Source organism: Haemaphysalis longicornis, unplaced genomic scaffold, assembly GCF_048455015.1.
Source record: "Haemaphysalis longicornis isolate Haplotype H1 unplaced genomic scaffold, Haemaphysalis longicornis Haplotype H1 scaffold_8, whole genome shotgun sequence".
Lineage (NCBI taxonomy): Eukaryota > Metazoa > Arthropoda > Arachnida > Ixodida > Ixodidae > Haemaphysalis > Haemaphysalis longicornis.
This window is the reverse complement of record NW_027526445.1, coordinates 177,676,971-177,821,149: the sequence shown is the minus strand read 5'-3', so window position 1 is coordinate 177,821,149 and position 144,179 is coordinate 177,676,971.

Genomic DNA, 144,179 nt, shown 5'->3' with positions numbered 1-144,179 from the left:
CGCCGAACAAAACGTTTTCCCTATGCTGCATACCAAGTTTCGACTTCGCTTTTTGGTCCGAACCATGGTGCCACATTTTGATTAAACGTTTCGTTATTTACTTTCCTCGGCATATTGGTACTATTTCACAGCTTCCAGATTTCGGAAGACTGGCATCATTTTGTCACGTTTTGTTACTTAAAAATGTTTGCTCCTCCGTTCAGGATTTATATAATCGCCCTTTCTTTTCTCCGTTTCTAAAAAGGGAGCTGCTCTAGCGCTGGCCGTGAAGACAGTCTGTGCTGGTATCGTGTCACGCTATCTGTGTAGCAGGTTTCCCCGCCGCACAGAAACCGGTACACAGTATTAAAAATCATAAAAAAGAAAAATATAACTCGGATACATTTAAAGTCTTGCCTGCCAAAACCCATTATGTCAGTGAATCCTCATACAGCAAATTTTTTTATGATGCTACACACAACTAAAACGCGAACGAGATGGATGGCTGAAAAAATTCTCGACTCGCGCGTGTCTTGGCTTTTGCCAGTTGTCTCTCTCGAGCTGCGTGCAAGGCTTAACCGTCATGCTTGGGTGCCTTTTTTCGCCAATGAATAAAACAGCGTCGGTATAGCTTTCGTATGCTGCACGTCTAACTACGTCTGTGGCTCCGATTTAAGAAAAAAACTGGTTGATTCCTCTGTCATAGGAATCGGTAAGACACAAAAGGGAAATGTGCAGCGAAATTTGCAGCTGAGCATGATTTTTGGGTAGGCGGCTGTCTTGTGGGTGCTCTTGGCGAGCGACGTCCTGCCGGTGGGTCGCTTCGGCAAAGGTGTGTACTGACGTCATTTCCTTGACGGATATGACGTGAGTGAAATCTTGGTGTGTCCCGGCATAAAACACTTTCGTGTTAAAATATAAAACCCGAAAACGAACAACCCGAAGTATAACGTACACTTTAGTACTAAAGGTTGCTTCCCCGCAAGAATACCCGGTTTGCAGAGGTGCACCCTTTACAGGCCGCTTGCTTTGTTGTAATGGGGTCATTTCTGTGACGGATATGATGTCAGTCACACCCTCGTGGATGCCGGAATAAAACACTTTCGCGTTAAATTAAAGGCCCAAGGGTCTATATTATTTTGATGTAAGACCGCTAATGTTGTCCCAGAAATTATTGTCTTCTCAACACTTTTTCTCCCTTTAGGGTTGGAGCCTATTTTAAGGGGACCTGTGTAAGCTGGGTCTTCACACGCTGGCTTTTCCACATTGTGTGTGGCACAGGAAAACATGGCCACCTACGAGGGACTATGATTGCTGAAAATGGCTGTTGCTCTTGTGTTATGAAACGTATCTCTAAAAAAATTATGTGAGAAGTAGCAGCTAAGACGACCTCACTATTGCGCCGAGTTTCATTTAGTTGTCTCAATTAGTTAGTACACATTAGAGTTGCAAACAATAAATAATTAGTTAGCTGTCAGTACATTGCCATCCATGGAATGAGTATGGTTACCGAAAACGGGTGCCACTTTTGTTTTGCTGGAAATATCCCCTAAACAATTTATACAAAAAATAGCTGCTCACACGACTTCAACATTATGCACCACAGCTTCGCTGGTCATCCATCTTCACAGATATGTAGCGTGCTTTTTCTTTTTTGTTTTTGATGTGTTAGGACAAAGATGTATACTACGCTGCGCTATCACACAAGGGAGAAAAACTGAGAAAAGGAGCTTTAGGATTGGGCTTTGTAAGGTTCCATCACTGTCCAACCATGAACTTCTGAATATTTCAGCCCTCTCATTTCATCCTGTCTAACGGTTTTTCCTCGTATACCTGTTCCTGCATGGCTTTTTACCGTGTCCAAATCCCATTTCTCCCCAGCAGCCTACAGCGCAGGACAAATTGTGCGCCCCCCAATACATGAAAAACACAGGTTGTGCCAGATTCCACAATTCGCTGTGCGGGCGGCGCGCAGTCGATGGCGCCAACGGCCGTGGCTCACTCCTTGTCTCTCTGCGGAATTCACTTACATGCAGTGGCTTTTAGAGCTTACAACCGCTAAAGAAGCTACTTTTAATTAAATAAACTTGGCTTTGCGCATCTCGGGCATTACAGGTTATGCGTTCTCAAGTCATGCCGTTAGTGCTGTTAGTTTATTCCAGTTCCTGAAGGCTTTCAATCTCTCGGCACTCTAGTCATTACGTTGCACGTTCAGATGTAAGTTCACGTTCAGATGTAAGTTCACGTAAGTCTCATCAGAAAAATAAGAGGTTATTAGAGTAATTTAGCGACGGAAAATCGTGTAAGTATTGTCGCACTGACGAGCGAGTGATCGAGTTGGCAAATTTGCATGATGAAGCGGAGCGGGAATGCATTACATTACGTTATAAAACAATATTAATGATTGCCAGATGCGCATGGTGAACATGACAGAATAAAAGCAAGTTTTTAAGCCATTGTCCCTAAGGTTGTAACAGCCCCTGAAAGCGAGTGTAAGTTGCGAACAAGCAACATATATGTTTGGTGCAGCGCAAATGCATGAAGGAAATGGAGCTCATACTCGTGGGCTTAGACTCTACGGGGCCATAACTAACTGCTTCAGGCCCTTGTTATTGAATCTGCTGTGCTTAATAATGTTTGCGCCAAAGTTGCCGGTTTTGGTCACGGAAATCAGGCGGCCTCTTGCAGAACATGCCGCGGAGCGGAAACGGGGGCGAACGGAAGCTGGCCACCGAAGCACGCGGACTCGGTTCATGGTTGCGAGGCCAGCGCATGCTGTCGTAGCCTTGGAACCCGAGGAACGCGGAGAGCCAAGGAAACCCTAAGCGTGACCGGAAGCGGAAGTGGATCGGGGCGATGTCACCATGGTATAGAAGGAGGAAAGTATAAACGGTTGGGAGGAAATGGGGAGGAAGCGAAGCACGGAAGGACACCCATTGAGCGGGACATTAGTTAAAGAACCAATGACATTTGTTTTACCCAGATGTTTGTTTCGAGTTAAGACAGGTCGGAGTTTGGTACAGAACAATCGTGAATTAAGTTTTACCAAGCGCCTTATTCGAGAATGTAATTTCGGAACAGCGCATGCTATGATGATTCTTTCCCTGAAACTGTGTGTTTTCAGGAGCGGCATGGACTTGGTTCTGCGGCCATTGAATCGTTAATTCGGAGGAAGACGTCGTGGAAACATTTTAAAATGTTCCTAATGCTTTAGCTCAAGGAACAGTTCTGAGATCAACCTTCATGATGACAATGCGGCTACTGAGGCGCAGCTTTCAATTTTAAGGTGCTGAATGCAAGGCTGCATCTACAATACATCACCATGCAGCCAGGAAATAGCGAGTTAACACATGCAGCCAGGAAATAGCGAGTTAACACATAACTACGTTTTCGTGCCGGCCCACATTACTTCCCTCCGGCCCATATTACGCCACTTTTAACGCGAAATTTGAAAGTGTTTCAACATTTTTCCGTTTCCGTAGCGTGAGCTACACTGGCCGAAATTGAGCAGTTGCGCGTGGCTCCTGGAGAGCCGTGCTGCGCAAGCGCGGCCCGTGGCGGCCTGGTCCACTTTACGATCATGCGAGGGGTGGCCGGGTGTGGAACCGATGGCTCGTGCGCCGCAGCGACACCATGCTGCGCAAGCGCGGCACGTGGCGGCCCGGTCCACTTGATGATCATGCGAGGAGTGGCCGGGTGTGGAACCAACGGCTCATGCTTCGCAGCAACACCGGCGTGCGCCTGTGGAACCAGCTTAGCTCTGGGGCGATTGGCGACGCTGCACCGGAGCCTATAGATAAATTTACATCTGTCACTTAATGCGTATACCGTGTGTGCGTGTCATTGAAGCAGCAGTGAGCATGATAATCAAAATTATCCTAGACAACCAGGAAAGCTAAGAATAGCCAGCTGAACCTTAACTCACGCTACGTATATCCTGGCATAGCCGAGCGAAGCCACTGCTAATTTTTTTTTTGTTACAAACGTCTTGACGCTGAGTGACTCACTTGCTTCTTTCAACTTGAAAAAAGTTGTGTTTTGCCTTCATGGCCCCTCTAGGAGAGAAGCTTATCAGCAACTGATCTCAAGAGTTCAAGCTAGAGACTATTCTAGGACAAAGATCCCTACAATCGACTTCGCAGAAGGCAACAAAAGCCCTTCTACGTTTTATGAAGGACACAGGTTTAGCTGAGAGGCTCTAGTGCCCACGAAGGGACTAAAGTGTGTGCGCGACCCCGCTCCTATCCCCCCTTTTTCGCCTGCCATCTCTTTTATCCCCTGAACACCCCTTCCCCAGTGCCGAGTAGCAATCCGGGCTCTCAGCCTGGATAACCTCTCGGCCTTTCCTTTCGCTTTTCTCCTCCTCCTCCTCCTTATAATTGTTCATCGCCGACGACAAACACCCACCAAGAACTAATTCAAAAGGCCATCAGAGGCACATTGGGGGGAGGAGTGAATTACTTCAACCAGCACACGCCCAAAAAGACAGAGGGGGGGGATAGCCTCACACCGAAGCCCAATCGTGGTAAGCTACAGAGCGTTCAGGTAGGTGAATCCGGATCGGGATCAAAGCCCACAGTCCCTCCCCTACCTTAACTCCGTCGATGATTTTGAAGGTAAGTTGCGCTTGTTGTGGTCGCAGAGACAGACGCAAGAAAAAACGTACACTTTTACGAGAAGACGGCGCGTAAAAGTGAAAGTGTACGCTTTTTTTTCCCTCTCTGTGGTCAAAACAAGCGCAACTTACCTTCACAAGCATGCTACACCAACTAGCCCGACACCAAGCTTTACTCTGCATCGATGAAAAGAACATGACGTTCTGGAGATATAGAGCCCGCATGCTCTCTGCGCCACCATGACACGTTGGCGCCACATGTACCGTGCGGCCAGAAGTACCCTTCACAGGGCTCCATGGCTCACAATTTGCCATTATATTCAAGTCACATTGCACCGGCTAAATACCGGCACTGGATCTCGATATCTGTTCCGGATCTCATTTCCCATGATCCCGGCTTTGATACAGCATTGTTGATTCGTTTTACATAGATATACGAGCGATACTACGATGATTAGGCGCTACACCAAGTAATAAGCGACAACAATTGAATTCTATGCAAAACAACTGAGCATACTGCATTAGCCCCATAAAGGTCAACTGAAAGCGAACGTTTATAATACACGCAAATACCAACGCTATATTGCTTGCACGGCCTATAGATTGCAACTCAGCAAGTCATATACGTCACTCGAACGTACCTCTATGATCGAGGGAGGGTTACTATGCCCCACGACACATACGCCCTCCGCTTTGTGCCAGCACTAACCAAAAATTAAGAACCAATCTCCGATCAGAAGTTAACAATCAACAACCATACGTTTTCAACGCATGCCACCTCCGCATACTCGCCCTTATCAATCCAAAAAAACAGCGCTGGTTCTCAAACCCCCTCGCGAAACTCCCACACCTTACACAATGTAATTACCCATCGCTGCTACTGCCCCCTACAGAACGACAATCTCCGAATCCCTCGAGCATAATCCCTACTTGCTTAAACTGCGGCTGCCAACTACGCCGAAACAGGCTGAACGCGGCGATGGCTCAGAGGTACAGCATTTCGTCTCGTATTCGGATGGTACCGAGTTGAAATCCGCGTACCGCCGGCAACCCACCGGTCCCTGTAATGCGTACAGGCGTCCTTGGTCGAGTGCGGACCCTTGAAAGGGGAATTCACGCCTGGAAAGGTACATTTTCCCTTGCGAGGCGCCCCTTACCCTTGCCTGCGTTCTAGTGGGTAAAAGGAGGAAAGAAATCCTTGTGTCACGTGATCAAAACGCGACGTCACTTGACTTGTTTTTGAGCGCCTAGAGACAACGCCGAAATAAGCGCAGCAATTCCCTGACCCCCCCGAATGAACGATTTGCGCTGTCAGCACCCAGCGTGTCAGTTTGTGTTGATTGCTACCAAATGAAGCTGCAGATGCATGAATATACCGTAAATGCTAGTATTGGTGCGATCTCCCTATCCGATTAGGTGTCTTATATGCCTACTGCGACATTTCAAGAGAGAATTGCAGCCTGAGATCAGAGTATATCAGCCATGCCGGTCTACGGCGTTTGCTGTCACAGACACGGAAGAGCGGAAAAGAGGGCATCTATGCGCTAATTTTCCAAGCAAGGTAAGTAACATCCTTATTTTATGTTTGTTGTAGTTTTTGTATGTTGTATTTGTACCTCAATCTGCGTGAATTCTTGTTTGCGTGGCCGCCTCGGCCTCCTAGCTGTCATTCTTGTTCCCGATAGTATTGTGACATTAAAAATTATTGTATAATGTTGAATTCAAATTTAGCGTGCGCTGCATTGTAGCCAACGGGCCTGTGGTTTGTCTTTTCCCAGTCCCTGTTTCTCGTCCAAGTATGCAGCACAGGCTAAGCTAAATTCAAATTACAATGCTATGCCCCCACACACTCCGGCCCCAGTTTCAAGCGTTTCACTGTTGTTAATTTTTTGTAGGAGCCCATAACATTGCTCAAGTTTGATCTAACCGGTGACATGTACTCCCCGAAGCGCAGTCCTGGATATGTGAGGTGCAGTGCCTCGAACGTAAGTATGCATGTGTTTGATAGCTTTAATCTCGCGAGTATGTCGTGTGCAACGTAAGGAGATCACGGCCAAAGGAAAAAAAGCATGAAACCGTGAGCCAAAAAGACGGAAGAGGGAGATAGAAAAAATACACCAAATGATGGCGGTCGAATCAGATCGTCCGAGGGGCTCTCAAGGTTACGCGGCATTTTGGGCCATTTATGAGGAGGCACCAGGAGCAACTCTCAGTAAAGTGTACATTGAAGGTGAATGGAAGAAGGTGCGTATGAACAAATAGTATGTGGCAGAACATAAAGCCATTGAAAATTTGAAAGCGCACAAATAATGTGTACAGGCAGGAGGGACACGCACAAGCACTTACTGGCAACTGCCGTTTATTGAAAAACACGAAATGTATACACAAAAACAAATACCGTATTTACCCGATTCTAACGCGCCCCCGATTCTAACGCGCACCCGATTTTCCTGGCAAAAAATCCGAAAAAGCATGTACCTCTGATTGAAACGCGCACGGGACTTTGTGACCCAGACAAACGAATGCGAGAGAAACGCGCGATTTATTTCCCGAAGTAATCTCACTTATCTCACTCCTCCTTGCTCTCCGCTGATCACAACATCTCGTCCTCGGTGCCTTCAAACGCGTTCGCGATGCCACACTTCTGAACGAACGTTCATCCATGGTCGATGGGATCCTGGCCCACGCCTCGCACGCCCATACCGAGAGCTTCTCCAGAGGTGCACGCTTCAGCCGACCGCTCGTTTTGAACGCGTGGGAGCCGCTGCTGCCATTGCTGTTATCAAGCGCACAAGTGTTGATTATTGCTGTTATCAAGCACACAAGATTTGACGATTTGTGTGAATGCCGATAGAAAAGCGTAGGCACCTAGGCTTGCTGCGTCCGAAAAATCGTTGCTAAAAGCTTTGGCGCTATCTTGAGATGGCGATGGCGATGGGTGGGACGAAATTTCCGCTGTTTCGGCTGTTTCCGTTTTGTATCCGATTCTAACGCGCATGCGATTTTTCGGCCTATTTTTTCGGAAAAAAAGTGCGCGTTAGAATCGGGTAAATACGGTAATAGAATAGAGAAATATGGTGCTCATTAGCGCGTGCTCCGGTCCGTGTGGAGTGATAGACGAATGGGCACACTTGTTAGTGTGTTCATTGATAAAGAAGACTGAAGGCAAAAAACAGCGCAAAGAAACGGCACGGAAAACGAGAAAGAGACAAACACGGGCGCTGCTCTCTTTCTCGTCTTCCGTGCCATTTCTTTGCGCTGTTTATTGCCTTCAGTATGAACCAACCAGCCTGTCATCAAATTCTTATAAAGAAGACCTTAACCAGTTCCCTAACAATCTGATCCTTATGCCTGTACAACACCACAGTCTTAACAAACGAAGGGTGACACCAACACTTTTTATAATGCGCAGAAAGATTTGCACCCGTTGAATTCATTATCATAAACAAATACTCTCTGAGATGGACGCTTAGACAGGGTTTTGTCTAGCCCACATACACGGACTCTCATGACAATGGAATTCTGTAAACCATGCCAGTCATACGACAAACTAAAGGCTTCGCATGGTTGACGCCGCACTCGTTCCTCCCCCTTTCCGCGGAAGATCCTCGTTATTAACAATGCGGCAGAGATTGCCCAGTCTTGCTTTTGCAGAAAACAACACACAGCACGGTGCTCTGTGTCTTCTTTTTCTTGTAGTGGGTTGTCCTGTGTGGTCTTATTCCACGTCGGCATATTTTACGCATTTTGGTTTTCAAAGATGTATTATTACTTTCAGTTGTGCTGACACAGCATTTAATCCTGTTCCTGCAGCATCTGCATAGGAGGGCTTTCAGTGGAGAAAAAAGTGCTTGGACCTGACCCCTACGATGTTGATGCAAGGCCTAGAGGGCAAGCCTTGGTCTACATCCTTTCTGGGTACCCATGGAAAGCAGGTGAATGCCTCCAGAAGTGGCTCTTTATGTTGTACACTCAAAGTTAGCAGCAGACAGACCGTGTCTGCTAGAAGACCACCCTAGTAGTATGACAACCAAATATGTAGCTGTGACCTAGTTACTGACAGGGAGACTTAAGGAAAATTCAACTGCTTCTCTGTTGAAACGACAAAAACGGGGGACGTGAAGCTTTCCAAAATGAGGGTTAACACCAAATTAACCAGCCCAGTACTGAGCACCTGTTTCTTATCAGGACGGTCTGCTGCACTGCAGTTGTGCTCTCTAGAGCTTTACTGATGCAGACAATCTATGACCTTCCGTACCGTACAACCATTGCCGTTAGATGGAGGTGTGCATTTTCTGTGTAATTTTCCACGTCCATGAAAATCCAAATTGCTTGCACTGTTCTGGAATGGCGCAATGAGATGGACGTAAGCTTCATAACATGAGAGACATAGGTTCAGTTAAGACCACGGGAAGCGTTTTAATGTTTTTTCACTGCCCCCACAATTGTCATCCCCTGAAAAAGTTGGCTTTTCTGGAGTGCATTTTCTGTGGACAACTGACACAACAGGGAAAGGCTGGAAGCTTCACTTTAGTTAATGAACTGTACCAAGTACACTATGTGCGTGAAGCTTAAGCATTGTACATAAGCCAAGCCATTGAGGAGTGGTTATAGGTTAAATCCTTGACAAGAAAAAATCGCAAAAAAGTTCAGTGTGAATGACTAAGCTTGCAAGCTCGTCAAATATAATCTTGACACTTTATTGTACCAGTCTTTCATGCTCAGCTGAGGAATGGTGGACATATGGGGTCAACAACTGGCAGAAAGGCCTATCACATGCAGTTCATGTGTCTATGTAAATATTTAAAAAATACTGGTATGAAATTTTCGTGTTGCATTTTCCCCTTGCTATCGGTGCCTACCAGGCAAGGAATCATAGAATGGAACATTAGATGGTCGACCGCAGGGTAAATAATTATTTTGAGCCTCGTTTATTCGTGTCAGTTTCACAAAACGAACACCAAGGCGGCCGCCATGAGAGAATGGCACTCTTGATGTCACTGGCGCATTGCCTCATGATCAAATTAAATGCGCGCGCTAGAGCGAGCGAACACGGTCAGGCTTTCTGCGTTCGCACGCATCTGGGCCACACGATATCAGTCCCAAAACTTTGACATGATACACAAGGCAGTGCAGCGTGCACCATCAGCAGCCAGTGTGTTGGCAAAGCCCCAATGTCAGTAGTTTAGGGCGAACTCCATGGCGAGGCACTGCACGTGTCATACTTATGCCAGTGTCGAAAGGGTATGCATTCAGAGCTTTCTCATGCATGCAGAGATTAAAATTGATCTAAAATATGTAATACTGAATGGTAGCTACTAAATCTTCATCTACAACGGAAACTTTTTGCATAGTTACCTAAGCTTTGATATTTCGTGTCAGTACTCCTTTAAGTACAGCCTCATCATGCTATGAACATTTAATAGTGGTGCTACTCCTTAACGTATTTTTTTCTTGTTTTAAGCTGATGTTTTGAGTTTGGAGTTAAGAGAGACTGTAACATTCTTGCCGCCCATTTCTGGACATAAGTATTTCTAAGTCGTTCTTCAAAGCATTTTTTGCTCGGCACTTCTCTGAAATTTTCAGGACACCTAACTGAACTTAGTCGTGATTTGCATTATCGTGCAAAGGACAAGCAATCTCCACCCTTGCACTCGCCTGGCAGAGGATCGTGCTTGCTTTAGAAAGTTGTTTGTTTTGCTGAATCTTTGTCATTTCGGACCACTATAGAACTTGCTGCCCACATAAGGGCGCTGTCCAGCTGAATCAGCCTTAGGTTAGGTGTCGCAGGAGTGAGAGTAACAACTTTAAAATAGTGTTAGAAATAAGCACTATACAATAGCTTTCCTTTTGAAACGTGCTGACAGGTCGAACAACCTCATGGCGACTGTAGGATATGACTGGTTGGCAGAAAGGCAAAATCAGAGAAAGAGACAGGCAAGTAAGTCGTCGTTGCATCAGAGCTTCTGCGACACCCAATTTGGGTTGCCTGCAATTTACGTGCAAACAATATTGTGTGCGACCCGCCGCGGTGGCTCAGTGGCTAAGGCGTTGCGCTGCTGAGCACGAGGTCGCGGGTTCGATTCCCGGCCGCGGCCGCCGCTTTTCTGATGGAGGCGAAAAGCAAAAACGCCCGTGTGTACGAGATTTCGGCGCACGATAAAGATCCCCAGGTGGTCAAAATTAATCCGGAGCCCTCCACTACGGCGCGCCTCATCGCCTGCGTTGCGTCGGCGCGTTAAACCCCACAATCAATCAATCAATATTGTGTGCAAGGTGTTTACAGTTTTATTGCCCGGTTCAAAGAGACTACTGGTATACAAAATTTTGAGGTTAGGTGCAGCTGGTTGTGTTTTTATTTTTATTAGGGTTTTAAGTTAAAATGTGCCATTTTATCATACATTTTATAATTTTTTTAACTGCTACAGGTACGTTAATTTGTAAATGCCGTTTTTCCATGTATTTGATGTTCTATATTTATTCAAGATACCCTTACGGCTCCTCGGGCATTAATGAGGGGTGTGGTACCTGAGCAGGCTAAACGAAGAATAATAACATAAGAGAAATCTGCCACGTGCGTACAAGAAAAAAATAAAGGGAAACGATACAGCAGAAACGTCAGTGTTCATAGGCATACTAAAAGACGTACACGCACGAAACACAGTAATACTATACTTTGTTTAAGTTATTTGGTTATTAGTATTTTGAATTAGAGGCTCCCAAGGAAATAAGTGCAATGCTTGAGAAGTTTTCAAAATGGTATTTCTTTTTTATTTTCAGTGACAGAGGTCTCAACAAGCATCTGGATGCACTACTAGATTTGTGCTGGGCACCTCTGATACCTGTCATATTCTTTGGCTGTGAAACTATGAATAAATAAAGCTAAAAACTGTCTCTTTCTTTTCGTATATTCGATTTGCATTTTTAAAACAAAATAGTGCAGGAATGTGGAAATAATATGGAGGACAATATACGAGCACTTGCATGTCATCATCCCCTGGCCACTTATCTGGTATTTGTGCTGCAGTTTAAACAACTGCCAGGTAGTCAACATGCACAACCATTTCAAGTTGCACCTCTCAGGCTGAAAAGTTATAATTCATTTGTCCGAGGAGCATTTCAAAGGTCATCTCAAGAGGACATGATAAAGATTGAGACGCAACATTGCAAAAATCTTTTACAACAGCAGTTTCTAAACATTTTGCATATTTTAATACTGGCCTTCACATCTGCTCTTGAAGCCTGTAAGTTGGAAGCAATCTAATGCTTGTTCTACATCGGTTACTACCTATCACCAATAAATCACCTACCTATCACCTATCGCCAATAAATATCCAGATCTGGAAACTGTCTTGAAGGGGGCAATATCTCATCTTACGTTTTTTTTAGATGCGATGCTCAGAGCATCTCTTGTCGGCGGCCCTGTCCTTCCTGCGTGCGTCCGTTGTCCGCAGCCACTCTCCCCCTCTCCTCCCGATAGCGAACACTCTCGCGAGGGGCATTGGATTGGATTAGATTGGATTGAATTGGATTGGCTTGGCTTGGCTTGGCTTGGCTTGGATTGGATTGGATTTGGATTGGATTGGAGAAAAGTGGATTGTGTTGGATTGTGTTGCGTCATAGCCGCGGCAGACGCACTGGCGCCGGCGCGTGCCCAGGTGAGAGCGTGTGCGGCCCAGCGCGCTCTCACTGCGCCGGTGGGCGGCGCTGCGCGCGGTGCTGCGCATGTGCAGTACTCTCTCTCTCTCCGCGGTCTCCTGTCCTTCGGGCGCGCTGCGCATATAACCGGTGTGCCGCTCTCCGGTGGCCTTTCGGGCGACGGTTGCTCTCCGCTTGCGCTTGAACCCCCCTCAGCGTCGCCTCACACCAGGGTTCCCGCGAGGGGAGGTGGACGCAATTTTTTTTACTTTAAAACTGGCAGACTGTACAAACAAAACTGCCATTGCGAGTACTATTTTCCCCAGTACACGCTCGTGCGTCTAGAAAATCTCGCAGCTCTGCACGGAATTTTTCTTTGATTTTCTCATCGTTCTTGGAAGAAGCAAGAAACTTAAACACGGATGTAGTTCAGTGCTGGAGAAATAATGAAGAAAACGTCCTCCAAGTCTGATGATTGGTTGGTGCGGCAGCAGCAGTATCAGGGCCACACGGAGGCAAAAAATGTTGAATAAGAATAAAGGAACCAGTTCAGGACGAACTTTGGGCCATGGCTACGGTCAGGCAGGCACGCTCCACATTTGTAAAAAAAGATGTCAAACAAGACACGCGTCAAAACTGAAATAATTACAAAAGGAAACCTCAGTTCCAGCCGTTTCTTGAGTCGTCTGCTGCTAAACGCCGGCAATCAGATTCTTTTAGGGTATTCCCTAGGAGGCGACGTGCGATGCTACGACAAGCCTGCTCACTTCAACAACAAATTCCCTAAATGCACCCAACTTTTGTTCGCAGCTGACAGTGGTTATAGGAGCCAATCAAAACGGGAAATATTTTCCTCCTTTTAGCCGCATGGGCTCGCGTTGTCGCATTGCTGGAGTGAAAGAGTCTGGCGGCATGCCCTTCCCCAGCCGGTTACGAGTTCAGCGTTCACGGTGGCTGTGGAAGTCACCATGTGCATTCGTGTGCCTTGGTGGCGCCGGGGACCTACCGGTACAATAGGTACAAGCGACTCCCCGGCCTGGCGCTGGGCTCTTATGCGGGACTACAACGCTTGTGAAGTTGACTCGGCTTGCAAAGGAAATCGACCCAATTGAATCTAAAAGATGCAAAAATGCCTACTTTCTTTTAAACCTTCATTAGAAAAGCCTACGAATTCGTTTATTGGTTACCCCCGCAATATCAAATCACAAACTACTCCAAATAGGAGTACACAATACTTCGGCAGAATTGAACGAACATGATCATTACTTCTGAACTGGTCGCAACAATCCTACCGGCTGGCCGAGGCACCACCAAACGCCTCTTATATCTATTGCCACCCAAACAAGACAACAAACAAACGCGTCCCCGTTCAGATCCGCCAGCACATTCGTGTATCCTTTACCACTACATATGCATAGGCTCAGCATGCTAATGGTTACCTGAAAAATAATTTTTGAACGTCATCTTATGCCAAAACAACATTTTATTGCACTTTAGGCCAAGCGCAGAGTAGCGAACAATAATAGCTTCATGCCAATGTTTAAATGCAGTTGTAGAGAGCAAGAGTACAGCGTTCATTATGTATGAGCTTTTAAGGGATTAAAGACACGTGGAGATGGCCATTGGGGCAGATAATCCAAGTAGAACAGAGGGCTTATGTGCAGAAGCTAACTAATTGGTCGAGTTTAGGACGGATTAAAATTAGGTCCCTTCATAGCCTTGAGCTTGCGTAAAAAATTGATCCTTGGCTGAAACGTTCTCCCATGTTTTCGTGTTTTTTTTTTTCGTATTTCTTGAATTCCAGAAGAAGTATCAGATTGCCAGCTAAGATTTTTTGCTGAAATTTATTCAATTCGGAAGGTGTTACTCAAGTCAGCCTGTTAAGTCGGTTTTATTTTTACTCTTATTCGAATCCCACCCATCTTACGACGACCGAGATAATGTAATTACGAAGTAGTTCCTCTTCAAAACCAGAAGGGAACGTCTCAAAAGTAGAAACCGAAAAACACCTAAGAATATACAGAACGAAAACCTAGCACCTGGGAATGAAATTGTCAGCATTGAAATATGAATGATTTGATTCTTATAATGATAACACAGCCTTTTTTGCAAAACCAAGTTAAATAAACATATTGATTAACCTTCAATGACTAGCTACAAGCGTTCAGAAACTCTTATCAACGAAGCGAAAAGTGACCCACAGCTTTGACCGGTCGGTTCGGTTTTCACCAAGCGGTGTTCAAACCCGAGTACTTCCGTTTCAGAGATTAATTCTTTAAGTTTACTTTACTTCGATTCTCAGAGCAATGGCGCTGATTCCCGTGTGATTGGCCCTTTAAATTCCACAAAAATCACTCTGATCATGTCCTGATAACACGTCGGGAGATGTTCGCTGGAGCTTGAACGTATTGCAATATTTTTTTGCGTTCAGTAGTGGCAAAGACTCGTGTAGAATTGGGCGCAAGGAATAATGTTAGTGAAGAAATCCAGAGGACAGTAGCTCGCCATCTATCGTGCTTCCTGCTTATTAAATGCGCGCAATGCCGCATTATATTTTGAGAGTTTGTATATCCGTGCCACCAGTAAACACTGGTGAAATTTACAACCCACTCGGGTCCCCTGGAAACAGTGAAAGCGTCTACGTTTATAAACCAAATCTTAATAACTCATATCTTGTAACGATATGGGAGTTCTAGATGTCACTTTTAGCATGTCGTTTATTCTTCGCCACTTGGTCGCATAATATTAATATTCGAGTAACACATGGGGCACATCTTCGGTTCGATGTTCTCAATTCCAGCAAGGGTAATGAATATGATGGATAAACTTGGTGAAACTCACGCCAAGTCGAAAACGATGTAATGGTGTGTTAACTGTACGACCGACACGAGGTGCAAGTGGGATAAGTACGACAGGCGTCCACTCAGTACAGTAAAGACAAGGTGACGCACAATAATTAACTGTCAGATATGTTTTCCAAGAAATATGCGTCCTCAGAAGACTCAGAAAGGGCAAGAATTATTTAAATCAGTGCAGCCTAGGAGTCTCTGGAAGAGGATGGCAGAAGTATTCTTATAAAACTGATATAAACATGAATATGATAATTATGATGCTGATCATGAAAGGGAAATAGCATTCTGCACTCTGGAATGCGAGGCTCCCGTAGCGGCCCATCTTAACTCAAGGCTTTCCCCTGCCTTCATACATCTATCAAAACAAAGTTGGCCAACGAAATGTAGTGAGGCGTATCCAGACGGGAAATAAAATGAAACATTTGGGTCTTCATCAACGATGGCATGGTTAAAGTGAGCGTGGACCCCTTCTCATTCAAAAATGAAAAAAAAAGAAAACAAGGCGTTCATCCCCCCTAAAAAAATCCACGTAAACATCTCATCCGCAATCACACCGTTCCAAAACCGGAGCACCCAGGAAGGGAATGAAGAGCTTGAAAAATGAGGGCTGTTACGTGAAATGGCACCGAGCTACGGCACCGCGATTTCATCGGAAGCGTTGTTTCCAACCCCCCGTCGCTTCGCGTCATTTCCGTCCGAGAAAAAAATACGTTTTTCTCGGAATCACTTTCAAATTCAAAATAGCGTCGTGAAGCGTCTTATGAGCGCACAAGCGTCGGGTCGGGATGGAAAAGGGAGTCGGGTGCCATCCTTGCTGAAGGAAATACATTTCCGATATATTGTTTCGCTGGGGAGATCTGCTAAATGTGCGGCCTTTAAACTGCGGAGATCGTAACGGGAAAATATTTTAGGAACGAGTTTGCAGAAAGACGATCGGTCAAACCGAGACATGCAAGCTTGGAACTTCTACACGCGAGGCATCGTGAAGATTTGAAGCTTAATTTCACAAAATAGAAAGTCCCTTGTAAAAAGGCACGCGTATAGTAAAAGTGTCGCGCAGCAACGATCACTTGATTTTTTTTCATGAGGCACTCCTCGCTAATTCATGCTGTTTCCGAAAAGCCTGACAGCACATTGAGCGGTCATATATACCTACAATGCTTTAATCTAGCCTGTTTGCTATCACTTGTTGCTCAACAAAGCTCTCCAGTAAAGGACAACACTAAAAACTAAATGTACAAGGCGCCATCCTAAAGTAATTTGATTTTTCAGAAGCCATTCTCAGAAAAGGGCGCGATAAATAAAATATACGCGATAAATAAATTCCCGAGCAGTTTGTATACCCCACAATCAGTAAAACATATTTCGCTAGCGGCGGCGCCTTGCCGGGAGGTAATTACACATGTGGTAACAGCTTAAAAGTACTGGTACTTCTATCATTACGCTTGTACAAAGTTGCCGCTTTCTGTCTACTCAGAATGCCGAGAATTTCTTCTTTTCGGAAGCAATGTAGCTTCTTCCCGGGGAAATTGACGTGAAATATTCCGTCGTTTGACTGCGCAACGAGTGTTCACGGACAATCAGACAGGCGACGAGAACACTGCTCTGTCCGCCATCTTTATTTCCCTCGTTATTTTGTTTTGCTAACAAACGTCGTTATTATTCATCATCTAGCCCAGAAATCCACGTTGGGTTTATGGGTGTTTGTATGGGTTTCACCATGTGGGTTTGCGCGACTTTTGAGTCATAGTTATTTCAGCCCATACGTAAAAGCAAACTTCTGTGAATGCTCAAAAATATAAGTGTCAGCATCTCTTGCGCGGCTGCCGAGACGATTGTTAACTGGGGTGCTATTGGACAGGGCGGACTGTATGTACCATGCAAGTGTTCATTGTGTGGCGCTCGTTCGGTTCTTTTGGTTTCTCCCAGTGGCCACAAAAGAGACGCTTGATGCAATGCGTGGTGTTTCAATGCGAAAGCAGTAAATGCCCCATTAAGTAAAAAAGCTGGCGCTGGCGTGGGCATTCTAGTCGGAAGCCTTGAAAAGTCTCCTAACTGGCTAAGGCGTTGCGCTGCTGAGCACGAGGTCGCGGGTTCGATTCCCGGCCGCGGCGGCCGCTTTTCTGATGGAGGCGAAAAGCAAAAACGCCCGTGTGTACGAGCTTTCGGCGCACGATAAAGATCCCCAGGTGGTCCAAATTAATCCGGAGCCCTCCACTACGGCGCGCCTCATCGCCTGCGTTGCGTCGGCGCGTTAAACCCTACAATCAATCAATCAAAGTCTCCTAACCCACGTGTCTTGGAAGCGCTCCACACCGCAAGGTGTTCCATAGCACAAGCCTGAAATCTGGAGTACCGAAATTGGCCCGTTCACAGCAGATTACAGCAGGCGAAGTAAAGGAGCGGAAGAGTGCGAGCGATCAGAGAGGCAGCGAGAGTCACCATCGTCATCAACTCTTCAGTTCCAAGGAGGAAGGAACGAGCAGCGGCACAACTTGTAGGGGACAAACCGAAGCCATTCGATAGCGCTAATGCGGAGGCATACCGCAGAGCAAAGCGTCTCAAGCGGCAAGATGGGGAATCTCTCCGACAACTCGAGGCGGATGTAAAGTGTAGCAGGCATTCAGTTGGACATTGATGCTCCCGTGTTCACAACCCAAAACAGTCATTAGGTGCATTTGGAATTTTAAAGCGACAGCTTTCTTAGTGGTACGCATGGCGTCCTATCGAAAAACTATACCATTTCCTCATAGACTGGTTGGCCGACTGGAAAGCTGTGATAAGATCTCCGAACAGTGAACACACGGCGCGTGCGTGAAACCGGGATTCCATTGTGCCAAAACGGTCCCTTGAAAATCGCGAAAAAGGAAGGTTTCTAGATAATACAATACGTGTATGTCATGAAGAATGAGTAAAATAGTATGCATTTCTCTCATAGACCAGGTATCGTTATACAACATTTAGATCTTCGTATAGTGCCCTAAAAATTGCCGCGTGGGTTCGTTCTTCGTTGGCAATTTGCGCCATTGAAGGTTTGACGATCGATTGGGCACACTTTGAGCGAAGGTTGGACGCACTTCTAGCAAATGTTTGGCGCACTTTTGACGAAGTTGTGATATTATAAAGCATTTGCGCTGCCCTGAAGATATGGTAACTTTTTCACGTTGCTGCGCTTCTGCCTCGCACACGCTATTCTGAACACTCGTGTTTATACATTGATAGCCGCGTGGTGTGGGCCGTCGTCATCGTGTGTTCAGTGAAAAGCGGTGGTGAAGTGCTCACATCTGTCCTGGCGTTCACAAAGTGGAATATACCTACCGAACCTACAGCGACCACATAAACGTTAATTGTGACGCCTCCCTCCCCAACTATGTTGCCTAATTTTCCCGACAGCGGCTGTAGTTTTCAGCCCGTGCATCTTGAAAACACTAATCAGCGAACCCCTGTTGACTAATACACATAATTGCGTCTTCATGTAACACATAAACTTTCCCTACAGATGCACATCGCCTCCATTTGTAACAATGATACCTTTGAAGCAATGGGAGCGCAGATCCGACATGTCAACTTATTCCTTGATGGGTGGGCGAGGAACATCTCTACATTTCCTTCCTGGTCGGCAGCTTCGTTTTTTCATCGATGATCTTCCTCAGCCTGACGATTGTACGCCGCAGCCTTGATTTCACAAATGCTAGGTGCCTGCCCAGATACCTCCTCCGGAATTCCGCATCTCCTTATTCGTCGCTTGGAGTAAGTAATTTGAGAACATTGATACGATCAAAGCTCCAATGCGCATGTGAGGTACATGGTCTCGCTTATTAAGTAACTCTCACTTTCGCCTTCAAATCAATTCAGAGCCTTTCATCTAGACTGATTTTTTCGAACCGTATTTGCGTAATTATAGCGTTACAGCAGTGAAAAACAACATAAACTTACCTCATCTTTTATTTCGCAGAAAATTCGCTCGCCTTTAAGCCTTTCGTTATCACACAAAATTTTTACTTCAACCCTGTTCTGAAGTAATAGCTTCGTACGCCGACATCTTATTTATCATCTCTTCTGGATCATCTTCTAAACATCGGCGTGACATAATCTAAGACTAATGGTTGGTTCTTTCTTTCTTCAAAGAAGCAGTGTTTGAGTCCTTCAGCGCACAGCCATCGACGCCATCACAGATACTACTCACCTTAACAACGCCCTTCACCCAGCTTTCGTAGCTACAATGTTATTCGCACAATTTGTTTGGCGTGCTTCCGCACTCCTTTCTGTTATGCGCCCGTCCTCTGAAAGTAATGAATAGACAAAATCAAATAAATTGGCGAACAAAGCTTCAAAGCCTCTTTTTGAAATAAATCATTCAGTTGCTCCTTGTGGAAGGGCCAAGATTAACAATTCCCCGCAGGAAAAAACAACCTAATTGTATACTTGAACAACATATAATTTTGTTGTTTTGCGAGCATGTTTTGTGGTGAGCGCGGCGGTAATATTAGCAAAGTTCTCAAACAACGACGGGTCGCAGCAGTTGCAGAAAACACCCACTGGAACCAGTATTTCCTTCCGGATTGTCGTGATAACCTCGGGCCCCGAGAGTCATGCGCTGTGTGCACTTTGGAGCGTTGAAGAACCCACAATTTGCATTGTCTTCACCTGCCCCGGTAGGCACTGACCCCTCCATGCACATACAGAGAATTCCATACAGGGACATTGCCGTACATGTCAGACATTTACGGCCTCTTCATAGTTTATTTCGCTTTCGCTTCCGGCCACCGTTTCTTTAGGATGAGATTTGTGCGGCCGACCTCCGCCAAACGGAGTGAACCGTTTGGAGACGCCCTCATTTCTTTAAATGGTATGCGGGAGGCACTCTCGCTGTTTTCATAAAAAACACGGCAGCTGAAGCAATAGGGCGTCCGTATTATTAAATATTCAATTGTACACGGATCAGAAGGGCGCAGACTTGGTGATACTCCGTTTCGGCGAATTTCTGAGCTGCATTTGAAACAGAAAAATCTTACGAATATGGTTCCGAGAAGCACTCAGGGCGGAAAACGCGTACGGGTGGAAAGCGTGAGGAACCAGCTCCTAGTCAAAGGCTTAAAAAAAAGGGCAGCCATTATACCTGGAGAAATGGTTTCCATGTAGCACAGCGACTCGAATGGCTCGAGATGTTTGCAGAAACAGGCGGGTGCCCCATCCCATAAGGGTTGAACCTTATTGCAAATCTTGAAATGTGCCTTATGCATTCGTAAGAGACCTTTTCGCGAAGGTGGCTGACGGGAATTCACATTGGCGTGGCCTACTTCGGCGAAATATGCAAGGCGGTTATTCGGAAATTGCTGCGCCCTGCCATTTGAACCCCCCCGGTTCAAAGAGCAGGCTCCTGCGCGCCGTTACCCGAGCGAAAATTCGAATGAATGGACCGCCCGCACACAGAGCTGACGCGGGGGAACAGATAGCTCTGCGGCGAAGTGCTCAAAAAACCAAGGAAGCAGCCAAACGGCTTCCATTTTCATTTTCTTTCACATGCTCAGCATATCTTTCCAACACCGGCGGGGTTTTTTTTGTTGTTGTTGTTGTTTTTAGGCCCGCTTTCATGAAGCCGACTTGACGCCACATGCACCCTTCTGGAGCAGACAATACTTCCGCTGCAACAGGTCTTACTTTCTTGAAGAAGTTTTAAAGAAGTGACAATGGCGAAAATGAAGGACAGCGAACTCTTGCCCTAATAAAGTATAGTAAAGAAATCAGCAATAATAATATAAACTAGCACGACGAAACATTAATAGGAATTCCAAAAAAGGAGGGAAAACTCAAGAGAAACATTTAGGCCTGCTATCCCATGGGAATGCGGAAACACTACCTTATATCTGAAGCCATGCGATCCTCCATACATTCTACCGTAATGTTGAGACTTCTCAACAGTAAGAAGCAAATTCAATTAGCAAACAATTAAAGCCGTTCCACTCAACGTGAAAGCTGACGGAAATGCAGAGAAAGTACCGTAATGTTCGGACTCCTCAACAGTAAGAAGGTAATTCAATTAGTAAACGATTAAAGCCGTTCCACTTAACCTAAAGCTTACGGAAGTGCAGAGAAAGTGATTCGCCATACTGGGCTGTAGCGGCGTAATCCGCTCACTGCTACCACCCAGTGCAATTCAAACTTCCCGCATCCTCAGTGCTCGCGAGCCCCTGCCTGAAACAGTGCCTGTCTTTCTGTATGTCTGTCTGTCTATTTATCTGTGACTCGATTCAGCCACCCGGCCACCCGGCCAAAGTAGAACTCATACTGCGCAATAGTCTTATATACTCACAGCCACATGTAAACGTCTAAGCCCGGTTTATATGTTCCTACTTGTCATTGAACCTGAACGAGACATTACGCAAATATAAGACAGCAAATTAGTACACAAGGGATATTTACAGTGTTCCTTTATTAAAAAATTCATGGATGCTTGGTTTTTCAATAGCAAATGATATCCTACAACTACTGTAGAAAACCGCTGCCTCCTGGTGGCATATGAAAAATCACGCGGCAACAGCAACGAACGGTCCCACTAGCAAGGTTCCACGTTCTGCTTGGAACGCACGTGTAGCACGGCCACGCGGCTCTATAAACCTTCTAGTCGGCCGCCTCCATTCACACGCGTCTCCACCGTAGTGCAGCGCTGGCATGGAGGAACCCGGCCTGTAGAAGCGGAATGCGCTAAATTCAAATCGCCTTGCGGAAATCTTTAGTGTGTTTACCTTGGAATCAGCGCGACGGTACAGGAACAGCATGAGAGGTGAGCAGGAAAGCAGTGGGGGGCATTTCCTTGGCAAACGTCTACAAAGACTATGGTCTTTTGACGACATTTGCAACGAAAGGAGCAGATACGCGGCCAGATTTTTTCGCTTACTGTTGCAACTGGCAACGAGCGTTCCTAACTAAATGAACCCGGGTGCTGCGGTTACTTACACATATTTTACGTCAAATGTACCTGCAGTTTTTTTTTTTTACGCTAGGCAACGGGGATATGTATGACAAGCGCCAGCGTTTCACTAGCTTTGAACGGTTATGACTATTTAAACCGGTTGGTTTTCGAAGCTTCTGCAAGACGCCCTACGACGGAATGCCGGGCTCTACTTGGGTTCATTTTCTCGCGGCACCGCCTGTTTCCGGCAGTCGTTTGACATCGACCGTTACAGCGAGCTACGACGAGAATCCGAGCCCCTAAAGTGCTCTGCACTTAAAAGGATCTAATTCACAGGGCAGACTAGTGGCGACGCAGTCACGGCTGAGCATAAGAGCGAAAAATTCCCCCTTCCTCTTCAAGCCGGCGCACACCCCCGCCGTTCTTGCGCGAACAAGGGATTGACTCCATTGCTTCTAATATCACAGTGATATGCGCTGCTCGAATGTTTTTCAGCTGTCGTGGAATGACGGGGCTGTGGCATTGCCCCCCCCCCTCCCCCCATCTCCGATTAGAAGGAGCATCGTCTCGATGCTCTAAATGGAGTTCACCGGCGACGGAGCAACGACGACGAACGACGAAGGGTGCACACACGTCTGTGTCGGCTCCGGATTTAACTCCAATTAACGAGGCGATAATTAGTGGTATCACAACGATTTTGTTACCAGTGCTTCCGGAAGGTCCTCGCAAAACACGCTGATACAAGAGTTTTCAAACAAGTATGATTTTTTGGAGCCTTTGGGGGATTTTTCTCTGCCGGCATCATGTTCAGAGCTAAGCCTACCCGACTGGAAACGAAATAATTGGCGGAGATAGGCCTAGAGGCGTACCGTTAAGCCTAATGCTGGCTGAAGGAGAGACCATGCCGACCGAACCCGCGGCGTCAGGGGTCCTCTCGACTGACGATATGGGCCGGATGTGCGTAGAAGTAGAAGGTGTTGAAGAACAAGCGACGTCAATAGCCCCAGAACAGAAGGACGGCTGGACGATGGTCGGGCGCAATAAGAAGCCGAGAGGAGAGCCGGTGCAGCGCTCCTCATCCCCAGCGATTACGGCAACCAAGGCATTCGCGAGACGAGCGGCAGCGGCGGCAACCATGGCGGCGAGGCTTAACACCAATCTACCATGTGAGTACGGTAAGGTGATCGTGAGGCCGCGCGAAAGACTGCGTGGTGAGGACCGCACTACCCGCAATCGAGGCGTCCATCACGAGGGCCGCGGGCATACCTCTGAACGAAGCGACGAATGACGCATTTGTGGCCAACAAAGAGCAGAACATCATCGTGATCAGCACGCCCGACGCGACCCGGGAGTGCCGGTACTCGAAGATCGAGGCGATAGAGATCAACGGCAGGAAACACGAAGTGGGCGCTTACGCGATGGTGCCGGAGGGAACGGCGAAGGGCGTGATTCGCAACACGCCGGCTGAACACACACAAGAAACGATCATGTCCGGGCTAATTACGCGCAGGAACCCGACGGTGATCGGGGCGTGGAGGCTCGGCAACACCCCCACCATCATCGTGGCGTTCGAAGAGGCAGGTCCCCAGGCAAGTGTTCTACGGTTCTAGCATTCTGGAGTGCAGCCTGTACAGGAAGCACTTCGACTTTTGCAAGACGTAAGGAGAGGTCGGTCACAGAAGAGACGTGTGCCCCACGCCCAACGTGCGTGTGTGCGCAGACTGGAGTCGGAAGAATCCGAAGGAAGGACGCGCGGAGTCCCGCAAGCCAAGATGCGAGCTCTGCAATGGTTCCCCCCCCCCCCCCCCCCCCCACCGGGGCCAACGGTTGCAGGAACAGATATGAGACCCCGTACGTGGTGGACCAAGCGAAGGTGGGCCAGGAAGGAAGCGTAACAGGAATGACGCAGGTTGGAGCAGGACAACCTCGGGCCCGACAGCTTCCTGGAGTTGGAGCACGCACGATTGGATCGCAGCCAGGGGAGACGACACCGCTCAGCGAGCAGGCGGCGACCCAGCCGCAGCGCGAGAAGCAGGAGAGACCAGAGAAGAAGCAGATCGAAATCCAGAGAGAGATTTAGTTGGTCCCGGATTATACAAGAGAGCGCGGGAAGCAAGGAGCCCGTAACGAGCTACCCGGTGCCGAGTAACGCCGTGGCGAGTCACGACAAGGAATTTCAGAGCCAGATAGAAGCGCTTCGCAGGGATAACGCGCAGCTGCCGAAAACAATAGAGAGCATGTCCTAGCAGATGAAGGTGGTGTTCCAACAGCTGCATGCGCGGGAAGCAGAGCAGACGAGCGGGCAAACGAGGCAGACGATGCCGGAACGTCAGGTGCAACAGCAGCAGCAACACCTGCAGCCACCGAGAGACGAGCAGCAGGCGGAGCCGATGGGAGAGGACAATAGCGCAAAACGAGGCCCAGCCCCCGCAGCCGCAGCGGGCGGCCACATCCGAGCCATCGCCCAAGAGGAGGGTCATCCAGAATCTCAAGGAGCTTAAGCTTGCCGACAGGGTAGACAGACTGGAAGACGCGTTCAACCGTTTCAAGGGCGAGATCCGCAGGGACATCGCGACCATCATTCAACAGAGCGTGGCGAATCTATAGAGCGGACCGTCATGCCAGCCATACAACAGGAAAAGAGCCTGCAGCAGCAATTAGCCGCTGCCATACAACATTTGAGAGAAGACTTCAGTCGGATCGTACCACAATGGAAGGGACCGCAGCAGGCGCAGTAAACGACAAGTCACTTGTCATCTGGCAATGCAACTGTCCGAGTTACGACAGTAAAAAGGCCCTACTCCAAGTCCTCACCGACAAGTCAAATCGAAGCCGGACGTCATGGTCTTACAGGAAACGTTGAGCGAGAACGCTCGTTTTCCAGATTACAAATTACACGCCAGCCCCCCCTCCTCCCCCCCTGAGAAAAGCACCCAACGGCACGGGCAGGGGGATCTGCACCTTCGTCATGAAGGGAATATGTCAGAAGAGAGAAGGCCTAAAGAAGTCCATGGCCGAGCACGCCATCATGGAACTAGTGATAGGCAAGAAAAGGAAGCAAAGCATTTACGTGCCCAACATCTACAGCAGGCCGAGCTACCCCAGGAAGCGTTTCAAGACGCTTATGCGCACAATCGGCAAGACGGCCGGTAATAACGCGGGTCTAGTGGTGTGCGGCGATTTCAACGCTCACCACAAGAGGTGGGGGTACGCTGAGAATCTGGCCAAGGGAAAGGACCTCCTCGAAGCCACGCAAGAAGAGAATCTGACCTTGATCACGGACCCCTCACACCACACGCGCACCGGCTCGAAAAACGATCGAGATACCACTACGGATATAACGTTCGTCAGAAATTGCCGGAAGCTCCCGACTTGTACCAACACGAGTCTTAACATGGGCAGCGACCACTACATTTTAGAAATCGGGGTCCCCGTGAACGAGAAGCCGTTCGAGAAACGAGATCACAAGCTCACGGACTTGGACTAGTATCGCCCCATGTTACTGGAGGATGAGGAGGACATCCAAAACATAGAGACTTGGACGACCAAGATCGTGGAATGCGCGGGAACAGCCACCAAGGAGATAGAGACGGAAGCCGAGATCAAAGCGATAGACAGCAGATTACCTCACATGATCGGGTTGAAACGTTCCATCCACAAGAGATGGAAGCAGCAGCGGCACAACAGGAAGCTATGGCAGAAGGTCACAGATCTCAATCGGGCCATCCAAAAACACTGCACCGCACTCTGCCGCGAGCAACGGGCGGAGGTTTGCAGTGCGGCGGACGGTCAACTCCACGTGTGGAGAACGTGGTCGTTACTACGCAACCTTCTTGACGAGACCAAGACCAAGTCCCACCAGTGCGACAACCTCAGTAAGATCCTGAAGAAGTCGATCACAGAGCTCGGCCAGGAAGAGACGTTCAAATGAATCCGCGAGAAGTTCCTACCCGGCATCCCGGAGGAGAGCCACCCCGACTACGGGGGTCCAGCCAACTAGGAGCTGGGCAGAGACCTCAACCTCCGAGAGGTTCGTGCCGTGGTCCAGGAGCTGAACGGCCGGTCGGTAACGGGCCCGGATCGCGTGACGAACAAGGTACTCAAGCATCTGAATGAACCGTCGCTCGCCCGCCGGACGGCCCTGTTCAACAGGTGTCGGAAGGACGGCCAGCTACCCAAGTGCTGGAAGACGGCGAAGACGATCTTGATGCCCAAGCCGGACAAGCCTGCGGGCATCGAGAATCTGCTCCTGATCTCTCTGACGTCCTGCGTCGGGAAAGTGCAGGAACACGTCCTAATGAACAGGTGGCAGGCGTACGTAGAGAAGAACGATCTGTACCCCTCCGATATGATCCGCTTCAGGAGCAAGCTTAGCACCCAATACGCCATGTTACAGATCAAGAGAGATGTCATAGACAACGCGACGAAGGACAACCAGGCGATAGTGGGACTGTACCTGCAGAGTGCTTTCGACAAGGGGAAGCACTCGGCCATCCTACCCCAAATCGGCGCCCTGCGGATGGGGGAGCGCACGTACAACTACGGGCGCGACTTCCTTTCGGGACGCACGGCCAAGATTCAAGCGGGACACCACTCTCTGGACGAGCGGAAGATAGGAAGCGTGGGCACGCCCCGGGGCTCGGTGATATCGCCGCTGCTTGTTATGATTATGATTATGACCTTGTTATGATCGGAGCCGCGAGACGCTTGAAAGCCATACCCGAGGTACGTCACACCATATACGCGGACGACATCACGCTGTGGGTGCCGGGCGGATGCGACGGCCACGTTGAGTCTTCTCGGCAACGGTGGTGGACGCCATAGAAGACCAGCTGAGTGGCACAGGCCTGATCTGTTCCCAGAACAAGTCCGAGTTACTGATAATCCCGCCGAAATCCACACCCAAGCAGGAGAGCGACATCAGCCTGCGCACGAGCAACGGGCAGATGATCCCGAAGGTAGCCAAGATCAGAGTGCTGGGGCTCCAGATTAAGTGCAACCACCGGAACAACGGCACAGTCACCCGACTGGTAGGCAAGGTATCGGCCGCAACGCAGCTGATCAAGCGAGTGGCGAACAGAGGATCCGGGATGAGGGAGGACAGCCTGCTCAGACTGATCCAGCCCTTCGCGATAAGTCACGTCGCCTACGCGGCGTCCTTCCACAACTGGTTGCTTCAGGGGCGCAACCGCCTGAACGCGGCCATGAGGAAGGCTACAAGGCAGCCATAGGCGTGCTCGACAGCGCGAGCACGGAGAAGCTCTTTGAGCTGGAAATTCATAACACGTTGGAGCAGATCACGGAAGCCCAGCGGGTCGGCCAGATAGAGCTGCTCAAGGGTTCGCGAACGGGGAGGACCATTTTCGCTCGGCTCGGAATGGAGATGGCGTCCGACCCTCAAAGCCTCGGCAATCAGGAAGAGCGACACGTCCCGGCGGCAGTCCGAAACGCCGGCGGAGTGTACCCGTTACCCAAGAACATGAATTCGACTAACAACGCGGACAGGAGAGCGACCAGAGCGAAGGCTGTGTTGGAACAGCACCTGAACGTTCCGGGCACCGTATTCGTCGACGCCGCGGAGTACGGCAACCACCGGTGCTTCGAGGCAGTGGTGATAGACGGGAAGACGGGAGTCACGGTGAACTCCGCGAGCATCGTCACGAGAGACGCTCAGTGAGCGGAAGAGCTGGCCATCGCCATAGCCATCGCGGACCCAGAAACGACAACGGTGCTTAGCGACTCAAAGAGTAGGGTGCGCAATTTCGCCAAAGGTTGTCTGTGCTGTGAATCAGTGCGTGTGCTCGAGCGGGTGAACATCGATGGACGCGACATGACAATCAAGTGGTTCCCCGCCCACGCGGGGAACGAGGTATAGGAACTCGCCACCAACCACAACGAGAAGGCGAGCGCAGTCGCGCGAGGATTAGCTGGCCGTGCGGCAGCAGTGGACCCGACTGCAGAGTGGTGGACCGAGACGAAGTACAGGTACGATACCGTTCACGGTATCACCAAATAATATTGAAACAGCAGGAAGGTGCTGGCACCGCCACACCCCGAGCTCACCAGCGAGGAAGCGTCCACGTTCAGGCAGCTGCAGACAAATTCACTGATGACTCCGGTCGTCATGAAAGACATACAGCCAGAACTCTATACGGACGACACGTGCGTGTTTTGTAACAATGCTAGGGCCTCCACCGCCCACTTACTGTGGGACCGAACGAGGCGGCAACCAGGACAGACCTACCGCCGTGGATCCAAGAAGCAGTGCGCGGTTATGACAAGGACACCCACCTATCAGCCGTTCAGCAGGTCCTGGTGGCCCTCGAAAAGCAGCAACGCAGCGAAAGCTGCGGGGCGACGCCCTCCCTTATGCGGCAGCTGCGTCCAACCCCGTAGCGAGTAGCGAAGGGGTGGTCCGAGTAGGGGTGACGTCGGGATTGACGAGTGGCTACGTCTGGGAGCAGTGTACACACTGTGTCTGTTGCAGCCATTCAACAAAGTCTTTCTTCCTTCCTTGTTTCACCGGCGACAAAGGGATGACGGCTCCTAAGGGAAATAACGCAGTGCTTCGCTGTCAAAGTGCTCCCTTCACAGTAATTATGGGAGACAAAATGTTGACTCCATCAGCATGTTTCGTATTCGCGGGGTGCGGATCATCAAGGCCCCTGTCCGTCGTAGTACGGCTTCATAAGGAACACGTTCACAACCTCAGAAGTTGGCCTGCGCCCTGAGCAGTGCGCCCTACCATCATGGGCAACTTAATGTGGACGCTGTAATGCGGGGAACAAATTTGTATGGCCCTAAGTACCGACGGAGCAGTTTTTGTAGCGTAAGCTACACTGGCCGAGGTTGAGCAGTTTCGCGTAGACCTTGAAGGGCCATGCTACGCAAGCGCGGGGAGCATTGTATTGGATCGGATTGGATTGAATTTGGATGGGATTAAATTGTATTGTATTGTATTGGATTGGATTAGAAATCCAATCCAATTGGAGTACGGGTCTGTAGAGAATTGGGTGTGCACATTCGCCGGTCTGTGCATTCCAGAGGAGTGACGCCATAGCCCCGGCAGACACACTGGCGCCGGCGCGTGCCCAGCTGTGCGCCTCCGTTGCGCAGTAGCAAAGTCTGACGCTGCGCCGGCGCCGCTTGATAGCCGTTTTGCGTGGCTCCTGGAGAGCCGTGCTGCGCATGCGCGAGGGGAGTAACCACAGGACTGGACTGGACCGGACTGAACTGGACTGGATTGAACTGGACTGGATTGGATTGGATTGGATTGGATTGTAAATCATTTTAGCAGCAGTATGCATGATAATCAGCTTTTCCTATACAACCAGGAAACCTAAGAATTACCAGCTCCTGTCATAGCCGAGCTAAACCACTGCTAATTGTTTCCGAACGTCCACGCTCCTGCAATGGTGTGCGAACCCAGACCGCGTTCCCGAGCTCGCAGAACACGGCCCGCCCGTGCTTGTTGTAGCGAGTAGCAGCAAAATGAAACTGATATTGAATTCGCTGCCGTGCTAGCTGGCGTGCTTCCTCGGCACTTTGCACACAATAGTCCACGTCACTCTTTTCATCCTCATGAACAGGTAGCATGCAATCAAGAGTGGTTGTGGCAATGTGATCATAAACCAGCGGAAATTGAGTCATTGCTATAATTTCTCGAACTGCCATGTTATACGCATATGTTGCGTGTGGCGAGACGTTTTATGCTCCACGCGGATATACATTAATAGCATGTCGGCTAGAGTCCGGTTAAGTCTGCCAGTCAAGCCGTTAGTCTGCCGATGGTAAGCGGTTGTTCGACAGTGAGAGGCGTGGGCCAGAATCATGACGGACTGCATAATGCCAGTTGCGAAGGCTTTTCCCATCTGTTATTGCAGTCAGTGAAGCTCCGTGCAGTCAAACAGTGTTGTGGACGAAGAACTGACCTACCTCAGCCGCGTTGCTCTTGAGACAGATGTCTCTGCGTACCGCGTAAAGTAGTCGTTCGCTGCCACAAGCCATCTGTTCCCCTTCGTTGGGATAAGTATAGGCACAGGAGGTCCATGCCTACTTGCTGGAAAGGGTGAAAGGGGTCGGCGGCGGTTTTACGGGCGGAAGAAGCCCTGCCGGTTTCAACGGTGGAGTCTTCCTCCTTTAGCACTCGCAGCAGCTCTTGACGTAGTGCTGAACTATTGGCAACAGCTTCGGCCGATAGTACTTCAGACGAATCCTCGCCAGTGTACGGCTGGCACCTATTGCAAGCGCCGTAGTTTTATCGCGGCAGGCGTATGAAATTTTCTCGCGTAGTGCCGTTGGCACAACCAGTATGAACACGTCCTCTCTATTCGTGATAAAATTAGACTTGTACAGCACACTGCTCTGGTGCTGATTACGTACTAGAGAGGAGTTTTAAATGCAGAGCATTTCAGTAACTCACAATGTCACCCGCGTTGACGTCCGTAGTCCGCACCGTCGTTGTCCCTACTATATAAAAAAAATACTATCCGACGCCCGGTTTCGATCCCTCGATCCCTCGATCCCTCGAACGCGATGTACATGGTGCTCTACCCACTGCGCCACAAAGCCGACACAGAATGGGACGCTACGAACGCGCCTTATATCGTTGACTCATTCAAATTACTGCTGACGTGCGCTCTCCCGTCAGCAGTTGCCACAAGTGCAACAACATTAACGTAACGCAAACTACTTAACGCCGTGCGCCCCCGGAAATGCTCTGCATTTGATCGTGCCCCTCGCGAGGGGGATGTTTCACTGCGTCTTCTCTCGGTCGCGGGACCCGTGGCGCCATCTGGCGGAGGCGCGGCACAACTCGTAGCACTTTGAAAAGATGCGGCGCCAGCCAGCTGTGTGTGTGCGTGCCGCACTTGTACAAATGGCGAGTGCATTGGCTGTCCACAGAGCAAAGCATTCGTGCAAGTAAGCCGTTGCAGACAGTCAGTCAGTCAGTCAGTTAGTTAGTTAACAACTCCGCAAGCATTTGCGTTTCTTGCTTTGTAAACAAAGCGAAACACGCAAGAATGACGAAATTTCCTTGACTCATTCAAACTACGTCAAGAAGCTGCGGATACAACGCATTCACTACCACCAACTCCCCAAACACTAAACGTTAACGCAATACACCCACCCCCTGTGCTACGCATTTACTCGAGTCCCCCTCGCGGGAAGATGGGCCCAATTTGTCGTTCGCGCGCGCTCCGGTCGCTAACATCTGTGGCGTGATCGTGACGTCAACATCACGCGTTCGTGTGGTGGCGCGATTTCGGCGCTATAACACTCTCTCGCGAGGGGCATTGGATTAGATTCGATTGGATTGGCTTGGATTGGATTTTTATATACTAAATGCTTCCAGAACGTAGTCAACAAACACACTCAGCACCCAAATAATGTCTCAGAAAGCCCATGTCAACGAAGCCCATGTCAATCCCGTTGCGCCACAGAGGCACGCGTTACTCATATGCAAAGTGTTGGAGGTGACCTCTGCTCTGCGCCATTTCCACGAAGGCTGCTGTTTCTAGGCCGCAAACAAGTGCGCAATAACATAAAATAATGAAGAACTCACGTATTAGCCCATTAGCTACCCTTGATTAATGAACACTCAATCCAGTGTCTCTTTATAGGACTGCTCAGAGGTTGCGGCGTCCTCTCTTGACTATTTATTAAACTTTGAGGGTCGTAAAAACACGTTTTCGTCATGTTTGTTTAAGAAAAATGTGAAAAAGTGTCAAATACGATTCCACACAGATCTACAAAAAAAAATTTGAGGTACTTCTTCATATGGCAAAGCACTTAGACGTCTCATCAAACGTTAAAAGTTGCCGTAGTTGTTCCTGACTACACGGCGTCATCATCATCATGACGTTGTCACCATGATGATGATGACTATGATTACGTGTAGCCCCCAGCAACCGCGGTCACTTTTTACGTTTGATGAGGTATCTAAGGCTTTTGGCTTAAGAAGCATCTCGAGTTTTTCCTTTAGTAGATCTGTGGGGAATCGTGTTTTTCAATAGTAGGTCATTAGTCATGTCAGCCGAAAAAAGCCTTAGATGCCTCATCGAGCGTGAAAAGTGACAGTAGTTGCTGGTCACTGCATGAATGAAACCCTATTACGGCTGCTGCAAAAAGAAAATAAGTAAATAAAATATACACTGTAACATATAGCGGTTCGAATGGAATTTGACTCCGGGTCGTGAGAACGGCATCCGAGTGTGGTTACTACAGCGCTAACCCGAGTCCGTAAAGGAACAAGAATTATCCGGATGCGTTCCGCGTGACAGCTGAATATGACGGCACCGCAGACACGATGCAGCATTGAAGACGTTTTCGTGAATTTCTGGCTTTTATCTTTAAATCACCCAAGATACTTAAGTTCCCCAGGAGTTTTTTTGTTAACGCTGAAAAGAATATAATTTTTACATTCTGCATTACAAAAGTCCCAGCAGAGATTCCACTCTCATACTCTCTGCACGCTTTTACGTGAAGGCATTGATTTCGCCGCATATTGGTCGCATCACAGCCAATTTCACCGGAGAAGCTCTGTTTGGCTTTTTCCAATGTTGTCCTGGGTGAAAATGCGAAAGAATACCAGTTTTCAAAGTCTCTTTAATGGTTCTTTTTTTCAGCTCTTCACATCTCTAGTGTCCACCAGAGCAGTCACGTCGTAATCGTCGATAGTCACGGCGAGGTCACATGTGGCTCTTCTGCTGCAACCTACTCGCGGCGTCGTTTTCACTGCACATCGTCGTAAACAGGATGGGGTATCTTCACTGGCTGTCTTTTCAGCGACCCCATCTCAGAGGTCGGTGTTTTCAGGTTTTGCGACGTGGGCTTGGCGAGCGGCGCCCAGATGGGCTAGAGGAGAGACGAATTTACAGCAACCAGCAACGGTGAAATGATGCTGGCCTGGCTTCCGAACGACTAGACTTCGGCGAAGTGCTCTGCGCGGACATGTATTCTAGAATTTCGGCTGGTCTGTCCCTGGTCTAGTCCGGCCTGGTCTGGTTGCCCTACTGTTACGAGGACAGGAGGGCAACCCTGGGGGACAGCCTCGAAAACCAACACTGCGGTACTGGCAGGAACTGTACAGACGACCAGGTTCACCGCAGTGATAACAAAGGTGACCTCCGGCAAGGTGCACGCCACAGGTCTTTCTGGCATACAGCCGTCTGGTCAGTCAACTTTTCTGGTCGGTTTCCAGGCTGGCGACGAGTTGCTGTACCAGTAGTGGACGGGGCATACGCGGTGGGAGTAGCAGCGGCGGCGTTCGAGGCAACGTACGTAGCCGCTTGTTGCTGAGCCGCGGCATATGTCGCCGAGTTCGCCCAGTTGCGTGATAGCGGCTGCAGATCGAGCTCCACCGGTCCTTCAAACACTTGACTTGCTTCTGCGGTGAAGTGGCTGGGGACACGGAGCTGGGAAATGGGCGCGTCCATGGCTCAGCGGGGCTGGGGCGGCCGACGTGATCGAAGAGGTTTGAGACGATCTCTTCAGGAGCCGAGACAGGGTGAAACTGGGTAACCAGTATGGGGATGAAGACCGCACCCTCCACCAAAGATGTTACGTAGCGGCAGGACTTATAAGACCAGCGACGGCTAGTTGTAAAGCGATCTATTTACAAAGATCTGTTCAATACAGACATCTATAATGTCTATACATCTATGGACATATATTGACATATACAGACAGCTGTCAACGTCTACATAAATCTATACATCTATAGATGTACATCTATAGACATCTATGAGCCATCTGTTCATTGTATACATGTATGTCTGTCGTAGTCTTCGCGTCATAACTGTTGCCGTGGCATTGGCTAGTGGTGGTGTTTGCTGCGGCGAGCGCTCGCCTCTTCTTTGCCGTGAAGCATTTTCTGTTTCCCTACAGCACCTTCTTCTGAGGCACACTTCCGTGGGTGATCAAATTTCACAGCGGCTGCTTAGGTATACCGATTAATGTCTATCGCACTGGTGACCGTACAGATATGCAGAAACGGGTCTCACTACCATCGTCATGACCCCTTTCCCCTATTTATTCTTTTCTTCTCGCTGTTACTATGAATGCGAAGCATTGCTAATCGCCCTCGTTAACACATAGCAGCAATTTGGTAAACATGCTTTGATAACCTTGTTATTAACATACTCTATTACTCCTGTAGGCTTCCAGGGGCGCGTTGTGTCCTGTCCTGATCATTTTCCCTTTGCGTCGTTTTCGCATGTTTTTTGTTACTAGGAGCAAAAAATTCGGCTAATCACCTTTATTCGTCCCCGCATGTTCGCTATTAGCGTAAACGGGCTTTGCTACCTCTGCTATATGCAAGGTCAGGCTGACCGATCGAGGAACTCCAGCCGGAAATCAATTTATGGCCCTTCTCTTCACATGGTATAGCCATTCCACCTTGAAAAGTGTCATCTGCAAAAGCACTCTCACAATAGCGCGACCACAAGCAGGCGTGCACGTGACGCCAAGGTCGCGTCATCTGCTCCCACCCCAAGCTCCATTCCAGCGTCTTAGTGACTGTTATCTCTAAACAGGTTTGAAATAAAGCACAGAGGAAAACAACACGTATTTTTGTATGAACACCCAGGGGAGGCTGGAGATTGGTGTGAACGAGTGTTATTTTCAAGCAATGTCACTGAAGTCACTGTCGCATCAGCCTCTGCTCTATCTGGTGGCTTCAAAATCAAGGGAAGGTGAAGCATACTTACCATGTTTTTATTAGCCATTGCATGACGAAAGAAGAGTGGTGCTTCTAATAGTGTGAGTACTAGTGAATTGTGGAGAACTGTGGAGTGAACTGTGTGTAGTGAGCGAAGTGATACATGTAGTGTGTACGGTTTAGGCGACCCGTGTGGTATTGAGCACATCGGGTCTTTGTATCGGCTATTAATAAATTTTCTTGAAAGGGTTGTGAAGTGATACGTGCACTGTGTCGTGAACTGTCGAGAATGTTATCTACAGTGATCTTTCGGTGTAATAGGGGTTCTAATAGTGTGTGTACTAGTGAACTATGGAGAACTGCAGAGTGAACTGTGTGTTTAGTGAGTGGTGTGATACAGTTGTGAAGTGATACCTGCAGTATGTATGGTTTAGGCGACCCGTGTAGTATTTAGCACAGCGGGTTTTGTATCAGCTATTAATAAATTTTCTTTCTGTGTGAGCTGATATGGGGGTGAAAATACTCTCTTTATCCCGAACTGTGTGTGTAGTGAGTGGTGTCATACAGTTGTGAAGCGATACCTGCAGTGTGTATGGTTTAGGCGACCCGTTTAGTATTTAATATGGCACAGCGGGTCTTTGTATCGGCTATTAACAATGTTCTTTCTGTCTGAACTGATATGTGGGTGATACCTAATTCTCGCTACCCCGAACTGTGTGTGTAGTGAGTGGTGTGATAGAGTTGTGAAGTGATACCTGCAGTGTGTATGGTTTAGGCGACCCGTGTAGTATTTAGGACAGCGGGTCTTTGTATCGGCTATTGAACCAATTTTCCTTCTTGTTGAGCACGCCAAACATTTTTGTGCAGTGTGCAGAATGACCATGTTGCATGAAAACCGATTGGATAATTTTCTGTTCACACTGTTGTCACTAGTCTAGTCGCTGCGCCCTGATACGTGGGTTATAATAATTAACTCCCCCCCCCCCCCCCCAATTCCCCGAGTTGGCAGTTTTAGGAGAACAAGCCTTTCTTTTGCGTTGGTCTACACGCTTTGTAGCGGTCAGGAGCAACAACATGCTGAGCGTTTCTGTAGTACCGTACTGAGTTCAGTATACTTTATGAACTCTTTCTTTGAACGGTGGTGAACTTTGTGTGACTTGGTTTGAAGTAGCTTGTTGCCCACGCCAAACATTTTGTTCAGTGTGTAGAATGACCACTTTACATAAAAGCTGATTGGATAAATTTCTATACTTAGGGCAGCGCTGTTATCACTAGTGGCTGCGCCCTGATATGTGGGTTACAATAAATTCTCTTTACCCCCCCCCCCCCCCAACACCCCCTGTATGCCACATCACCAGATGTGGCGGATGGACAGATGAGGTCAGTGTAGCCGCGTTAACGGGTGCGCTGCGTCCACCGCGTCACGACTCGACGAACCCACTACCGTGGGATGACCCAGCTGGCGCGAGGTGTTGGTCCGGGATGGGAGAGCGCGTCAAGACCGCATCACGGCCGCGCTCAACGATACACTGTGCAGGCTTCGGATCGTCAAAAGGGGTGGCGCTTTAACCTTCACCATGCGTGACTACATCAATGTATTTAGGGCGTGATATTAACACCTGTTACGGCAGTCCTCTCTCGCTGCTCCGTGCCCACTCTTTCGGCCGGCCGGCTTCAGACACATCTGTGTTACAATAAATCTGTGTTACAATATCTGTGTTACGGTACTCAAAGCAGGCTCGCTTGACGGACCAGGATTCGCTCAAGGGCCAGAGGTTATGTTGCCGGACGGCTCAAAAAGCGCTAATAGCGACGACATTTGTGAGGTGTTCACGGCACATTTTTCTCGCCTCCTCACCTCAGAGAAGACGTTGCGTTGCGAGATTAATTCTTTGAGGAACGCCTAGCGACTTTTTTAGGAGCGCTGCCCCAGGTACCCCAAGACAAGGCAAGCAGGCTTTGTGCGCCGGTTTCGTCAGAGGAGCTGCATGATTGCGTCAGACGCCTAAACGGTGCATCAGCGGCGGGCCCTGACGGCATCCCTACAAGGCTCTACAAGACATTATTTCCCGTTGTTGAAGGGGCACTTCTCGCCATGGTGCGCGGCTTTCTTCTTCATGGAGAGCGGCTGGAATCCTTTCGCGAAGGTCGTGTCGCACTGATAGCGAATCCGTGACGGAGCCCTTCGTACCCAGATGCCTACAGGCCAATCACGCTCCTCAACATTGATTGTAAGATTGTCGCGTCCGTTCTAGCCCGCCGAATCAGCCATGTACTCCCGTACATCCTAAGCAGCGCGCAAACGTGCAGCGTGGCGGGCCGGTCAATTTTTTCATCCTTAGCCCTGACCCGCGGCCTATTTGACTTCGCGTCGAGAACCGGAATTTCCGGTTGCTTCATATCGGTCGATCAGGCGAAAGCTTTCGATAGAGTGTAGCACCGGTACATGCTTCGTGTCTTAGGTCACTATGGTTTCCCGTCAGAGTATATATCTTGCCTTCGGATAGCTTACTCGAACGTGATCCCCGGCTGCTTGTTAATGGCCACCTCAGTGAGCGCTTCACAGTCACGCGCGGGATCAGGCAGGGTTTTCCCTGGTCCCCCTCGCTCTTTGCCCTATGCCTGGACCCCTTCTGCGTCGCGCGGTGCTGTGTCCTTCCGTCCGCGGCTTTTCCGCTGCCCGGTCAAGGCCAGATCAAGGTCGCTGCATATGCGGACGATGTGTCCCTTTTTCTCCGGGATGAGGGCAGCTACCAAGCGTTTATATGGCTTTTTTGGGGGTATGTTGAGCTGTCTCGATCCCGGCTGAATAAGGGCAAAAGCAGAGCGCTACGATTTGGGTAGCTTGCCAGTAACCTTGCTGGAGACGTACAGTGGGTGAGGGAAGTCCGGGTGCGAGGCGTAGTCTTCCCAAGGAGGTTAAAAAAATTGAGTCTTCCATGGCTCTGGAGAAGTTTCTCGTGAGACGGGGAGGGGTTTTTTAGACACGGCTGAAAAACGCATAGGCATAGCGTCAACTTTCAAGCTGTTTCTCTCTGAGAGGAGCTATATCATTAAGTCGTGTGTGTCAGCGGCGTTCTTTTACGTGGCGAGGGTGGCTTGGCCACCTCGTGACATCACCCGTAATTCGGGTATTTTCTGGGCTGGTAAGACCGGGTCGGTTGCGCACGCTCTGCTGCGTCTGCCCCATGGGGGGGGCCTTACCTTGGCATGCCTGAGCACGATGTCAAGTGTTCTAGCGTTACGCGGTGTGTGGGAACTGGTAGAGGATGATGGGCACCCGGGGCAGGCTCTACTTCGCTACTTCTTGGGTACCGCTCGATTGTAGTTTTATGATGAGCCCATGACCGGACATACAGCCATGCAGCCGCCGGCTTTCTATAGGTACATTGCTAAAACACTTAGAGGCTTTCAGTCGGGCAACCCAGATTTGGATATTAGACCCTTATCTGCGACTGGTATATGCGAGAAATATGATATTGGGCAATTGAATGATCGGCAAAATGAGGTCTCGCGGGGCGCGCTGGCAGCAGTTAAAATCAGCGGTGCTTCCTGCAGACGTACGTGATCGGGTGGGTGCGTGGCTGGAGAGCCCTGCCAAAGTGTGACCGCCTTGCAGCATTTCGTGTGGTTCGCTCTGCTCGGTGCCAGCAATGCGGACGCACTGAGACTCTAGAGGATGCTCTTTTTGAGTGTCGTGTGGCCGCCACATAATGGATTTTACTCAGAAGAATGCTTGAGCTTAGGCTGGGAGCCCACACGAAACCGCAAGGTCCATTCGTCAGCTTTCTGCTGTGTGTGAGTGTCTTTGTTGTGTGTCGCCAGCGAGTTGTACCCGCCTTGCAGGCACGACCGCAGCGTGTCATGTATCCCCTTTTGTGGCGCGTTCAGAAAATGGCCACAGAGCACCTGCAGCCTGAGCTGGTGGCGCTGGGTGAAGAATCTTTCCTCATGCGTTGGTCTACTCGCTTCATCAAGGTCGCCAATAACACCGTGCAATGGTGTATCGCGCCTTCTTAATAAGGTGTAACACTTGCGTGCTGACGGGAGTTGTATGTTAGAGGCCAAGACGCAGCTTAGGCAGCCTGGCTGAGCATGCCTCTATGTACGGACATAGACGTGAGTACTGAGTAGAACTGATGTGTGTGAACTGTTGTCGCTTTTATGGTGACTCCCACGTGTGAATAATGGTGTGTCGACCTGGTGCCACGGGCATTATTGTAAAGAACCTTCGGTGCGGTGGACCTTGTTTCTTGTGAACTTGCGTGATGTTCACTTCTTTTCCTCTGTGGCACATTGCGTATATCCTGTTCCCTGTCGACCCGTGTAGTAGCTAACTACAGCGGGTCCTAGCTGTAACTAGTTTTTAATAAATTCTCGTTCTGTTCTCTTATGATTCATTTTGAACACGAAAAGGCAGCTCTAGGAGAAGAAGCCTTTCTTTTGCGTTAGTCGACTCGCTTTATAGTGGTCAGGAGTAGCATCCTGTGCGTTTCTCTAGTGCCGTACTGAGTCCAGTATAGTTTATGAACTCTCTCTTTGAACGCTGGTGAACTTTGTGTGACTTGATTTTTGTGGCTTGTTGCCCACGCCGAATATTTTTGTGCAGTGTGTAGAATGACTACGTTACATGGAAACTGATCGGACAATTTTCTGTACTTCGGGCAGCGCTGTTATCACTAGTCACTGCACCCTGATATGTGGGTTATAATACATTCTCTTTTCCCTCCCACCAGCGAGCTCCAAGGGCGAGGCGCGAGCATTTCACTGCGCTCGTGGTGACCCCTGCCACTTCCCCAAACAGGGGCATTTAGGGCATGTAATTTTTAATAGAGGGGAGACTGTGTACGCGCTTTCTCCCCTTCCTATTGCAATTCTAAAATCACATTAACACACTCTTGTAGCCCTCGTATTAAGGCTTGCTACGAAAGAAGCCCAAACACTGCTCTTTCTCATTGGGGCTCGAACCCAGTATGTAGGCGTTGGAAGCACCGGCGAGAGAGAAAGAGAGAATCAACTTTACTGAGCTCGAAAATTCGACGGTGCGCGCAGGCACCAGACGGGGTCTCCAGCAACTCCTGGCCCCTGGCCGTCAGTGCTAGCTGAGTTGGCAGGGCGGGGCTGGACAACAAGGTCTCCCATCGCTCGGGGGGTTGGGGATTGGGGGTGTTGGGGGGAAAGGGAGGTGGGGGGTTCTTGAGGTCTTTGCACTCGGCTATGATGTGTGACAGAGTGCCTCTTTCCGTTTTGCAGAAAGGGCAGAGTGTGTCGTGCTGCGCCGGGTACATTCGGTGTAACAGAACGGGATGCGCTAGCGATCCCGCCTGCGTGCGCCGCAGGATCTTTTGCTGCTGCCTCGTTAATTGTGGGTGCGGTTCAGGAAGTTTGCACCTCGCGTTTCTGTACATCTGAGTAACGTCTTTAAAGCTCGTCACGGGATACGGTAGCTCAGCCGGCTCGTCCTCGGACCGGATGGACAGTTCTCGGGCGTGGTGGTCGGCGAGGGCGTTGCCTTCCACCTCCGAGTCAGCCGGTACCCACACGAGCTCGATGGCCCGTCCCGGAGGCTTGTGCTTGGAGAGAATGGCTCGCGCCGCGGTAGAGATCACTCCCCTTCGGCAGCTTCCGTAGGCTGAATTCGAATCTGTGACCACGGTGTCCACGCTCGGTTGCACTTGCACGAATGCGAGTGCCACGGCTGCTTCTTCCGCAACGGCTGGGTCTGTCGTCCTCAGCGACGCGCTGATGATCAGCTTGTCGATGGACGTGGCTACCGCCGTTGCTCGGTCGTCATGTTTTCTGAGCGAGGCGTCCGCGTAGAGTACCCTAGGGTTCTCCTCCAGCTGTCGAGCCAGGGCCTTGGCTCGCGCGGTCCGGCCCCCTTCGTTCTTCTCCGGTAGCATGTTCCTGGGGAGTGGCTTGGTTTGAAGGCCTCTTTGCACTGCTCGGCAAGGGCTGCCTTGGTTGGCAGTGGTTCTATCTTCCATCCTATTTTCCGCAGGTCGACGCGGCCGTGCTCCGTTTGGCTTAGCCGTACCCTTTGGTTGGACAGGTGAGCCTCGATCAGCTCCTCCACCGTGTTGTGGGCCCCCATGTCCAGCAGTTTCTGCGTGGACGAGTAGATCGGCAGGCCCACTGCCTGCTTAGTTGTTTTACGCAACATCGTGTTCAGGGTGTCTCTGTTTGCCTTCGTTAGCTGGAGGTACGGGGCAGAGACGAATGCGGATACGAATACGGAGACGAATACGGGGCAGAGACGAATGCCCGCACTAGGCGCATTGCGTCGTCTTCCTTCAGGCCTCTCTTACGGTTAGAGACCCTTCGGATCATGCTTGATATCTGTTCCGAGGTGTTCTTGATCTTTGTGACGGCCGCTAACCACTAGGCTACGGTGGCCGAACTGAAGCGCGTTTTAGCAGTTAAGGGAGACGACCGCGGGTTGCGTTGCGGGTCAGCTATGACGCATTTGATGCAGAAAACGTGATCCGGGCGATTTTTTTTTTATTTTTTTTTCACAACGGCGCTGCTTTACAAGCCGTAAGTTCGCCGTTGCAGAAAAAAATACCAACAAATTTCGAGCGCCCGTGAGCGCGTGCCATGTGGCGACTGCCGAGCGGGCACGTGCCGTGGCGTCAGCAAAAAAAAAAAGGACAGAAATTGGCAAGAACCCTGATAAGCGACAAAATGCCGAGCTCTCGAGAACGCGTGCCTCGCGGCGACCACTGAGTCCCCGGGAAGTGCAGTGGTTTTAAAAAAAGAAAAGACAAAACTTCCGCGTTCACTATAATCAAGGCAACACTCGCTCGGAACGAGAGAGGCACGCGATAACGTACGGCCTTCGTTCGTTCGTCCTCATGCTGTCGTGCGCATGCGCCCACATCCCGCTTGGGGAAGGTCGCCGTGCCCACCGCATTATCTCTAAGCCATTAAAGATTAAGAAGCCATTACACCGAAGACATCGTTGTCTCTTCGTATATGAGAACGAGTAATATTGGTAATATCACCACACTAAGTAAATAAACATGTCACTGAAACTACGTGTCCATGAATGCTCACCTACAACTGCTCCTGGATAAGCCGCTCCTCGATAAGACGACCTTTCTGAGAAGAGCAAGGAACAAAACCGAAAGGGAGGTGATTGTGCTGGCTTGTATCAAAAGAGCAAGCGACAAGTGCGTCAGCACACCGTCGCCAGCGTTAAGTGACAAAGAAATGTCATTCTTAAATCACAGCATGTAGCTTAGCACGCGCAGTTGTCCTTCTATCTTTTCGGTTTGGTCTGCGCCTGGAATGCACTCGTGCGCATTAGGACCATCTTGATTGCTCTTGAGGCTGGAGTAGATATGTTGTCATACTTCAGCAGTGTTGTACTTATTCATTCTAGCCATTGTCACCACGTTCTACACTTGTTTGCATTATTTTACCTTGGATGATATTTTTTGTTGTTGTTTCTGTTTAGATAAGTGATGCATGAATTCGTGTGGTTTCCTTTAAATCAACAATTGGAAGTTGGCGCCTGTATCTGTCTTACCTTGCCTTCTTCATCCACGTTTACTTTGCACGACGTTTTCTTCTTTCCTTAGGTAGTGACATCAAGCCTCTCACACTGACAGCGTTCTCTATACTATGGCACAATCATGAGAAGCATAGACAACGAAGACCGAGGGAAAAAAATTAATGGGTACTGCAAGCGCAAATTAAACACAGACAAAGAAAGGGGACAACAGGACGATCGCTCGTCCTGTTGTCCCCTTTCTTTGTCCGTGTCTAATTTGCGCTTTCAGTACCCATTATGCATCACCAACAGGCCCAAACCATCACGCTTTTGGAAAAAAATTCGCCTCTAATCTGCTCCCAGCGCGGCAAATGCCGACGAAAGACGCGTCTCTTCAGCGCCCCAGGCACACAACAGCCTCTCCTGTTTCATCCGCCCACCTCTTACACTATTTCTTTCCTGTCTCGGCCCATCCATGGGAGGTTCAAAGGTCACAATCAGAGGTCAGAGGCCAATCGCAAATGACGTTCGAAGAGGCCGCGTTCACACTGCTGACGTGCCATCTTTCGGCACTGTTGGAACTTATTGTTCGAACCACGAGCCCGAGGCTCCGGCGCCATGCGCGTTTGTACTTTGTAGTTACAACATTATTTTTAACTCGTGACTTATTTTCCTCGCAGAAGTAGTGAACAAATCTACTTTTAATTAAAACAACACTGTAAACACCAGTTAAGCATTGCCGTTCTTTCTCAGGTAAGCCTAATAATACCATTTTTGCAGATCACTCTGACAATATGCATTATATTCATATTGATTGATTGTAGGGTTCAAGGCGCCGATGCAACGCAGGCGATGAGGCGCGCCGTAGTGGAGGGCTCCGGATTAATTTTGACCACCTGGGGATCTTTAACGTGCGCATAAATCTCGTACGCGTGGGCATTTATGCTTTTCGCGTCCATCAGAAAAGCAACCTCCGCGGCCGGGAAACGAACCCGCGACCTTGTGCACAGCATATTCCTAGATTTATTAAACTGAAAATGTTTTGCCTACGCACCCGTGTCGCTCAAGAATTGTCAACTTTTGCCCGGCGGCTGAATCGAGGGACAGACAGAATTAAGTGTTATTGTTTGAGTAGCCTAAGAAAAATTATTGTCTTTAGAATGAAACAGGCGTCATCATAGTAACTGTCTACCATAACGAAAAAGTATTCATAAGAACTCGCGTTAAGAGAAAATTCGAAATCATTTTGCGGGCGCTGTGAATATGTATACCTGCGTGCCCATCCCTGTTTTCTCCTTCCCCTGACTCGACAGTACCAATGTGACACGTTTGGCTCACGTGTGATTCGTTCGTGAAAACAGTTATGGTATAAGCAAACTCAATATACTCCTCTGCGTGCGCTGACGTCTCAGCTGCCTAGCCCCTGCATCCCTCCATCCAATATTGTCCAGAACGGAGGTGGAAATACGTACTCGGTTTATGACCAAATAAAAGCAGCCTTATTCTTCTTCTGCAAGTTACTCACCAACCTTATGTGAGTTTACGGCCTGCTCTCCCCACCATGATGAAGTGTTTTGCAACAGCCCTGAAGAAATACAAGAGCGAACCAAACAATAGGATGGTCATGCGGAGGTCGCGCATGGGGTTCCAAAGTTTTTTCTTTAAATGTAAATGCATTTCTTGCGATGTGATTTTTTTCTTTCGTGTTTTATTTTCGAGTTCGTTCCTCTTTTCGTGCTCTATTCCTCTGATTTTCGTGTAGTCTGCCCTCCCCACTCTGAAATTAAATTCTCCGTTTGCTGCCACTTGACGCGCCGCTTCAAAACATCTCGTCAAAGTCAGTGGTGTACCTCTTTTTCCTGCAAATAGCACTTCGTTCACACAAGAGGTCCATGTGACGGTTTCCCCACAAGCCACTCAATAAATGGGACTAGTCGCTTCCAAAGGATTTCTTTCATGTGCAGAAGATTTGAACCGAGCAGACGGAAGAGCGCAACTTGATAGAGCAAAACCAGTGGCCGATATGCGATCGATGTGTCGACGTTATGCAGGACCCTTAATTGTTTGAACAGTTTGTCAAACTTTTCACCTTTGCAAAATCGAAACCTTAGGCTGGAAACACAAAAGTTCTTGTGAAAAGATGCTTCGCTCTGTGCGCAGGAACTCAGCCGCACGTATATGAAGGCGTACACCAATTTTCTGCGTGCAAAGCGACGCGTTTCATGAACAGAGAGGTTCTAACGGTAAAATGGTAAACTTAGCGTGGCGGAGGAGATACAAAAGGTATCGAGAATTTCGAAGAGCTAGTACTACAAGACAGAAACACGAGTGGTGAACCCCTGGCGCGTGTGGGGCGTTCTAAATGAGGTTCCCCATTGTACCCCTCGCAACGGTCCGCGCCCGCGCTCCACTCGAGTATCCGCCCAAAGAAAACGGTTCCTGGCATGTAGCATGTAGCTGCACTTGCCACGGTGGGAGGCCAGGGATGAAACCCAGGAAGTGCCTTCGGCAAGCTCCTTTGAGAGGCGGTGCGAAGTTATTTCAAAGCGCCCGGACTGCCTGCTCCGAGTGGCATCTATGTGGAGCGCGCGAGCACATGTCCCGTAAATTTATTGCTCCCAGAATGGCCTGAAACTTGGCACAGAGCTCCCAGAATGTCTCCGAACAAAAGTTCCCAGTCGAAAGCGTATGGGCTCAAGTACACCCGAGCGTGAAATCACCGGGCCACCCAAGTTCTGCCGACGAGTGACGAGTTCACAGAGGTTTACCGTGCGGGCTTTATTGGAAGGCATGTTCAACACGACAATGCGGGTGCGTCAGCCGCCGCCAAGCTTTTTTAGATGCCTTGTGCGAAAAGCGGAGACCCCCCTTCCTTTCTTACGTCTTTAATACAGACGATGGATTTATCAGTGCCGATTTTCTGTGAATAGGATCCATTCCTTACAGTGCGACCACTGACCCGTAACAATGACAAAGTAGCAGTTCTCAGAAATAAAAGAAATTAATACTGTCTTGTCATTGCACACAGCTTGCAAACCTTTGTCGCCACTAAAGTGCGGTCGGACTAAGAAATTTTCTACAAATTGAATAAATTATCATTTAGATGGCGACTAAAGCCTGAGTGACATGTTTGAGCAGAAAAATTTGACATTTGAAAGGTGTTTCAGCTTTATGCACTGGCAAACGGGGCTCTGTTAAGAAATAGATCAAGCTGGCATGCATTCCTTTTGTTTTCTTTCCATTGTTCTGTGGCGTAAAGCTCACGGCATGCATCGTGATGAAGGACCTGCCTAAAAAGTGGAAGAAAGCAAGTGATGCCGCTTTACATTGTGAGCATAAAATATCCAAGTGGCTTCCCACCATAGCACAACACGCCCGAACACGTCGCGTAGCCGATTACGCCACTAACATCACAATTCTGCCCCTGGATTTGGCATACAAACAGAGGCAGCGAAAGTAACAGGTGCCATATTTTCACGTTCACTGGCATTATTATTTTGACAGTACTTGTATGCAAATGCAATACATTTGACTAGAATCAGGAGGAAAACAATCCTTGCCATCAAATATAGCGAAACAGCACAGGTAATGCAGGTATAGTGGGGGGGGCCTGCTCCGGAAGTAACCATGATCCCGGTTACCTAAGAGATTACACTAGATAGATTAAACCATGCTAGGAAGGCTCTTTGGTACACAGACAGCACTCCCTCACCAGAAAAGTATCTGGCCACCCTGGTATAGTAGTTGGCCTCCACCTCCAATGACTGACCTATGCCCAAAATTGTTTTCAACAGCTCCAGAGCACACGATAGAGGCGTGAAATACAAAGTTTCGGGGCAAAGGATGTGCTCAAGCAGCGCAGGACCGGAGAAGTTGTAAGTCAATGGAAGAGACCTCCGTCCGGCAGTAGACCTAAATAGGCTGTTGTTGTTGCTGCTGGTGTTAATGTTGAGGTTGTTGTTGTTGTTGTTGTTGATGATGATGATGAGGATAAGAAGGAGGAGGAGGATAATGACAAACAAACTGAAAAGGTGAGGTTTCTGTATAAAAACATGTGCTCGGAGAAGTTCCTGCGTGCATTTATCTTTAATGCACAGGTTTCCCCTCTCCGTATTTCACAAAAACGTTCAGACAAATTCAATCGACTTTGTTTGACATTCACTATATCTGACGTCGTAAATTGTAATGCTGGACAATGTATACGAACCTCTTTTTATTTTTAACAATTAACACGTTAATAAGCGCCTACTTCCGCTGTGAGTAGTATATGTGTTTTCACGGCATTGTAATTTACCGACGCTTTGGTGGTACTTTAAAAGTGTCCTGCAACACATCAGATAAACGCTTTCGTTCTTTTCTTCGTGCCTGTAGGCATGCTAGGTCTAGTAAACTTTATTGTCACTAGCTGCCTAAAAGGGTAGATTCCTGGGTAAGCACTGCGAACCATTTCCCGTTACAAGGTAGCCTGGAGTCCGTGAGGCCTGGATGCGTCTTCCTCCATTCATGACTTGTTCTTGCAGCGATATTTGGGTACTGAGCAAAACGGCATCTCATTGCTCATTGCTAGTGATGGCTATGTGCGCGGTTAATGTGGAGTATTTTTGAGGGCAAGCCCACACAATGGACTTTAGAGAAGAAGGCGAAATTTCTCGCCAATTAATGTCTTGAAAATTGTTCTGAAACAGGCTGGGCGTGGGAAAATGTTGTAGTGGATCATGCACAATGAAACAGATTCCCATAAATTTAAGGATGGGTACGCCGCTAGATAAAGCATAGGGACCGGCTGGTCACCTATCGAGTTATTACAGCAACATTATAAATTGTGCCTGGAGACAATTCAGCAGCTCAATTATCGCAAGCACAAAGCAACGCTGTGTGACCAACTGGTCTCAGCACATATATACCTCTCCAAGTTTTTTTATTATGTTGGGGTGTAAATACGCTATGTATAAAACAAAAGCTGCTGATTAACATTTTCCTATTTCGGTTAAGTGAACAGGGCTCCAAAGCTATTTTGTTCAGGCGAAAATAAATGTACATCCTGCGAACGAAAACCATCAACGCGTTTGTTTACGCCACAACCACGTTTAGCATACCTTAATGTTTATTTTAAAGCAATACAAGCATTTCATTCTTGGTGCAAATCAGGAGGACCAACCGGTTCATACTATTGAGGTAGTGCTCAAGCTGATTTACAGGTGAATCGCCGCGGTTGATAGCAAATGAAAAACATGGCCTACCACATAAATACACGGCGTGGACAATTGTCACTAACGAAGCTTTATAGTAGTAAATAAAGCCTGGGTAAGTAAATATCGAATTAAAAAGCTTCGAGCTATCACTACGAATGAAGTAAATTTGTGTGGAGCAAATTCTCATCCCCCCGACGTAAAATTTGAACACAAAAGGCATACAAAGTCAAAGCCCGACTACTCCAGATGCGCCCAAACTTCGTTGACGATCTGGCAGGCACCATGACGAGACGAGGGCTCCTTCATCGTAGCAGAAGCGGAAGAAGTTCGCAAGAAAAGACAAGTTTCCAAACGAGAGATGAAGCAAAAAGGCTGTAACTGAAATCTGCAGAGGCAGCCTTGCAATCCGAACTATCCCCTTAACGCCCCAGCGCTTCCACAAGCCTCCGCGGGTGGTCCAAATCCTAAGGCCGTACGAGAATAGTGCATTAGGATGAAGCTGACACAATCATAGCTTGTGGCGGCGGCCGAACCCTCACTTAGGCCGCGCCAAGGCGGCCGCGGACAAAGAGAAGCCACGACGGGACGCCACGCACCCTGCCCACGAGCACGGACAACTGACACTCAGCCTCGTGGGGCACTAAACGGACGCCTCTGTTGTTTCCCCCGAAGTCGGCGGGAAGGGCAAGAAGGGAAGAAAAATGGGCTGGACCCATTTTAGTTCGACGCGGGTGGCTCCCGCTGGGCCTGCGTCCCGTCCCTCGAGCGGCGCAATTAGTAGCGGAAAGAAAGTTGCCCCACGGGAGACCGTCCGGCCTGAAGAGAAACCGCCAGAAAATATAGGCATTCCAGCCTCCGCAGAAGCCCCGAATAAGAGAATAGTATGGGCGAGGAGGCACCACGCCTCCGGCAGGGCCGTCATCGTGACAGCGGCTTTTACAGCGGGTTTGAGTCCACAATGAGAACCTTTCATCACGCGTGAATGGCACTTCCATTCAGCGCGCTTCTCCTCAGAGCCACCCCGGAGCTCAGCGACCCAATCTTGCGACACAACAAGGAGGGGATAATGGTAATGACAGGCTTTGAGGGACAAAGATAGCTCCGCACGTCATGCTGTCAGCCGTCGTCACGCTGCTGTCTGGCCGGCCGCTGGCTAGCATCGAAGAACAACATCCAGCGTAAAATTCGCCCTCTCTCCCAAGATAGTTTTGTGTAGCTTACTTACTTCCTAAATTTCTCCGCACTAATTTCTAGGAAAAAGGATACAGATGTTGGATTTCCTATGTGGTCCCTTAGGTCTTTCAAATAATATCTGACTGGTGTCTTTTGTTGCGGCAATCTCAGTACGCCCCTCCACGCGAGCATGGGCTGGCCCAGGGAGAACAGCGTTTAACGACACGCCATGTTATTAGGGGCGAAGCCGCTTAGGCGCTCGGGCTGTTGGCGTCTCATGTCGTCGTCTTAAGCGTCGGCTCATGTAGTCACGGTACTGAAACACCGGGACACTCGTTCTCGCCTCGCGCTAAAGCGTAACCCGTACTGAAAAATGGCCGCGTATCTGCTCCTTTCGTTGCAGATGACGACGCAAGACGGTAGTCGACTGGCGCTCCTTGCACGAAATGTATCCCCTGTCTTTGCCGCTCAACTCTCATGCTGTTCCTCTCCCGTCTCGTTTTTTACAAGATAACACGTGAGAGGTTTGCTGATGTCAATTTAAATTCACCGCGTTCCACTGCTCCAAGTGGGGTGCCTCGATGCCAGCGCTCCCGTAAGGCGGAGACACGCGTAAATGGAGGCACCCGAGTACAATTATAGAACCACGTTGCCCTACCCCACGAGCGTTCCATGCGGAAAGCGGAACCTATCAAGTGGAACCTTTCGCTGCTGATGCGGTTATATTTTGTCAAATTCCGCCAGGAAGCGCGGGCAACAGCAGGTGACGGTTTTCAGCAGTTGAGAGAGAGAGAGAGACATGACTTTATTGTTGATGTAGTATTTTATTTCCTATCGCGAAAAGGAAGCATCCGTAAATTTGTTTTAATAAAGGAACACTGCAAATGTCACTTATGTATTGATTTTCTGCCTGATATTTGCGTAATGTCTTCTTCTTGTTCAACAATGCTGACACGTATGAACATTAAGAACGGACTGAAACGTTTAGATTTGTCTGTGAGTATACAAGACTATAGCGCAGCATTAGCTTCACTTTGGCCGGCTGGCTGAATCGAGTCACAGACAGACAGACAGACAGACAGACAGACAGACAGACAGACAGACCAAAACTTTCCCGTTAAAGTAACCCAAGAAAGACTATCGTCTTTAAGAACACCGGGTCACTAGCTTACGCATCGCACTTGTAGGCTTCGTAACGCGTGCTAAAAAACACCGAAGCACCCGCTTGCGCCTCGCGCTTGAACACTTCGTAACGCCTACTAAAAAACACCAGGACACTAGTTTGCGCCTCGCACTAGGGATCTTCGTGCTTCAAAGACAAAAGACTTTTACAGCAGAGCTGTACACGTCTGTCTCCAACGGTTTCATCTCCGTGGGCAAAAACGCTAAGTCGCCAGGAACACATTTATGCACTGCTTGCTTCTCCCCTCCCCAGGTTTCACGTTAGTGGAGATGACCCAGAAGCAGCGTGATATCAATGTAGAAACGCTCGAAGGCTTTTTTAAGTGCGAATGCACTTTATAAGCGACCCCAAACCATCCACCGCCGGCGGCGGCGGCGGCGTCCGCAGTGCTCCTCTATATTTGAAAAAGAAACAGCATCCGGCGCCAGGTTTCGATCCGAGGACTTTGCGGCCGCAGCGCGACGCTCTACCGACCAAGCCACGGACGCGACGGTGATATCAGTGTTAGTGACGCGCCTTATATCTTTAACGCATTCAAACTACGTCGTCAGCGGCGTGCGTTGGCGACTCAGCGGCGTTATAGCGGCTTGATAACTGCGTGGTGTACACGTGATACTACAAACCCGATGGAGGAGATGGAAGAGAAGGCGGCGAGGCGGTGGGCTGTGGGGGCCGAGCGCAAGCGCCGCAAGCGGGCCGACAACCGTGCATTTGCACTTTCACATTCTCCCCCTCGGGGAAATGCGGGGGAATTTTTGTTGGTGGCGCTGGCTGTGGCTGTTGTACACGGAAAGGTCTATACGAGAGACCGTGGCTTTCAGGCTGGTTAAAAATTCATTCCAGGTATCATATCCCAATATATAACCATTGTGATCGTCGTAGTCAGTCGCCTTCTTCAACTCAAAAAAAATCAGCAAGAGACTAAACAAGCGGCATTACATGACGGTCTTCGCCGCTGTCGCACTTACGCTATCTTAAGAGACACAATACACTAGGAAGGCAAATCTGAGCAATCGTCAGCGTTGTTTCAGCGATAATATTTATTGAAACAAGGGAACTTCTGGTTTGGCGAAGGAGCGCGAAGTATATCAATAGAACATGCTTCCTCGCTTACCATATCTTGCAGAACCCAGGTATTTCGAGGCAGTTTTTTGCGTCACTTTCTTGCTCTTCATTTTCACAGCTGATCTATTTTACATGCCGTAAGCTTGCTGTTGCAGAAAAAAATAACCAATGAAATGTCGAGCGGTCGCGAGCGCTTGCCTCTCGGCGAGCGCAGAGCATCCCTGGCACGCGCAGTGGCATTAGAAAAAATTCCGAAACCCTGAGTAACGAGAAAACGGCGAGCGCTCGTGAACGCGTGCCTCACGGCGACCACCGAGTCCTCGGATAGCGTAGCGGCTCTAGCAACAGCAACAAAAAAATTCCAGTGCTGTCGTCAAGCGCCAATGTCTGATTGTAGGGTTTAACGCGCCGACGCAACGCAGGCGATGAGGCGCGCCGTAGCGGCGGGCTCCGGATTAATTTTGATCACCTGGGGATCTTTAACGTGGGCCGAAATCTCGAACACACGGGCGTTTTTGCTTTTCGCCTCCATCAGAAAAGCGGCCGCTGCTGCCGGGAATCGAACCCGCGACCTCCTGCTCAGCAGCGCAACGCCTTAGCCACTGAGCCACCGCGGTGGGTCAAGCGCCAATGTCACGGTGCGTTAAACCGTCGGTTGCCGTCATTTAATAAAGTTATTCCTATGCTATCCCTCAGCACTAATGCTAAAGATGAAAAAACGCCCTACATGTGACAGGTCACCACAACTGCCACTACGTAAGACTGGAGACATGGTTACGAGTGTGCCAATCCTTCCCGAGACGAATTGCACACCCCACCACCACCCCCTCGAGTCGGCGGAGAAGAACTGCTGGACGTCTGCAATGCTGAGAATGCATCCCCCACTCACCGCGAAGAAGACGACGACCTCTTCGGTGCATGTGACGACGATTACTAGCACCGCAACTATGTAAATCAGCAATGATACAGAAACTTAACAGTCTGTCCGGCAATGCGCGCCTACAACAGCCCCGCCATTCAAGTTTTGCGCCTGAGTGCAAGCTGCCCTGAATTTTTTGCCGCGAGGATTGATATCACCTGGAGAAAATTGGACCGAAATTCTATATTGAAGAATTGTAATATAGCTCATGGCAGTGTTGGTTAAGCATTCATCGTCTTTCGTTTTTTACGGGTAATGGTCGAGGCTGAACGCAACAGTTGGTGCCGGTCGAACCAGGATTTTACGATTTTTTTTTATGTTTGGCAGATAGGAATCTTGCAATGGATATCTCTATATGCATTATTATATCTCGCTTTATATAGGCAGCACTAAAAAAATTGCGCCCACCTCCCCGCGAGGGGAACCCTGTGTAGATGCGACGCATCGTGGGGTTCACTTGGTGTTTCCGTTGGATTGATTCTGAAATCGCGTGAAACGTGTCGAGAACGCGTATGATTATTATGTTTTATGGTTATTATTATGTTTTATTGGCCAATCTTGGTCAATCTTTCTAAGTGGTATGCTTGGGGCTTCGCTGTCGCAACTACCTTTACTCCATCGTTGTTGCTGTAAGTGGAAGCTTCTTTTCTTTTATTGCAAGTGTTAATCATTGCCCCATCATGCGTTGTATCAGTAGCTTCTTGACGTAGTTTGAATGAGTTAAAGATATAAGGCGCGTTCGTAGCATTTGATTCTGTATCGGTTTTGTGGCGTAGTGGGAAGAGCACCATGTACCTCGCGTTCCGCCCACAGGGTCGTGGGATCGAAACCGGGCGCCGATAACTATTATTTTTTTATAGTGTAGGGGTCGGGGTGTGGACAGACAACAACGCCCTATGGAGGGACAAGGCGAATGAATGAGATGCAGTCGCATCTAAAACACATCCCTATATCTCGATTTATAATTTTCGAGGGTTTGATGTATTATCTATTATAATTTACCCCACGATGCCCACAGTTACAAATTTGATATGCCATGTTTGAGAAGCCAGAAAGTGATTCTAAACCGCATCAATCCCAGACCATAGCCGAGAATCATTTTTGATACTCTGACGGAGTTATCTTATGTCAGTAGTTAAGAAAGGCGTTTCAACGGGGTTTGGTTGCAGCTCGAGAAAAAGGGCCGCACCCGGGAGCTCGCGCGGCGGCATCCCACCGGCACCATTTTACTCGAAACATTGTGAGTATTTCCCTCTTTTGTCCTACACGTGGCCATTTTCTTCTTCTGCACATGATTCGCAACCATAATAACCTCTTTATTGCCGTGCTTGAGGCCCGCCCACTTGTTGGCGTTAATTCAAATTTTCTTGTATCATATTTGCTACAGTGGGTCTTCATTGATGGCACAATTTTCGCATCGCTTTTGGTACCCCTTTCAATGCATCTTTTAACCTTAAACAATCCACCATTTGCTCCGGGTGCTGGTACACGTATGTCATATACCATGCTATCTTCATCTGCTCCACGAACGCGTGGAATGTCCGCAGGCGCCAGAGCTAGCATCACTAAACAAGCTACGCTTAAGAGTACCGCCACTTCGTGCACTCGGAAGCGTCAGGGGGCAATTTTGTTTCTGGTTTGCAGTGTTGCCATCTCTCCCAACGAAACCGCCGCTGGTTATGACAGGCAGAGTGCGACCGGCCGCTTTAGCGTCCGCGCAGCAGAGAGAGAGAAAGAGAGAGAGAGAGAGAGAGAGAGAGAGAGAGAGAGAGAGAGAGAGGAGAGGAGAGGAGAGGAGAGGAGAGGAGAGGAGAGGAGAGGAGAGGAGAGGAGAGGCACCCAGAAACAAAATGGCTGCGCCCATATGTAAACAAATATCACGTGGAGTCGACCGACGAATAAAAATCCTGGCGGCACATAACAATGACAGAAACGTGTGCCGATACTCTTGAAGCCTTTATTTAGGGACGCTAGCCAGGGCCATCAGGTGAAGGAGCGGCCACTAAGCTCAGGGCCTTCATTGCCAGCCTATCATAAAGTCCTACCTCCGCAGGAAAAGCGCCAAGAGGACAGCCGACCAGTCTGCCTTCGCATTCTGGGAGGAAGACGAAGGTGGCGCTGAGTCAGCCCCAGAATTCCGTTCGAAAATTTGGGGTTGGGCATCTTCTACTTGTGCAAGCAAGCGATTTCGATGCAGGAGTTGTGTACTAAGCGCTAGCACGCTTAGCACAGCTGTGTGCGCAAAATGCAACGCAACTCCTTCTTCGAATACCACAAGCTAAATTACTGCAGCTGTCAAGGAAGTAGCAGAAGAGCCTAGGGTATCATATATGATACGTTTAATGACTTTTGACTGGTTGGAAATTTCATTTTGGCTTTTGTATGAACGGAGTTACATTAGCCCTTAATAAAGGTAAACAAGTGTGTGTAAGTTTTAATTGCCTGAAAATATCTTTGCGATTTCTGGGGTTAAAAATCTAAGCGCAAGTATTAGCAGTCTTCAGGGTCTGGTTTAAATCACTGGGCGTAATTTTGTAGTTTGAAGGGTGCCAGCTGTGATCATCATTGATGAAAGGACGTTTAAAGGTGCCGTTAGGAAGTTAAGTGAAAGAAGAGCTTTCACTGGGAACAGTTACAGTCCTCTGCTTCCCCAATTTTTTAAAAGAAAATTTGAGTATTTTTAAACGCATTCTGTGGTACACGTGCTGTCATTACGACAGATGATGGGTTTTCTTTTTTTCCTTTCCTCTAGCAACTAATTGAGCGCGAAAAGTATTAGCGCATGCAAAGTACCTAGCATGATTTTATCTGAGTGAAGACCGAGTAGCCAGTTCTTGCACACTGCAGTATTTAACCCTATGTACTGCCGAAATTTTGCTTAGTTTGCAACTTTTACGGTGACTTTCAAACAGGATCGCTGAAACACTTCATTTTGCTGCTTAGTTGCGCCTGGAAAAAAAAAGGAACGGCAATATTTATAGTACCTCGTCTGCTGCAGGAGACCAGAAATACGAAACTCACGGCAAAATTGATAATGAGAAATCCAATTACTGCTGCCTAATCAGCAGTTTCTGGCGGAGCACGAGGAGTGAGTGTGTTCGAAATAAACACAGCGAGAAAGTTTGTGAGCACAGTTCGCAGCGTTGCGTATCCCAACGATTTTATTAATTAAAACCCACTCATCCGTGTTGCCGATGGGGAGCGGGACCCGTCATTGCTTGGGCGCCTTTCCGACTCTTCAGCATCTTTCAACTAGAGTTCATTTCCAATATCTTTGGTGTAACTTTACATCTTCCATGTTAGGTATTATTGCAGAATGAATGACTGGAGAACTTCGGTAAAAATGTGCTTATGTAGCCTTTTCACTTGATCTACGGGAAACTTAATTAACTTCCAATGCACAGCACCTTTTCGAAACGTAATCCCGAATGTAGTTACACCGGAATAAATGTGATAACTTACATAACACACACGAAATCTGTTTTGATGTGTATTACAATGCGAGATGCTAACGTAATCTGGATGACTATTTTGTCACATTGCATTAGCATCTACTTAACGCAGGGATTATTCTATTCCCGAGACCATTCCTACGACGTCACTGCTCTCTCTTCGTAGGGGAAAGTTTCTCTATATTAGTGATCGTTTTGTAGGTAACAGCAGTATTCTACGGAGACCAAATCTAGTTGCACGAGTTATCGCAGGCTAGTTTTTACAAAAACAAATGCATGTATATTGCTTCCGTGCTCCCTTTAATTCCAGTAAAATGAGGAACTTTGGCCGAAGACACAGTGACTGGAATCGAAAAACACTCCATTCTCCCCTTTTTCATCTCACTCCTTTTGCCTACTTTTCATTTACTTCAAAGCCCGAACTTCGCTGTTTGGTAGCAACGAGTTCTGCAGTACAACGTCTGCCAAGCCACTGGAGCAGCAATCACGGTTTCTTCCCTTTTCCAATTTTCCTATAGCAACGCATACTGGGAGCAACATGCAGCCACTGTAGCGTGCGAAACAGAAACGTCTGGAGATTCCTGGCAGCTGAGAGTATGCAGAGCAGGGCAGACGGTCGATCAATCGATCCAAAACTCAAGAACGAAGCCGAACAACGCCTCTGGGGTGCAATATTTGATTACCTCTTGGTAGTTAATTAGGTCGGCACGGCGAACGAAAAACATTGATAGGCAGACAGCAAGAACTCTTTTCGACTGGACCTTTGTGCGTGCTAAACAATAACCCAATAAAGCTTCGAGGAGGAAGCTTTGGAGCGGCGGATTTGCAGAAAACTAATGGCTATGTCAGTTTTAGTTAGGAACACTATCAGATTCCCTGGAAAAAGATTGTAGTGTGGCTTCTCTGCATTGCATGGCGTTAAGCAGGAAGTTATGTGCTATATTTTCGGATTATGCGAACCAATCTTTCAGCCATCGCTGTGTTGTATAACAACTTATTTTCCTTCCGTTCCTCTATTACAAGTTAATTAGCTCATACATATGGTAAACCAGGCGCCGTACTTTGTTTTTGGTTCGCTAAATTCAAATCGAAAGCCGAGTGAAGTCAGTGAAGCTTACATAACCATTTTTTAGATTTAAAATATGCTATGCTCATCTGGAAGTTATTCTTTACACATTGCCTTTATGCGGTTATACCGTATATCGATGTGAATGCGTGTGGAGTCAGTAGCAACACACATCAGGCGGTGCAACAGATAACGTAGCAGGTGTCCTGAAAGCAATGACAATTCGACATGATTACCAAGGGTAGCGGGGCAGCTGTGGGCGTGTTTGCATTATCGCAACACACTTCTGCAATTTTATAAAGAAATATAGCCCTCCGGGAAAGAAGAACATCATGGACATTTACAAAAATTAAACCAATATTCGGCATTTGGATTACCCAGCAGCAGATAGGTTCCGGCAAATATTTTCTTCACTTTCATGGAGCACGCTTAAAATTAGCACACAACATCCAATTGACGTATTGGTTTCTTTCGCTGCTGTGTTCTGCTACATTCATTGCAGCTCGCGAGAACTTGCCCGGGGTCGGCCTTTGGAGCCAAGCGTCGTGATTGCTATAGGAATTCAATGCGTAGCCTAGGCATGTTCTCACACAACCGAGGCAATACAATGGATGTTCAAATATTCTTTGTCTTTCCATTTTAATATCGGACACTAACAATGCTTTATACAGCAGCATACGGATAGAAATGTCGCAGTACAAAGTATCAAATGACGATTTTTTGGTCACCTGCGACACAAAATCACACAGCTATAGGGCAAAACGAAACAAGTCTCCCTTAAAAAGAGGGATTGTTGTACACGGTGCCAACTCAGCAGAATGTCTACAGAGGACTTCCATGACGACACCGTGGATATAATGACCGCGTGTTGCACGCTGAATCCGGAAGCAGTGTCACGTTGTTATCCTGAAGGAATACGTGCACGCACGACACTTCTAGTTGTTTTACCCTTGTCATTATTGGGTCGTTCTTTGACATCACTTTTTAAATTCAGAGCATTTCTTTAACTCACGATGTCACCCGGCGTTGTCGGCGTGCCTCGGCGTCCGCAACAGCCGTTCCAGTGTGCCCTCTCCCCCACTCCTCCTCTCCCGCATCACGCTACCCTCCTCGCTCTCAACAACAGGTCCGCACCCCTCCCCCTACACTATATAAAAAAATAATACTTACCGGCGCCTGGTTTCGATCCCACGACCCTGCGGGTGGAACGCAAGGTACATGGTGCTCTACCCACTGCGCCACAAAGCCGTCACAGAATGGAAGGCTACGAACGCGCCTTATATCCTTGACTCATTCAAACTACGTAAAGAAGCTGCTGATACAACGCATTCACTACCTTTGGGCGGAACGCCAGGTACATGGTGCTCTTCCCACTGCGCCAGAAAACCGACACAGAATGAAAGGCTACGAACGCGCCTTATATCCTTGACTCATTCAAACTACGTCAAGAAGATGCTGATACAACGCATTCACTACCACCATCTCCCCAAACACTACACGTTAACGCAATACACCCACCCCCTATGCGACGCATTTACTCGAGTCCCCCTCGCGGGGAGATGGGCCCTCTTTTTTCAATACTGCTCTTTCCACCGCCAGTCTTGAAGCACGAGACAGACAGACAGACAGACAGACAGACAGACAGACCAAAATTTTGGGGGTTTAGGTAGCCTAACAAAAAATGTTGATTTGGCGCTCCTCTGCTAAATGTGCATACGTGTTATCTGTACATGCATTCACGCTCGTTTTTATGTTGTACCATAGTGCAAGTTGTGAAATTCTCTAAGATGTAAATAAGATGCATATTTGTTTCGTATGAACTGTGCACTGTACACTGTACCATTTAGAAATTGTTCTGTTCTTTTCGTTTTTGTTCTCTTTCTTTCATTTCTTTATCTGTTTCATTTTCACGCTTGGTTGGCTGACTGAGGTTCGACTTGTTTCTGTTCATTTTTTATCATATGACACTTGCTTTGTAATTAGAGGCCAGCACTGCTGTGCTGCCGTCGACTTGTGTACACGGCATAGGGTCCTCGTCAAGCCAGTGCCTGTGCTGGCTTTTTGACCACACTCCTTTCAGCGTGACATGTAAATGTTCAAATGCATGAATTTGAATTTGAATTTGAACATTTGCCTTTGAAAGGGCAAACGCCAAGGTAGCACTTAAACTGACATACGTGCATGGTCGAGCATCGGCGAATCATAAATCACCGTTTAAGGATCCGCATGCGCCTATTCCAAAGCGCGCTCTTCTCCACACACATCCAATAAGATTGAGAATATCGTCGAATCAACGAGTACTAGTCCAGGTATGTAATGTTTCCGATAAAATAAGGCCCAGCCCTAACGTTAGGCCCGGCAAGGTTCTGGCCTAATGCCAAAAGAAATACATGGTTCCCTACCTTTAAGCCCGGAATTGGTTAATCCTTCGTAGCCAAGCAGTGGTAACAAAACATAGGCCAAGCGATTAACTAAGCATGGTTCGCGCATTTGTCGATGTGCAGGTGTCCCAGGAATGCACTTCAGAAGAGCAGAGTCTCAAAAACGATGGATGGAGCAGAAGGGTACGTAGAAGGAAGGGGGAATTAAGGGCCTCAACATAAATATGTTCCACAAAAGGAATCTCGCTGCTAGGGTAGCCCCACTGCGTGATTCGAAATAATCCCTCCAAAATCGACGTTCACCAATAGGCCGCAATGTGTCAGGCGAATCCACACAGTAAATCTCGTGCGGCGAAAGTCCTTTTTTCCCCCGTACTTCACCGCTAAATATAGTCTCCACATCCAGTGGTCAGTTTGGACAGCTTCGCACAATAAATAGCCAGCCCAACTATTATAAGCAGCTTAAGGGCACCTCGTAAATAATCGTCCCGTCAAGACTACATTGCCGTCTGAACTGATCGTTTTTAGGGGCGAAGCCCCTTAGCGGCTGGGACTGTTGACGTCTCCTGTCGTTGTGCGTTGCCGTCATAATCGTCGTCTTATGTAGTCACGGTACTACAGCACCGGAAAAGTCGTTTACGCCTAGGGGTCGAACATAACGCGTACTAAAAAACACCGAGAAAATTGTTTACGCCTCGCGCTGGTGCGCTTCGCGCTTCACAGAGACTTTCACAGCAAACCTGTATACCTCTACCTCCAACGGTTTCATCACCGTTGCAAAAAAGCCAAGGCGCCAAGAATACACTTATACACTGTAAGCTTCGCCTCACCCCAGGTTTCATATTAGTGGAGATGGGCCGCGATTTTTTTATTGTTGTGGCTTGTCAGTTGCTACCATCAATGAAACACTACTCCACCATTGTAAAATTAAGGGCTTCAAGGCAAATTTAGCAGTTTACGCCCGAACAATTTTTTTAGAAATTGGATTGGGCGCGCCGGCACGATCAAGGACTCGCTGTCATAGCACGAAGGAGGGTGACACTGAGCGCAGCTTAAGAACTAAGTGTACCAAGCCGGTTACTAGAGGTCGAACGGGCGCATCGCTCCCATTTCTAAATGGCCTTCTAACGACCGGTGACATTCCTACTACAAAGGGTATTCTTTCTACAAGCGTGGGCGTGTTCACACAGTGGAACAATGTAATCACAGGTTCAAGGTTTATTCGAACAGAACTCAGTCCGCAACGCATGAGTCCGCAACGCATGCAGCTAAATTATGGGGAACTAGCAAAGTCTAGATATCTAATCTAACTTTAGAAAGAAGTGGAGGCATATTGCAGCAGCACACGTACTACGTCCTTCCTCATCAGCGGCCGGGCGCCAAGAGAACAAACACTAACAAACAGACAATCAGACATACAGACAGATAGACACACAGACAGACACACGCGCACACACATACACACACACACACTACACAGGCAGACAGACAGACAGACAAACAGACACACGCATGGACAGGCCGACATACAGATGGACACAGACACACAGAGAGACAGACAGACAGGAAAAGCAGACACACAGAGAGACACGCAGACAGACATACTGACAGACAGACACACAAACAGGCCGACACACAGATCTACAGACGCACAGACAGATGAACACACATAAACGCTGACACACAGAGATACAGACACACACTCGGACACACACACAGACACACATACTGGCACACAGACATACAGATACACAGACAGACACACAGACAGGCAGACAGACATACCAAAATATCTATGTTTAGTTACCCGAAGAATGGCTATATTCTTTAAAAGATCGTAATTGTCTTTCCCTTCCTAAAAATTCCATTTTCTTCCCGGAAATGCTTGTAACGTAGAGGTTGCAGCTGACGTCAAACGGTTGCGGTTCATCGCAAGGCAGTGAGTTCGGTAGAACTCAAGTGTTCTATTCTTAGTGGGAATAACTGAAGAAGGGCTTATATGCGCTTACCATTGTTAGAAAACACTTCAAGTAAAAGAAGCGATGAGAGTCGGTTCAAAGCAGGACAATCCTGTCGTAATCGATACTCCAGTGTGTTCCGATGGGACAGTGGTGTCGCCACAGTTTTCAGCCGCCCAAGCTGTCGTCACTCGGCGTATTTTTTGACGTCAAGATATTACTCCAGTGCATATTTTCCCCGCAGACTTGAGTAAATACTCAGAATCGATGCTACGTTATTATGTACGAACTCGAGCTTCATCGACACGCTTTGCAATAAGTTCATGACAGGTTCCAACCATTTTTCCTACATGCAGGGAATAGGTCAACCCACAACGCATGCTCACACTCGGTTTCCTCCATCAACAAAAAAAAACAAGACACTTTTTGGCAACCATGCGGGGTGCAATGCTATTCGCCGCGAGCTCGACATGTAGGTGGCGACAGCGTCGCGCTGCTAGTGTGGATGCTCCGCTGAGCGGCCCGTAAGAATGCACACTGTGGGCGCGCTTCGTGCCTTTTTCTCGCCGTATGTGCGCACGAAAGGTGCAAACAAGAGTGGTGTGCTGTAGTTCGGTTACTCAACGTTCAATGTATAGCATGGAAGCGGCAGTCAGTTTTCATTATTACGCCAAAACAAGCGACGACTCATCGGGAATCTCAGAATGGCCGTAATTGTGACAATGAACTTGTACGCTGTGGCTCGTAGCAAGCTCGATCTTTCCAGCCTATGGCTTTGAGCCTTCAATAAAAGCATAAATAGAAACAAATCAGGAAGCCTCGATCTCTGAAATTCAGTTTACAAACGCAATCTCAATCGAAATTTCACTGGTAGCATGACGCATTCTTGCATTTGTGGGATGCTCTGAAATGGTAACACTACTTAATTGCCCCGAAATTCTTTCTAAGAGCTTACGATATTTTTTGTGTGTTCAAAAGGCAACATAAAATTACTGAATTTTGATCAGCGCAGAGATAAAAATGTAACCGCTCTAGGGCCTTGTAAATGAAATTTTAGCGACTCTGAAGGAAGGTTTGATGAATAACGGTTTCGGATCACTTATTTACGGCTTTCGTCGCAAGTGAACTTGCGAATCAAATTGTCAACGCACGCAGTACAATCAACATCTCATGTTTAGCTAGGTTTTCGCAAAGTGACAAGCAGGTTTACAGTGTGCAAACCAAGCTTCTGGGACCTCACAGTGAGCACAAATTTTCTGTTACGGCTGCTCTGTTGACCATTTGCGTTCCTTTTAAAATCTAGCAGGTGCCTGCAACAGCGAGATGTGTTTGCATTCTTGCGTATAGGGTCGCTTACGAACCCTAAAGATGGCAATAAATGAAGTTGCGCTGTTGCAGATGTAGTAAAACATTTCCTTTTTATTTCTCGTTGCAAATCAGCGCAACGGGTTCCCGGTAACTACTTTGTTTTGTAAACTGAATATCGCCTTTGTCTTGGCATTTAATTCTTGAGGATTGGTTAAAAAATGAAATTCTGTGCATTTTGTTTTTTTTTTTCGGGAACGGGAAGGGGGGGGGGGGGGTCCTGCCAACGTTGCAAGAGCAGCGAGATGAGAACGCATCTGACGCGCGCGAAAAGCCAAACTATTGTTATCAGTATTACTTACAATCGAAACTACACTAGGCGTCGTGTTCTGTAGCGGTGAGAAAGCAGTACGTATTTTTAAAACTGATTAACCCCCCTTTGGTCCGGGATTGCCAAGAATTGTGGCTGGCCTTTTTCAAAATTGTATTGAAAGCAAGCATTGTGGGACAAAATTAAAAAAAAAAACCCAGCGAGTCATGGCACACACCCCACACACACGTGGGCAACAACGTGCATTATATATTACGCGTTTTCTCCTCTTTCTTTAAACTTAGGTCCACGTTAAGAGGTTACGACGTGACCATATTAGGCATTTGGTTATGCTGAGTGAGACACGTTCTGGACAAGGTGATTCATGTCGGATTTAAAAATGATATATATGAAAATGACACACAAAATGCCACATGACTGACGCAAACTCACAACTGCTTAATTTTACCGAAAAATCCCCCTTAAATACTCTTGCGCATCCATAGAAACATATTTTAAATAATACGTAAAATTAGCGACTCGATACAGTTGAATAAATGTTTATTCCGCCTCCTGAGTATAACAAACGACTGTCCAAAATGGTATTTATTTTAGAAAAGGCACGGGAAGGACACGATCACACAGGCGCTTGCGGGTGTAAAATACGTGTCCGGTACTGTATGGGCGATAGCGCACGGTCGTGTGCAGTGTAAATGTTTTTGTTTGTTTCTTCTTTCTATAAGGACCCAGCGCAATTTTACAAGGGTGTGGAATTTGCACGCGTAGCACAGGTCTTGTGTCTTCTTACCCGTTTCGCGTACTAAACTTTTATCCTTTAAATAATCACCACGCCACCTTCAAAAAGCACCCTTCGACGTTCCCGAAACGGCAGACGACTGCACTCAACAATAAGAAAAGTGCAATGTGTGGAAGCAATGTTTATAACACGTTTCACACTCAAGCGGTGACCACAGCGAAGATGTTTCTTGGAATTAAACCAGCGCATTAACCCGCAACGGCCGCTGATTATTGCGTTTCTAGAAGAAATGCGCACACAGAGCTAACTAAGTCATCGCTTACTGCCAAACGAGCACACATATTGGTTGTTTTGTCGTGTGCAGCACGCGTCTTGCGCCGCACGCAACGTGAAAAAGCAGACGACGCGAGAGCGCCATCCACACTAGGAGCGGTTCGTCCCGCCGCCGCCAGGGGCCGACTGTGTTCGCGCTCGGGGCGAATACGCAGTACGGAGCAGTGTGTAGAAAAAACATTCCAAAATGGTGGAGAAGAAAGATGAGAGAGATAGAGAGAGAAACTTTGTCTCAAAACTATATGAAGTGCGGAAAACTAATAGAGTAACATGGGTTAACGAGTCCTAGAACCCGCTTTTCAACACTCCGTTACCTACGGTGATTAAAGGTGTAAGGGATAGGACGTTGGAAGAGGAAGAAGCGCTTTCGCCACACCCTCCTTCTCCGCTCTCCTTCGTTCGCTCGGTTACGGCGCCGGTAAACTCCAAGAAGATATGCGATATGCGATTTCAAGAATATGCGGTAAAGGTAGTGGTCGTCGAAAAAATGTTATGGTGCGTGTCTAGAACCTCAAGCAATTTCTGTAAATCGGTTGTAACGAATACTAGGTTGAGACATAAGCTGCCTCTGAATTCATAATGTAACCATGCTCCTCAAAACCAGTAACTGCAGTTAGGAACGAATTTTTCTTACATATGGTAATTGGTTCTAGCATTGCGTCATCAAGTAGCCGGTAGACACCTACATTCTAGAAAATGCCATATAAACTTCCCGCTCTTCTGCGTAAAACTTACTTCTGCCTAAAGAAAAGCACGTAATATCACGCATGGTTTGATGCGCAATATAGGTTGTACAGTAGTGATGTGCTTTTGTCTTCTTTTTTGTTCTTAGTAAGGAGGTCTACCTCTTCTTGGTGCCTTACCAATGAATTAATTGGTCCGTAACTTTTATTATTTGTATATGTGCACAAGCGCACAATTTGCTGATAGTGGAAGACTGGGAAAGCCCTTAGTGACTGCAAGGTCCCATCTTTTTTAACAATGCTTCCGTACGGCATTGGAAACAGATAGTGTCTCCCGACACTGCACTGAAGGCCGTCCAAACGTTCTGCCCAGTTTAGCATGGGCGTATGGTTCGTTTTAACAGAACACAGTGCAGCGAACATCGCTCGGAATGTATTGTTCTCGCTTTCACAAGAGTGCGAATCGTTCTACTGGGTCTGTTCGAGTTGGATGCATTGTTGTATGCGACCAAGCCCAGAACACTCGCTAGGCCATTGTACCATCTTAATCATTTTCTATTGTTTTTGTTCTTGAAACTGTGGTTTGCATTCTCTCTGCTGCTTTTTTTTATTGCCATTACTAGTTCTCGCTCGTCATCGTTGTCCTCCCACGCTTATATGTTGCGCTTATGGATACAGGCAACAGCCTATGCAAAAAATGGAAGTTTTGTGCCGTTGTTTTGTACCGTAAAGTTTTGTACCGTATGTAAAACTGAAGTTCTGTACCCTTGTTTCTCAAATGCCAACATGTTTTTAAATGAAGATAATAGAAGTATGATCATTGCATCCCTGTGTCTTCCTGAGCGCCTGAGCACATACACTGAATGATGGCGCAAATATTCCCTGCGGTAGCTCTAGTTAAAGTGAAAACAGAACGTACGTTCAGTGCGCCACATTTTACTACATGCAAGAAACGCTGCCGATGTACAAACGCGATGATTTGTTGCTTTCAAAAATTCTTGAATGTAAACCTTTCATAGAAGTGCGGAAATCTTAATGGCGAAAAATAAAATAACCTCAAACGAAGAACCCAAGGTTTCAAAACCAGCTCAACTCCCTTCTACTACTACTAAGTGATTCAGGTGAAAAGGAAAGGGAGTGCACTGAGGATATTATTGAGCCCATCTGGGGGTTCACCTGCATACAACCCGGTGTGGAGGCGGGAGGAGGAGCAGGAGGGGGCCGGCTCCCTTCTCAGAGGTAACTTATGGTCCCTCGTAAAATACCTTTCTGGAGCTCAGCCCATGCGTAATAGCAATGGGAAAAATTCGAAGGGAGCGGTTTGCGCTTTCATCGGTTACCCTTATTTGCCTTGATTCTAGTAGCAGTATTTTCTTTCTTCCAATTGGTTTTTTATTCACGGTGCAATAATATGCCCTCTCGCATGAACAAAATTCCTTCTAGAGGTACATGTTTGCTCTTGCCTACGGTTTAAATTCTAGAATAAGGCAGTGATGTCCCAAAACTTCCACTCGAGGTCGGGGACGCCCCAAGAGAGCAGTGCCGAATGTTTGCCGAAGGTGCCGCATATTTGGTGCTTTCAGTGCAGGGCACATACATAGCAGAGGATCCGCGTCAGCTCTTTTGACAGGAGCTTTGCAGGACTGGCAGTTGTCGGGACTGGTGTGTGGTAGCGTGGTGGCGGTCACAGCGAGGGAGAAGGTCACTGCAACAGGAAGTCCACGCAACAAGACTTCGCCCCAGCGAGTGAGACGACAGGGGAGGTCTCTTCTTTACGGTGCGATAAAGGCACTTGTAGCGCGGCGCATGTCTCTCGTCGTGATTGTATTGTTCATATCTATGCAATGGCAGTGGCCGTATATTATATTTAGGGTGCTCGGCACTATCGGTTGGAATGTGAGTAGGGCGATTACTACGCCGATCCCATTACAGACAGAAATGGGAAGGGTATGAGTCCAATAGTGTTTGGATGGCTCTTCGGACAGTGAAGTTTTAGGGTGAACGTATTGCCGCCTTAGCATCTGTATAAAGTTGTAGACTGGAACCTCCAGCGACTTCAAATCGGCCAGGTGATAGCGCCTAAAGGCGAACGCCGATAGCTGTAGGCTCTGCCAGCATTGATGGCAATGGGCGAGTGCTTGATAACAGCAAGGGTGAGTGGTATTAGGGTACACAAGAAGTTGCGTCACTCTAATTCGAACGTCATCTTGGACTCGAGCATTTACATAAGCATGTACATACCACCTGGAGCAGGATCGCATCCACCAGTACTTATATGCCCGCAACATACGCATCGGTATTTACGGAGGATTGAATATAGAGTCGAGTCAGTGTTGCCGATCACTTACTGGTGCCGGTCATCTGAGAATCATTCCCTCGTAGAAGCCTTACATTTTTAGCTAAAATTTCATATTTTGGGTAGATACGGCTACAGGCAGAATAGGGAACAAAGATATGGTTTCATACCAGCGAACGCTCTCATTTTTTCTGTTGCTCATATCCGATGCAAGTTGCAAGAATTGGCTGGAGTTACTGACATAATTGGGCGTCCTCTCAGAGAGACGGGCCTGAATGCAGCACTGGAAAGTTTAGTTAGAAGGCTAGGAATGGTAATAAAGTGCCTCATAATCCCGTGAACATCACGCCTAGATGAAATCCGAGTTTGCAATTTCGATTTCTCGAATCAAGACAGAGGTGATGCAAACCACAGCTTGAGAAACGAAAAGACCTCAGCCTTCCTTTTCATGTGGCACCACTTTGCGATTTTTTTATTGACCCTAAAAGGGGTCAATAAGTGTCGTTCGCTCCTTTTGGGCATCAGCGCACACGTGCAAGGGCTTGTTTCTAATGCCGGTATAAAAATATGCCATTTCGCAGTATGGGAGCAAGTTACTTGCTTCTTTAGGTACTGATCTTGGTTTCTAGTAAGTAACACGCACCTTGTTTACTTTGTGCGTTTGTTGACCGTAGTGCCTGCTTCGATTATTTATATCTTTAGCTCGGTGAACAAGGGCGACTGTCACAGTGCGATGAAAGGACTCATTATGGGGACTTCTAATGAGCCCTGGTACTATTCAGCAAGATGAAGCTTACTCATGTACCCCTTGCCGTCACACCCCAGCACTAGGCACAGAATACCTCCTGCACACGATAGAAATAATTTCTTCGTACTTAATGAAGAAATCACTGCGCTTGGTCAACGACTGTTGCACTATTATAATTTTGGTCCTTCAATGTGTCCGCGGTGTGACCTTTTATTTTTATTCTGCCACAAATGATTAAGCCATTCTCCATTCCTCAGATTATTCTTCCCGGACTATCGCTAGAAAGGATCTGCTAAGCAGCTCTCCGTGCACGTGATTCAAAATGAGCTATAGCCAAAGCTTTGCCCGCGAGCTATGTGGGTATGTCCAAGTGATTCCCACCGCAATTGATAGGTAGCTCTTCCTCTATCACTATAGCTTTCAGGCCATCGTTTCTCCGAGCCGTTATGTTTATCTAGTCGCAGGTGGGTTTATCTCTCTTCATCTGTCAGCACATTTTCTTTTTTGTTGTTCTGGTTCCGTTCCGGAGCGCACAGGTTTTTTTCCGATTTGGGAAGTCTTGTGCCAACGTTTAGGCTCTGATTTCAGCTCGTATTGGCACATCCCAGTCTAAAATCACTACAGGATTACCACCAAAACTTAACGAGAATTCCTGTCCTAATACAAAAAACTTTGTTTTGACAACAGATGTCCTGTTGTTACGACAAAGCTGTCTGTTGTTACAATACAAAATTCTGTCGTAATGCAAAGTCAATTTGCTCAACGACAAGCATTCCTGTAGTCACAAAAGAACTGCCATTTACGCTACTCTCCTCAATGGTAAATAACATTCAAACCATGTGCAACTACTGATGGAACATTAGGATCACGACAAGACATGAATTCGGCACGACGGAGAGGAATAGGATACACGACAGAGCATCAGAGTCCCGACACGACAAGAATACGAAAAGACGACAGTACGACGCGCGAAAATACGACAAAAGTACAAAATGTTTTCTTGTCTTCACTTTCGGAGTACTTCACTTCGGAGTACTTCACTTCTCACTCCTGCGTTGCCAACCTAACATCTATCTGCATTTTTGTATAATGATTTGTATGACTAATGAATTCTCTATACATTTATAGTGGAGCCTTCTTGTCGGAGTAGGCGAGCTACGGTCCGTAGGTAGTTTTTAAAATGGCTCCATGTGAATAATCGCTCCATTGTCTACGCAGACCTGTGTAGCAGCGACCAAAGGGATTCTCTCGTGCCTTGAGACAGAGTGCCGCGTTCTGATACCTCTTGGAATTTTCTGCCATCGCAGCTGCTGTAGCTTTAACAATAGAATAGCGGGAAATGAGCAACGCTGCAGAACTCGGGTGTGTGACTTCGCCGGGCTTGTGGCCGTGAACTTGAAAGACATATTGGGGGCGCTAAAATCTGCTTTCGTGCTTTGGATGCAAAAGCAGTGTGACATCCCGCATTGCGGAATGGGGCGCGAGCCTCTGACGGGAGCTAGCTGTCACCTCTAATATCCAATCCACCTGAATGGGCATTGGGGAATAGTGGGGAGGCCGGGTTGTATCGCAGCCAAATAGAAATTGATGAATCCACCGCAACCTTCGGATGGTAGGTGCCATCTGCATTGAGTTGGCCCGTGACCAGTCCGCAGACCGTCCGGAATTTAATACTCCGCAGCTGCGAATGTGTATTCTGGTCGCTTAATGAAACCAGCGGCGGAAATCTGAGTCGAGTACCTTTCAAAAATGCCCATTTCGCGTCCATCTCAATCGTGACGTAGTTGCACTTGGGTGGAATCTGACCAATGGCGTTCTGACAAATGTCGTGTGCAGAAACCGACGCCCCACCTGGAACAGCTGGTATGGGTCGTACGTGTTCGAATCGTCCAGACGAAGCACTCGACTTCCGATTTTTCCGTTATATTGTATATAAGGGTAATGATGGCATAGCAGTTGCCGCAGTAGTCCACTACGAAAATTGCTACTTTAGTACGGTCGATCGACCCGGCATCAGCGTACACCGTGTTTTGATAGTTTTGTTCTTTACTCTAGCGAATTTGATTCCACCTAGTCACCTGTCATTGTGTAGATTTGGGATCTATGTTTTTTCGGTAGGGAAAGGGTCCTTATGAAGAGCCGCTGGATTGGTGACGCATTAATTATGGCCTCCAGCGGTTTGTCTGAAGGTGTGGTGACATTCTATGGAATGGCCGGTCCCAATTCTGCTTTCCCTGTCGTTCCTTTAGTGCTAGGAGAGCAGCCTTTCGAATTTCATCAAAGGTATTTTCACACATAGTTTAAGCAATTTTACGGGGGTTATGGAAATTTGGAGGTTGCGGGCTGTCCTATCTTCTGCCCTGATAATAGTGTTTATTTGGCTTTCTTTAGTGCCAGTAAGTTTCTGATAAGGCAAGCCATATGATATCCGGCTGTCCGGAACCATGGTGCGAAGAAGAGTTCGACGACAAAAAAAAAGAGGGAGAGAAGCCAGAAATTTCTAGAAGCTGGCGGAGAAATAAGAGGAAAGAAGGAGAAGGGAGATGAGGAACAGGTGGAAGGAGAGTTCATGGTTCGAGACGACCGGAGAAGGCTGGTTTTCAGGCCTAGGAACCAGCAGGGCACCAGCGGCGCTGCCTCGCTGGCCTCCTCAAGCAGTCGACACCAGTGCGCCTGGACAACAGCGGCTTCGCCCCGCTGGCCCCGCTACTCACGGATACAATCTCAGTGGCACTGGACACCCGACTGCCGCAACGATCCGGCGGCAGCGAAGCAAGAAAAAGTGTAGTATGAAAAGAGCCTTTAATAACCAATAGGGATAGACCGTGAGGACAGTAGTGTATGGACTGAAAGAACATTTGTGGTTTTTCGTACGTTTTTCCAACACTTGTATTCTCTATTTTTCCTACCTCCTCTATTCCTTCACCTACCTTAAAGTCACTTTTATACTCGATCTCGCTGTGTCTAGAATTCGCTCTTTTGTCCCAGCCAAGGTGACGCGTAACACCGTCGAACTGACGCAACCGGTCCGGCAAAATACGAATTGCGCCACGCGGCCAACTAAGGTGTTTTGTTTTCATTTGGCCCCGTGGCGCAATTTATCTTCTGCCTGACAGGTGTCGGCGGTGACGGGGCCGCAATATCTTTTAAGAATATTGTAAATTCTTCTGTTGTAATGCAATATACTCGCTTTCACTTATTATTTGTACATATTTTATTTCGTTTCGATGTGTAATATAGGTTTTCCTTGGTTTTTGAGAGCCTGGTATTAATCTTTTGCCCCCTTTTTTAGGCGCGTGACAAAATCTCCGCGCTGGCATCAATGTCAGTCGGAAAGTCGCTTTGGTGGTGGAGTAAGTTGCGGGCACGGCCGGCGACAGCGTCTGCCGAGCATAAAGAATCCACTCCGCAGGCGTGGTCAGTGCTAAAATCACGTATATTTTCTTTAGTCTCGGCGGTAGTATTATTCTGCCCCTTACCACAATCTGGTTACCGCTTCTCCTTACCCGATTCCGGCGCCACCCTCGTATTTAGATGCCTCAGTTGTAGTTTCCTGTTAACATGGATGACGTGGCTCCGCTGGCGTTTGGTGAGCACGGATGATTGCGGACGGCTAGCCGGCACGGAAAAATCACAGAATGAGCAGGATAACGATATCGCATTAAAAGGGTAATCCGACACCCCTTGCCCCCACTAAAAACAAGAAGTCCGCGCTTCCAACTATCGCGTGTACGAATACGCCTTTTAATAATTACTGTCGTATCATGATTCCCTCAGCACCGAAAATCAGACCATTCGTGGCTAGTCCCCTGAAAATTGCTTTTTTATTCTCTACAGTTTGAAGCAGCGCGCAGTTAGTGAGCTTTCAACTAGCCTTCCTAATTGATTTTACGTAGCCGTGGCTTCAATATGGGCCTGCTACTGAAAAGCTGCCCTAGTTCGTTCCTCTCTTAACATCAACTAAGCTGTACCCGAAATCTTTGCCTGTTGTTCATTTGCGCGCACGGCATGTTTTACCGTTAAAGTGAGATTTCAAGTCGGGGACCAATCTCATGGAGCGGGATATCAACAACAAAACTCGTTTCCGAGCAAGCTGCTTTACACATTGAAATACATGTAGCGAAGAACGCACAGCGATAAAAATGTACCAGGATGAGCCCGATGTCGTCACTTCATTCCTCCTTGCGCTTTACATGTTACCTGTGTATACATTCAACAATTACCGTATATGGTTAAATGGGACATGGGAAGGACATGTGGTTACCTAGCATCATTGGCGAATTACACACGGTAGTTCGAAAAGGCGAAAGACGGGACAATGGAAACAGTTTAAAAATTTTGAAGTCAAATTGGCACATACTTTTATTTGTCAGTCATGCTTGATCTTTCCGCGCCCACAATCCCAGCAGGTGTGTAAGAAAGTGCTCACGTACTCATCTGTCTATTGCGGTCAGTAGGATTTGTATATATGGCACGCATGCCGTACATAGAAATCCTGCTGATCACAATAAGAGCACCTCTTTTTTTTCTATCTACCGCACAATGAAGGCTTTGTAAGACCATCAGGAAGAATTCAATACTCTGCATTAACTCAAACGTAGCATGCATGATGCAAACAAAGCGCTTCTTTGCAAGAGGCTAGCAGAGTGTGCTTTGCTTCGCGGCTTGCCGTGCGTTATGTCCAATGCGGCTTCATGCTAAATGTCTAAAACAAGGCTCCTCTTTCGCCCAGATGTTAAGATAAGCCCACAATGTAGCTGTGTCGAACGTTCTGTCTTCTTTCGAGTAGGGACAGCGCGAGTGTGAGCCAGTCATCCATCTCCTTGTCAAAGTAGAAAGTGCAATTCTCCCTGGTGGCTAACGAATGACTGGTCGTGCACGCTTTCATAGTCATAAGTGCAATTTATATTTTATAAATGAGGTCTATCTTAACTACCTGAGTCAATTTTACCACCCGATTTTAAAGCAAAGCTTCCTGCCTCTACCAGGCAACGGTTCTTTCGTGGCGTGCGCGACAAGAAACTCCCAAAGCGGCTGCGGAGGGGAAGGGATCTTTTAAATCACGGATAGATAGCGCGGCGAATGGGCGCCATTACCCAGTGTAGATAGCGCGGCGAATGGGCGCCATTACCCAGCGTGCCCCGCGCGCAGGTGCCTGCTCACACCGGCGGGCGCTTCGGCGGGACGGCTTTGTCGCCTGCTTTAGCTACGGTTGTTTAGGGCCCGTTGTGCTGCATCTTCGCGTCTATTGTGCGCTTCCTTCGCACAGCTTGATTAACTTGTTCGACAGCACCTCCTGGGTAACTCGGACCCGGCGGAGGTCGTGCGGCAAAGATAGGTTAAGGATTGGTTTGCTGGGCGGAAAAAGAAAATATAGAGACCACATACAGACATTTGCCCGCTAGAGAAACGCTACCTTTTGCGCGCTGCTTGCCATGAATGGGACTCCGTTTTCTAAATTGGTGAATACTAATTCGGTTGTGTTTTAAGCGGTATTGCAAAAGTCGAAAGGAGCAAGTGGTTCCGATAAATAGCGATTATACCCGTTCCCTGAGCTTTCTCGCAATTCTCAAACTTACCAAACTAACAAGTTTAAATCGCTAAAAAATTGGAATGACTAAGCTCACATGCCGAATTGTTTCGGCGTCTGCGCTTGTGTCGCGCGGGGGTGTAGCCCCGAGCTAGCACATTAGGATGGCTGGGTTCCGCAGTCTTACACTTCGAAAGACGCTCCTTTCCGTTTTATTTCTGCCGACACGCGGCCGCGGGCTACAGTGGCGGAGTCCGCCGCTCTAGCCCGGCCGTAGCCGACGCTGCTGCGTTCGGGACGCCGCCTCGGCGAATTCCAGGTAACGGCTGCAAGAATCTCTGGTTTCACTCTTTGTAGAGCCACGTGTGTGAATTCAAGGGACGTCGCATGGGAAATTGTTGTGGATGTCTTTTAAAGCTTTGCTTTCCAACCATCTTCACTGCGTGGATTGGAGCCGTTTCATAAGCCGTTCTCGACTACGGTGTGACCGCCCACAGCTGCTAAAAAGATTTCTGGTGCAACAAAGGGCAAGAACGATGAGTATCTGTAGTCATTCATTTTCAAGCTGATAGCATTACAAACAGAACTCGTACTTTGCAAACATTGTGTAGCGTAAATGAAATCTCAAGGGAATTTCAGGCAATAACATGAGTGCGAAATTCAAAACCAAAAATACCACCGACGTTTTCATTGGACCTTAAGAGAACAAATAAAAAGCAGGTTAGATACGCCGTGGAAACGAGGCAATATCAACGTCCAATCAAATAGGTGATAAGATAAAGAACGCGATCTTCCTCTTAACGCTATCAACACTAAAGTCAAGCGGCTCGGCTTTCGTTGGGTAAAACCACACAAAGTGGTTTATTATCAACTCCAAAGAGCAGTGGGAGACCGTGCTGCTTGGCGAGGACCCTGCCATCCATCAGTGGGCCTTCAAGAGGGTCGAAGACGCCGCTAGGAGCCAAGACATCCTGGCCGTCGTCTGAACCACACCGGCCATAACTGGGCCTTTCCTCTGGACAAAATGAAGTCACTTCCTCCTACTCAAGAAAATGGTTTAGTTTACGCCGCCAGACTTCTGCCCTGCAAATCAGGTTAACCGAAAGTTCACTCTGAGGGACCCGCTACATGTCATAGCAAGAACGAAATAAAAATTAAGCACAGGTTTGGAAACAAGCGTAGCAACGAGGTTACTGGGGGTCATATGGGCCCACCGCCCATGCTTTCAAGAGGCCTTATGCGGACCGGTGACATTCCTACTACAAAGGGTATTCTTTTTAGAACCGTGTGTTCACACACAGGAACAATGACCAGCACTGAAACCGCGACCGGGGAATGGACTCTGTCGAGACTTCTGGGCGAATTCCAGATAATTGGAACCTAAAGAAAGAAACACTATATTAAAATCACAAGGATGTATTTACGACAATTCTTGGAACAAAATATATATCATTGCTGAAAGCCAGGTTTTAGTGTGCGAGAAAATGGAGCTGTGACTGAGACGTTGGAAGGCTTTGCGTCACTGCCGTGACATACACTGGATTTCCCGTGAGAGGGAACCGGACACACGAAAGAAATGAAGAAGGGAGAAAACGTGACAAGGAAAAAAAAATTGTAGAAACTCTCAAGCAAGATTTTTCAAATGAATGCTTAGGCTTTTAATGTAACAGGACTTGTTGGGGGCTAGTTGGTTCATGCGGAGGTCTATGTTGGCCAGACCGGTCGATGTATCGTCGAGCGAGCACGGCAACATGAATTGTCGACAAAAAATAAAGAAAATGCGCATGTGTCCGTGCATTGCGGTGCCTGCAAGTGCGAGCCACTTCTGAGTGAGATTAAGATTCTGGGTAGGGGCGGAGATGGGACAGCACGGGAAATGTTGGAAGCATATCAAGCAAGAAGGCGATACTTGTATCAGTGATACGTCGGTGTCCATGTTTAACTCAGAATTTTTTTTTTCGAGCATTTCGTTTGAGTAACACATATGCGCACTTGTAATACCGTACTGTGCCGCATGCTGCGCATGCCCCAGTTCTATATTTACCTGCTTCGACAATGATTGATTGATCGTTGGGTTCAACACGCTGACGCAGCGCAGGCGATGAGGCGGGCCGCAGTGAAGTCCTCCGGATTAATTTTTACCAGCTGGGGATGTTTAACGTGCGCAAAAATCTCGTACACACGGGCGTTTTTGCTTTTCACCTCGATGAGAAACGCGGCCACAACGGCCTGGAATCGAACCCTTGTCCTTGTGCTCAGCAGCACAAAGCCTTAGCCACTGAGCCACCACGGTGGGTATCCGACAATGATCAAAGTTCAGTTGAAAGTTAATGCTTGTCCTGTCTCCTTTCATGTGAACCGTCTTTGGTTTTTACGCTAAACATATTTAACGATGCTTAGGCTTACCGATATACGTCGGGAACGTTTCACTGTTACAAACAAATTCAATGCTGGAGAGATTTTTTTTTTGTGGGTGCTATATAGGCTCCTGTATAAGTTGCCAGAAGTGGCAAGGTGGTAGGGGCTTTTAACAAATCTCTCTAATGCACCAAATACGTAGCTTCTTTAAAGTCGTATTCACTGCAACACTCAATTCCTCTTCTGGGAATACGTTTTCTTGAAGTATTAGAGAGATTTATGAAAAAGGCCCACGGGCCTTATAATGAACACCTTAATAAAACCCGTGTATCTGTATATAGCGCAATACATGTAGCCTATTTAGGTTCGGCTTCACTCCTATACACAGGTGCATTGCTGGCAGGGCATTTTTGCGGGAAATGAAAGAAGTTAGATGTCAAAGCATGATGGACCAAGGGCCTTTTATAAAATGCCTGGATATGGCCACATGTATCTTTCCCTTGGAGATGTATGGGAGAGGCCTTCGCCTTGCAGTGGGTGTAAATAGTATGATGAGGATGATGATGATGGTGGTGGTGGTGGTGGTGATCTCTTACAAGCCGAACCTCTTTAAAAGTCGGCATCACTATTATGCACAAGTGCAATGCTAGATCGACGTATTTAGAAGCTCATACAAAAGAAGATTGATTGATTGATTGATTGATTGATTGATTGATTGATTGATTGATTGATTGATTGATTGATTGATTGATTGATTGATTGATTGATTGATTGATTGATTGATTGTAGGGTTTAACGCGCCGACGCAACGCAGACGATGCGGCACGCCGTAGTGGAGGGCTCCGGATTAATTTTGACCACCTGGGGATCTTTAACGTGTGCCGAAATCTCGTACACACGAGCGTTTCTGCTTTTCGCCTCCATCAGAAAAGCGGCCGCCGCGGCCGGGAATCGAACCCGCGACCTCAGGCTCAGCAGCGCAAAGCCTTAGCCACTGAGCCACCGCGGTGGGTCATACGTAAGAAGAGAAAACTGGATTCATACTGTAGGGATCTACATGAACTAGAAAAATCGTTAAACTTTTGAAACACAAAAAAGGCAAAGGACGATGCGCAGACTTACAACGGAATGTATTGAACAGAAAAGCAAGCAATTTATACCAAAAATAATCATACCTCGCCTGTCCCACATCCACGCCTGTCACTACTTCACGCCTGAAAAAATGCAATACAAGAATTCCGACGTGGAAATATGAAGGCCCTGTCGCACTTTATTAACAGAATTTTTCTATTGCGCCTGCGTTTGACATATGAACCGTCACTGACGAATAAACGGGTTTCCTGGTTTGTCCCACGTAAAACTCTTGAGGGGAAAATCGGTGATCGCCATGGTGAGTGAGCTACAGCAGTCATCGAAGCCACGTAAGCTTAATGCATTATGTGAACCCAAAAATAATTATTGGCGGCCCCTAGTTACTAGAGAGTTTTAGAATAACGTGCGCAACTGTACGCAAACAGTTAGCGAACGCTATTTCTTTGCGTCGTTCTCACTGCGCATGAGCCGTGCGTTAAGCTGCTTCTGCGTTTAGCGAACAGAAGCCGTGCGGACGCTATTTCAGCAAAATAGCGTGCGTACGTGAGGCCACTTGCGTTTCCAACATGGCGGCAAGTAGCCCTGCAAGCATCCACGATTCCGCTTTTCTGTCGACAGTAATTTGCTCCCGATGAACCAAGCTCTTTTCCCCGGTGTTTTTAAATACGTCGAGTGCTTAGCACACCGCCCCTCGCGCAGCTCCGTACCGTCGTGACATCGCCGACTTCCCGAACGAAGCTTTGCAGCCAGGCCAGCGACCGAAGCGGTGTGTGTGTGTGCGTGTGCGCGTGTGTGTGTGTGTGAGTGTGTGTGTGTGTGTGTGCGTGCGTGTGCGCGCGCGCGTGTGTGTGTGTGTGTGTGTGTGTGTGTGTGTGTGTGTGTGTGTGTGTGTGTGTGTGTGTGTGTGTGTGTGTGTGTGTGTGTGTGTGTGTGTGTGTGTGTGTGTGTGTGTGTGTGTGTGTGTGTGTGTGTGTGTGTGTGTGTGTGTGTGTGTGTGTTGTTGTTGTTGTTGTTGGCGCGTTCGCGGTGAAATGCGACGTTGTGTTTCTGAGGGTGGACAGTGCTTTCCATGCTCTGGGTTATCTTTCTCGAGCGACGTGCGACTCAACCTCGCATCGGGTATGTACAGTGTGCGTGGCTAAAAGCTCTCTCGGCTTGATCGCCCGAGTAGGCGCAAACTTTGTTAATATGAGCCCTCATCCTTATTTTTTGCTTACAGTACTTAAAGTACTTACAGTACAGTATTTTTTGCTTACAGGAGACATGTCGATTGAGATTATATCGTATTACCAGCACCAGTAGGGTACACACTGTAGCTAGTGCGTGCCCTACGGGATGCGAACAGCGTCCACCAATTAGTACAAAAAAGAAGGAGGTTAACTTCGGCTGTAAGGCCAGACTTAACAGCCAGCCCTTACAACAACAATCATGAATAAAGGTAACAAAGAAAGCTGGGTGAGCTGGCAAGGGTGCATGGTAAAAAGAAACCGCGAAAAACAACGACAAACAGGAGGAACGTATGCAGTGGGATGGTGGAGCGGTACTATTAACTAAACTTTTATAGAAAAACACGAAAATATACGCAAGAAGAAAAGACATAACACACAAAATAAGGTACTGCATAACTTAAGCCAGGCACGAGCGAACCTTCTTTTAAGTAATTCAATAAAACGTGCTGCTGGGCTAGTTTGTACATACTGAATGGGAGGCTTAGCGCAAAAAAAGACGAGGACAGTGGCAGAAAAGACAGCGCATGTTTCGTCCGCCATCATCGTCGTCTTTTTTGCGCTAAGCCTCCCATTCTTTTAAGTAACGTCCAGATAGTCAAATTCAAGGTTATACACAAATACGGAGGGCGTACTGCCACACTTGTCACTCATTTTGAGCTGCGAAGCCCCTTAGCGGCTGGGGCTGTTGGCGTCTCCTGTCGTCGTCGTCGTCCTCGTAATCGTCGTTCGCCTCGTGTAGTCACGGCACTAAAACACCGGGAAAATCACTTACGCCTCGCGCTGCAACATAACCCGTACTAAAAAAACACCGGGGCACTCGTTGTCCCTCGCGCTAGAGAGCTGCGTGCTTCTAAGACACGAGATTTTTATAGCAAAGTTGTATGCCTCTACCCCTTAAAGTTTTCAACTCTATGGGGCAAAAACTCCAAGGCGCCAGTAATACACTTATACACTGCATGCTTCACCCGTCCCCAGGTTTTACGTTAGTAGAGATGACTAAGGTAGAAAGCTGGGTCAGTCGGTTCATAGTCTGGTTGGAACCAGTGTTTAAGACTCTACACGAGGGAAGAATGCAGACACGGACGGCTTTGTGCCGTTCCGTGCCGTCCGTGTCTGGATTCTTCCCTGGTGTAGCGTTTTAAACACTGGTTCCAACCAAAGACTATTAGAGGTGGTACGGGATTTGTTGCGGTATCTTGAATATCTCGACGTTACTTGAAGGTTCGCTCGTGCCTGGCCTAAGTTATGCAGTATCTTATGTATATATTTTCGTGTGCTTCAGTATAAGTTTGATTGATGGAAGTGCTCCGTCCGGTTGTTTTAGGGGCGAAGCTCCTTAAGTCATGGGTCTGTCCATCCCTTGTGTCTCGTGTTACGTGACCGCCGCATGCTTTCGGAGATGTCGCAAAGTGGGCCGCGTTGCACGCGCAAGAACCGTCTGCACCCAGCAGCGCCATCTCGGCACCGGGAGCGCGAGCTTGTCTGTGTTCGCCAACGGAGGCGCGAGCGCACGTGCACTGCGAGGGGGAGATCACGCAAGAGATCACGACACGAACGCAGGCAGTCGTTCTCGGAGATCGAACGAGACGCAAGGACCTTTGCTCGTTTCCACTCGTCTTGTTCGGGCACAAGTTCGCCCTAAATATAAGTTCTTTCTTTACCGTTGCGTCCCATCCTACTTGACAAATTGTGGTGGTGGTGCGGGGTAGTCCTCGATGGCGCGGGGTCTTTCACCAGGTCTGGGCCTGGGAGCATTAACTCCGAAAATAAAAGTTGATTTGTACAATGCACGCTCACAGTCTTACGTCTTTCTTAATGATGTAATGGGCGAACTTTCACGGGAGAGTTACGTTTACCGATGATCTCCCCCTCTCGAGCTTCGCCCCACTTATCATCATTCATTCCGTGGATATGGCGTGATTTTTTGTCCCTCTTGGTTGTCGTTGTTTTTTCCCGCTTTATTTCAACATGACTAAACGAATAAACCGCCGAACTAGAGGTTACAGATGCTAGTCAACTCATCGTATACGCCGGTAGAACCAGAACGCGAAAATATGTCCAGCCCAATGACGCACCGCCATGTGGCTGCTCACGCCGCGAGAATGCGCTTAGTCAAAGAGTGTAACGTCTTTTTTACATAGCAATGCCTTCATATGATCCAGCTGCGTTCACTTTATGCACTTCCACTCACAATTGCTCGTGGCTTCATCGGTTGTTAACCCGACTTGACAGTTTGACAAGTACTGCGTCGTCTGCTATCAATACAAATTTTGCACAAATACGCTGTAACCTTGGATAGTTCCATGGTAGTTTTCACCCACTGAGTACAGTAAATGGTAAATCAAAAGGTCCTGGAAACGCTTAATTATTGGAACCACTTTTCATTTGCATATGTTTTTTTTTTTTTTTTCACGCAGCAAGTCCTTCAAGCTCTACAGAATCCTCTGTGTTAGAAAGGCGATAGTCCTCCTTGGCCAACCTAAAGGCGAAATTTTGCCTTGTCCTTGTGTCCATCTGTCACTCGTGTCAATTGCGCGGCTAGAAAGTTTTCATTTAAAATCATAGCCCCTTTCTTAAAAGAAAGAGGGTTAGAACTCGTAGCTGCTTCGACCATGTCAGAATGGCGCAGTCAGAAAGGCGTAGGCTTTATAACGCGAGGGACCCAGGTTAAATTTCAACCACGGGAAGTTTGGATTTTTTTTTTTGACGACCTTGATGTGCCTCCGCTTATCATCATCATCGGTTTGTAAAACGCATCGTGTAAATGGCGGCTACCAGAGTGAAACAGGACGAGAACACGAAAATAGGATGACGCAAATAAGCGCTGTCTCCCCCTTTTTGTGTTTTCGTCCTGTTTCGCGCTATTAGCCGTCATGGAACAGTACCAACTTGCCCAGCTTACAACACTTCTCCATTTTGCAAAGTTGGCTTTCCGGCAGTGCGTTCTGGCGCGACATCGAGCGGTATCAGTGAACCATTGCAAGCTTCGCTTTAAAAAACGCTTGAACCCGACATATGATTAGTCTAAACCGTTCCAATCGGCCAAAACCGCAGAAATGACATACATTTCCACGTTATCCCGCGCACAATAAACCTCCGGCATATTTGAAGAAAGATATAAATATATTACCAAGAGTACCAGTGTCCTTTTCAGTAAGAATACACGTCGGATTGGTTTTTACCATAGCCCACAAAATAGCAACAACACGTTACAAACAGTGCCAATGAGACGCGAGAGAAAAGGGAACACCAAAAGAGACCATCTCAAGCTGAGCAAAGCTTAAACGCAACAAAAGAGGCCAATAGATGTGGCCCGAGCAGTGTGGATGTGGGCTAGAGAGCCTACATGCGGCATTCCTGCTCCCTAATGTGCGCAAATCGAATAGTATTGAAAAAACCTCCATTACATTCATCACTGCAGGAGCGAGAGGTTCAGGGAAAAGCGTGAGGAGTAGGTGGGGCACAGAAGACGGTGCTAGGCAGCAGGGGCATCAAAAAACTCTTGTTTTTCGACAACATTTGCAGCAAAACGAGCAGGTATACTTAGACATTTTTTCTTACTGTCTCATAGGGACACCTCAGAGAGAAAGCGATGTTTAATTGGTTGGTTCGGTGATGTTTTAACTATTGAGGCACCAAGGCTTTCTCTGCAAAATGCTGGGGGACTCGTAAAAACCTCCTGGCCACCTGACACTCCCTTTGCATTTTAGGAGGAAACCCATGAACATCCTAATCACCGTTATCTGACTATTCTGTCTTCACTTCCGGGTGAAGGCCTCTCTCTTTCCCTTACAACTACTCCAATGCTGCACTGTTCGAATCCGTTATTTGCCAGCCAATTTCCTTATTTCGTCGCTCCATCGAGTTATTGGCCTTCACCTTCTTTTAGTCCCGTCTTACAGTTGACACTCCATAACCCTTGGATCCACTGGTGCCCAGTTCATCGCACTACACGGCCTGCCCAACTACACTTCTGCCTCTAAATTAGAGCCAGAAGGCCTACCACTCTAGTGTACCTCCTAATCCAAGACGCTTGTATCACATCTGTAACCCTTAGGCAAAGACCACTAAAATATGTACACTGTTTTATTCAGCAGCAATCGTCCTCACCCATTTCGTAGTCGTCTTCAGAAGGCACAGCCGCGTAGGGCAAATTCTCATGTAGCGCGTCCTTGCTTCGGTAGACGTCCACTTCTTCGCCAGCTGGACCAGTGGCCGCCTACGGATGGGGAAGAAATGCCTTGCAGATTCGTTGTCATCGTCTTCGGCGTGCCGGATCCGTGGCGCGCCGGTCACTATACGCGACGCGGAGGACAACGAAGGCAGGAGGTCCTCAGGTGGCGTAAGGCCACGCCAAACCTGGATGTCGCCGGGCGGTCGCCGCGAAGCACGCGCTCACGCGCGCTCGGTATTTATTTTTTTCTAAAGCCACTGCGTGAAGGTGCTGCCTGATGGATCGCGCAGGGGACACCGGGTGGTCACCGCGACGCATGCGCTCAAGTGCGCTGGCGGTTTTCTGTCCACGTCGGACGAATTTGTGTCGGCCTAACAGCTCTGCTGTTAAAGGGGAGCGGAAAATCAACGTGCGTAACCTGCACGGTGTTCCCTTGTTGAAATATCCTAGGGCGCAATCGCTAAAAGTGGTAGGAACTTGTTCTGCAAATAATTATAAAACCAGCTCTGTGTACGAGTACGCAGATACAATGTCGCGCAGATGTAGGCGTTCGAGGGCGACCTTGTATTGCTTCCTTGCGCGAAACAGTTGCGCAGTAAATCGTTTTCATCAATATTGAACTGATTCTTTGCAGGAAATGGATAGGGAATATGTCATAGCGCAACATCACCCAGCAAACGCGTCATCCGATTATCAGTATTTTGTTTCCTAAAATGGGCGCACGAGCTTGTGTGAACTGTGGAAACTCCCGGCCGATCTCGACTCACTACGCGGTTAGCAGACGATACGCCTCAGGTGCTCCGAGACGACGCAGCAATGACGGCGGGTTGACTTACGCCCCGTGAGATGGCGCCACCGCTTCGGCGCGCTGGAGCACGGCGCTCAGGAATACACTGGCGCGGAGGCGGGACTTCAGCCACAAATCTCGGCGCGACCCGTCTACAGCGTCGAGCGGATACTGGTTCCCCTTTCTAGCATGGGCTTACCGACATGCACCGGAGTTGATTGACTCCGGCGGCTCAAGCAACGCTGAACCCGTCGAGGACGCAGAAAACGGGAGCGCCAGGGCGGCTCTCGAAGTAAACCCATTTGGAGGTTTGCGTCATTTGCCTTTGTCTAGCCTGCCTCCCAAACCGGCGCCGTAGGGACGGCAGCCGCCTGCGGTGGATCGTCCGGGCGCAACCAGCCGACAAACTTCAAAGGGAAAGCTCTACCAAATCGGAATGCCCGGCCTGTTACTACAGCTGCAGTGAAATGATGGCCGTGGTGCAGTGACACTGACTATATTTAGCTATCTGCGGTTTTCACTAATGCTAAAATCTTCATTATTACTACTACGTTTTGACATTATCGCTTCACAGAATATTGTATTCACAAAAAACGTTTTACCACCAACGATTGTTTTTTTTTTTTTACGCCTCCCGTGAAACATCTGTTTTTGACATTGCGCAGCTATGATTACTCAAAACAAACACCTTTACACCAAGGCCTTTGGAAAGTATATCTATTGTGCAGTAACAGCTGGGAAGTGATTCCAACTGCTGGGTCGTATGCATTAGTTCCGAAATTTTACAACATCTTAACATCTAACACGGGTGTTTATAAAAACTTCTAAAGTACGAAAAACAGGTTAACTACCATGCCCAACATCAGGAATTGTTTAGATGTTCTAATGTACAGAAAAATCAATTAACGCTTCCGCCTCCGAGGTATTGTGTACACTATTTATCTCATTCTAATGCACGTTGGAAGGAATCAAGATTTAGACTTTAAACAGGTGATTATTTTTCAGATTCTGTCGACGGTATGCTGCTGCGACTCGAACGCGTCTTAAGGTTTCTTCAAAATGTGACAATGTTCAGCTGGTTGGTTCTTGATCTAGAGCACCGCAAAGCAACGCTATAACAAAGTTTGAAAAGAGTTTTTTCTTTGAGGCTGAGAAACATGAGTATAATGGGATGTAATACAGGCTCAGATAAAGAGTACTATGTGTTGCATGTTGGTTCTGCTTATAGGAACTCGATAATTTCTCACACTGCTAGGAGTTTCTTACTTACGAACCCACCCTTCGGAATATGCGTGGACATAGCAAGCTGTGTTGCCAGTGGGTTTTGTACTTTCCATTGCCGGAATAGTGCGTTACGAATATATTTTATTATTAAATTGCATGCGTTAAAGTATATAATGCCAGTTTCGGTGTTTTACGCACAGAAACTACACCTTGGTTGTGACGCACAGAATAGCGAAAGGGTAAAAGAGTCATTTTCAGCTCCTGGAGATCATTAAAGCGTCGTGAAATGTCCGCGCACGGACGTTTTTTTTTTTTTTTTTTGTTGTTGTTTATTCACTTCATCAGAAGAATGGCCCATACGGGTGGTGTGCAACCAGCGTCCTTTGGCTCATTAGCGACACACTTAAGCCAGTGAGCCACAGGGGTGGGTAGCCATGTAATTCATCGTGTTTCCACTATTAGCTTTTAACAAACATTTAACTCCATAATCATCCCTTATTCATCTCCTCCTTTGTTCATATGAACTCTATTAGGTGTTCAGCGGTTCATCGTTTAACTGCTTGGTACCTTTTTGTATATTGGAATTTGTAAAATTGCCGTCCCCCAACTTTGCCCATACCCCGCTGTTATCTTCTAACAGCTGCTTTGAACCTATAGAGCGGTTCTTTCCGACTCATAAAATGGCAAAAACTTCTTTCCACTAGGCGTGCGCAATACGATGCGTAATTCCGAGAGGTCCACGAAACACCTACGGGTGACTCAGATCAACGACACACTGTATCCGCAGCCAAGCTGTTCCGTTGACGACTTGCAGACACATGTGTCTACAGGGAACAGCTGGCATCACTGAACACAATGACCTCCCCATACTGTCACCGTTTTTCAGCAACTCCATGTCAATGACACATGCTCAAGTACAAAAAAAAAGATGTGAGTCAAGCGCTTAATCATCGTGCCCATAAAACCATTTCAAAAAGTGTGTAAATCGTGAAAGCACTGTTTGCGGATCATGAACTAGCCATGGTGATGCCACGCAGATAAGAAAAAGAGGGACTTTGGATACTAGACGAAGTTTTATCTAACAAACGAAATAAACGGAAGAACCCTCTTCAAAGTAGCGGTCTCAAGACGGCTGTAGCTCGCGTGCGGCGAATCGAAAGCCGCTGCTATTTGGCACCAGGTATTTATAATTCAGCACCGTTATTCATTAAAACATGCAATTGCATCGGTAGCAGTAATGATCGTGGTCCAGCCAAAGTATACCGGCTTGAGTTAGGCTGAACAGTCCTGTGCTGCCTGGGGAGCGCTTCGGTGCGAGTTACTCGGACAGCTTCTTCATTGCAATGTTAAATAACAGCGGCAAGATGACCGTCCCCTGTGGTGTGCCTTGTGCTCCCAGAGTGTACTCGATGCCGCAGAGAGGCTCCAGCCGCGCAAGAAAAAAAATGGTGCGTTTGAAATGACGCTAAAAAGCTCCAGTATACAAAATTAAAGCAAGCACAACAAGAACAGAACTCCCGCTGGCGAAGTTTCAGGCAGGGGGCGCGCGATCACTGGAAAGGCGGGAAATTTGAATTGCATATTCATCAAGAGAAGAGTGAGACAGGGCGACGAAGAGTGTGATGGGTGCCAGCAGTGAGCGGATAACGGCGCCACCACCCATTATGGCGAAGCACTGCTCTGCACTTCCGGCAGCTTTCACATTGAATGGAACGGCTTTAATTTTTTTCCTCTGCTATACAGTGACAGCTATCAATAGCTTAATACAGGGAGAGTTTTTTTCGGCAAGTCTCTGGCGGCCTGTGACCGCCACCGGTACAACGACGCCTGCATGGCTGAGCCGGAGACAGGAAGAACAACGCACTTATTTTGCAATTCGATAGCCCTCTCAATGAACCCACGACTATGGTTCAGAAGCGGCAATCATATCAGCCACGCGTTTCACTGATTACACGTTATAGTCACAGATGCTATTTTCTATTTTTTTGTGGCCTGCTTTAAGGCCCAGGGGGCCCAGGAGGTGGGAGAAAAAGCAACCTGTCGTGCTGATTCCGCCGAAGCTGAAAATACTTACAGAAACATGCCGCTGCTGCACCAGAGCTATGCCTTCGCGCACCTATGCAACGTGACCCATACTAGGACTCGCATTTAACAGCGACTCTGTTCTTGGCCGAGGCTTTCATGATATGAAATGTGGTAACGCGGTCGCAGCGGTGCGGGGAGGGCATAGCCTACCGACGAGGAGAGCAAGCGTCAAGCCCCCATGCAGCAAGGTAAATGAACGCTGGAGAGAGGCGCTTATGCAAGCAAGGCTTTTCTCGACTACTAAATCTGGTGGCAATGTTTACTTCTCTACAGTGTTGAGCAAAAAGAAAGCATTAAGCATATTTCGGGAAGACATCAGTACATAAGGGATGTTTGCGTGGTTCTTTTACTTAAAAATACGTGGCTGCTTGATCTCTGCTATAGCAAATTAAAAATAAGCCATGAAAAAAAAACTAAATGCTCTCGCGGTGCTCCCTCGTGGCAGAGTTTCAAAGTCAAAATAAACGAAAGGCTCTAATAGAGGGCGCTAGCCGTGGAACGCGGCAAAAATGAATTGGCGCGAACGGGAATCGATCTGGTTGCTTTGAGAAGTTTAATGAAGATTCGCCTTGCAATTAGAGGACTCCAGGCAGTTTCCCTGTTGACATCAGTGTTCGGAACGTTAAGTCAGTGAACCTGGGCTCATTGTTTGTTTGCCCTCTTTCTTGCTAGCGTTTTCCGCAACTTCTACTAAGCCATGCCAGCTTCTAAAAAGCTGGGACGCTGCAACTGCAACTTTGAAGTGAAGATAGCGCACTTCTTTCAAGCACTTGACCAATTCCTAAATGGCCCCTTCGAAAATATGACCCCAGGCCTTAGCGCAGGCCGAGTGCACTCGTATGCGATGCGTTCAGAGCTTGGACTGGTCTTACCGATAGCACTGAAGGGAAGCTTTTTTCTCCCTGGGGCAATTCCATCAGCACGAATGACTTTCTTTAATTCCTCTGGAAACTTCGGAAACGAAAGCAGTTTTTTTTGCCCATTGTTAAGGTTGAGCATTAAAAAAATAACCCTACTCCTTGAAACTTTTTGTTGCGGCAGTAGCATTTTGTATGACACGGGGGCCCTTCTGAACAAGCACGTGGGGATTTGTTCATCGTTATCAATAACACATCATTCTTTTTAGAAGAGATGGCAAATGGGTGTGAGGAGTCGAGTGTTGACTGAACTATTCTATTGGCCTAGTTTGTAAATGGCAGATTACGCATACAGCGCTGAAATCGGACACACAAAGAAAGAAAAATGAAGAAATGCGCATTACTGTCTTCTGTCCTTTGTGCGTCCGATTTTAGCGCTCTTCCGTAAGTAGTAAAGTGTTCGTCTCGTTAGGCTATAGCTAATTCCGCATTTGCACCAACTTTTCAATCTTCCCGCTAAATTCTCTCATATTCGTATCAACACAGTTTCTTTTCTGAAAGAACCTTTTTTTTTAATAAGAGGCCACTACGATTTCAGTGTAGGTTTCACTTTCACCACGTTGTCCAGGACCCTGTGCGCGAACTTACTGCGCATGCTAGAAGGAGCTTACAAAGTTGAAATTCGTAGAAATGAGGGGCACAAAAGAATTGCCTATAAGAATTTTAAGCAACATTAATGCATTCAAATGAAAATCACTGCAAACACAAACGGAATATATTGTATTGACAGATTCTGGAGAATGCGATGCCTTTCACCCCGCGCGACACCTCTGGCTGGTGTAAGTCGTCACACGTAACCGGCGCACCTGCACGTAAAATCATGTCGTACAACTTCGCTTTGGTGAGAAACACGCATGGCGTAAACAAGCAGCTTATTCCGAAACTCGCAAGCCCGATCTATAGAACCCTTCTTATACGCTCGCTTACAACCCGCAACAGCAGTTCCAGGCATTGTTTTTAAAGGAAGAAAAGCGGGCAACTCGGCAAAGGCAATCACACAGCAGTTCGGTCTACCGTGACCTGCGCATTTGAGTGTCATTGTCTTCTACAACGAATCACACGGCCCTCACATCACGCCGGCATTTTTCATGCGACACTGAAAGCCACATCGTTAACGGTGAAATATGGCATTGGCAGCAGCCATCTCAGGTGTTCAAGGAAATGTTTCACTGGCTGTGCCCTTGACGACAGTTGATGCTGCGCCCTTTTCCGCTAAGCCTGCCTGCGTTCGCTTCTTTCATCACTCTTACAGGGTGTGCGATGACGAGGTTGTTTCTTCTTTAGCCAGAGGAACTACTTCGGGCAGAGGCCACAACAAACACGAGCGCGGTGCAACGTTCTGCATGAAGGCGCAGCGCGTCCGGGTGAATCATTTCCATAATTACCGGGTGGACGGTTTTTCACTCGTTCAAGTTGGAGGAAAGTAAGGCGACAACGAAAAGTAATGGCCACTGGACACCTGGGAGGAAGCAGCTCTGATTAGGGCGAGGTAGTGTGTGGACCGGCGACATAGGAAGAACCGCTAGCCAACGGACCCTAACGGTCACGCAAGCTTTTCTAAACATTTAATGAGCACTGGACATCCGTGCCACGGTAAGCTGCCGCGGAATTGCAATGTCGGAGCCAAAGTTCTCTCTCCCTTTTTTTCTGTGCCTTGCCTTATCCACCGGTCAAACCTCCAGTACATCTGCGGCTGCTCGTGGTCACACTTCGACGCCTCGTAAAATAGCGCCAGCTCATACCCCTCTGGGCCCTAGTCTCACACCTTCCTTTTCACCTCTCGCTCGCTTACGCCAGTGGCAGGGACCAAAAAACAACCAGCGTTTCCACACTCGGGACTATGGCCTGTGTAACTGTAGGCAATCTGTTCATGTGACCTTCGGGCACTGCCTTACTCGTTGGCGCCGTGGTGGAGATTGCTAGGCGTAGCTCCCCATTGTTCCGCGTTATCCATTAGAGAGATTGAAGAAATTCGTATACTTCCAAGCACGCTGAGCTTCTAGCTATAGCTGCTTGTCTTTAATTGAAAGGACAGAAGCTGTACAGAACGGACCAAAATAATTGCGTTGGTAAGGGGCTGCGTGTTAAATTTTAGAAGGAAGCAGAGGTGGTCCTTGTTACCGGTGAGGCACTTGATCTCAGCCGAGCTTAATGCGTGGATGCACTGACAATTTGTGATTTAATCTCACATAATGCAGTGTGTGTGGCGCACATAAATTTCAGAGCTCGAGCCCTGACAGAAGAAATTGGTATGAATCTCAAATCATACATTAAGCCCGAAAAAAATCAAGGATTATTTTTTTTAATTACAGCGCGATAAACAGAACGACACAGGAGATGAACAATGGGATCGCTTGTCCCGTCGTTCTTTTTTGTGTCGTTGTGTTTATCGCGCTCAAAGTATTAGGACAAGTACGCACCAACTTCTCCAACAATGCCTTGTACCGACGTTCCTGGGACCTTGGCGCACGTAAATTTGTTAATGTCTGTAATATACCAGACACTAATAATTTGCTCAAAATGTTTATGTATTGCCTTCACTAGACTGTCCGTTGAGAAAGTTTATATTTCTTTTCCAGAAATACCTTATCATTAGGTTGTTCGATATGTTACTTCAAATAATACTCAAGCCGTAGTTAGTCTAACCATCTTACTGAAGCCGATGACATAGACGCTGTAATTCTAATAATCGCATGATAATAGCTTACTGCAGACGAGACTAAGAACAGAAAAGGGAATTGGAGCAGCGCTTGCCTTCTCTTTTCTGTTCTTAGACCTGTCTGCGCAGCGCAGTTATTGCGAGTCATACACATTATAAGCGGTCACCTTAGCTATGGTGGTTAAAGAAGCTAGAAGACTTTGCATAGGGTCCAGTCGGTACATCTTAACTGTGAAGAAACTGCGCTAATTAGGTACGCAAACGTAAATTGCGGGAAAAAGCAAACAATACACCCAGACCTGCAAGAAATGCTAGCAAAATCACCCCTAAAGTTTTAGATTGAGCACCGCAGGTGATTAAAAGGAGTGCTTAAGACATTGTGCTCGGTGACAATCCGCAACAAATAATCTAGCGGTCGTGCACCACGCTTCCGCACCTATACTCGGTGACAACTGAAGAACGGTACCGGAAGTTGCCGTTGTGCCTTATTACCGTAGCCGGATGTTTCTCCGCGCTGCGCAAGTAGGGCGTTACTGGGAATATTTTGAACATGGCGTGAGCCGTTCCCGTGATATTTTGGACTTAATATGCTTATAAACGACTCCAGTGACGACAAACAAACTGCGTGAGACAAGGCAGATGATATCACGCATTCATGGCAAACCCCTTTCAAAACGCGCGCGCACTGACGTCACGGGTCCGGCGCTTTGGCGGAGTGATACAGGTGGTGCCGTTCTTGAGTTGTAACCGAGTATATCTATTATTGAAGCTTTCAGTCGCTTCACCTGCTTTTCGTTTCGCACAATTACCGTCAAGTTCCAGGCGTCACGGCCAACAACGAACAGCCTGGACATGCCTCCTTGTCTGCTTCCACTTCGAATAAAGCCGACAGCGCCCACGCAGTGAAAGCAGTCAATCAGGGCACGCTGGATTCCCGTCAACAGAACGAGCGCGGGCTGTTTAAAGTGGTATCGAAGCTGAAACGATAAGCGAAGTAAAAAAAAATTCAGCCAAAGCCTTTCGGAAGTCGGCAAAATGGAAACTGAAACCACTTTATCAGCTCAAAAAAGTTCACGCTTTATTCTCGCCAGTACAAGTTTCCATTTTGCTGTTTTGTCCAAAGTTGCAGCTGCGTGTTGAAAGAAGAGGATGTTGAATAAAGGTTGACTAAACAACACGTTGGCTAAAAAATATGCTTACTAAGTGCCGACCCCATTACGTTCTACATGTGCATTTATACCAAGGCTGGTTTCATAACCGAAATGCCATTGTCAATATAGACACAGGGAGAAAAAAAACAGTCAGAATTTCATTTTTCATTCCACACCAGGACAGCTACGCAACTGAGCATTAAATAACTCGCGAAGCCCAGTTACCGAAAGCCTCCGACGAATGCGCGACACCTACCAATGCAGGTGATATTGTGGAAGCAAGTTTTCATACAAAAATATACGCAACGGGCGCGTCCCTTGTGGTAAAACGATACAGTTTATCGCAGTCCTAAATTAACAGCCGGAGTAACTCGGCGAGTAAATCAATGAGGGGCTCAGAACAAGCTTGCGGGCTCTATTCCATGCTGCGGTGGCTTTTTTTCTGGGAAAAGCGAAAAACAAACTATCTGCGCGTACAGTTACAGAAATACTTCTGTCTTAAGTAATGAGCGGACGGATACTATGGCGGGCCTTGTAATCTAGCACCAACCTCGCTGATTACGATAATTATAACTAATGCGCATCCTGCTGCAAAGGCGGGCATCTTGATCTAGCAGCATTTTCCACAATGATAACAAATGTTCCAACTTATGAAACACTTATAAAGTTAAGGCAGTCATCGGTCTGTCTATGCTAAGTGAAATTTATACGTTATTAGCCGGCGTGCATGAAAGCACAAGAACACAAAGAAGAGACAAAGAGACAGACCGGTGCTAGAAACATTACAATTTCTTTACAGCCTCAAATTTAAGCTTCAAAGCAGACATGAAAGTCATTTAGTTTCTGTGACCCTACCCTACTAGTGCACCACAGGTGTGAGTCGCGCTGTAGAAGGCGGCTACGACGCATTTTAAACTCTCTGGTTCTCGTTAGGGCACACCGAAATGTCGGAGAAAAAAAAGGGATTCTGCATTTCGTTTGTATCAATACAGCGCCGATTGTTGTCGCGATCGAACTTGAGATCTTTTGCTTTTATAATGTTACTATTATACAGCTACTTCGGTGAATACTACGCAAGGTTTCAATAGAGAATAAAAGGTAATCTAGAAGACTACATTTTTTTCGTGCGACTGCACGCAGCCAGACAGTCATGTGCTTGGCCCTAACCTTGCGTAAGTGAAAGTATTCCTCCCAGACGAGTGCTCGACAGTGGCGTGCTGGGAAGTGGCGCGACGAACTTGAAGCTTGTCACCGAACGCCCCGCAATGTCTGACAGCATCCAATCTTCCAGGAACTGTCACCCAAGGCAGGTATGTCAACGCGTGACAACCGCCATAGACGAGGAAGCATTTGCGTAACGCATGGGTCTCGTGCTGTGCCTGCATCGCACGTGCTGTCTTCCGGCCGCCCGCAATGTAACCGCGGGACTCGCAGTCTTTGTCTCTCGCCAGCTTGTAGTACGACGGGATTGGCTCTGCTGCGGAACCTCGAAGTAATTAAAATAGCACGTGCTCTCGTCCCGTTCCACAAGAACAACGCTTGTCTGAGCTTCCGCTCTTCTCTCGGAGCCTATCAATTGTAATGTCATTAATCATCCCCGCATTGTCGAAAACGTCACTGAGAAATTTTCGTGCTTTTCTTCGCAGGTCTAAGGTCAGAACAGAAGAGGCTCCTATTTTCGAAGTGAAATAATGTGAGAACCTGAACATTATGTACGTGAAGTCGTGCAAAACAACATTATTTCAACGTCCCACCATCTCGATATCTACCCTGACTGCAAATTACAATTTACGGTTCGGTGGGATATACGAAAGTGCGACTGGCTGCACAACCTGGTAGTGCAGCCAAATTTACTGTTGGAGCCCATACGAAAAGCTTTGACAAGCAGCAATGCACTCCCAGAGATAGCAGAACTCGATGGACAGTCATTATATATTCATGTGTGTATACAAACTTCATATGACGGATGTTTTTGTTAGGTGGGCCACGCTTATGCCTTTGTTTTTCTTCCATCCGCGCGAATACCTAGGCTATTTTTTTAATTATTACTGCTGTACACCACGAACCCTTCTTATACAAACTGTAAACATGTAAGTAATTTGTGTTACTCTGCGCCGCTTACTGAAACAAATCGGTTCCAATTTTAGGTACAGTTATGCCGTGTTAATTGTGTCAACACTATGCATCTTTTGTCAGCGCTCTCATTGTAAGCTGTCAAAACGTCCCCCTAAGTGCATAGTGACAAAGACGTCTCCTGCTTACGCGCAGGTCTCCTTTCGAACCTCACGCATATAGGCAGAGCATTTTTTGGTTGCGAAGCAAGGCACAAAGCCAATATCCCGGATAAAAACAAGCTATAACCGCCGGTGAGCAGAGCAATTCAAATTTAATAGTTACAAGCTCTGTATACCATTCTGGAGAACTGCTACCTGTGGTGAACAATAAAACCAGCTAAGAGATCTGCTTCTGTATCGACAAAAATAAAGACCAGAAAGTAAGCACCTCAAACAAACATGGCTAATAGCAAACCTTTCGTTATTTTGGCAGGACTCTTGTCGATTGAAATTGCAGGCAGTCAATCCTGATTGACGATTCCAGCCATTTGCCGGAGAAAAGATATTGAAACTTAAAAGCTACGTTATTCATAATCTAACATTAACGATAAAGGTCGCCGTTTCCTCTTGAATTCCATCTCCACTCAGTTGTCCATGGTCCAGAAAGGTGCTCAGGGCGTGCTTCCACGGGGAGCTTTTGTGACAGGGAAAGCGGCGACACTGACGCTTTCTATGTATCCGCATTACGCTGTCTCTGCAACCTTCGTTTGTCGGGGCCTGGGAGCATGGCTGCTCCTTTTAGCCTCTTTCCGACAGTGTTTTTGGCCGCACCCACTGCTGTTTGAACACGTCCCCTTTTCATCCTGTGGGATGACGTCACTGGAAGTTACGCCCCCACCTGGAAGCGCATTACTTTCCATCTTTCAATTTCAGTTTATTCGGCTTATTTGTATTCAAAGAAAAGAAAGCTAGGTCAAGAGCAAAAAACTACAAAAGCCGCGTGACAGGGTTTCTGCCCCAGAATTGGCATCAAACACAACGAGAGAAACTAAAAAGACTGAACATACACTTTCAATAATACAGGTAACATAGATTTAACATATGACGCCTCGGTGAACAACACTATACTTTCAGTGCCGACGTACCTTACTGCGTCAAATTAAACATTTTGAACTGCCCCTTCACCCATAAAAGATATTTTTTGAGCCTCTAACCACGCAGTGGTGTTCCACATCCGTTGGAATGGTCGTCTGTTGTCTTGGCTTTTTTTCTCTACGTGGCCGTGGAAGTCAGTCATGCAGTTTCAATTTTGATGGATCGTTCGGGCAGTCTGCACATACATGGAAGCTATCAACTAGTAAATGTCCAGCCAAGAACTTTGGGAGTTCCATTAAAAATTACTAAATTACTAAACCTCTAAAGCCCTTTCGCAGTGCAGGTTAACCTCTGGTGTTTGCGATATATCAGTTCTGTTGAATAGTCCTACCAGGTGGCAGAAGGGTGCGCCATTCGGACGAAGTTGCTACCATTGGCACATCAATCTGTTATGAACGTATATAACGTTCGATGTAAAAAAGCATTACTTGGGATTTTTAATGGTGCCTAATCATGTATTCCTCGTTTTTTGAGCTTTTCCCATTTTGGACGACAAACGTTACAGGAGATGCTTACAAATTTCTAGTAATGTGAATGCGAAACCGAGTTAGACCTTCTGTGTGCGTGCTGTTGAACTTTCTGCTGATTTTTGCGGCTGCTCCCGTCACGACTTCACCAGACTCCTTGACAGCGCCCTCCGAAGGTCGTTGCCATCCTCAAGGCTACTCGTATAGCACATCGCGCTTCGATTTTCCGCATGCTTTTCTGCACCACACACGTTGCATGACACGTAGATATCTGAATTTTTTTCATGAAAACCCATGCGTACGTGTTTTTTTAATTAAGAGAACTATAGAACCCACCGTTATGTAAGTATATTTTGCCTTAAGTATGGCTGAATTTTCCTTTGCATTGAATAATTGGTGCATGTATGGGCCTTGGCAGCGGTTACTGTACTTTGAAACGCCCTTTAAACATTCCGAAAATTCTCTTTACTATTCTTTGATTTACTACCCTTTTTTGTATGCTCTACCCTCACTCACACACAGGGCACCACCCGTAAAAGCCCAACTCTGTTGGGCAGCACTGAGAAAAATAAAAAAAATACTTCGTGTTCAAGCATCCTCGCATCTGTTTTTATAGCAGAGTGGATGAGTCCACAGACAGACAGGCAGACAGGCAGACAGACACAGACAGACAGACAGACAGACAGACAGACAGACAGACAGACAGACAGACAGACAGACAGACAGACAGACAGACAGACAGACAGACAGACAGACCAAAGTATTCATGTTCATTTAGCCCAAAGAAAGACTATTGTCTTTAATAGCAGAGCGCACGCGGGGCTAAGCATAGGAAAGACACCATCCTTTCTAAAACACACTCTATGAATAGAGAGGACACAGCCAGAAATAGAAAAGATTTATCTGAATTGCTCCATAATATAGAAAAGATCTCGTAAGCCGGGAAAGAACGCCGTCAGAATGAGAAAAGACCCTTCGGCACTGCGCCGTTATTATGAGCGTGACATAGCGTGCTAGCAATGGGTTTATGTGTGAACGCAACTCGGTATATGTCTCGGTGTATGCTGAATAAGAACGCGGCGTGTATTCTCTGAGTTTAAACAGCTGGCATAGCCGTTGGTAACATAGCTTCCAAGGAGCGCTCTTGCGTATAGTGCTGAAGCTGTCCTCAAGGGCCTTCTGTGCCTAGAAGAACGATAGAAATGTGCTAAGCCTTACTGGACAATGCCCACAATTTCTGCATCATTTTTAAAGACGATAGTCTTTCTTGGGCTACTTAAACGGAGAAGTTTTGGTGTGTTTGTACGTCTGTCTATTTGTCTGCGGCTCGAGTCATCCACCCGGCCAAAGTGAACTGAAGCTGCGCAATAGTCTTATATACCCACAACCAAATCGAAACGTCCAAGTCCGGTGTAAATGTTCATGCTTGGCCGCACTGTTGAACAAGAACAAGACATTACGCAAATATAAGGCAGAAAATCAATACATGAGTGATATTTGTAGTTTTCCTTTATTAAATAATTCACGAATGCTTGCTTTTTGCGATAGCAAATGAAATACTACATGAACTGAAGGAAACCGTCAGCTGCTGTTGCTCGCGCTACATGGCGGCATTTAAAAAAATCAAACAGCAATACCAACGAAAGGTTCCACTAGATAAATTCCACATTCCGCTTCGAACGCTTGTAGAGTATAGGCAGCGTGGATCTGTGAACGTTGTAGCAGGGTGCCGAAATTCACGCGCGTCTCCACCGTACGGCAGCCCTGGCTTCCAGGAGCAGTGGAACGCGATAAAGCTAAGTTCACTAGAGCAAACCCCTAGTCTGTTTTTTTTTCGGGGAGGAGGATGACAGGAGAGGAAAAGCACAAGAGGTGAGCGGGAAAGAGAAGGGAGGCCTTGATACTTGGCAGGGGCGCCTGTCGACTATCGTCTTTCGTCGACATTTGCAACGAAAGCAGCAGATACGCGACTATTTTCTTTTACTTCATCTTCCCCCAAGAGAAAGAAACGCGTGCTGTAAACGTTCGGTTTTGGCGGGGCAATTTAAACACATGATCTTCATGAAATATTATGACAATGATTATTGGGCCCTCAACAATCTGTCGGTGCCAAACCAAGAAAGATGCGCCTATACGCATGCGGGACATGAGACAGTTTACCGTGAACTTAGCGTTCAATTTACAACAAATTCGAGCGGAAATACAATGCGTAACCTTGTAGAAGCGTTTAACTCTCGTTCCATCTTAGAGACGTCAGTATAGCTCCAGATATTTTAAAGGTGATAGTCGTTCTTAGGCTAGTTAAGCCCGAAAATTTTGGTGTTACTGCATATCTGTCTGTCTGTCTGTCTGTCTGTCTGTCTGTCTGTCTGTCTGTCTGTCTGTCTGTCTGTCTGTCTGTCTGTCTGTCCCTCCATTCGATTCAGCTTTCGAACCAAAAGATAAAAGAATACTCGATCAAAACACGTGTATAGGCAAAGCTTTTTTAACCCACTAAGTCTGGAAACTCACTTCATGCTCGTCAACGTAGGTCAGGAAATAGAAAACGTTTGACATTTTTTAGGAAAAATATCAACAGATAAGTGCTATTTGCAGTGTTGTTCTAGCTAAAAATTTATGGCTGCTTGATTTTTGCTATACGAAATGAAGAGGACGCGTTGAAAACAATGTTTTAACCAGATAATACAAAAAGGGCTAGCGCCTTAGCCTGGCGGTGGCATTCCAAGTGAAACAGTAAAGAAAAGTTCCAGTAGATGGCGCGCAGCCAGTGGAACGCGGGAAACTTGAATTGCCCTGGGCAAAACTCCACTTCGTATCGTGGAAGGAGAGAGGCGGGAGGGAAAGAGCTTGAAAGCTGGGCGGGAAAAAGAAGGGAGGCATTTACGTGAGAGAGGCGGTAGAAGACATCCGTCTTCCAACGACATTTGCCGCGAAGTGAGCAGATATCAGAGAGTTATAGCAGAGCGAAGAACCGGTCCCGGTACGGTACTCGGTAGGCGAATGGCGCTACTGCGCATGCGCACAGGCGGAAAAACTGATTGTGCGCATACGCAGGTGTACCGGGTACCGTAGCGGGACCGTTTCTCCGCTCCGCTCTAACTCTCCACTTACAGTATAATCCGATGTTACCACCACCGGTACGGTATTCCCACCTTCACTGTGAAGTGACATTCGGTGAAGCTCTGAAACATTATTATTCATTCCAACCTGAAGTAAGCCTTGAACAGGTCGATATTGTTGCTGTATAAATTCTATGTAAAACTGCATTATTCACAGGGTTTTTTTAGCATAATACAATAGTGTTGTTCTTCGCTCCGAATGCTTTCTTCGTACTTTGCAAGATGTTCTTACAAGCACACTGCTCAATTCACAATAATAATAACAAGAGGTCTAGAACATGGTGTGTTATAGGTTTACACCAGCTCTATGGAAGAAAAAAAACATTGAACATTAACGTAACTTGGTTGAAAAAAGATCTACTTTGTTTTCATTAGGAAACATTCCATTATTCACGTGTCTGGGGTAGCTAGGAAGAGTAGGAATAAACTTTATAGAGCGAGGTTGTGGGGTGTTTGGAGTCGTTTCTCCCAGGTGCATCTAGGAAATCACCGCTCCAAGAACTGGCCACTGTACTAATGGTTGGGAGAATGGCTGGGGGGAGCAGTAAGGTCTTTGAGCATTCTCGTGTTGTCTGGTACACTGTAGATAGTGTGGGGCAGAAGGTGCATGTAGGAGACAACTAAGCTGGGAACATGAAGTGGATGCGTCTTCCGTGGGGAAGTGTTGCTTTGTATAAAACGTAAAGATATTCTCTCCATCCTTATTACCTTGGTGAGATTAGTGTTGGAGGGTGGGAGAGGGGGAGGTATGTATAGTGCAAGAGATGGTATTGGTGTAGGTTGTCGTAGCGGGAGGGGATAACTCGTGACGCTTTGTTCGTGTTGATGTCCTTTTCATGGAATGCACAGTGCTCGGGCGTGCAGGAAGCGGTGTTAAAAGCCTGAAATCCTTCCTGGACTCGCGTCCGAAGTGCGGAACTGGGAAAATCTGGGAGCAGGTGAATGGTTTTGAAGATGCAGAGTGGGGCTTGGTTTACGTTTCGTTCCAGAAGATGACGGCAGATGGTGTCATTGCCGGTGACAACTACAAGGTATTTCGTGCGTGTGAATGTTGCAATGGCTATGGCTATCTTTTGTGCTATTGTGACATACGAAGTAGCTAAAGTGAAGAATGCGAGTGTGTCACCCGGCGTGCCAACGACAGCCACAGCGTTCGCTTTGGGTGTTGGGGTGTAACCGCTGACGTCAGTTGGAACTATGTCGGGTATTATGGAACTACGGAGGGCCTCAACTGATGCTGTGCGAGGATTGTTAGAAATTCAATGCATGTTTCTGGATATCGTCAGCTGTCGTCATTTGTCGTTATCTGTCGGAAAGGTCGTCAGTTGTCGCATTTCGGCTGGAATTTGTTGTAGGTTTTGTGTCCGTAGGAAACAGGTAGCTTAGGGTGTGTAAAATGTGTACGCAAATGGTGCTTATTCTCTGTGGTTCATGAACCCCTAGTTGGAAAAGGTGCTGTGTGGCGGTGATAGTTGGCAGTCCTAGGGTTAGCTTTCCCGGTTTTAACGAGTGGCTTTCTGGTCTCCTACGCCAACTGTGCTCTAGTACGTCATTACAGCTGCTGCTAGTGTATGAAGCGCTACAGACGCGTACGCACATACACGTGCACACATACATGCACATATGCATGACCCAGCACATCCACACGCATGCACACGTGCTATACTGATTATTTCTCTCTAAGGATTCAGGAATAGTTACAGGACAATGTCCTTGAAGCATTTGTTATATCTATCTCAAACCAAAGAATATACTTCGCACTTAACGGCAACGTTGGAGGAGAATACAGGGTGTAATTTTTTTTTGTTATTCAATAGCTTTATTCTCACAATGTTGCCTACAGTCGTAGCAGCACAATCATACATCAATCTATAAGTGCCTATTATTATATCCCGGGTGCACGACGAACCGCGACACATGGCAACGCATGCGTCTTTGTCGTTAATTCGATCGGGCCGCTTTGACCCACAGTCCTTTATGTCGGTTCGAAACAAAGCTTCAGTGCGACGCGCGTAAAAAATAGTCCCATTACTCCCGCTTAGCGTGCAGGCACACAGAAAATGCCCCTGACAATCAATTGGTGCGCTTAATACGCCTAGGCATTACGGGCTCCTTTTTTCCTACTAAAATGACCTGGCCAGCTACATTGGCAGAGCGTTAAAGAACAAGTCGATGGCAACAATGTGACCAGCGCACGTTATTTTTTTTCCCTGTCGAACTCACCCTAAAGAAGGGAACGCATGTCCATCACTTTCGCGTGTCGCGAAGAACAGGGTAACTATAACGGCGGGAGCTGGCTATCATTAAACATTCACGGCTGCTCCGTGCGTACACAGAACGACTCCGCCGTTGAGCTAAGCCCAACGGGGGCAAGCTCTTATCGGAAAACGATGAGAGGCGTCAGCCGCGCTGTGGGGGGCTGGCCAGGGTTACTCTTTCTCGCGTGCACAATACGTTGCGGACGTTACTCCACGCGATCGAATCAAGGCGCCTGCGGAACCTCGAGCAGCACAGCGTGCGTTGAGCGGCTTGGCACTGAACGGCGGGTGAACGATAATCATCTTCTTGGCCGTCGAAGAGTCGCAGCGAGAGAGTGAATTAGGCCGGAACAAACACTCGGCTTCTTTTGGGCCTAGCGTGTAAGCGGAAGCAGCGCAAGCCCTCTCGCTCGATGATCGGCCGACCCTGTGCTGCTGCTTTCCTGCCAGAATCATTGTTGCTGAGACACAAGCATTTCTACTTTATCTACGTCGAATTTCGATCGCAGAGGGTCCATATTCGGGGGACGCTCGCCACCTGAAAAAAAAAGCAACTTCAACGAAGCTTTCTCCTACCACTTTTAATTTACACGTCAGTACTTTCGACCCCAACTCACTTTTCCCAGGTCCCGCAAAAGAAACTTGCCAGGAGGCAAAAAGTTCCACCAACTCTTAAAAAGTTTAACTCTTTTTCACTCTTAAAATGTTTCACTTTTTTTCCTTCCTACAGATGTAGCTAGTGTCACTAGATAAGGTGTCAGAGTACCGCCACTGCGGCAGGCAATCCAGAACGGCAACCATTTTGGTGCTTATCAGTGTTGCGAGATTGCCGCTTCATTGCCCTCGCCGCTAGATTCGACCGGGTCCTTTGTTAACAACACTCCCAAAGATGCAGCAAAACGGCATCTTCTGACACACTTCTGCTGCCGCAGCCATATAGCAGGTACAAAAGCTAAGCGTACCAGAGTTGACCGATCAAAACGCATAAACAACAAAATGGCGACCATTGCAGCATGAACAAATATCACGTGACGCCAATTGAAAAATAATCAAGGCAGCGGCACGCAACAAACGGAAAAAAGAGTGCCGATACTTTGTAACCTTATCTTGTGACAATAAATGTGGCTTTGCGCTCAGGAAAGCGTTTTAAGTGCGAATGCACTTTATAAGCGACCCTGAATTCCGTTGACCGCCGTCCGTCCACATAGCAACAGCTGCGGGTGCGCGCGCTCCTCGTCTTCCTTGGCAACGGGGGGAGATGGCACATACCCACGGGGGGGATTGGCCAGGAATCTCTTCGTCTTCCTTGGCAGCGGGGGGAGATGGGCGCGCGCTGCCTGGCCGCTGACATGGCACATACCCACGTGGGGGATTGGCCAGGAATCGGGCGTGAGAAGGGCTAATGCACCCGCTTAAAGGAGTACTGACACGAAATTTCAAAGCTGAGATCCGCTCTAGCAATCAAGTACGACGACAACACAAATAGGAGTCTGTGCATGGCACATACCCACGTGGGGGATTGGCCAGGAATCGGGCGTGAGAAGGGCTAATGCACACGCTTAAAGGAGTACTGACACGAAATTTCAAAGCTGAGATCCGCTCTAGCAATCAAGTACAACGACAACACAAATAGGTGTCTGTGAATAAATGCATCTTTCTTTCTTTGTAGTTATGTGTGTGTGTGTGTGTGTGTGATCTCTCTTTCGCAAACATTACCGAACCTCGCAAATTCAACTCCTGCATTCGCACTTTCACATTCTTCCCCTCGGGGAAATGCGGGGAAATTTTTACAATGTCGGCTGTACATGGCCAATCATCCCAGTTTTGCGAAGCAGGGGCAGAAAACTCCCAGGCGTGGCCCCCTGTGCATACATAAGTTACGCTGCGAAGCTCCACCGTGAAGTCTATGTAACGAAAGCTTGGCTTGTGATGTAGACGATATACAAAAAAAAAACTGCGAAGCAATCACGTGAATAGGGACGAGACGGCGTCACCTCAACCAGCAGTTAGGTTATATTGCGCGGTAAATGATTCGCCCGTGCGGCAACCAGCGTCGTGGTTTACTTTTGAAGCCTGGCAACATAGCATCGTCGCTTACATAAATATTAGGCAGCCCATCGTTGTAACTGAGGTGGAACAAGATAAACCTTCATTGGTACCTTAGAAGACAGTACATTTTGGCCGCCATACCCTTAGCTGTGAGGCGCGAAAACGGGCTCGTGAAAAAAGATCCACAATATTAGTTTGGCACAGCAGCAGAAACACGTTTTGCCATTTCTGCCAGCTCCAGCAATAAATATGAAGTCAAATTATTTAGTAATTAACTTTTAAGGTACACCATTAGTGGCCACAAGCCTAAAACCACGCTTTTACCATGGCTGAAATATTGCGAGCCTTATATCCCCCAATAGAAAAAATGCACATCCATAGAAGAATGCAAGATGCCCCGACTACTAAATAGTCGGGCATCTTGCATCTTGCATCTTACATCGCTCTCTCGAGCGAGAAGTAACAAAGTGATACGGCGTTAAGAAAGTCCTGCTGGACGCACAACATGTCACGTGATAACAATGAGACTCTTTATGCGTGCGCCTTGTCGTGCCCCGTCATGCCTTCGAGGCACGCAATGAAAGGCATCCTGAGCTTCATTAATCGGAACATATCCTGTCCGCTATCCTTCCTTAGGCCTAATGATTATGCAAACAAACGCTGGCACCATATCCCGTGAACACCAACGTTGCTTGGTGTTCACGCGTCCATTCTCTGCCTCCGAATTTCCCTAAGTCGTCCCCCTCATCGAGCAATTGGCCTTACTCTTTTTCTAGACCAATCCCTCGGTGTCCGCTTTGTCACGCTAGTAGTCTACCGACTGTCATTTTTCGTAATTACCTGGCCGGCCCAAGTCCATTTCTTTTTCTTTATTTGAACTATGATATCTTCTACTTTAATATGATATCTTTATCTTAGCCCTGTAAATTCTGAGTCGACGCTAGCCTTAACAATGTAATGCATACACTTCGAAACGCGAAAGCCCACTTGAATTCAATTGCAGTTTAAAGGGCTACACTGAGCCGGGAGGCGGCAGTCGACCGAATCACCCAAACAGCCAACCCAAAACCCTGCCGCGTAGTTGCGGTACGATCGATAACAGGCTTGCAGCGCGCAAGTAATGAAGCCATCCACGAGACGTCATTCACGAAAATAGCTTTGCAGCAGCTCTGGCAGCCCGAACAGCAACAATGTTTTGACCGTTATTGAAAAGAAAAAGATAAGACATTTACAGAATGTTTCTTTTTCAGCGACAGAAAGAAAAAGGTGAACATTTCCCACCGGAAAAGCGACTTCGAAAGTGATGGCAACGAACCCATATGCAAACGTGAGCACGGAAAGTGTAGTGGTGGCAATTCATGCACGGCCCCATCTGCATGGGCCGCTGTCACGCGCAGACAGCATCAATTGCACCCTTCCATGTTGGAACGCTATCGGAACAATATCGGTTGGGTGCATGAGGGCTGTCTTTCTCCATTATTTCCTGTTTTCGAACACTGCCGGGAAGTTTATTATAGGCTAGAATTGTATGCCGTCGGGATACAATGGTTTGTGGCTTCTACATCGCCTGTTATTCGAGTCGTCTTCATGACTTGACGAGGCATGAGGTGGTGGTGTTCTTTTTTGAGCTGCACCAGCTGCCGGGCGCTACAAAGCCAGGGTAATGGTACATGCCATATGTGTTCTTTGATGTCATTGACCGAACATTTTGTTTTCACGAAGAGGAGCCCAGACAGCGTCGCCCAACCTTCATTTTGATATTGAGGGTGTTTCTTTTTTTTTTTGTTTTTTTGTAAGGATGTATGAAAGACTGCGTACGGGACGTTCTCGGAGTGTGCTATTAATAGCGTTCATTTTCGGGTAAAACCCGATTTCACCCGATTTTTGCAACCCGAACATGTTTCAGGAGAATCGGATTAAACCGGATTTCGCTCCAAATGGACCTTTTCAAAGTAGCGATCCGTACACTTTATCAAGCTCCAAGTCCAAGTCGCTCCACACAAGCGCTGCACAAGCACACATGCGACGCTTTCGCTGACTGGTGCGCTATTAGGAAAATCTAAGGCCGATTGAAGGCGTGAGAAGAGTCGGCGAAGTTAATATACATACTAAGGAAATGAAATCCACTTAAACTTCTACCCTACAGCAGTTAGGGTAGAGGGAAGCACATTTTTGCAATGGGTGAAGAAGCACAGCGGTCAGCAGCACGGCAACACATCTGCGAAGGCTTTTCCGTCTACGAAATACAATTGCTAGACGTGAGATTGTGGAAATTTGGGGGACGCTTCTGCACGAGCGCTATACAAAAACAGTCATCTGAGCTGCTTAAACTGCTATAACTAAATAAAAGTATGAAGTGGTTATACATTGTATGCTTTATATTTCCCCTACGTGGGCAGCGCTGGCTCGTGGTTGAGTGGTCTTGAGCTCTGGGTATGAAATTTTGCAAGTCGCAAGTTCGAATCCCCGAGGGTACATCTTTTTTGTAAGTTGATTTCTTCGTTTTCGGTCAATGTTTTCTATGCTGAATTGCAAGTCTCAAGTTCGAATCCCCGAGGGTACATCCTTTTTTTTTTGTAAGTTGATTTCTTTGTTTTCGTTCAATGTTTTCTATACTGAATTGCAAGTCGCAAGTTCGAATCCCCGAGGCTACATCTTTTTTTGTAAGTAGATTTCTTCGTTTTCGGGGCGGAGTTTTCTATAATGAATTCACGATGTTTTAGCCGTAACGTTCATTGCTCTACGAGCGAGTTCCAAGAACGTGCGCAGACTGACACTGACGCGATAGCCAGTTCTCTTTGGCGTGCTGTTGCCATAAGCACCAACTGCTTGTGGGAAGTGGGCACAGGCCAGAATCAGCAGACCCTTGGCCTGGTGCGAACACGCTTTTTACGATACAGGTATGAATGAGGCAAGCTCCAAAGATGGTGGAAAAGCGCATGGCATTTGAGCGTCTGCGGTGACGCACAGGGCGTTCATGCACTGCGTACGCCTCGGCTAGTGATTGCGACGATTCCAAGCCATCCTGGTAGGCCTATTTGAGATATTTAACAGCCGACAACATTACAGAAGCGTGTTATGGCGATTATTGAGATATTGATACCATCAATCTAACGATACCGTCGAATGTCAAGTATGTTGTTTCACAGAACAGAAACCGAAACTTTTTCTAATGCTAATCTTGGACATTTTCCAGTCACGTAGCACCTTTGCCACCCGTCACTGAGGTAATTTGGTGCAGCCACCGCAGACCGCGCATGGTAGTTTTTCTTCTTTCTGGCTTTATAAAATACATACCGCCTTATCTCCCGGATAAACGATTCATTTGAGCCAACGCAGTGCAAGCAATTCACTTGAGTGTCCCTTTAAGGACTATGTTTTACACAGGCCACCTAGGATTGCGGTGCTAGTTAACTACAGGCATGTCCGGGCTTGGCTCGGAATTGAAAGTGTTACCCGCAGCGGTGGCTGAGTGGCGAAGACATCGTGCTGCATGACCCCCCGCTCCCCCGGAGGTCGTTTTTCTGATAGAGGCGAAAAACGCAAACTTCCACATGTCGAAGTTTCGGCGCAGTCTAAAGATACCCAGGAGGTCAAAGGAAATCCCGAGCCCTCCACAACGACTCGCTCTACAGCCCACGTGCAAATTCGGTGCGTTAATCCAACACGAATTTGAAATTTCTTACGTATTGCCTGGAGCGCTGTCCGACTGCGTTCAAGCTCAACGCAGCAACCATGGCTTGATGCCGACCGACGACATTCGAGTTCTAAGACAAGGGTGGCGCAGGACAGAGCTTCTGCTGTTGTGGTGTAGAAATTCCGTCTCAACTTTCGGATATCAAGGGCGGGGATTAGGTTCAGGCTCCTACATCCATTATTTTCTATACCTTTATTTTCACTTATCATTTTTATAACTTGGGATGGCTTCAGGTATAGTTTTCATTGCTGTTTTAAATGAGTGTTTTCTGTTAATTGGGTTATGTTACGTTACGTTACGCTACGTTACGTAAGGGAAAACAAAGTAGTGCCAAACGCGGCCTCCTTTTTATTTTTATTTTTTTTGCGAAATGCTCTCGAACGTCGCTTTAGTGGACGGGACCATCGGACGGCCGCATAGCGCCATCAGACGGCCCTCCATTCATAGCTTTTTCTGTCCGAATTGTGATTTCTGATATTCAAATTTCACTGCAGTGCATGTCGTTTTATACATTATGGGTGGATAACGTAAATGAGCCGTTTGAGCTAAAACGCGAAATGAGCTATGACTCGAAGACCAAACATATCTGCACGCACAATTTCCCTCCATTACTTAAAGCAAGCACAGCACTTCCTTCAGCTCATCCTTTTACAACCGTACCGCCAAAGCACGAAAACCTTTACTGCACCATAGGCTATTCCAGCTTTCTTATCTCAGTGTTGTCTCTTCCTCTGCTCAGTCGTGAATTTACGATGACGCGGTACAAAAGCGCTGAACCGACAATAGCGTGCGTAAACAAATAGCCCCATGTATGGTACAACAGGCGCCACCGGTAGCAGCTACGAGACAAGAGGCGGCTGTATGGTGGCCCAGGAGATTTTAGTAAGGCACAAACAAGTGAACATAGGCACGTCCAAATAAGTAACATAACTACAGAAATTAGAGTAGGCGAAGCATGTGGTGTTTATGCCACCCGTAAACATCGCACATTACATCCGAGATAGCCTATTCTAAACGCATTTGTGCGTCGTAAATACGTCTTAACCGTCTTTCTCCAGATCTGAACTACATGTGCATATACCTTGAGAACGATAAACATTGGAAGAGGGTAAGTAAACACCAGACAAAAGGTGACCGCCATTCCGCCCTGCAAAAGGGTATGTCCAGTGAAGCTGTTGTAAACCACTACACATGCTGAGCCTCCAAGTTGGAGGCTCACTTGGAGGCTCACTAAGAGGGTTCAACTTAAATTGAGAACGACTCAGCGGGCAATGGAGCGGAAAATGATAGGTGTAACATTAAGGGACAAGAAGAGAGCGGAGTGGGTCAGGGAGCAAACTGGTGTTAAAGACATATTAGTAGAAATTAAGAAGAAGAAATGGACGTGGGCAGAGCATGTAATGCGAAGGCAAGATAACCGCTGGTCATTAAGGGTAACAGAGTGGATCCCTAGAGAAGGCAAGCGGTGCAGGGGGCGGCAGAAAGTTAGTTGGGCAGATGAGATCGAGAAGTTTGCGGGGATAAATTGGTCGCAGTTGGCACAGGACCGAGGTAATTGGAGAATAATGGGAGAGGCCTTTGCCCTGCAGTGGGCGTAGATAGGCTGGTGATGATGATGATGATGACACATGCTGAAGGGGGAGGGTATGAAATGTTCCTCGTTGTATCGGCGGGCTTGCCGCTTGAGGTCGGCTTCTCTGGCGGCACATGCTGGATTGTGCCTAGCCTGACGAATGCGCTCTGCCTTGAATGACATCGCCCCCACCCCTTTTTTTTCGAGACCACCTGCAAACCTAATTTTCTAATATTTACCAGGAACACAAAGGGGGGGTCCGATTGTTCACAGGCGCCTTATCATCCATCATGTGGTTTTGATGCATGCCTTGTGGGTTTTTTTTTTTTCGTTACACAAATACTGAGCTCTGTGCTGTGCGACTGCTTATCATGACGCATGCGCTCGGTGTCTTGGTCGAGACTGCTTGGCCCTGCCGGGGATTTTGTTTACGACACGAAATTTTCCGACCAACTAGAGGTTACCATCTTCGCTGTAATACGCATATATCTTGGTTGTCTGATTTTATCCCGCACGAACGTACCGGGATTCTTTGCACCGGCGTCTATGGTTTCTCAACCGGCCGTTTCCTATGGTGTGCCCTGGCCTACACGCCATCAGTACCAAAACCATGGTCATACCATGGCCACATCCAATGATAAATGAAGTGTTCAATGATGAACTACACAAAGTAGAGAACATATTTGCTTTTAACCAGTTGTCGGGTCCTATTCTAACCGCGGGAAAAAAAGGCATGTCGTGGAAAAAGCATGGATGAGCACTCGTATGTGGCGAACACTAGACTATCATTTTCACTACAGAAAAATGTGTGCAACCGATGCGTACTTACACGACTTACACTTGAGGGGTAATTGGACCTTACTAAGCAGATTTCAGGTAAACTTGGGACAGCCTGAAGAGTTTCTGAAAGAATAATGTAAGGATAAACCCTGAGAAAAGTAAAATGGCATCACGTATTACGGAACAAACTCATGTAGAAGACACCTCTCATTAAGCTAACAGGGAGGGTGCAGTTCACCAACTATACAATTAGTTTTGTGGGACAAAAAGTAGGCCATCTGAGAAACAAAATGGTGAAGTGGCAAGTAGGGACAGGCGGCAAATTCGCTAAATGCGAGAGATAATAAAATTGCCCTTAAATAATGAATTCAGACGGCGCACAAGTCGCTCTAAATTACCGGGAAAGGGTTAGACCTGCGGTGAACACCAAGTGGCACGTAATGATGATGTTGGTAATGGTGATGACGACGACGACTACGAGGAAGAGGAGGAATAAACGTCCCTATGAAGAAGTTTGCCTTGGGAAGAGAGCTTATTCCAGGACCCCTTGAGACCGTCCGGCTTCTTGGGCGCTCTTCACCACCAAAAGCTAGTCGTCAGAGTCCGAGCTGGACAGTGGTCTCTCTCGGTGCTCAAGGGAGGGGAATGGCAGCGGGGGTTGGTTGGGGTTCTTATCGCAGCCCCACACAGTATGGTAAAGCGTGCCCGGAGCCTCACAGAAGCGGCATTGGGAGGAGTACACGGTGGGGGCCAGAATGCGGGCTCTAGTTGAGTGGGGAAAGGTGTTGGTTTGGGTACCTCGAAGGTGGCGTTCTTGTTCTTTTGTGAGGCTTTTGTTCCTTCCCTTTTGTTTATGGGTCCAATCCCTTTCATTTACACCATTCTGTACACGGAGGACATTAGAGTTTTGCTGTTTTATACTACCCGTGCATTTCCCATTCCCATGATACAAGATGCTCGAAATGAATTGAGGCTCATGGGAACACGCGCTTATACACATCAAACAAGCTCATTTTATAAAAAAAACTATAACTAACGGTGATCATCTTGTTGACATCTATTAATGCGCGTTTGGCATCTCCTGAGCGATCCACAAGGAGAAAAAAAAGGAACAAAAATTGATGTTCCCTACAAAAATAAAAAAAGCTTAAATAAAAATGGGAACAGCCCTGCACCAGCTCGGCTAAGCACATGGAGATTCTTTCAGTGCGGTTAGCCTTATTCTAGTGCCACATGTGCACGGCCTCACCAGACTTGAACAATATTAGTCCAACAGTCGCCTCGCCGGCACGAAGGAAGCCTTCTAACACCGCACGCCATTCCATTCCTCTGCGTGACGCAGATATTCGACCGCTTCTCTCACCTAAAAACACGACGTAGTGCGCGGTGAGGTTTCGCTGCAGTGTGTGCATAGAGCAGGTAGTGAAGAACATTCAACCTTATATTAACGCCTAGATTCCTAATTTACCGCTATGCCACCGACCGTGCTATAGTCAAAGATGCTGTCTGTAGCTGCTCACCCTACAACGTGAACGCCTCGAACACTTTTCTTCCGGCACCTCATGCCAGCACAGGGTGCTTTATTTGAAATGGCTAATGTAAAATCCAAATCATACACCTCTTTGCTTCGATTTCTCAGCAAATTCACAGTACGTTTGTCCAGAATATACATAACCCCTTCTGTATGACGGTGACAGTACCGCACAAGGAAGCCCATTTGTGCGTTTTTATCTTGCAAGTGGCTTACCACTGCACAAACCTCTGCCTACCTATGTCTATATGCGTGCATGAACTAGTATATATTATATATATTGTTATATATCCGGGCTAAGGCTGCATCCAAAGTGTTGTACCTCTTGTTTACTTCCGTCTTCTAAGCTTTATCATGCTCTCTCTCTCTCTCTCTCTCTCTCTCTCTCTCTCTCTGTCTATTTATATATCTATATATATCTATATATATATATATATATATACATATATATATATATATATATATATATATATATATATATATATATATATGACTCAGTCTCTATTTTCCTTCCTTTCTCTCCCCCATCTCTCTCCATTTTTACATCTATATAATTTATCTGCACGACGTTCTTCATGAAGTCTGAAAGCAGACGCCCACACCGTTCTTTTTGAGTACCTTTCTTTGTCAACGACGCATAAATGAACAGCCAACTTCCTTTAATTTTTTTGTTTTGTTTCAGGTGGTCACGAATGTCTCTGGACAACGTAGCCTGATTAGGGCCCCCACCCAAACACTATGGGCTACGGATCTCCTCCTTGCAAGTGCTCCTTTCTTTCTCTCGGCCAGCCATTGATTATCTGGCAAACAGCTCGGTGGCGGCTGAGTACTTTACATTTTTGTCAATCATAATCGTTACGTTTGGCAGTCACAGCTTGTTTTAAAAACCTGCACTCAGGCCTTCACATCCCAACAGGGGCTCGGCTGAGTCATTAGAGGAAACAGCCGGGCCACGCCACGACAAGCGCAGACCGCCGTTTGGCTAATTGCGGCCGCTCAACGCAGCGACATCCAGGCGCCACCGTTTGTCGCTTCCTGTGTTTTCGACGCCTTTTGTCTAACCTGGCGCCACGAGTTCATTAGAAACTTCCTAGAAAATAAAAAAAAGCGGCTTCGAAGACTACGAATCGGCTTGAACCGTGGAAATTACATTTCTGCCGCAGTCTGCAACACTAAAACATGCAAGAACCAAACCTGCCTCTAGTGTATTCAATGCAAATTGCAATGGGGTACCGCTGGGAAGTCTATAATTGTTACATGGCATGCCTCCGAAATTACTTAAACGTTGCCAGTGGCAACGAAACTTATCTTTTTTTTTTTTTTTGTTCAGAACAGAGATCGTTATTATTTAGAGTTGCGAGACACAAGCATTTAAAAAGCGTATCCTTCTATGAGAGGCATAACTATTATTTTGTCATCTCTCGGCGAAAATTTAAAGTATCGTTTGCATTTTGGCGCGATGTCTGCCCCTGGAAACATCATAGACCTTAGCTAAAAGTACAGAGGAAGCCTTTTGAGTTACTGAAAAATCTTTAGACTATTTAATGAAGCGCCAAACGTCTGCAGTGCATTATAGGCCTATGCCACTTCAAATTACTTTCCATAGATGGCAGCCCAATACGCATGGCTTCAATCACAGAGGTGTGGATGGAAAATAAGGGAAAGGCTTTTGTTTTTTTTCACATGATCCTGTGGAGAGTTTCGCCACATATTAACTGAGTAACTCTGGTTGAAAAATGAATTGAAGTTATTATAACGACACAAAAGTAGAGTTACTAATTCGGCTGTAGGAAAAGTTTCTAGTTATATGCAGCCCGAACAAGAACCTTACAGTCGGCCTGTGTAGCCTGGCGTATAAAAACCCCGCTTCAATGCTTTGCAATGCAATCGGCAAAGCAAGTTGCACATGGACACGCTGCACGTTACCAATTCCTAGTGCTTTCTGGACCTTACCCCCTACTTCGCACACTCCAACCCGAAGGGGTATCTTTTTAGCTTAAAGCGATTGATTGATTGATTGTGGGGTTTAACGCGCCGACGCAACGCAGGCGATGAGGCGCGCCGTAGTGGAGGGCTCCGGATTAATTTTGACCACCTGGGGATCTTTATCGTGCGCCGAAATCTCGTACACACGGGCGTTTTTGCTTTTCGCCTCCATCAGAAAAGCGGCCGCCGCGGCCGGGAATCGAACCCGCGACCTCGTCCTCTGCAGCGCAACGCCTTAGCCACTGAGCCACCGCGGCGGGTTTAGCTTAAAGCGGCCGTTCAAAAACATCGACATTGGTTTTATTATCCTCGGAGGATTTTTTAAGACGCATGCACGCTCTCTACTACATAGCACGCGTAGACCTAACAAGAACACAGCAGAACCTGGATATACCGTACGTTCCTTCGTGTAATGGCAGAGCTTATGGCGAGTCCAAACGCCGACTCCTGATATAAAGCCTTAGGAAATTATGCAAGGATTCCTTCCATGTAAAACAAATGGCACAAAACCACCGAACAATATTTCCTTCAAAACGAGACGACAGCACTTACGCCGTTTACGAAACAGCCGCGTAAGCATTATTTTGTCCTTTGAATATTTTTTTTTCTTTACTCTTGGTTGTATTCGTGCTCTTCGTGTCACGTAAACCCATCTTCCAGCCAACAAATTCCCATCGACCGTCATACAAAGGCAACCTTGCGGAAATTCTTGTAGCGACGTTTTCGCGCGAATGAACGCACCCAAGTAGGCCTAAACGTTCTGCCGATAACACGATGAAAAAAACTTGCAGGAAACCACCCCACGTTTTCAGAGTTCAATAAACGACAATGAAAACAGCGCAAAATATCGCAGAGGCAAGGCTAAATTTAACCGAAAAACGTAAATCAGAGGCCACTCGGACAGAGCAGAGGTGGAGACGAATACTGCAACGATCGTCCGGTGAGACTTCAAGGCATTTTCCTGCCACAAAACCAAAGCCCGCGCGCAAAAAACCAAAGGGGAAGCCTGCTTGACAATTTCCGGGGTGATTCATGCGGAGCAATGTTTTCGCCTCGACGACGTCCGCCGTCCCCTTGCTGTCCAGTAGCCTCCTTGCGCGAAATGACGGTTCGGATGGCAAGAGGGGGGCGGTGGCGCCGAAACCGGGATGGGAGCGACTGGGCATGTTGTCATTTGATAGCAAAACCTTGGGTGGTGCATTTCATTCGCCCTTTTGTGTGGTTTTTTTTTTCTTTCCCTCCCTCTGCCTGCACGAATGCGCACTTATTTATGTGTTTAGCATTCAATTTCTTGTTGCCCGTAGATCTCCAATTCCTCGAGACGCGCGTATGGGTGCAGCATTCTTTATTCGGGGGCGTCACTAAATCAGCTCCCCCACTCCTGTCAGCAAACGGCGGGCATGCACTTGCCGACCCAAGCGCTACAAGCGCAACCGGATAAGTTGCTTCTGATATTTGCGTTCAATTTATTGTACATCCAAAAAAGCCCCCCTACAGAACCACCCTCCATTTTTGTAACCTGCGTCTTCTGCGCCGCCTTTGCCGATGTGTTCTACTACGTTTTTCGGTTTACTCCACTCAAGTGAGAGGCCGCCAGTATGCCACCTAGCCTCCAGCTTGCCAATGTATTCGTACGCCCGCAAATGTGTTTACGCTTCAGCCGAGAATAATATTTTTTCGCAGCTCCCCCCGAAGTCACCAGGCGACCCAAATTCCTTCTCTCTGCTTCAGCTTGCGTTTCCTCGTTGTCATTTGTGCATCTCTTCTTGTTTCTCCTCTCAAAACAAAGTGCCCGGCACTGTCGGAGACGGTGGGCCCTTCTAACTCAACCGGCTTTTGGCGCCATAAAATAAGGCGGGGGGCACCAGCTTGGGGAAATAAAACTGGGCATGGTCCGCCTTGGGGAAGATCCGCCCCCACACCCCTGTTTCTTCCTGTATGACGAGTTCACGCACAGACGCACATACTTACGCACGATTCCTTTTTCACCCCGGCAATATTCAACGAAATGCGAAGAACGAGAATCCCAGCGAACTGCGCAATCCTTTTTTTTTCATGCGTATGAGGAACGAACGGTTGGGCGCCTTCCTTAAGCTTCCATCTGCGCAGAAGAGCGCTTGTTTCAATGTATCGACTGGATCGGCTTTGATTGAACAAGTTTTGGCAGCTTTTGTTTTTTTTAGTACGTTTAGTACACGCACTACCTCTCTGCAATTCCTAGAATGGGCAAACAAAGATGAAAAGTTGAGGTATACGCCTTACGTGTTCATGTCACAAGTAATTCAAGCGTATGGTTCGGGGACCTGGTCCCTACCCTGTAAGTTGCTGTTCTCGTGTATATTTCTGCCGGTACAAAAAGTGAAATTTATCTCAGTCTTGTAACCCCTGGCATGTATATTTTATTTTTTTTACCAAATCTCTCTTGTTATTCTCCAGTTCTTTCTTCATTCCGAATTTTTAACACATTCATTTTATAGTATTAAGAGGAGGGCGCACTAGCCCTCTAAGGCTACCCGGTTTCTTGGCCAGCCCTCCGTGTTGGTATGTGCCACGATTTTAAAGGAAAAACGACAACAATCAAGTGCTGAAAACATGGCACGTTGCAATGACAACTGTGGCCTTACCATGTACGCTTATAGAGAACATTTGAACAGATTAAAACCGGAATAATTACAAGCGTTAAAGGTTCCGACCTAGAATTTGCCGTGAAATATATTTAGCTTCGCAATTACAAGCGTGGGCCATGATTGCGAAATGTTTCTCGTCGTTTGGCTATGCCAAGTAAACCTGTTCAACTAACTCAAATCAGTAAAATGTGTTGTTGGGCTACTTGGTGCATCATGAACTACGAAATACGAGCTAACTGGACATACAGAGAAAGGACGACAAACAAAGCGCAACTCATAACTATTTATTTGCAGGAAAAAAAGATGCCTTAAATAGGCTTCTAACATAACATGGAACCATAAAAGCAGATAGTAAAAACGATAAACACACTACAATACTAAGACTCCGCCTACCACATGCTGTCTAAAAAACGAAATTCATTGCTAAGAAGTGATAATGGCGGTTCATTGATACACCCCTCGCGATTTTGTTTTAATAAAGTACGCTTCTGAAAGCTCCCGTGCCACAGTGTCACGGCCTCTGTAAATGATGATAGTTTGTTTGATAGTTTCTTGGTCGTGATTGTGGTTGTACGCCGCGCCTCAAAGAAACTATTATCATTGACAGAGGCCGTGACACAGTGGCGCGTGAGCTCTCAGAAGCGTACTTCACTAAAAACATCGCGAGGGGTGCACCTGAGAACCGTCATTATCACTTTTTAGAAATAAATTTTGTTTTTTAGACAGCATGCGGTAGGTTCGATCTTAGTATTGTGGTGTGGTTATCGTTTTTACTATCTCCTTTTGTGGTTTACCGTAATGTAAGAAGCCTATTTAATGCATCTTCTTTTCCTGCAAATGAGTAGTTGTGAGTTGCGCATTGTTTGTCGTCCTTTCTCTGTGTGTCCAGTTAGCGCATATTTCGTAATTCATAAGCAAAATACTATTTCCAACTTCACATCAACCCAACCGGCATGATCCTAACTAAATTTAAACCTTTAAATACAGTAACAATTAACGTGTCGTTGGATGTGGAACTATCACAAAACTAACCTGAATGAATGGTGTGTGCACAACACAACTTTTTAGCGGGAAGCGAGGACGGATAGAGACCCACCTTGCTTAGAGGGTGCAGCAAGCTTTTAAAACAAAGTAGACATTTCCTTTTGTTTAGCAAGCATTCTTTTGCCTTATTCCGTCGAATGTAATAACTTTCACTCGTTTCTTCCGCCTAACATGGTAAACTGGGCGTGCTGGTACATAATCTAGGCAAAACAGTGCAAAAAAGACAAAGAGCGGGAGAGATACACTATTAGAACTGCGCTGAACTTTTATCAGCTGGTTTTATTTCGAAGGAGACGCAGGGAGGTGCTGTACTTGTTTCCTGACACAATGTGCCCCTTGTCCTGAAGCACGAACTCCCAGTCAATGGCAAAATTATACTTTTAGACATACGGTTTCGGTTCAAAGATGTTGGCATCTGTTGGAGCTACGATCGCAGAGCCAACAAACCACTTCTGCCTTCCAACTCTGCACGCTCAAATCTCATTAAACCAGCTATAGCCTTGATGTGCTTGACGAACGCTCTTGGCAAATCTTGCCTACACTTTCCCACGGATGCGTTCAGCCAACAAGCCCAAAGACTGCTGAGTGTCGGATATCCTCGCACCCCTTGGTGTCGGTCGCACAGAGCGTTTTGGTGAAAATTCGCACCAAGCCGCAAACCTGCAATGCCCGCGCAGATCATAGGCAAAGGGTAGTTGTGATGCACTACGTACATAACCTGAAAATGTAGCCCAGAGGTATGACGTAAATGTTGTCTTCTCTGCCCTTCACAAGCTTTGTAAGCTCTGAAAAATGACTGACCCGGAGGTAACCCCGAGAAGTGGCTGCGGAAAACATTGGCGACCATTTGTTAAATGCGCAGACGGCATAGTCTTCCAAATTCCCTTAACGCGAGGAAAAGTGTACGCTGGTCAAACTGTGAGATGTGTCAACGATAAGCTGAGGGAGCAGGCAAACAAGGTAAAAACTGCGAGGGAGGGGAAATATGTGGAAGGCTTCCTGGCAAGCCATTTTTTGAACTGTGAGGACTGCTCGCCAGAATTAGAACACACTTCCATCATTAGAAAGTGCAAATCACGGCTTTCACGTGAAGTTGTAGAATTAGAATGAATTTTATCGCTTGGTGAGGCATTCACCATCATGGTCTCTATCACTGTGATGTTATGAGGTTTCGGAGACTAAAACAAGGTAGTCGGATGCACAGGTGGAAGACTGCCACACGGGGTTTTGGAATAATAAAGTGGAAGAACATTTATGCAAGGGAAGGAAGATGCCAAAAGGCGCAACACGAACGAATACAGGGGACGGTTGAAATGTTCAGGTGGAGGAAATGATGTGGATAACTGAACAGTCCCATTCGTAGCCGATAAAGAAAGTGGAATGAGTGCAGTCGTACAATTCAACAAGTCCCGCTGTTGCTGCAGAGGCGATGTGGAGACATCTGTGTTGTAGGGTGAAGCAGCGGATGCAGAGAGCTGTGGCACGATGCCTCCTCGGCCTGCTGTGGAGGGTGCGGACGTGGTGCCTGGTTGTCCGGTCGACAGCCGCAGGACACCGTGCTTCTGGCCGTCCGGTCGACAGGCCGCAGAACCTTACGACTTGCTCACTAACAGCGAGTGCGCTGGGCGGCCTTCCGATTATCAAATTCTTCTTCTTCCTCTGCCCCTTCTTCGTCATCCTAATGACGATGCTCAACTTGCATGAACTTCGTTCCGTAGCGCACCGTTTCCACTGGAGATTGGCCAACTTTCTTTTGGTTGTACCATCCTATCACAATCACCTTGTCTGAGAAAGAAATAAATTTTCTACGCATGCACTGAAAAACCTGAGGTTGGACGGCTCTATATATTGTGTCTCTTTCGAAATGAAACCAGGTGATAGTTCAGCGCAGTCCATGTCGTGTATCTCTCTCTGTCGTTGTCTTTTTTTTTTTTTGCGTTGTTTTGCCTAGTTTCCCCAGCCTGTTGTGTTGGTCGGCGGTGGGTTGAGTGCTTTCACAAGCGCGAGACGTGAGACGCAGTTGTGAGAAACACTTTACCGAGTTTAAGACTGCTCGTAAGAGGGTTTCTGAGTCTTCCAGCGCATTGTTTTCCTCCGCAGTCGAACATGACTTGCCTCAAGGCGACAAAGCGGCCGCGTAGCTTTCAAATTTGTCAAGATGTTTCATGGATTATCCATTAAATCTGAGCGGCATGTGCCCTTCACACTTCAAAAACGAAACAACAAAAACCTTTGAACTCCATGAAACATTCGAGGACGTCTTGCTTTGTTGACTCTACAGGTGAACACGATATTGATGAGTCCAAAAGATGGCTACGTGGATTAAGTTGAAGAAACATGCGCAGTTTTTTTAGATACATTAAAGGCTTGCACTGCCATACTCACTGATATCTGCGAAAGGCCCAGAAACCCGCTGAATTGCAATGGGCCATCGAATGCAAACATGACGCTGGCGATTTGCTCTTAGAGACTGGAACGAAGCAACTTCTCTGACTATTTTCAAGGTGACGTAGTGGAGATAAAATCACCTTTTTAGCTTATTACGAGGTCACCTTTGATGCTTAGCGCACGCAACCGCGAACAAGAATGGAAAGCACGAACAAGCACTTCAAACAATTAATAGGTGATCAAAAAGGCAGGCTTATACCTACAGCGCTCTGCACAACAATGCAAAAACAACCGATGGCGCATACGTCCACGTATGTTCTCTCTCTATACTGCATACAAACGAGGACAGTAATGACATTTCCTTATTGCGGTTGGCTGTCTTCGGTCAGCTTTGGTTAAGTCGTGTTTTCACTTAGTCAGCGAGGTATTGCGCGACAGATAGACTGTTTCCGGGGCGCTGGTATCAGCGAAATGTTTTCCTGACATTGTGTGGATGGCAACTTCGCAATTTTAAACAAGAAAAACAACATACTACAAGCGAAAGCAGGCCCAGCGAAGCAAGCTCGAAGATTTCTGTAATCCCTTGTGTGCATGGACTCTCCCACAGACTCGAAGGGACCCTGCAAAAGTTTTTCAACTTTTTTTTTTCGAAATCTTAAATGCTTGCAAAACGTAGTCAACCAACACATCCAGTACTTCGAATGGTGGGTCGTAGAGTACCTCAAATAAAAATTACTTCTCTATGCGCAGCGAATAACTTAGAAACTTGCTCGAAAAGTTCTCTCTTTCCCGATCTTGGCGCTCTTTTACACCTGGAATTACGCCATTACAGCAGTGTAGCCGCTGTTGGCCGGCTTTCCTTCAGTTCCAGCAATGAACGCATGTGATAGCCACTTTAAAAGGAAAGCCACAAAAATAAAGGAGAATCGCAACGTGCATCTGCTGGGGCGAGGAAATCCCGCCATGCCGCTCCGTGCTGCCGATAACTATTAGCTTTCGCAGTGCTTACGGACGTGAAGGAATGAGTGAAAGCGTTTAGTGGAACCATTGCAAAGTCCCTTTAAGAAAGCGGCAGGAAAATGCAATGTGAGAGTGGTGTTTTCAGCAGCAACCAAAATAGGAAGTGTTTGTTTCGGGGTAAATAAAAAGCTTGAGGGTAAAAACGAATTAACGAATGAATGTATGCCGTAAGGAATGACAATTAGTTTATTGGTTACATAAAAAACGTGGTGTATAGGGTACCGATGACATGCGGTCACGTGTACTTTGGACGAACCGCCAGGTGTACGAATATAAGATTCAGTGAGCACTTGTTAAGTATAAAAGGACATCCGTGCACACATTTCGTCATTGTAAAGCGTATACGAATGCAGACCCTCTTTTGATAACACTGCCACCCGCCGCGGTGGCTCAGTGGCTAAGGCATTGTGCTGCTGAGCCCAAGGACGCGGACTTGATTCCAGAGCGCGGTGCCGCTTTTCTGATGGAGGCGTAAAGCGAAACGGCCCGTGTGTTCGAAATTCCGGCGCACGTTAAAGACCCCACGTGATCAAAATTAATCCGGAGCCCTCTATTACGGCTCGCCTCATCCCCTGTGAAGTGTCGGAGGGTTAAACGTAACAATCAAGCGAATAAATTGATGGGAGTGCCATCCTGCCTAAGCATTGTAATGAAACATCAAGAGAAGTTGCAGAAGCTTTCCACATTTCAAGACCCAAAGAGGACTGCGTGAGCCACCTGTCATAAGCATTGGCCGGTAACGAGATATCACTAGTGTCCTCGTTTGTCATGAAGTACTGAGAGTGAACATATGTTCATGTGTGCACCGTCGATTTTTCTTCCAGTGTTATGTGCAGTGCTGTAGGGTATAAAGTCTAACTTTTGATTAAATTATAAGTTGTTAGGATCGCTTGACGGTGTTTTAATTTCTTGTCCCCGTTTCTGTGCGCCAAGTGCCAAAGATGGATCATTTCCAACTAGGCCGGTTCTCTGTGACATATCATAAAGCCCACGTTCGGCAACACGTTTAAGATAAAGTTCCGCCTTCGTACTGCAACTCTTGCCCCGCTCTAGCTCTTATCACTCAAACAACTGCACAGTTTTATATCAGAACACTCCTTCGGGCAATGCCCTGCCTGTTTAATTTTTGATCCTCATTCATATCCCTTGCCGTCAGATACGGTGTAAAGCAGCCGCAGTCTGTCTTTCTTCACTGTCGCCCAATCTTGGTTCCTGCAACGTAGGTTTAACCTTATATTCATTTGTACACGTTCCCCAGTCAGATGAACTTCTTCCTTGTGGCGGATATCAGTCTCCCGGCCTGATGGGTTTCATACGCTCCTTGCTCCCTCATTTTCGAGCCTGCGCGCAGCTCGCTAAGACGTATCTCCAGAAATACCAGTAGCTTCTATCACTTAACACTCTTATCATTAAACCCTAATGGTTATTTGTTCTGCAAGGGTATTTCCTACAGTATCCTCTGACCATCACATATTTTTTGTCATTTGGCTTACACTATAGACACGCCTACAACTCGTAATGATTCCCACAGACAATGTTTTAGAATTTCTGCTGCCTATCTTGAAAGTCATTTTGACAATTATGTCGTCCTTTGCCGTCCTAACGGCAGACATAATGGCTGCGGGAGTTGTTATGTCTTCTTGCAATGTTGTTGCGAGGCGTGTGGGCGGCTTTACAGAAATAACCTGGATGCGCATTCGGAAAAGTAGGTGAAAGAAAACAGAAAAAATTGTCACGTAAAAAGGACATTCTATCTTGAGTGATAATTGTGTTCAAAATGTTTTAAAGTTAGAACGAACTCTTTATGACGGCCCTGCGCCACAAGAGCCAAAACATCTTATCACGGTATCTACAGATGAGTTATGCAACCTAACACTTAGGAATACTATATAGGAACCACCCGCGAAGTTGTGGAACTGTAAATATCTTCTCTTCATCGTCTCACCCTGTTAAATCAATGTTCTAGCCTTTGCGGCAGATGGCCGGCTTTTGCGGAAGAGGTGACGTAATGTTAACTGTTTTAAATCTCTGGCTGTTTATTATGGGTGCACCCGAATGACATTAAACTGGTTAGTGTTATAGATTCTTCTTAGCGGAGAAATGAAGCATGATGTCTCTTAAATTTTACGCATAGAAAAGTGTAGTTGAAGTAATTTAACCAACTCTACTTCTCCCTTAGTTATATACATTTAATTTAAAGTACGCCACTTGAATCCCCAATCGTATTTACAGCTGCGCCGTGATCCAAGTGCGTGACGCTCAGCGCGAGTATAGAGTCTTATCATTACTGAAACGTGGTGAACATTTTTTTACGGTCTGTGCATAAAAACGTCAGACACAGTCATCTTGTAGGACTATACCGCTCCCTTGAAAGCCCATTTATTTGAGACTGAAAACTCACGAAAACATTTACAAGCCTCAGTATGAAATAAATGAAGTCATAAAAAAGTGAAATTTAGCCCAGTTGTATCGTTAGCTTTGCGGAGAAACATGGCCTAGTTTGTTGCAAGACACGCGCACTATCACGCGAGATGAAACTCTCTCCGTAAATTAGGACCCGTCAAGTCGGCGAATTCACTTAGGCCGCCTCACGAAAACCCCTGATGGTTTTACTAATGTCCACTTCGCGGATGATATAGGGGACCGCAATTGGGGCCGTGTGCGAGATCGAGAAGATTGGCAAAGATTCGTGGAGTAGAAAATTGAACGGGCTCGAATGCGTGGTAGAACGAAAGTGAGATATCTAGTGTGGATTGTTCTCAGAGAAAAAACGCTTATACAAGAACCATTAGGTGCGAGAAAGTTTAATAAAGCTGAACCTCGTTAACTCTAACTTCGAGGGGATAGAAAAAATCCGGACTTCTAAGTATCGGGAGTGCATCTGATTGGCGGTACAGCGCACGCTACCAGTATTAGAAACACATGTGCGATAAAGTAGACGCTGTTGCCCGTCCTTCGGAATGCAATTTCAATAATTACGTGCTGCGAAAGAGCAAAACAGAAAACATTAAAGCAGCACCCGCGGGAGAAAGAGAAGGACCCGTCAGCTACTTCAGCGTACGCGGAGCAAGCATTCCATTACGGGTTTTGGAAGCTGCGGAGGCTAGTGACGCATTGAACTTCGTCCTTCGCCTTCGAATTTCTCAAAAGTTGTCTGTGCCGACGGCAATATTGTTCGAATTAACCGTGGCACATGTTTCAGGTTTGAATTAGGGAGAATTTTTCCCAATTCAAATACAGTAAAATCTCTTTCATTTGAACTCGGCTAATTCCAACTTCCGGTTAATTTGAACTAAGGCTCTGGTCCCGGCACAGCCCTCTATATTTCGATGGGGGAAAACTCCCGATAATTCAAACTCGTCGGTACCCAGAACGGTTAATTCGAACTATGATCCCCTGTTTTCCATCACTCCTCGCTGAAGAAGTTGACCCAGAGTGATTGCATTGTGTCGCAAATCCAAACCAAACCAAATTTACTAGAGATGCAAAACAACGAATCAGAAAAACAACAGCGTGGCGCGCGCGCTCCTGCAACAGCTTATTTCGCTTCTACGGAGGGCGCCGCGCCATCGGCTCCAGAACACGGCGTCCAGTTAGAAAGCGTTCAAAATCGAGCCTCGCGTTTTATACATTCAAATAATTACCGCACATCCAGTGTTACATCTGTGAAAGCAAGCCTATCTTTGCCTCTTCTTGAACATCGCAGGAAAGTGTTTAGTTTATGCTTGTTCCACAAGATTTATCATTATAATCCCATCCTCAGAATCAGGCTATTGTCCAGTCCGTCTTACATGTCGTCCCGGATCGACCATCAGCACAAAGTTCACGTTCCATCGTGTCGCACAAACCTGTTTCAGGATTCCATTGTCCCCAGCACTTGTGCAAGTCGGAATCGCTTTCCTCGGTCCGTAGGTGAAATCGTCAACGAGATTGCTTTTCGTTCAGCCGTAACCAACCTGTTTTCATAACAACAAGCTGTTATTTGTAATGTTCATTGTTATCTTGCTGCTTTTGTCTGTAATATTGTGTATTTCCCACTCCCCTCTGGAAGGCCCTCGGTCCCTGAGGGTAACACAAATAAATAAATAAATAAATAAATAAATAAATAAATAAATAAATAAATAAATAAATAAATAAATAAATAAATAAATAAATAAATAAATATAAAAGTGCCGTCTAATTGCCGAGTCCAGAGGTGGCTTCTTTGTGTTCTACCCGCGCAGTGTGGCGCTGTATTCATTCATTCTAGCGCCCGCTAAGTCGAATTCCCCTTAATTCGAACAATTTTATGGTTCCCTTCGACTTTGAATTAGCGAGCTTTTACTGTGCACGTCACTTTGCCGGGACCAATGCACCAGTTAGAATTATCCATTGGTTCGAATTATGCCACTTCGAATTAACAAGCTTCGACTGTATTGGCAGTTTGAAGATATTTCGAAGACGCCATGCATCTCCTTTCGCGTGCTGACATAAGGCTGTTGTTTTTATTTCCGCCATTAGAAGAACTTAAATCCCATGTGGGTACGGGCAAGTTCAACTGAAAACATTGCAGTTTTTCATCTTCCTAGCGTGAAAATCGCCCACTGGGTTACCTTGCGTGATGTGCCTAACGTAGCTTTTACGTACTCGGATTAGGCAATGTAAAATTAAGTCAGAAATCAACCGGAATCAATAGGTATCCTATTGCACTTTTCTTTCACAACTGTGGGATTCTAACCGCAAACCCCACTGTCGAGAGAGAATAAATATACGATCAGCGTGCGTTGTTCGGTGAATCGTAGCAACACTCTTCACGACACGACACCTCTTTTAACACCATCGGCGGAATCAAGCTACGCCAGAATACACTTGTAGCTCCCTCAAGCTTATCGCCTACTTTATGAAGTAGATACGTGCTGAAGGTTTAGATGTCTCGTTAAAAGTGCTGGGGAATCTGGCAGCATCGAAATGCCGGCCCAGCAGCATAAGCTTCTCCTTCCTTGCATACATCTTCTTACTTGAAACCACGATGTGAAACTGCGTACAAACATGCAAAAAATACTGCAGCGCTGATCAGTAGTTCGAAAAAATGCAAGACCAGACAGAGCGCAAAATGCGAAGAATGTTTTGCAGGATGCTCCCTGATGTGGTTTTTTTTTTTCCGTATTCTCGAAAACATGCCCACCAATCCAATTGACGAACGCCAGGTCCGGATTAGGCACTGGCCTTACGTCTTTTCTCATTACGCTCACGTCGTACATCGCATGTAGTTGTCGGGAAACCCATCAAAAAGCAATTAGAGCGCGTGTTATTCCCAACCGTGCAAAGCCAGCCATAAATTTATCAGAAAATACCCGAAGGAAAATTTGCAAAATGATACCCTGTTTCCCGCTCGTTGCAACTTTTTTTTTTTTTCGCTATTCATTAGAAATAACTTTTCCTCGCCGGAGAGCTTTCCCCCGCGTTCCGATTTCCCGCTCCTCTTCCTAAATACTGCTTTGGGTGCAGCAGTCAGATGCTCTTTCAAGTTTGGCGCTCCCGCAAGTAATTTTCCAATCCTGCCAACTCGAGTTTGCCGCACGGCTTCTCGTTTAAATTTTGCGATCGCGGAACTGCCCGCATGCATGCCCGCCACGAACACGGCGCATGCGACACACAAGCACACACACACAACAAACACGCAAAAACACGCACACGCAAACACACGCTATTCTGTTGCTCTTAAGAAGCATTTTGTGGAGGGCAGCCGCTGCGCTGACGTGTGTTTCCTCTGATCCAATTACGGAATGCAGCGATCTGGCCTCTAGCTAGCTGATAAGCGTGTACACGCCAGGCGTTACATTATCTTATTTTTCTTCTGATTGGTACGGGGTCATTTTGAGAGTAAACTTCATGGCTGTGGAGTTTCACGCATATCCTAATTAACATGAGCTTATTAACTACCCTTCATATTGACAACCCAAATACGCTCTCAATATTTGGGGGTAGTCTGCTGCTTGTCGTTCAGTCATTGATTGACAGCTCAGTTGGAAACAACCGTAGGCTATCCAGTGCCAGTTACCCAATTCTTGTCTATGCCGCAGTCACTGGCTGTTTCTGTTTATTCCGCGTGGCGTTGAGAACGCAGTGTTTCCTGCAGCATGCGGTAGCAGATTTGCGCTGGTTACAAAATTGCGCTCCCCAAACTTTTCCAGGAAGAAGTTGAACATAATGTTTGCGGGTGTCGTATTTCCATTTCAGGGCGCAGCCCTTTTGCGCCTGTTCCTGCATGGCCTAAGTGGCGTCACGGTCTTTATTGTAACCGAGCGAACGATGGCAAGACCGAAGAGGAAAAGAAAGCAAAGGAGGAGAGGGTCGCGAAATTTGGAGGGGAGTGCGGTTTTCCGTGGCGGCGCGAGATGCTTCTCCGAAAGTTTGCGGAGGGGTGTGTGTGTTTGTGGGTGGGGGGGACACAGTATGCTGTACCTGCACGAGACGCTGGACTGCGCGACGCTTGGCGAAAACGTGAGGGGGGTGTGCGCGTGACGATGATGTGCGTTCGCTTTCTAAGACCCAGTTCGTGGTCGCTTACAGAGAGAGAGAGAGAGAGAGAGAGAGAGAGAGAGAGAGAGAGAGAGAGAGAGAGAGAGAGAGAGAGAGAGAGAGAGAGAGAGAGAGAGAGAGAGAGAGAGAGAGAGAGAGAGAGAGAGAGAGAGAGAGAGAGAGAGAGAGAGAGAGAGAGAGAGAGAGAGAGAGAGAGAGAGAGAGAGATACCACTTTATTTTCCAAGCAAGTTGGCTAGGAACGCGTGGTGGCTGCCGACAGAAGGCTGGCGGCGACGGTGGCGGCTCGGTCAACCAGAAGTAGCTGCACCCCCGGTTTCGACCTGCCCAGCGCGTCCTCCAACTGCTCGACGCTGGAGATGGGGGGGAATGGGTTAAAAGGACAAGCCCACATGGCGTGGGTTAGAGACGCATTGCGCGCCGCCGACACAGAGGCTCACCATAGCTGCCGTCGAGAGAACCGACGGGTGAGTGCTGCCTCAGCGCACTGCAGACATCAGGAGTGAGTGCTGAACTGCGAATGCGGCAACCGGTCGTGGGCTTTGTCAAACGAGCTGCCCGAGCGAAGGCACAGCACCGCCGATGCTAGAACCCCGAGTGAGTGCTGAACAATGAGCGAGGCAACCGGTGCATCTGCAAATACATATTTTCTGTAACCATACAAATATGTCCGTCTGAATTTATTTGCCTCAACATATTTTGCACAGTCAAAACAGCTAAACCGCTGCGGCCAAATATCGTTTGAGGGTGTATCATAATCGCGAGCCATTTTTTTTTATTATTATCGCAAACTGATCGCAGTAGGCGGAACTCAGGGACATGCGGGAGAACAGTGTTGGAAGTTCGAGAAACGAGACGCCCATACACTTGAATTCCTTCTCTCAGGGAAGGTTAATGTTCTTTTGCAGGCTCATTAACCTGCACCCGAGAATACTATTGCCAACGCCTTGCTTTGCATGTCATGTGAAAATTGTGGCACTGTGTCATCGCCGCGGACCCAAAGAAAGGCGAAGAATTCAACGAGGAGGATATTAGTCAGAATAGGCGCGGCATCAATACTTCCCAAAACAGATAAAAGAGCCATTAGCAAAACAAACCCGCTTACAATAATAAAGTGAAACTTAAGCTGTAAAGATAAAAGAAATAGGAAAAGCGGCAGGATTTCGTTCCCAGCTCACGCAAGCAGAGTTTAACGAACGAAGCCGCTGAAGAAACAGAAGCAAGAGAAGCAAGCCTAAGCTAGAGCACGATCAACTTCAGCGGAGTAGTCAGGACATGGGAACACAGCAAAAATAAAACCACGAAACCGCCGCGGTAGATTCTCTGGCGGAAACGCGCGGGGGTCGAGAGGGAAGGACAAGGGAGGAAGTAAGGAAGGAAGCTGGCTGGGAGATGGGGAAAGGTTGAAGGCAGCGCTGGTAATGAAAGGCGCGACCCCCTCGGCCGATTCACGAAGTTAGTTGGGGCATCGATAATTAATTGCGAGGCCGGTTGCGGCTGGCCTGCGCCCTGTGGCGAGCAAGTGGTTTGGGGGAAGGAGGCCTTCTGCGGGACAAAACCGGGAAGCGCCCTCTTCGGGAACGCGCCCGTACACTTCACGACCGCGCGCGCCGGAGGAGGGGAAGCGTCCAATCGAGTCGAAGCGGTGTTGGGCGCGGCGTTCCCCTTCTCCCTTCATCTTCCCCGTACTCCCTCCTAGGGAAGTTCATTTTCGGTGGAAACACCGCGCTGCCTCCCTTCAGCGTTCAATTAATTTGGGAAACGCCGGTCGTTGCACCTCCCGCCCCAATGCTTCCTGTTGAGCTCGCCTTCCCTCTTGGAACCTATTCACTCTGAGGCTTCGTCCCATCCCCCCTCCACCTCCGCTTCTTTGTGAGGTAAGCTGACATTCTAATGTCTGTGTACTCCAGCACAGCCCAAGTGAGTCGATCGCGAGCGTCCTGCTGCGTGGATATGTGGTTCGCGCATGTTCAAGGTGGTAGGTACACGCGGGGAGAGCTTTACTCCCATGCCACCACCACTCTCCTCAGGATTGTGCAAAAAAAAAGCGGTTTAAATTTATTTTTTTAAATGTGTAAGATTTAACGTACAGAATGTTTCGATTGTGTGAGACCAAAAAGCCATTCTGTCAGTATATTAACTATTTAGCTTTAGCTCCGCAAAATTCGTGCCGCCAGCACAGGTTACATGATAGATGTGTCCTTTAGCGTATTTTAGGGGAGAAGCCTCTTAGGGGCTGGGGCTGTTGTCTCCTTTCGTCCTCGTCTTCGAAATCGTCGTCTCATGTAGACACGGTACTAAAACACCGGGAAACTCGTTTGCACCTTTACCTAAAGGCGTAAACCCGTTTACGCAGACCCGTTTACGTAAAGCGTACTAAAAAGACAGCGGGACACTCGTTTACGCCAGGCGCTAGAGAGCTTCGTGCTTCAAAAACAAGAGACCTTTGCAGCAAAGCAGTATACCTCCCTCCGTTGGCAAAACCTCCAAGGCGCCAAGAATACACATACACCGCATGCTTCGCCCCCCACCCCCCCAAAAGAAAGGTTTCACTTTAGGGGAGATGGCCCGGGATTTTTTTCTATGTTCATCGCATTATAGTTGTTAATGTCGTCTGCACAGGGTTAAGCGCAACCTTCTTGCTCAATATTCAACCCTCGTGATAAATTTTACACTGCGTGGAAGGATTTAAAGGTTCATGACTGGAACTGCGCACAAAAAAGCGGTACCAGGGAAGAGAACACACACAACGGATTTAAAGATAGAGACAACCGATTTTTGTGGAGTGCTTGTTCTCTAGCCCAAATGAAAGTGGGCGTTGTATAAGTACGTTAGCCACAAAGAATTTCAAGATAAATTGGTGGAAATATTTTAATTTGGCACTAAACTTTCTGTAGTCTGAAAGGTGTCACCATGTAGGGTCTAAACGTGACCATACCATACGCATACAAACAACTCCGTTGGTTTCAAAGGGTGATTGAAAAAACCACATAAAGGAATAGGAAAGAGTGCATGCTATTGTTTTAGCTGGGGTTTTACCTGGGGACAAATTTTTAAATACATCTTTTCGTCTCACGTGCAGTAAAAAGTATGTTGCTGCGTGGCTCAATATCACGGTTGCCAGCATTTATTTTGGCAGCAAAGATTATTCTTTCAAACGTTCTAGGGCCCTATCAGGAAAGCCCTTTCGGTTCAAATCGCTTTAAGAGATGCCCTTTTGCTTAAGATAGAGAGCATATGCTCCACAAAAATTGGTTGTCTGCCCCTTGTGGTGATCCTTCCGTGAGTAAGTGAGGGATTTATCGAAATAAAAAGCGGAAAAGAGTGGGCTGGGTATATTTTGAACTCATTTGGGATATTCACCAGCATACAACCCAGTCCGGGGGAAGGGGAGAGGGGAATGAAAGGGGATAGGTGAGAAAAAATGGGGATAGCAAAAGAGGGAGAGAGAGAGAAAGAAAGAGATAAGGAGTGTGTAAGGCTGGCCAACAGGCATTCGGCTACAGCCGCTGTATGAGGTCGGTTTCCTCTAGGAAGCACACGACAAGTCGGAAGGCTTCCCGCCGGATGGAGGTGGGGCCCGTCGCGAAAAACAGGTCCATCCGTGTGTGACTGGGCAGCCCGAGACGCTGGAGTGCGGCCCGAAGACCTGCCCTCGGGGCATCGTGCTGGCGGCCGCAGCAGAGCATGTGCTCCAGGGTCTCGGGCTCTGGGCAGTCAGCACATGCGGGCGACGACCGACAGCCTTGTCGGTGCAAGCGGGCTGCCACATTGCAGCAATCGAGCCGCGCGCAGAGGAGTATGGGGCGGGCGTCCCTGCTGATGCCGCCAGGCAGGACCAGTGGAGCTTGGCCGCTGATGGCTCTGGGTTCCGGGTGCATCGCCTCCACCTCCCGCGCCAGGATGGGTTCGGCGGCGTCGAAGGGGCTCAGGTCGCGGGAGACAGGGACCCCCTCCTTGCGAGCAGCACCTGTGGCCTGGGCGTCAGCCACCTCATTGCCGGTGATGCCGACATGAGATGGCAACCAGTGAAGGGATCCTGGCGCCCTCAGTCATTCCGCAATCGCTTGGTTTATACCGTCGCGCGGCGCTTTCCCCTCTCTTCCCGAAAGGCCGGCTTGGAGCTCTGGCTGTCTCCCCCGCCGACAGTAAACATCCAGGCTGCCCAGGAATCTCTCTATAAACAAGCGTACCGGATCCGCACGGGCATTCTGCAGTACTTCGTCGACTCGGTGAATTAAACACTCAAATTACAACCTAGACATGGGTCCTGCCAAAAATAAAAGTTTCTTCTCTCTCTCTCTCCCTCTCTCAACGCCACTGTGTAGGGCCGAGCAGACTTTTGGAACTCCTGCCTGAGTTGCAGGCTCTAGCGACTGTTACGGCGATAAAACAATGTCGCGCGCTGGTCACCCGGCCCTGTTAGAGTGGGTCAACTTCTCTTCGTTCGCCCATTTTGAACGCGACCCGAACCCCCTCTCACCTGGACGCGTAGCGCGCACTGCGTGAGAGGCAGTTCGAGGAGGGGCCTCTTAGGACGCCTTAGGTACCTCACAATTCCTTCACCTTCCGGTCACAGCACTTTTGCACCGGTTATAAGTCACCAAGCCCTTCCGGCTGCCGACCCGTGCCTAAGGTTTAAACTCCTTAGTCCCTTCGCTCACATAAAGGCTGTACCTAACACTTGAAGATCACGCCGTGCGGTACGCGCCTGAGAGCGGACAGACAGTGCCTCTTTGCGAGCCCATCGGCCAGCGTGGTGGTGAGCGCGGACAATGGTGCTCCGCGCCCAGGATTTTGCCCTGATTGCTGAGCCCGCTGGTTCAGCGCGGCTGCGACGCGTTCACTTGCGCGTGCCGCCAGATCACCCTCCCTTAGCCCCTTTTCACCTACGAGCATGTACGATCTGTAAGCAAATAGGTCTGGCAAATATACGTATTTTTTAACACTAAAGTGTTTTATTCCGGGATGCGAAAACGCTAGATTGACGTCATATCAGTCACGGAAATGACGCCAGTACAACGAAGTAAGCGGCCTGTAAGGGGTGCACCCCTGCACACAGGGTCTTCTTGCGGGAAAGCAACCTTTAGTACTAAAGAGCACGTTATGATGACGATGATGATGATGATTCCTATTTGTTTCCCCTTTGAAGCGGGGTGATGACATGTCATCTTACCAAAAAGGACTAATATAACCATGTTTTACACTCTTGGTTTAATACTAGCGCTGCTTAGGGCAGGCACTAACGCTTATTAGGCCCGAAATACTTTCTTTTCCCTGTTACAGGTGGTAACTGTCCTAGGCAATATTTCTCTCTCTGCTTTTCGTCCACTGACATTCTAATCTTCTTTTCGTCCCCTCGACAGCCTTGAAGTTAACTTCCTCTCTGATACCCTTAAATCCTACGGCTTCTGAAAGCCCAATATTCTCTTCATGTAGATTTGGATGGATACCCTCACATTCTAACACTATGTGCCGCATAGTTTCTGTTTCTTTTCCGCAGACCACGCATACCCCATCATTTTGTGAATACTTCCCCACAAAACTCTTAGTTCGCAGGCAACCTGCTCTAGCCTCAAAAAGCAAAGCACTGCCCTGGGAATTATCGTAGAAATTTTCCTTTCTGATGTTCATCTTCTCAGCTATGTACATCTCTAGCGACGTTTTAGCCTCCATTTTTTCCCTCCATTTATTCGTTTCAATCTGCCTTGCCTCCTTTTTGGCTACCTTGGCTGTTTTGGATTCCCCACTGTTCTTTCCGTATTCCATCGTTAGCCTTCTAGTATTTCTTAACCACTGCGTGTCCACGCTTTTCAAGTATAGGTACCTAAAAACCTTAGCTGCCCACCTTCGTTGATCCATTGCCCTCAACCTCATCTCAAAGCATATTTTACTCTAAGCTTCTCTAACTTCAAACGACGCCCAGCCCATATCTCCCTGAACTGCTTCGTTAGTTGTTTTTCCATGCGCGCCTAAGGCCAAACGTCGTACCGTTCTCTGGTTTACTTCAAGGCCTGATAGAACGTCTGATTTTAAGCAGAGTACAGCATTCTCAAACGTGAGGCCCGGAACCATTACTCATTTCCACATTCCTCTTACTACTTCATATTTGTTATACCCCCACAGAGCTCTATGCTTCATTATAGCTGCGTTTCGCTTTCCCTTAACCTTAAGTTGCTCCTCGTGAGTACTTAAGTAGTTACACTCCCAAATATTTATATTCCTTCACTCTAGGTAATTCGCCTTCCTGGATAGACACTACGTCGGTGGTAGTGTCATTGAAAACCATTATTCCTGATTTTTCTGCACTGAAATTTAACCCGAGGTCGATGGCTTCCTGGCCGCAAATATTTATTAGCCGCTGCATATCGGTTTGGTTATCAGCTAAAATAACAATGTCGTCTGCGTATAACATTCCCGGAATATGCTGTTGTACCACTTCGCCTTGCAGCATATGGGTTAGGCTAAACCCTACTTGACTTTCTTCCAGTTTCTTTTCTAACCGTGCCATGTAAAGCATGAACAGTATTGGGCTCAAATGGCATCCCTGTTTCAGTCCCCGATGGATGTTGACCTGCTGGGCGCATTTCTGTCCTTCCCAAGTAAGGTGCACTCTATTGTCTTTATAGATTGCTATAAGGAACTGTACTAACTCGTCATCTAATCCCTGGAGTTTCAGCATTCTCCACAGCCGTTCTCTGTTTACGTTGTCATATGCCCCTTTAATGTCCAAGAACGTTATTCATAGTGGTCTATTCTGTGCTTTCGCACAGAATAAATTCGCACAGAATTATACTTAGGGTTGTTCGTTTTCAGTTTTTATATTTTAACACAAAAGTGTCTTATGCCGGGATACACCAAGATTTCACTGACGTCATATCCGTCACGGAAATGACGCCAGTACACCTTTGCCGAAGCGACCGGCCAGCAGGACGTCGCTCGCCAAGCACACCCACAAGACAGCCGCCGACCCGCAAATCATCCTCAGCTTCAGATTTCGCTGCACATTTCACTTTCGTGTTTTACCGATTCCTATGACACAGGAATCAATCACAATTTTTTCGTACACTGGTGCATATTCCTTTGTCGCCCCTGCTCCACCTGCCCTATAGAGGCAGTGTTGAGTTGGCGCAGCGGCGTTTCAGGCTCGTGAGCGTGCTCAAATAGATGAGCACGCTCACGAGCCTCGTGGTGGAAAACCACCACGAGGAACCACCCACCACCCAACGCACCCACCACGCACGGTGGTGGTTGCGTGCCTCGTGTAATGCATCAGTCATGCATATTGGGAGGTACAGACCGCAACGTATACGCTAGTAGCGAGAACGTAAAACTTACAATCGCGATTGAGGATAAAACAAAAGAGCAGAACAAAACCAAACAGAAAACGGAGCGACGAACGCAGAAAATGTATACATCAACTGTAAGGATTGCAAGCGCACCACTGCGGGTCGAGAGGAGTATTTGAGCATGCTACTTTCAAAAGTAGCAAAGCGTGATTACGCTACGAGTGTATATGTAGGGGCAAAGTCCTTCAATGCTTTTTTGGTCACGAAACTTCTGCGTAACGCTATGGCAGAGCTTCATGGGTGGGCCAAGGCTCCCGCGGAGTGGCGCTGGGAGTCTGGTGAAGGTAATGGCCCCGTAAACTAGCTATAAGGTAGCGCCATTCCATGATTTCGCTGCCTTTCGCCCTCACCCGCGGTCCTTCCCTCCTCCGTGTTCTGCCATTCTCTACAGGGCCATTTTCTACAAATGGGAAGTGTAGATTATCATTATTATTAGTCATATATTGCCTCGCTAGAAGTCACGAAGATGCAGCGCTAAACCAACGTGCTAAGAGGCCGGGTTTGCGGGTTTGTGTACCTATTTGCTGAGCGCAGCAGTTCACACACGGCTGCATACCACCCGTATCAAATTGCCCGTCCACATGCTCCCTCTTTTTTCCCCCGTGTAACAGTGGACTGGAATGGCCTTCCCTGTAACGTTCCGGCCATCACGTGTTCATCAACATTTAAAGAGAAGGTGACCACGCACATTTCCATTTGACAATACATTTATCTGTAACCCACCCCTTATGTAATACCCCCTACATGGGAGTCTTTAAGGTATTAAAGTGATGTATGTGATGATGTGATCTTGGTTGATAGTTATCTCGTACCATCTAGGCGACAAATCAAAGGCTAGACAAAAGCCGAAAACGCCAAATGACCGCCCTCACAAAGCGAAAACTTAACTCCGCCTGTCGCAACTAACAAACACCGCAACATGCCTTCGTAACACGCGTGGTATTGCCTCTATCAGCTAAGCTATGCCTCTATTGCCTCTATCAGCTATCTATCAGCTAAGCTATGCAGCGACAATAACTGACATAAAAATACGCGTAGCTTGCTCGCGTTTTTACTGGTAGAAATGAAGAGCAGGATAATGTAGACGTGTTGCCGAAAGAGAAACAGCCGGCAAGCAAGCATCACGGAAGCCAAGCGAAGCCTTCTCATTGACAGGGGCGATCCTAGCGGCAGCTTTTGTCCCTGAATGAAACTTAGGCCGGAGTTTCGTGACCGGAAAAGTATTGAAGGACTCTGTTCGGGGTAACCAGGGCGAAGGGCCAAGCCCTAAATTGATAGTAACAGAGAGAAGGAAACGACAGAAAGGGAAAAGGCTCATAAGCATGATTGAATAGGAGGTGGATCCCACCACCGGAAGCCTATTTGAATAATCGGGAATGCTAATTACACAAATAGCAATGCACCTCTAACCTAATAGCGTACTTTTTAAGAAACAATGATTAAACAATCGCACCACAGGACCCTTTTTTTGCATGTATATTCCTCTTTATCGCGATGGACTCTGAAGCATCTATACTTCAGTGGCAGTTGTGATACACACACCCACGAAATTACGTCTTAGAACAAGATGCAAGGCAGCACGAAAATGACACTGTGAGCAAAGAAGCAGGCGCTCGCTGCGGCTGAAAACACCTCCGCAACCGTCACGACGCGAAGATTACACGCCAGACATATATACCTCTCATGACGAAAGACATCCTCGGAACAGAACAGCGCACAATTGGGACTAACTTACCATTAAACATAGAGGGCCGCACAGCTTGAAATAAAGTGCTTTCTCTCGAAAACCGACACAGAAGTAGTCTGAAGTGCCGCCCTGAACTTTTGTTTACCGGCCCCACGAACAACGTCTATGCCCGTCAGTCGAAAGTATGGTCAGGCCGACAATGTAATCGATTCACAGCTCGCCGCAACTCCCTGCCGGCGATTGTGGGGAGACGGCAGTTCTTGTCCGCGCATCGAAGGACGTAAATCCCACGGCGCTTGGGTGCTGGTCGATCTAAGCCCGCAGGCTTGAGCCCAGCTGATGGCCTCGGCATGCGGGCTCTAATTGAGCGACGTCGGAGGCGGGCTGCACGGCAGGGGCCCGGCCAGAGTGTCACCGCGTAAGTGCGTGAAGACCGGCATGCACAGGCCGCAGCTGACGTGGCCAGGAACCGTGTGCATTCAGGCTCGCGGTCGGGCAGATGGACGCGGCAGGATTTGCCTCATTAAGGCACCGGCCCACGATGTGGCGGGGATAATTGCGGCGCGCCTCCAGACAACTGACATAAGAGGGAGAAGGGCATGGGGGAAGTATGCGAAACAGAGGTAGCACAAACAGCGTATGTGCGAGAGGGTGGTAGCGTGGTAGGAAAAAAGACATCTGGACATCAAGGCTGGCAAGGCACCCGGTGCTGTAAGGGGACAGTTTTTGTGTATACGCAATGCTACAACGTCTCTTACACGGCGTCCATAATCCTGAAGAGGACGTTTTGTTATGGTGCAAGGCAAGCTACCTCCAGCAATTGCCTCTTTTGCTCATGCCATGGCGAGGAGCGTTGGCGGAGACCTATGGGAAAACACCATCACAAAGACAACATGTACATTCGTAAAAATGCGGGAGCTCTCCGGACACTGCAGTTGTTAGGGCGCGCGCACACGCACATAAACACATGCACGCAAGGACACACGCACGCACGCACGCGCACGCTTGCATGCATATTCAGGGTGCGTTGAGAGTTTACGATGCTACTGAGCAACTTTCACAAGGCCAAACAGACATACGCCGACGTTACGGGTCCGTGTGTTCAAAAGCAGCATTTAGACGTAGTATAGCGGGCATGCTTGATCATTTAATTAATAGTTCATCCAAAAATTGCTTTTTGCTTCCTAGTCCGTCTTGGTTTCAAAAGTAACACAGTGTAATTTACGCGGCTATGCGCCAAGGTAACCGGCCATGTTTACGCATCCACCGCAGCAGCCAATCTTAATCCTACGCTGGTGGATTGTCTTCACAAGTTTTCGGGGAGACATTGCGAGAACACAATTTCTCCTAGCAGCTATGGGGAACGAGTAAGGCAGACTCACTTTGACGTCGCACCCATTCTCGTTTATCCCATTTGGCGGAGTATCAACCTACTTGGCGGTGCCACGTCAGAAAATGCGGTGGAACGCGCATTCGTAATTGTTGGCTGCTGTTGAAATGACAAAAACGCGCATAAGAAATAAGGACACGAAAAAAAACCCGCCCGCATCTTCCCACGGGAGGAGCTCGAGTAAATGCGTCGCAGAGTGGTGGGGGTATCGCGTGAATGTTGCGTAATTGGGTATAGTTTGGGAATGCTTAATTGTTATTTCGTCTTTATTATTCTTATTTATTGAATGAAGGAGAAGCGAAGGCAAGGAGTGTAAAGTTAAAGCCTGTCTTTATTGCTTGGTGCCGTCAAGCAAAGCGTCAAGTCAGGCGAAAGCCAAGCAAAGACGCCCTTGACTGAATTCCGAACGCGCGCTCCACCGCTTATATACACACCGCCCGCGTTCGAGGGAGAGGAGTACGGGGGAGAGACGCGCATGCGCACACTTCCGTACACAAGCGCGCGAACTTTCCACGCACCCACCACGCCGTTATCACGTGTACACGCCCTGCCGCCGTTACTGTTGAGCGCGACGAAGCGCACGGGTAGCTACGACGCATGCGCGCACAGACGCGCTCCCCCCGCACCGCCGCAGCTGTTGTTGAGAGCGACGGAGCGCACGGGGTACACGCGCTCCTCCCGCACCGCCGCACCTGTTGTTGAGAGCGAGGAGGGTACGGGGGAGAGACGCGCACTTGCGCCTCGACGAGACGCGCATGCGCAGTGAGCGTGTGGACGGCGCCGACAACATCGACGAGTGACATCGCGAGCCTAAGAAATGCTCCGCATTTAAAACGGAGGTAACTGAGCAACAGAAAATGTTGATATGTACAATGTCATAGTTGTCGACACTTTCAACTGAGTTGCAGTTCACAAATGTTGCCACTACGGGAGAGGAGGCTGAAGTTTCGCCCCAATCGGGCATAAGTAGGATTTAGATGACCTTGATCAAGGTTGGCTCCCTCGGTTGGTGCGCTCTAAACTGCCGCCTTCCCTCAAGCCAGAGAGGAGGAAAGATGCCAGATGGAAAAGGGTAGAGACGGTCAACGAAGGGTGCAGAATGTTCCCCCGATACTCTAAGTGAGGATGTACTATAACTACCTCCGTTACAGCTGCACGCTTTTTAGGGAGTTCCCGACTTCGCGCGCGCGGAAGGTGCATGATGCGACGGGTGCTTACGACGTGTAGTGTAGCCGCGTGTCTGTAAAGGAGTTCATCAGCGGCGCGTCAACGTAGGAGCCACCTGCCTATACTCGGTGACTTCAGTGGCGTCCCAACACAGATGTGTTTCGCAGCTCGCCGAAGCTCGATATCAACGGTATTCAAAGTAACCCATAACCACGCTGAAACTGAAACAAACCTGCTCAGGCCATCTCTCAGCTGTATTAAAGCAAAAACGTTCTTGGCGTTATGGCGTTCTGCCCAAAAATTAATGGAATTCCCCATAGACCGGATGGTCGATCGAAACGCTCTGATAAGAAATCCTGGCACATGCCGCGTGCGTGAAACTGGCTTCCATTGTGAGAAAACGGTCAGCTGAAAATCACGAAAAAGTCACGCTTATACAAAAGACAGCACACGCATAGATAACGAATAAAGAGTGAAACGGCGTACCTTTATAATTTCATAAACCACGTAATGGTGTACACTTAAATCGTCCGTAGATGTGTTCACGTAGAGCGGGGAAAGCTGGGTTGTTCTTCTTTTGCGATTTGGGTTTTTGGAGGCTTGACGATTGATTGGACCCGTTTTTAGCGAAGGTTGAACGCACATTTACCTTTTGCGCTTCTCTCGACTTTCTTCGGGAAAGGACGGTGAATCGTTTTCAGTAAGCTTCAAAGACAAACGAATAATATTTGCCAGTAAGCGTTGAAGTTTTCACTTCAGTATGAGATTTTGATTTAAAATTCTGAGAGCATCGATAAGTTATAAATCTCAAAAAGGGCCGAGCGCGTATTCGTATGCAAATATTTACGACGCTGAGACTTCGCACCTGTAACTCATGCTTTGTTCTTCGCTCGCCCGACGGAAAACCTCCGTACGAGACATATAACGCGCTCGATCGAAATCTTTTTCCCACCTCGCACAATCGCGCCACAACAGCGTCCTCCCACTCAGGCCTGCGGGGCACGTCCTGAAAACAGGCCTTCTCTTCTTTTTTCCTTCTCGGGAGAAGCGCGCGAGACGTGACACGAGGAAACGGGGCGGCTCCAGTGTTTACACCTTCGCCCACCGCTTCCTGCTATCGGCGCAGAATAATGCCGGCCAAGGGGAACGGCCAAATCCGCAGCACGTGCTCAAGTTTGCACAAACATGTTTACTGCTCGGAAAGCACGTATAAGGAGAGTAGTATGGTAATAAGCTGCGTATTGTTCTACCTCGCTTTCAGCTTCCTATTTGCCTTTCGCGCACCAAACGTTGTTTTCACGTGTTGTGATGCTGAGCCGCAACTGTGGTAACAATGGCACTTGGAATTTTGCTATAATAAACCGCTGGCAGTGTTCGGCGCTTACCGCATGCATGTTTGCAAGCACAAAAAAAAAAAAAAAAAAAAAGACTAGAACATGGACGAAGAACGCGGAGGGGACCGTCCGCAGTCTTTTCCTGTTCCGGACTACAGCGCAGAAAAACACGCGCAAGAACAAGGAAGGGGAAATCTGTGTTTTTCTGTGCTGTAGTCTGGGCCCAGTCCGAAATCACAACAGGAATACCGCGGAAACATAACAATTCCTGTCGTACGACAAAAATTTTTTTTTGACAACAGTAGTCTTGTTGTTAAGACAAAGCCGTCTGTTGTAACGGCACACATTTCTATCGTAATGACAAAGTCAATTTTCTCAACGACAAACATTCCTGTAGTCACAACAAAACTGCCATGTACGTTACTCTTCACGATGGGCAATGACATTCAAACCATGTGCAGCTACTTATGTAACATCAGGATCACGACAAGACTGGAATTCGGCACGACCGAAAAATTACTCCCACCTCCCCTCGCGGGAACCCTGGTGTGATGCGACGCTGAAGGAGGTTCCATTGTGCGTTTCCGTTGGGTCGATTACTCGAATTGCGTGAGCAATCGTAGGGTAATGCGAGAGAAAGAGAGAGAGAGAGAGAGAGAGAGCAAGCGTAGCGCGGACGACCGTCGACTGAGAGACCGGCCGGAGCGCGGCACTCCGCGTATATGCGCAGCGCACCCGAAGGAGAGGAGATCGCGGGAGAGAGAGTACTGCACATGCGCACAGCGCCGCGCGCAGCGCCGCCCACCGGCGGAGTGAGAGTGCGCTGCGCCACGCACCCGCAAATGTTGAGAGAGAGAGTGTTCGCTATCGGAGAGAGCAGAGGGGTGAGCGGAGGAGAGACGCAGCTGTGCGGACGCGGACGCCGACGCACGCAGGACAGGGCCGCCGGCAAGAGATGTTCCTCTCAGCGTCGCATCTAAAACAAAATCATGACAGGAATGCGACACGTGACAGACCATCAGAATTACGACGCGACAAGAATACAACAAGATAACAGTACGACACGCAGGAATACGACAAACTACAGAAATTTTTCTTATCATTTTCGACTGCGACTCATGTTAAAGGGACCCTGCAACCCTTTTTTCAACTTTTTTTCTGAATCCTAAGTGCTTTCAGAACGTAATCAAACAACACATCCGGTAGTTAGAATAAAAGGACACAAAATACCTCAAACCAAAATTACTTCTCTATGCCCACCAGATAACTTAGAAACTAGCTCAAAAGATCTTTCTCGCTTTCTCTAATTAAGTCATTAGAGTGCTGTAGCGGCTATTAGCCGGGTTCATTTCTTTTGCAGCAATGAACACACTCGATGGCCAGTTCCTAAAAATTCGCCACAAAAGCCAAGCAGAAACAGAAAACGGCCTGCTGCGACGAGCAAATCAAGGAGTATCGCTCGATGCTGGCGACAACCATAGCTCTTACAGGGCTTCCAAGGTAGAAGGGAAGAGTGAATGCCATTGTCGGCAGCGTTGCGGAGTCCCTTTAAACCAGCCTAGCCCGAAATTCGATCTTCTCCTGCGTTCCAGTCCCTTTTTGTGCGTGGAAGTTGATTGATGATTGCAGGGTTTAACGCGCCGACGCAATGCAGGCGATGACACGTGCCGTATAGTAGAGGGCTCCTTTTAATTTTGATCTCCTTGGGATTTTTAACGTGTGCCGAAATCTCGTACACACACGTGTTTTCACTCTTCGCCTCTATCAGAAAAGCGGCCGTCGCGGCCGGGGAATCGAACGAGCGTCCTGGTGGTGAGCAGCACAATGTGCGTGGAAGTTAACATACGTTATCCCAGTACCAGCTAGCCCAACTTTCTGCTCAAATTAAAGTGCCTAAAACATTATTTGGCAAATTGCGGTTCCTCTTGTTTTAAACTGTTATATTGCGGCGTTGTTCTATTGCAAGTAGAAAGTAAAAAGGTTCTCGTGCGTGATTTTACAGGCAAGTGCAAAAGCGACTACATGTTCTAAGCTAAATCATGATTCAACGCTTAAATGATGGGTCAGTGAATTTATTACGTTATCCCATAGTCACCAATTATTTAAAACTCTATTATAATGAATAGAAATCCTCTGGGTTGAATTCTATCCGAGAAAAGGTTTCATTGTTCAATGTCTCCTTAATAATGTAACCACAAAACTATAGACACCGTCGCGCTTCCCAAACTGCGTTTATGACGAATGTACTATGTCTTGACCCCCGCAGTAAGCGAGAAATTGTTGCTCTGTTTCAATGAGCAGGCGAAAGGCTTCAAAGCATAGCAACTTCCTGCCGGGTAATAGTTGCTACTGAAAAGCGAGCTCCCTACATTCTGAGGCCATCCTGTGGTTCAGCTTCATCTCAGTGCACTTGACTGACCCCTCTATGCAGTCAACAGTGAAATTTCGGCCAATGACGATGTTTTCAGCATGTGATTAGACGACAAAGTTTTGTCTGCGCTGTGCCATCGCGCAAAGGTATACCGTGTCGGTCGGCAGTGCGCAGTGGCACTGCGCAGATCACATTTTTGAGTCAAGTGGCGTGTCCGTTGCTGTCATTTGCCGGATTAGCTTTGTTAAAGGCATGGATTGGTGACTCGCATGAATTTTGGTGACGCTAAGCCACGAACTCGCTTATAGTATGCGCTCCTTTAGCTTAATAGTGTACCCTACGGATTGTGCCTTGGCTGCTGCAATACTACATTCATCGTCACGTATAGGTGCAGTCATAAGTAATTGGAACAAGGATTTGTGAATATCACAAAATATTTGTCTTACTGGCTTTGTGACAGCTATTAGCGGTTTACAGGAAGCTTTTTTTTTTATTACGGAGGATTCCATTACATCGTTAAGTAGCGCTTGAAACAGAACGAAAGTAGAGAAGACACACAACGGCGCTAACTCGCAACTGTTTTCATTACGCATAAACGCAAACATATACTCAGAATGAACAGGTGCTCCGGTCAACCCCTTGATAGTGCGGTTGGATAAACACAAGATTGCAATGGTCACGGGATTACGGTGCGATAAATAAACACAAGATTACAATTTTCACCTTTCACAAACAACCCCCAAAACACCTAATTAATGCATTCGATAAGAAATGAAATTCCTTTTCATCTAATGCCAGGAACCGCACTATTGAACCGCACTATCGAGGGTTTGACCTGGGCATGTGTTCATTCTGGGTATATATTTGTGTTTATGCGAGTTAGTGGCGAGTTAGTGCCCTCGCGTGTGTCTTCTCTGCGCTCGTCCTGCTTCAACCGCTGCTTAACGATTTATCAACACCAACTATCGCAACTGTAGATTTTACAGGGCTCCTTTAAATGTACACCAAAGCAGCCAGACAGTTTCCGGAAGAATAAATTCTAATAAATTTACGACCCCATGTTCCAATTACTTTTGACGGCCCCTGTACGTCCAGCGTATATTTGTAGACCAGGCAAATTTATTCAAAGGCAAAAAAAACGATCTTTACTTTTTGCCATATCCTGCGCAGAACCACTTCACCCCTTGCAAACAAACACTGCAATCCTTAACGCATGCCTTTATTACCGGCTGATTTTGCCAGAGCCACGCGCGACGATGAATGCTAATGAGTTTCCTAGCCGTCGCCCTCAGGCATACCACTGAATTCTCCACTTTTAGCCAGTGTGTCCTTCAGTATACAAGGCCACATCAGAGCCTTAAACCCGCCTTAAACACAGTGTCCTAATAAATGTATTCAATAAAAGACAGTGCTAAAAACTTCTTACTTGTGACAGACCACTTACATTGCTCCTGAGAAAACTTATCCTCCCCAGTGCATGGGCGTAGTAGCGAAGCTGACTTTAAATGCACTAGGTGTATAGCAGAGTGGCGTAAGCGTTTATTCCAGAGTTGTTACTCAGAATTTCACGCAGTTTTCCCCTTTTTTTTTTTTTTTTTTTTGTGCTGTTTAGCCTCCTCTTTACTCTCACGGGACCCTGGTTGAGCTAGGCATCGTTTACGCTGTGTTTTGATGCAACGGGCGCGAAGTGGAGTTGAAGTACTCAGCCCTTTCATTTTGTGAAACTGCTCTAAAATAATAAAGGCTATACAAACACGGCAAAATCAGTCCGTGTAAGCCGGAATTCTCAATGTATACGCTGACGTCCCCTCAATTAAGTCGTGTTCATTGCATCCTGGGCAGCAACCGTTATCTCAACTGGCGCATACAGCAAGGGCTGGTAGAAGGGGAACGTTAAGGGGATGGGATGAACGGTCTCTCTTTGTGAAGGCAGGCCTTGGGCCGCTAGAAAGCAATGGAGAGGTTTGAGTGTGGAGAAAGAGAATATCAGGTCGGGGCAGCTGAACTTATACGGCAAAAGGGGAAGGGGAAACTGTTAGAAGAAGAAGAAGAAGAAGAAGAAGAAGAAGAAGAAGAAGAAGAAGAAGAAGAAGAAGAAGAAGAAGAAGGAGGAGGAGGAGGAGGAGGAGGAGGAGGAGGAGGAGGAGGAGGAGGAGGAAGAGTCAGTCATTCACCACTCGTTTTTCAAGTAATCAGTGGAGTTCTCGCTATGTTTTTTTTTTACCTTTAGTATCCCGCGTTTAGAGTACCGCGTAAAGAAGGGAAGCGTGCCAGGGGGCGGCAGAAAGTTACATGGGCAGTTGAGATCCAGAAGTCTGCGGGGATATATAACTAGCAGTTAGCACAGGACCGGGATAATAGGAGGTTAATGGGAGAGGCATTTGCCCTGCAGTGCGCTTAGATAGGCTGGTGATGATGATGATGATGATAGTCCGTGCTCTGTATGTCCGTACTCTGTATGTTCATAGTCCGTACCCTGTATGTTCATAGTCTGTACTCTGCATGTTGCCTGTTTCGGCCCACCTTGAAGTCATCACTGATCCGCAATGGCGAGATGTTACTTTTACCTAATGGAACACATTCTTGCGAGAAGGATATTGCGTTTATTTCCAATAGTCGTAGTGAGAATCTGGAAAATGGAACAGGTTGGTTAATACATCGCCACGTATATTCCATCAGCCGCCGTATTCACCGGGGGAAAAATCCATTTTCTTCGCCCTCGGAGCTGAAGACGATAAGCGAAACAAGAATCGTGTGATGCTCGTAGCAGGGACAGCTGTAAATTTCTTCCATGGCCTCGAGACAGAGTAGTGCTCGTCGTAAAAACCTTTGCGCTGGAACCCAGCTACTTTTTTCTGTGACACTGCTCAAAAACTGTCTCTGTCACATAAAGTGTCTTGCATACACGCGGCGAGAATAGCATGCCCCACCCTCACCCCAGCAATAAATATGACCTGTGTGCACGCACAGCAGATATGTAAAGAATGAACAGGCTGAAAAATGTCGTTTTGAGAAAATAAACACCTTCATGCGCGACAGTGAAACTTTTTTTCAAGCGTAAATCTGCCGCCCCAAAAATATGCGGCTTCTTCGCGAAACCACGACTCATGCCGAAACCGTCATCTCCCCTCGCACCAACTCCCTTTTCTTTTTCCTTAGAAAAGCAACAACACTCAACACGCAGTTTCGACGACACCGTCGCGGGGATTGTGCACGTGAGTAGAAAGGAACGGAAATAAGAATCCCATGCGGGATTGCATCGGAACGAGATATTACCGGCATTTGTTGCGAGGGCGGCAGTCATCATCATCATCGCCATCGTCGTCATCAGCCTGTCTACGCCCACTGCAGGGCAAAGCCCTCTCCCATAGATCTCCAATTATCCTGGTCCGGTGATAACTTCGACCAATTTATCCCCTCAAACTTATTGATCTCATCTTCCCATCTAACTTTCTGCCGTCCCCTGCAACGCTTGCCTTCTCTATGGATCCACTCTGTTACCCTTAATGGCCAACGGTTATCTTGCCTTCGCATTACATTGCCTGCCCACGTCCATTTCATCTTATTAATTTCTACTATTATGTCCTTAACACGCGTTTGTTCCCTGATGCACTCCGCTCTCTTCTTGCCCTTTGATGTTACACCTATCATCTTCTGTTCCATTGCTCGCTGAGTCGTAATGAATTTAAGTTGAAACCTCTTAGTGAGTCTCCAAAGTTTCTGCCGCGTAGGTGAGTACCGGTGGTAGTAGTGGCAGTAGTAGAGGGTGGTAATCGTCGTAGATAACCTTTATTAGAAAAGGAGGACCATTGGTCACGATGGAAGAAGGGCATGGGGAGAGAGGGTAAGAAATGAACAAATGTTGGTAGTTGCTAGAGCCTCCATTGATTGAATAAACGGGGCTGTTCTTGGTATCTGCAGTTAACGGGCTAGTTCATGCTAACAGCAATAGAGTGAGTAGTACGCGGAAGAGTTCGTACGTGTGCGTGTGTGTATGTGTACGGGTGTGGGCACACGTATGTGTTTGCGAGTGCGGGTGTGTGTATGTAATTGTGCGTATGCGTACGTGCGCTTGCAAAAAATAATCAACAGCACACATGCAAGAAAGCAAACAAAGGCCAAGGGGAAGGTTTTGTCTATTATTGCTGGAAAATAACAGGTGTCATGTTTTAAAGGGGAAATAAAATTCAGACCAGTATGCTTCCTCGGTGTGGTCGGAACCCACAACCAATACTTTACGACGCCCTTTCAATGTAGCGGCAGGAATTGCAAGGCGTTACTCCATTCTACAGTGCATTTATATGTATTTAAATACAACCGACGCCCCCTGTGTAGAAAGAGGGCATCCTTTTTTAAGCCGAAGTAGGGACCCGCACTTTTACGACACGTCAGAAGCTGTCTGCTGGCAAAGAACCTCCTTATGCTGCCTGTG